We start from the raw sequence: 144,179 nt of genomic DNA, 5'->3' as shown, positions 1-144,179 counted from the left end.
TTTATTTGCCAGGAGATTGTAGCTTGAGCTGCTCACCTTCACTCGCTGGATGGCCCGCTGAATTGAGGCCACTGTGTCTGGGGCGTTTTGAGCTTCAGATATATCTGCTTCAATCTGTTCCCATGCCCTTTGTATCCTGGCATCAAGGTCCTGCTTCTCAGCATCATAGCTTTCCAAGGCCCGCTGTGTCAACCTGACCTCTCTTTGGGGCCTTGAACTCCCTTGGTCCTCTTGAGGCAGGATGGGAGGTCCTGGATTGCTTAAATCACATTCAGCATCTCTCCCTGCTGAACTGTGGCTTTTCATGCTGCGATGCTTGCAACACAATTTTTAACGTAGACTTGTTGCAGAGCCGGTTGCCCAAGAGCTCCTTGCTTGCTGCAGGCTGACTGCTTGAGAGGTCCTTGCTTGCTGCAGGCTGACTGGGAGCTTCAAGAAGAATGTCTTTTTACTGTCTCGGCCTCGCTGTGCGCTGCGTTGCACCGCTAGCTGAGTAGTTAACATCGCGTCCAATAAACCCTCAGAGCCAGGATGAACGTCCGACTCCAAACGTCATTTATTTAATTTAACGAGGTAAAACTGGTAAGAAAACAGCACAGATACAGCATCTGTTATTACCCGGAAACACCAACACAATGAATGAACACCACAGCATCATAACATTGTCTTAGATAACATGTTTCTAAGCAATGGATCCTGGATGGACCAGGCCCCACTGAATAACTATACAAGTGTAGTAAGTATTCAGGAGGCTTTGACGACGGGGTCGGAGGCACACTTATTTATTAACACCAACTTGTGCACAGTAACGGGTACACACAGTACTTAAAGGGGTATCGTCCCCTTCACTCGGCTAACAGGGAGACACAACATCTAACCCCGCTAACCTACGCCCACGTCCTCCACTATGGAGGTAGGGGAGGCTACCTATCCCAGCCCTGGTCAAGCTGGGATCCCGGCACCCTGAGTCTCCAGACCGGCTCTTATAAGAACGTCAGTCTGGGCTCTCGGGGCCACGCCACCGGCTTGCCCTGGTCGGCCCTGACAAGGACAGCGAGCCAGGGGAGCTCCGGGGCCTATTCTAGCTGGTCTTCAGTCTTCGCTGGTTTAAGCTAATACTCGACCTCGAGCCCTCCAGCTCACCACCTTTTATAGTACTCGGCCCCCGGGAGGGGCCCGTGGGGGATGCAGGTGCGGACGTCGGTGTGAGCACCTCCTCTGTGTACGGCCCTAACCACGCCCCTTATGTTTGTTAGCCATCCGTGCCCATACACAATTACACCTCTACACAAGAGCATAAGCTGCTGTGTTACATAATGGCACATCGTGTATTCATCACACTGCACCCCAAATGTACAGTATTACACATAACACTAATTTGTGGATGAGATATTTCGTCATCCTTGTTCTCAGGATCGCAATAAAGTTACTTGGGTACAAGTTTGACTCGACTTATTAGATTACAAGTAACATTCACAATAAGGAAAGTTGCAGGCTTCGTTGTTAACTAGGCCTCGTATTTATTATAACAATTTAACAGCATTATAAAGGCATTTACATCATTATAACGGTCATTCTAACATTAAAAGAGCATTGCCAATATTATAAGAACATAAACGAACTTACAGACAATGCTTCTTAAGCTCCCACAATGGACAATTGCGGCTGGCTTCACTGGGACGCAATGTGTGCCGCCATCTTGAATTATGTGTGTAATGGCCGACGCCCGCGTGGTTGAGCGGGAATCTTAAATCGCAACTTCCTGGTCACGTGACCAAACTTAGCATCAAAAACAGGAAATTCCTGTGTACATACACCCCCCACCCCCATCTGCCGTGAGGCAAAACCCCTGCCGTCAGGCAGAACACTACTGCTATCACCACTACTACTCCCACCACTACTACTACTAAAACTACTACCACCACTACTACTATCACCACTACTACTATCACCACTACTAATATCACCACTATTACCACTACTACCACCACTACTACTATCACCACTACTACCACCACTACTACTATCACCACCACTACTACCACCACCACTACTATCACCACCACTACTGCTATCACCACTACTACCACTACTACCACCACTACTACTATCACCACTACTACCACCACTACTACTATCACCACCACTACTACCACCACCACTACTATCACCACCACTACTACTATCACCACTACTACTACTAGCACCACTACTAATACCACTACTACTATCACCACTACTACTATCACCACTACTAATACCACTACCACCACTACTATCGCCACCACCACTACTACCACTACTACCACCACTACTACCACTACTATTACCACCACTACTACTACCACCACTACCACCACTACTATCGCCACCACCACTACCACCGCGTAGAGCGAGGGCGAGGGGAGGGGAAGCTGTAACGATGACAGTAAAGTGAATCTCGTGCGAGGCGAACACAAACAAGCTCCCTCCCTCCCTCTCACTCTCCCTTTCTCCATCTCACATTCACCCAACCGGACACCCACCCATCACTCGCCCCCACCCTCCACCCCCCCCTCTGCCCCCCACGACTCATCACGATCACAATGAAAAGTCAGCTGTCATTTGGGACAAATCCACCGTCCAAAATAGCGAGGCGGGTGAAGTCACCGGGCTGGAATTTGTTCCCGGTGACCGCGCGAGTCGCGCGCGAAGTCGCGGCTCGCTCATTTGGCGAGGTCGCTGTTGGTGTGTGTCTGTGTGTGTGTCTGTGTGTGTGGGTGTGTGTGTCTGTGTGTGTCTGTGTGTCTGTGTGTGTGTGTGCCTGTGTGTGTGTCTGTGTGTGCTTGTGTGTGTCTGTGTGTATCTGTATGTGTGTGTCTGTGTGTGTGTGTCTGTGTGGGTGTGTGTGTCTGTGTGTGTGTCTGTGTGTGTGTGCCTGTGTCTGTGTGTGGGTGTGTGTCTGTGTGTGCCTGTGTGTGTCTGTGTGTATATTTGTGTGTGTGTGCCTGTGTCTGTGTGTGGGTGTGTGTCTGTGTGTGTGTCTGTGTGTGTGTCTGTGTGTGTGTGTGTCTGTGTGTGTCTGTGCTGCGCTATGAACCTGGCGACCCGAGGTCGATTCCCGCTCACGGCCAACACCAGTGACGATGATCTGAACCGGTGCTGGGCATCCCCTAGGTCGACTCAGCCTCAAATGAGGGCGATGTAAAAACATCGCCACTGGGGAGTCAAAGGCGGCCGAGCGTGGTGCTGGTTACCCCCACCCCCTCGTGTGCCGTGCCGGCCTTCATAGGTGCTGATACTCGCTAGCCGCACTTACCTCAAGAGTCTGTTAAGGGCTATACGGGGGATCTTTGTCTTTATTATAACACGATGGCTTTCGCGACCAATATCATCCGTAATAATTGGCACCTTCTTTCATGTATGTTTACGTGACAAATATTACTTAACTTCTCCCATTGCTGGCGGGTTTAACAACACATTTATATTGATGCGATCCAACCTTTAAAAAAACCTCTCTTCTGCCTTTGTGTTTATCTTCGTAAAATAAAAACAGTCAACTATTTTGTTCAACTTTGTATTTTAATGTTTCCAGGTGCAAGGCCCCACACGAACTGAGCTACGTCGTGGCTCTCAGAAGCGACCTGGACATCACAAATTATAGCCTCAACGACGTGGGCTCATCATCGTCATCATCGCCATCATCGCCGTCGCGTCGAAATTTATCGCGGCCAAAATATTCTCAACGCACGATTGTAAATGTGGAGTGGAAAACCCGGCGGAGGACCCGGAGAAAAAAAATCCACGCGACCACCGGGAGAGAGAAAGACGCAAACTCCAAAGATACAGCAATAGCAGGCGTAGTCATGGTCGGGGGATCGAACCTCCTGTGCACCAGGCGAGGGAGTCAACATCTCATAGCCACCGTGATGATGATGAGAGAGGCGAGAGAGGGACGCAAACTCCAAATAGACAACAAGCATCGTCAGGGGTTGGTATAGAACCCACGGCCCCGGTGCATACCAGGCGAGTTAGTTAACATCTCCTAGCCACCGTTATAATGAAAGAGAAAACTCCAAATATACAGCAGCAGGCGTCGTCATGGCCGGGGGGACGAACGCACACCTCCCGTGCACCAGGCGAGGTAGTCACCATCTTCTAGCCACCGTGATGATGATTAGAAAGATAGAATCAGACTCAAAACATACAGCTGGTGTCAGGGTTCGGGATCGAACGCACGTCCTCCTGTGCACCAGGCGAGGTAGTCAACATCTCATCGCCACCGTGATGATGATGAGAGAGATAAAATCCGACTCTAAATATACAGCTGGTGGCAGGGTTCGGGATGGAACGCACGACCTCCCGTGCACCAGGCGAGGTAGTCAACATCTCATAGCCACCGTGATGATGATGATGATGAGAAAGATAGAATCAGACTCAAAATATATAGCTGGTTGTCAGGGTTCGGGATCGAACGCACGACCTCCTGTGCACCAGGCAAGGTAGTCAACATCTCATAGCCACCGTGATGATGATGAGAAAGATAGAATCAGACTCAAAATATACAGCTGGTGCCAGGGTCCGTGTTGTTGGGTGTTCGTCCGGGACTACGCTGCCCGCACGTGGTTTTGCGTGCGGCTTGTCGTGGGGGGGGGGGTGTGGTTTACACGGGGCAGGATTACGGTGGATTAAGGTGGGGACACTAATAGCGTGGACACCTGCTCGCTGGATTCCCGGATGGGGGAGGGCAGGGAGAGAGAGACAGGGGAGATAGATGAGGGAGGGAGAGAGAGTGACATTGGCAGAGTCGATGGAAGTGATGATGGTGATGATTCAACAATGCAGACTCGTAACGCTTGCGTCACTGCGTAGGAGCTGCTCCTCTCTGTCGTAGAGCGAGAGAGGGGGGACGACTCAAAGAGTGAGAGAGGACGACTCGGAGAGAGAGAGAGGACGCCTCAGCGAGAGAGAGAGGACAACTCAAAGATAGACTTTTGACTTTAAAAAAAACTTTTATTGCCGCCAGCAGCAACAGCACTGGAGGCGATTCCGATACGAAATACACAAAGTCACCAGCAAACAAATAACAAACACTGTACATCCATGTGCTGTGGCGCTAAATACACTGTGCACAACACAAAAGAAAAGTCACGTGGTGGTGATCATTGCGCGCGCCACGGTGACGAGCGAGCACTTCAGAAGGTGAACAACACGAGGGTGCCGTCCACGCTGGTACAGAGAGGGGCTTTTCTGGGCCGCCAGCGTTTGAAGAAGACGTACACATCACCAACATGTGTGTGGTATGCGTGCTCCAACCGGAGCCGCGCCTTGAACAGGCCCCTGAACACTGGAAGCACAAAGCAGCCGTCAGTGTCACCTTGCAGCATCTTTTTCCTCGTTCTGTACACCGCCATCTTCGCTTGAGCACAGGCGAAGTTGGCGAGGTCATGGCGCTTGTTAGCCAGGTAAGGCACCCAATATACGAAGCTGCTGCTGTTGTAGGAGGCTACCCCCAGTTTCCTGAAGATATCCCCCAAAAGGCGGAACATTGGTTTGAGCCGCTGGCAGCGTAAGTACTGGTGGGGCAGATCCTCCCTGGCACCGCAGGAAATGCACAAGTCTGTTACCCCTGGCGAGATTCGGCTGAGCCACACGGCCGAGTGCAGTGTGCCAACCTCCACTGGAGGTCACCACAGCGTTTGGCTACGGGGGAGACTTGTACGTTTGTTTCCACTGGGGGGCGGCCGCAATGAGGGGAGAGAAATGGTATCTCCATTTTCTGTCCGGTAGGTTGGCCAGGTCCCGGGCATGCAGCTACTTGACACAGCACGTGTAGAGCGCTGTGTTCGGGGCGCTCTTCAGGGGCACGTTCCTGCAGCCTCGGAGCTTCAGTAGCTTGCCGGAGTCGCTGTGGCCGGGGGTCTGCACCTTGGAGAAGCACAACTCTGTCGTAAGAGGAGAAGAGGGTTGGAGGGCTGCCGCCGTCCCCCGGCGCCTCCAGCTTCAGGCCCAGCTCCTTCATGGCGTGGAGCGACGTTCCACAGCAGCTTCTCCCCGGCGAGCATGGAGTGGAAGTCCCGCGGTGTTGGTGATCTCAGCTGCGGTCTTCCACTTGCGGTGGTGGGGACCTGCACGAGGTCGAAAACTGTCCGCAGCCCTGCCGATGTGAGGCGTAGCACCAAGGTCCTATCTCCTCTGATTCCCTGGAAGAGGCCATTGCAGAACAAGGGGTTGTAAGAGAGTCTTGTTTAAATTACCCAGTTCAAATCGGAGCAATCTTATTCTCTTACAATCACACCGAATATTAACAGAAAAAATGTCCCCTTCTGATTGGGACCATGTTGATAACATGACAGTCTCCTCTGCTAATTCAATGTCAACCAAATGTAAAGCTAACCGGATCTCTAAATTCAACCTTCTGTCAAAAAAGAAGCCAGATCCACACATTAAAAAGTTAGATGTTAACAAGATTGTCATCAATCAGAGTAACATCCCAATTTCTGACAGCCTAAAATCGGTACTTGCTAAAGGGTTGAATTTCGCAGTTACCCCTGAACATATCCCAGTGGATGATATAATCTCCCAGGTCGATGTAGCCCTCAAAGGCTTGGGACACATCCAGACGGACGTTGCTAGAGCTGAAATTGCCACTATCCTAAAACATGCTAAGAAACCCATTAGCAACATCAGCAAAGACGAGCGCTCTGAACTCGCACATTTGAAAAAGAGGGATGACATAGTCATCCTCTCGGCCGACAAGGGCAATGCCACTGTTATCATGGATAAAACCACATGCAACAACAAAATCCAGGACCTTCTCAATGATGGTAGCTACTCCAAAATCAATAAAGATCCTACTAACAGCCTGACGACAAAAACCAACAATATCATTACCAGGTCGACTTCTCTAAACGAACCAGCCAAGCGGCTTTCCCTGAAACCTTCTGCTGCTAGACCACTCAGATTCTATGGTCTTCCTAAGATCCATAAAGAAGGCACTCCACTTCGGCCCATTGTGTCCACGATAAACTCACCTACCTACAAACTGGCCCGTTTTCTGTCTGATACCTTGCTTACTTTCACTGGCAAGACCACTTCAGCAGTACTTTACTCAGCTCACTTGGTCTCTCTAATCAAGGACATTTGACTATCCCCAGATGACTTTCTCGTCAGCTTCGATGTGGTTTCTCTGTTCACCAAGGTTCCAGTACCTGACAGAATAGCAATAATTGAAGTCTGTGTCGAACATGGACTGAACCCTGATGTTCCTATTCTGGTTAGGCACTGCCTTACCAACACTTCACCTGGAATGGTACTTTCTACAAACAAATTGAGGGTACCCCCATGGGCTCCCCCTTGTCACCAGTGATAGCGAATGTTTTCATGGAGAAATTTGAAACAGATGCCATCCAGACATCCACCCTGCGTTCTTCCCTGTGGAAGAGATATGTGGATGACACTTTCGTTATTTGTCCACATGGCCTGCCAGCATTGAACCAATTTCTTAACCACATTAACTCCATGCACCCATCCATCAAATTTACCATGGAAGTGGAAAAGGATGGTAAGCTACCATTCATGGATGTTCTGTTTGAGAAGAAACCTGATGGCTCTTTGGGACATTCTGTCTACAGCAAAGCCACCCACACAGATTCCTATCTGAAACCTGATTCTCACCACCATCCAGCACAGAAGAATTCCCTCATCAAAACACTACAGCATAGGGCCCACTGCATTTCTGACCAACACTACCTAGCCAGTGAATTGGAACACGTACACCAGGCCCTGAAGATGAATGGATATTGGGACCGTATTATCCGCAAAGCTGTTTCTCCAACCATGGAGAAACAACCCCCTGAGACTCCGATCAAAACCATCACGTTACCATACATAGCAGGCATTACCAAAAAGATTTCCAAAATCTTAAACAAACACAAGATCCAGGTCCGATTCAGTACAGTACACAAAATCCGTGATCTAATCCCATCCGTAAAGGATGTCATTCCTGACATACAATAACCTGGAGTCTACAAACTGAGTTGCACTTGTGGTGATTGTTACATTGGGGAAACGAAACGACATATATCGGACCATGTTCGCGAGCACAAGGCAGATCTGAAACACGGCAGAACTAACTCTTCCGCCGTGGCTGATCATTGCTACAACGCTATGGGCTCTCATGATATTGTTTTATCCGAGACCAAGGTGCTCTGCAAACCGTCAGGCTACTATCAAAGGTTTGTTCATGAAGCCATCCAGATATATAAACACAGACATAACTTCAACCGAGAAGATGGATTCAAATTGAGCCATCATTGGAAGGATGTTATTAACCAGGTAAAATCTTAATGGCTCCATATTTTACTTTCATATCCGCATCTCCATTTTCTTCAGCCTTCTACCCCCCAGGCCCCCTCATTGCCCAGCTCCGGCATTGTGTCGCTCTAGCAGCGTCAATTGCTCAGTCGGCAGATCGCCACTCCCCCCACCCTCTCCATCTGTCCTCCCTGGCTCCTCCCCCTCTCTTACCTTATATAATCTCTTGTCACAACAGCTCTTTTGCCCACTACAGCAATTTGTTTCTTGCTGTGGCTTTCCCATCTGATGATGGACGCTTGTGTTGCTTCTGAAACGTCGTGATTAAAATTTGTATTTATTTAATTTTATACCTACGTGACTTTACCGAAAGAACCAAAGAGTATGGATCATTGCAGTCACGAAAACTTCAGATTTAGATTGAGCCAAATAACTCTAAACCGCACATTGATTTTGAATGTGGAGGGAGTAACCGGAGGGCCTGGAGACGACTCCACGTGACAACGGAGAGAGAGATGCAAACTCCAAATACACAACAGGCGTCAGGGTTCGGGATCGAACCCAGGAACCTCCTGTACACCAGGCGAGGTAGGTAACATCTCCTAGCCACCGCGACAAAGACCCAGGACTTGAACCCAGAGTCTCAGCAGTTGCTGTCCCGGTGTTTCTAACCTCTGGGATAGTGGGACACGCTGACGCTCTGGGATCGAACCCAGGTCCTGCGACTCTGTCACATCTGTAGTGGGTTCAATTGAGGCGCAAACTCAACTTGGAGGCAACACTATTTATATATATAAAAGGGAAATTTCTGAATATGTGTGTCTGTTCAAAATGTTTAGCGTACTTTCCGACATGCAACATTATAAAAATATACTTTTGTGGGTCGCAATAATGCATTTATTTTTCACGGCAAGTGAGCTGTGACGTCACATCTGTCATGTCACCCGCGCATGCGGCAGCGTCACGCAGTGTGCCTGCTGACGTCACGCATCCCCCCCACCAACCCTCCGCGTCGGCCATGCATTAATCCAAGACAAGAATCCCAGTCCCGGGCGAAGCCGGGTAGTCCAGCTAGTTAACACATAACAACCAACGTGGACACTATACACAAGGTGGTGACTACCGTTCCTAACCTCACTAACACTCGGGGAATACTGCACAGCGTGGTCCAGGCAGGTGACGGGCTGCCTGGTCACGAACGACGATCGGAGACTCGTGGTCCGGGGGGGGGGTGTTGAAGAGCCCAGCTCTCTGTTCACACCCCGCTTATAACTCCCGTGGCGTGGCCGGCTCCGCTCCAGGCCACGCCCCCCCTTCTCGATCCTTCGGGAAGGTCCGGGCCCCCAACCACGTGACCCCCAAGCTCCCCCCTGGGGCCAATGGCCCCCCTTTGTCCGGTCACGTGTCCTGTTGGGTTCAGGCAGAGTGACGCGACTTCCGTGACACCCGCCTACAGCCCCCATACCGAGCCAACACAGCAGTGACGTCATAGGTCACTACACATCCATTGATCCCGCCCGCCCAATCCCTCCGATTCCACAAACGGACAGAGTCAGGAGTCGAAACCAGGTTCCCTCCGAGCAGCCAAGCTCGATAACCCGGGGCGCCGAACTGGTAGGACAGCTTCCTCTTGATCTTGCTGCCACGGTGGCTAGGAGATGTTAACTACCTCGCCTGGTGTACAGGAGGGCCGTGGGCTCGATCCCGACCCTGACGCCTGCTGCTGCTGTATATTTTGCATCTCAGTCTCTCTCTTTCTGTCCCCGTGGTCGCGTGGATTTTCCCCGGGTTCTCTGGCTTTTCCCTTCCACATTTAGAATCAACATCCCACCACGCGTTCAAGAGTATTTTTCAGTGATATATGTCCGCGTCATGATGATGATCACGAGAAGCACACTTCGCTTAGCGGCTATCAGCTGTGATGGTCAGGGGTCGCTTCTGAAAAAGAGCTACACAGCTCAGCGGAGGCCTGACCTGGTCAAATGAAGAAGTGTTTATCGTTTGTGAGTGAGCGGTGCCGATAAAGGGTGGGTTGTCGTTTTGAGGCTGAGTCGACCTAGAGGAGGCCCTCAATTCAGATGATCGTCACCGGTGTTGGTCGGCCCGGGAGCGGAAATCGTATTCGGGTAGCCCCGGGTTTGTAGTTGCAGTCACCGCTGCTGCTGCTGCTATAAATCCCCACGTGATGATGATGATAATGGTTGAGCTGTTATCATTTGTGATGGACATGGTGGCTCACCCCCGATTAGCACAGTTGGCTACGTACGGTGCGAATGAAGTTCAACATACATACACTACTATACACTACTACACACTACACTACTATACACTACACTATAGACTGCACTACTATACACTACACTATACACTACACTACTATACACTACACACTCCACTACTATACCCTATACTATACACTGCACGATGCACTACAGATTGGGCACGGTTGGCTACATACGGTGCGAAAGAAGTTCCATCTTCATTGCCGACCGGACCACTGGGAGCGACGTTCGTGGAGGCTGCGGCGCCACCTTCTGTGACGTCGCGGGCTCTGCGAGCGCCTCGCCTGGTGACACTCCCGCACCACGGCGGGGCTGGGAGGCTGGGAGGGGTGGCTCAGCCATAGGGTTCACATCCCGGTTCAGGGGGTGGTGCCGATGGGCTGGGGTGTGAGAGTTGTCAATCCAAGGGAACCTTTTCACACACACACAGAGAACCATAGACTTCACACAGAGAGTCATAGGACTCGCATCGAGATTCATAGACTTCACACAGAGAGCCTTCGGTTTGGTGGCTGGGTGGTTGGTTGGGTGATTGGGTGGGTGGGTGATTGGGTGGGTGGTTGGTTGGGTGATTGGGTGGGTGGGTGGTTGGGTGGGTGGGTGGGTGATTGGGTGGTTGGGTGGGTGGGTGGTTGAGTGGGTGGTTGGGTGGGTGGGTGGTTGGGTGGGTGGTTGGTTGTGTGGGTGGTTGGTTGGTTGGGTGATTGGGTGGGTGGGTGATTGGGTGATTGGGTGGGTGGGTGGGTGATTGGGTGGGTGGGTGGTTGGGTGGGTGGGTGGGTGATTGGGTGGGTGGGTGGGTGGGTGGTTGGTTGGTTGGTTGGGTGGGTGGGTGGGTGGGTGGTTGGGTGGGTGGGTGGGTGGTTGGGTGGGTGATTGGGTGGGTGGGTGGGTGGTTGGGTGGTTGGTTGGGTGGGTGGGTGATTGGGTGGGTGGTTGGGTGGGTGGGTGGTTGGTTGGGTTGGTGGGTGGGTGGTTGGGTGGTTGGGTGGGTGGGTGGTTGGGTTGGTGGGTGGTTGGGTGGTTGGGTGGGTGGTTGGGTGGGTGGGTGGTTGGGTGGGTGGTTGGGTGGGTGGGTGGTTGGGTGGGTGGGTGGGTGGTTGGGTGGGTGGGTGGTTGGGTGGGTTGGTGGTTGGGTTGGTGGGTGGGTGGTTGGGTGGTTGGGTGGGTTGGTGGTTGGGTGGTTGGGTGGGTGGTTGGGTGGGTGGGTGGTTGGGTGGGTGGTTGGGTGGGTGGGTTGGTGGTTGGGTGGGTGGGTGAGCCCACAACGTTTGCCACGCGAATTGTCCCAGAGGGTGGTGACGACGATCGCATTCTTAGTTTGGCACCTCTGCACCAGCAGGCGGCGATGGAACACCGTGAGGAACATCGCCACTAGAGGCGGCGTCGAACGCATCCCATTGATCTCCACACAGGGAGCGGGGGTCGGAGGGGTGATATTTAAACTAACAACAACTAGTGACTACTATTTATATTTTACCAGGTTTAAGGCCCCACTGATCTGTGTGGCTATGTCACACATGATGGCTCCTCGACGAAGAAGCTTAGGGGCCGTCCATAAATGACGTCACGCGATGTTGGACGATTTTTGACCCCCCCCCCCCTCGTCACACGGTGTCACAAAAAGTCAGACCCCCCCCCCCTCAAATATGACGTCATGAAGCTCTGCCCCCCCCCTCCCCAAAAAAAACATGCTTCAAATCGCTTTAAACTATTGTCATTGTAGTGCGTATTTAATGTGGCGCTGCACTCTGATGTTGTAGGAGAAAATATTTATTAAGAAGTATATTTAATTAAGTAGAACGTGTTGTCTATATTTATTTAAAGTTGCGCATTTTTACGTGACGTCACATTTCTCAACCCCCCCCCCTCGTCACACATCGTCACAAATGTCTGACCCCCCCCCCCCGCGGTGCGTGACGTCATTTATGGACGTGTCGCAATGTGTAGCATCCAAATGCTCAACTCAACGTTGTATTTTACCAGCTGTGTGGGGCTCACCATCACCACCATCACCACCATCACCATCACCACCACCATCACCACCACCATCACCACCACCATCACCACCATCACCACCATCACGATCACCACCATCACCACCATCACCACCATCATCACCACCATCACCATCACCACCATCACCACCATCACCACCATCACCATCACCACCATCACTATCACCACCATCATCACCATCACCACCATCACCATCACCACCATCACCACCATCATCATCACCACCATCACCTCCATCACCACCATCACCATCACCACCATCACCACCATCATCACCATCACCACCACCACCATCACGATCACCACCATCACCATCACCACCATCACCACCATCATCATCACCACCATCACCACCATCATCACCATCACCACCATCACCACCATCACCATCACCACCATCACCATCACCACCATCACCACCATCATCACCATCACCACCATCACCACCATCACCATGGCGTCGACATTTATAGCAGGAGCCAACATACACGAAGCCAGTGGCTCGTCTTCACCTGGGGTGTAGTGTATAGTGTAGTGTATAGTGTAGTGTATAGTGTAGTGTATAGTAGTGTATAGTGTAGTGTATAGTGTAGTGTAGTGTATAGTGTAGTGTATAGTTGTGTATAGTGTAGTGTATAGTGTAGTGTATAGTAGTGTATAGTGTAGTGTATAGTGTAGTGTATAGTGTAGTGCATCATCATCACGCAAGGCATTGTGGGATGCTGCTGGATGATGCTTCGAGAGCAGTGGTTCTTAACCTGGGGTGCATGCTGCACCCCAGGTTAAGAACCACTGCTCTACACTATACACTACACTCTACACTACACTATACACTACACTATACACTACACTATACACTACGCACTACACTACGCACTACACTATGCACTACACTATACACTACACTATACACTACACAATACATTACACTATACACTACACTACTATACACTACACTATACACTACACTAATATACACTACACTATACACTACACTATACACTACACTACACTATACACTACACTATACACTACACTATACACTACACTATATACTACGACTACGAAATGCCATTTCTGAGGGGTAGCGAGACATGGCCAGATTTATCTTTTTGTTTTTTATGGAAGGTAAATAATAAAAAAAAACACAAATTAAGCCACGGGTCACGTTATATTCTACCTTACTTCGTTTTCGTTTCAAAGTATAAGAATATCTAGAATATGTTTAACCCTTCATGGCAATAAAACAGTTGTTAACATTGATTTGAAGCTTTCGTGACTGCAGGAATCCATACTCTTTGGTTCTTTCGGTAAAGTCGCGTAGTTAGACAAATAATAGATCACGACGTTTCGATCGCAACACAAGCAGCCGTCATCAGGTTCGACAACCACAGCAGTTTTTTTTTTGCTGTGGATGTCCCACCTGATGACGATTGCTTGTGTTGCGATCGAAACGTCGTGATCTATTATTTTTCTCCCTACGTCACTTTACCGAAAGAACCAAAGAGTACAGTTGTTAAGATGTTCAAACATCAAATAGAGACTTTTTGCAACTAATCAAGTTCGCATCAACCTCACGGTACTCTGTGGTGAACATGCAAACAATCATGCTCTGGTAATAAACCCATTGTCTTTGAAACGTAGGCAAAAGCGTGATCTGGTAACGTACGCAGTGTTTTTGAGACGTAGACACAAACGTGATCTGGAGTGTCCACAGAGAGGCCCCCAGGTGGGGGGGGGGGTGATCACGTGTACGGGGAGAGCTCTCGAGAGGAATCGGGAGGGAGCTGGAAGGCTCCAGAAGGCGGGCGGGGCCGAGGGCGGAGCAGCCCCGACCAGGAGGATAAAAGGCGGGTGCCTGAGAGGCACGGGGTCGCTGCATTCTACAAGCTGGAAGCTCCACGTCTACAAGCTGGAAGCTCCACGTCTACAAGTTGAAGCTCCACGTCCACCAGCTGAAGCTCCACGTCTACAAGCTGAAGCTCCACGTCCACCAGCTGAAGCTCCACGTCTACAAGCTGAAGCTCCACGTCTACAAGTTGAAGCTCCACGTCCACCAGCTGGAAGCTCCACGTCTACAAGCTGCAGCTCCACGTCTACAAGCTGGAAGCTCCACGTCTACAAGCTGAAGCTCCACGTCTACAAGCTGAAGCTCCACGTCTACAAGCTGAAGCTCCATGTCTAGAAGCTGGAAGCTCCACGTCTACAAGCTGAAGCTCCACGTCCACCAGCTGAAGCTCCACGTCTACAAGCTGAAGCTCCACGTCTACAAGCTGAAGCTCCACGTCCACCAGCTGAAGCTCCACGTCCACCAGCTGAAGCTCCACGTCTACAAGCTGAAGCTCCACGTCTACAAGCTGGAAGCTCCACGTCTACAAGCTGAAGCTCCACGTCTACAAGCTGAAGCTCCACGTCTACAAGCTGAAGCTCCACGTCCACCAGCTGAAGCTCCATGTCTACAAGCTGAAGCTCCACGTCTACAAGCTGAAGCTCCACGTCTACAAGCTGAAGCTCCACGTCCACCAGCTGAAGCTCCACGTCTACAAGCTGAAGCTCCACGTCTACAAGCTGAAGCTCCACGTCCACCAGCTGAAGCTCCACGTCCACCAGCTGAAGCTCCACGTCTACAAGCTGAAGCTCCACGTCTACAAGCTGGAAGCTCCACGTCTACAAGCTGAAGCTCCACGTCCACCAGCTGAAGCACTATGTCCTACAAGCTGAAGCTCCACGTCCTACTAGCTGAAGCTCCACGTCCACCAGCTGAAGCTCCACGTCTACAATCTGGAAGCTCCACGTCCACCAGCTGAAGCTCCACGTCTACAAGCTGGAAGCTCCACATCTACAAGCTGCAGCTCCACGTCTACAATCTGGAAGCTCCACGTCTACAATCTGGAAGCTCCACGTCTACCAGCTGAAGCCCCACGTCTACAAGCTGAAGCTCCACGTCTACAATCTGGAAGCTCCACGTCTACCAGCTGAAGCTCCACGTCTACAAGCTGGAAGCTCCACGTCTACAAGCTGGAAGCTCCACGTCTACCAGCTGAAGCTCCACGACTACAATCTGGAAGCTCCACGTCTACAATCTGGAAGCTCCACGTCTACCAGCTGAAGCTCCACGTCTACAAGCTGGAAGCTCCACGTCTACAATCTGGAAGCTCCACGTCTACCAGCTGAAGCTCCACGTCTACAAGCTGGAAGCTCCACGTCTACAAGCTGGAAGCTCCACGTCTACCAGCTGAAGCTCCACGTCTACAATCTGGAAGCTCCACGTCTACAAGCTGGAAGCTCCACGTCTACAAGCTGGAAGCTCCACGTCTACCAGCTGAAGCTCCACGTCTACAATCTGGAAGCTCCACGTCTACAAGCTGGAAGCTCCACGTCTACAAGCTGGAAGCTCCACGTCTACAATCTGGAAGCTCCACGTCTACAAGCTGCAGCTCCACGTCTACAAGCTGGAAGCTCCACGTCTACAAGCTGCAGCTCCACGTCTACAAGCTGGAAGCTCCACGTCTACAATCTGGAAGCTCCACGTCTACAAGCTGCAGCTCCACGTCTACAAGCTGGAAGCTCCACGTCTACAAGCTGCAGCTCCACATCTACAAGCTGGAAGCTCCACGTCTACAAGCTGCAGCTCCACGTCTACAAGCTGCAGCTCCACGTCTACAAGCTGGAAGCTCCACGTCTACCAGCTGAAGCTCCACGTCTACAAGCTGGAAGCTCCACGTCTACAATCTGGAAGCTCCACGTCTACAAGCTGCAGCTCCACGTCTACAAGCTGGAAGCTCCACGTCTACAAGCTGCAGCTCCACGTCTACAAGCTGGAAGCTCCACGTCTACAAGCTGCAGCTCCACGTCTACAAGCTGGGAGCTCCACGTCTACAAGCTGCAGCTCCACGTCTACAATCTGGAAGCTCCACGTCTACAAGCTGGAAGCTCCACGTCTACAAGCTGCAGCTCCACGTCTACAAGCTGGGAGCTCCACGTCTACAAGCTGGAAGCTCCACGTCTACAAGCTGGAAGCTCCATGTCTACAAGCTGAAGCTCCACGTCTACAAGCTGGAAGCTCCACGTCTACAAGCTGGAAGCTCCACGTCTACAAGCTGGAAGCTCCACGTCTACAAGTTGCAGCTCCACGTCTACAAGCTGAAGCTCCACGTCTACAAGCTGGAAGCTCCACGTCTACAAGCTGCAGCTCCACGTCTACAAGCTGCAGCTCCACGTCTACAAGCTGCAAGCTCCACGTCTACAAGCTGGGAGCTCCACGTCTACAAGCTGGAAGCTCCACGTCTACAAGCTGGAAGCTCCACGTCTACAAGCTGGAAGCTCCACGTCTACAAGCTGGAAGCTCCACGTCTACAAGCTGCAAGCTCCACGTCTACAAGCTGCAGCTCCACGTCTACAAGCTGAAGCTCCACGTCTACAAGCTGAAGCTCCACGTCTACAAGCTGAAGCTCCATGTCTACAAGCTGGAAGCTCCACGTCTACAAGCTGAAGCTGCACGTCCACCAGCTGAAGCTCCACGTCTACAAGCTGAAGCTCCACGTCTACAAGCTGAAGCTCCACGTCCACCAGCTGAAGCTCCACGTCCACCAGCTGAAGCTCCACGTCTACAAGCTGAAGCTCCACGTCTACAAGCTGGAAGCTCCACGTCTACAAGCTGAAGCTCCACGTCTACAAGCTGAAGCTCCACGTCTACAAGCTGAAGCTCCACGTCTACAAGCTGAAGCTCCACGTCCACCAGCTGAAGCTCCACGTCTACAAGCTGAAGCTCCACGTCTACAAGCTGAAGCTCCACGTCTACAAGCTGAAGCTCCACGTCCACCAGCTGAAGCTCCACGTCTACAAGCTGAAGCTCCACGTCTACAAGCTGAAGCTCCACGTCCACCAGCTGAAGCTCCACGTCCACCAGCTGAAGCTCCACGTCTACAAGCTGAAGCTCCACGTCTACAAGCTGGAAGCTCCACGTCTACAAGCTGAAGCTCCACGTCCACCAGCTGAAGCTCTATGTCCTACAAGCTGAAGCTCCACGTCCTACTAGCTGAAGCTCCACGTCCACCAGCTGAAGCTCCACGTCTACAATCTGGAAGCTCCACGTCCACCAGCTGAAGCTCCACGTCTACAAGCTGGAAGCTCCACGTCTACAAGCTGCAGCTCCACGTCTACAATCTGGAAGCTCCACGTCTACAATCTGGAAGCTCCACGTCTACCAGCTGAAGCCCCACGTCTACAAGCTGAAGCTCCACGTCTACAATCTGGAAGCTCCACGTCTACCAGCTGAAGCTCCACGTCTACAAGCTGGAAGCTCCACGTCTACAAGCTGGAAGCTCCACGTCTACCAGCTGAAGCTCCACGTCTACAATCTGGAAGCTCCACGTCTACAATCTGGAAGCTCCACGTCTACCAGCTGAAGCTCCACGTCTACAAGCTGGAAGCTCCACGTCTACAATCTGGAAGCTCCACGTCTACCAGCTGAAGCTCCACGTCTACAAGCTGGAAGCTCCACGTCTACAAGCTGGAAGCTCCACGTCTACCAGCTGAAGCTCCACGTCTACAATCTGGAAGCTCCACGTCTACAAGCTGGAAGCTCCACGTCTACATGCTGGAAGCTCCACGTCTACCAGCTGAAGCTCCACGTCTACAATCTGGAAGCTCCACGTCTACAAGCTGGAAGCTCCACGTCTCCAAGCTGGAAGCTCCACGTCTACAATCTGGAAGCTCCACGTCTACAAGCTGCAGCTCCACGTCTACAAGCTGGAAGCTCCACGTCTACAAGCTGCAGCTCCACGTCTACAAGCTGGAAGCTCCACGTCTACAATCTGGAAGCTCCACGTCTACAAGCTGCAGCTCCACGTCTACAAGCTGGAAGCTCCACGTCTACAAGCTGCAGCTCCACATCTACAAGCTGGAAGCTCCACGTCTACAAGCTGCAGCTCCACGTCTACAAGCTGCAGCTCCACGTCTACAAGCTGGAAGCTCCACGTCTACCAGCTGAAGCTCCACGTCTACAAGCTGGAAGCTCCACGTCTACAATCTGGAAGCTCCACGTCTACAAGCTGCAGCTCCACGTCTACAAGCTGGAAGCTCCACGTCTACAAGCTGCAGCTCCACGTCTACAAGCTGGAAGCTCCACGTCTACAAGCTGCAGCTCCACGTCTACAAGCTGGGAGCTCCACGTCTACAAGCTGCAGCTCCACGTCTACAATCTGGAAGCTCCACGTCTACAAGCTGGAAGCTCCACGTCTACAAGCTGCAGCTCCACGTCTACAAGCTGGGAGCTCCACGTCTACAAGCTGGAAGCTCCACGTCTACAAGCTGGAAGCTCCATGTCTACAAGCTGAAGCTCCACGTCTACAAGCTGGAAGCTCCACGTCTACAAGCTGGAAGCTCCACGTCTACAAGCTGGAAGCTCCACGTCTACAAGTTGCAGCTCCACGTCTACAAGCTGAAGCTCCACGTCTACAAGCTGGAAGCTCCACGTCTACAAGCTGCAGCTCCACGTCTACAAGCTGCAGCTCCACGTCTACAAGCTGCAAGCTCCACGTCTACAAGCTGGGAGCTCCACGTCTACAAGCTGGAAGCTCCACGTCTACAAGCTGGAAGCTCCACGTCTACAAGCTGGAAGCTCCACGTCTACAAGCTGGAAGCTCCACGTCTACAAGCTGCAAGCTCCACGTCTACAAGCTGCAAGCTCCACGTCTACAAGCTGCAGCTCCACGTCTACAAGCTGCAGCTCCACGTCTACAAGCTGCAGCTCCATGTCTACAAGCTGCAGCTCCACGTCTACAAGCTGAAGCTCCACGTCTACAAGCTGCAGCTCCACGTCTACAAGCTGGAAGCTCCACGTCTACAAGCTGAAGCTCCACGTCTACAAGCTGGAAGCTCCACGTCTACAAGCTGGAAGCTCCACGTCTACAAGCTGCAGCTCCACGTCTACAAGCTGGGAGCTCCACGTCTACAAGCTGCAGCTCCACGTCTACGAGCTGGAAGCTCCACGTCTACAAGCTGGGAGCTCCACGTCTACAAGCTGGAAGCTCCACGTCTACAAGCTGGAAGCTCCACGTCTACAAGCTGGAAGCTCCACGTCTACAAGCTGCAGCTCCACGTCTACAAGCTGGAAGCTCCACGTCTACAAGCTGCAAGCTCCACGTCTACAAGCTGGAAGCTCCACGTCTACAAGCTGCAGCTCCACGTCTACAAGCTGGAAGCTCCACGTCTACGAGCTGGAAGCTCCACGTCTACAAGCTGGAAGCTCCACATCTACAAGCTGCAGCTCCACGTCTACAAGCTGCAGCTCCACGTCTACAAGCTGGAAGCTCCACGTCTACAAGCTGGAAGCTCCACGTCTACAAGCTGAAAGCTCCACGTCTACAAGCTGGGAGCTCCACGTCTACAAGCTGGAAGCTCTACGTCCTGCAAGACATCAACACGTAGTCGAGGACCTGAATGAGAGGGTCAGACCCTTCGTAGCTGTTACTCCTCAGTATAGGGTAGTTAGCTGGGTGGTCACCACCCTGGGTTGTATCTGGTGAAGGGGCAGTTTCCCCTTTGTGTGAACGGGTTGATGTTACAATAAAAGTGTTGCCTGCAAAGAACAAAGTCTGCGACTCAGTTGGACTCACTACAAATGTGTGCATCGTCTTCGAGACAAAGATAACACTGGTCAACAAAAACAAACATTTTTTTCTGGCCTGGACTTTTGCAGCTGTTTTAGGCTAATTTCAGGGTGTTGATTCCAAATCTGATCTCAGATTTGCTCCATCACATCTCATTTTTATGCTATCGGCATACCCCATTTTCATTGATTTTACCCGAAATTAACTCTGTCACTTATGATTGCAAGTTGTTGCGAGTCAGTGACTGCTTTAGTGTTAAAATATGGTGCTGTATTTTTAAGATAGTGTGTTTATAATATCATTTTATGTAGATATCCACATTTATTTAATATTTTTCTTCTGCAGGGCGTGATCTAACAATGGCTCCAACATCCGAAAGAAGGAAATGCAGTAATGACCCAGATATCTTCTGCTACATCTGTGGCAGCTTCACTTTGCAGGATCAAAGGCGCAACATCAAACTGATGCTAGATTTGGAATCAGCACCCCAAAATTACCTTAAAACCGTTGGAATACTTTATGCCAGAAAAGTGTGTTGACCAGTGTAATGCGTCTGTTACTTGATTCACCATTGGAACCTCCTTTGTCAGTAGCAAAATATGATAATTGGTTTTTTACCCTTTAATCTGGCAACAAAACTGACACCTTTTTTACAAGGAGTCATGTTTGCATTGACCACAATACCTGCGATCGGAATGCAAACAAAACACACACAACTCTGATAATGTATGCGCTGTCCTTGAAATTGATTGCATTCCGACCTCAGGTATTGTGGTCAATGCAAACATGACTCCTTGTAAAAAAAGGTGTCAGTCTTGTTGCCAGATAAAAGGGTAAAAAAACAATTATTATGTTACTTGATTACTTGCAAAAGGTTTCTGTCTGGTGTTTGAACATCTTCACGCAACTGTTTTAATGGCAGAAAGGGTACAACCTGCTTTTATCCTTTGATACTGGCAAAGAAAGGTCCTGATACTTAGAATCAAACCCCTGTGCGTTTATTAACATCGTAACAACATATTCTTGGTTCATTCGGTAAAGTCACGTAGAAGGGAAATAATAAAATAATGAAAATAAAACTATACAATTCTCACGACGTTTCGATCGCAATCATCATCAGGTGTGAAAACGACAGCAAGAAAATGTTCTTGCTGTTGCAATCGAAACGTCGTGAGAATTTAATTGTTAAATTTTTATTATTTTATTATTTCCCTTCTACGTGACTTTACCGAAAGAACCAAGAATATGAATCCCTGCAGTCACGAAAGCTTTAAATGGAAATGGTAACAGCAATTAGTTTGTTTTGTAACTATTGCAACAAGACTACGGTAACGGTGAAGATGACCACCGCTCTAGAGCCGCGAGATTACCCCGTGGCAAATAGCAACCGGGTTTGTTCTGAAACGGGCAAACTGCAGGACCTGCCACGACTCGTCTCAAGCATCAACCTTCAGACGCAAGCGGCGTTTGCGTGGCATCATCAGTGGCCCGGGTCGGGTCACCACGCAGCCTCTACGATTTTGAAAACAACATAAAAGTGTGATAATTGGCTCTTTACCCTTCTATCTGGCAACAAAACTGACACCTTTTACAAGGAGTCATGTTTGCATAGACCGCAATACCTGCAGTCATAATACAAACAAAAGAACATAATTCTGATAATGTGCACTGTCCTTGAAGTTGATTGGTCCACACCCGAGACAGCTTTTCTTAGAGCCTAGTCTCATATGGGTTGGACCAGATGACGCCAAAAGGCGCACAACTCAAGGACAATGCACCATCAGAGTATGAGAGCTCGGGGCAAGCATCTACACTATGGGAACCTCATTTGCCAGTAAAAATATGATAATTGGCTCTTTACCCTTCTATCTGGCAACAAAACTGACACCTTTTACAAGGAGTCATGTTTGCATAGACCGCAATACCTGCAGTCATAATACAAACAAAAGAACATAATTCTGATAATGTGCACTGTCCTTGAAGTTGATTGGTCCACACCCGAGACAGCTTTTCTTAGAGCCTAGTCTCATATGGGTTGGACCAGATGACGCCAAAAGGCGCACAACTCAAGGACAATGCACCATCAGAGTATGAGAGCTCGGGGCAAGCATCTACACTATGGGAACCTCATTTGCCAGTAAAAATATGATAATTGGCTCTTTACCCTTCTATCTGGCAACAAAACTGACACCTTTTACAAGGAGTCATGTTTGCATAGACCGCAATACCTGCAGTCATAATACAAACAAAAGAACATAATTCTGATAATGTGCACTGTCCTTGAAGTTGATTGGTCCACACCCGAGACAGCTTTTCTTAGAGCCTAGTCTCATATGGGTTGGACCAGATGACGCCAAAAGGCGCACAACTCAAGGACAATGCACCATCAGAGTATGAGAGCTCGGGGCAAGCATCTACACTATGGGAACCTCATTTGCCAGTAAAAATATGATAATTGGCTCTTTACCCTTCTATCTGGCAACAAAACTGACACCTTTTACAAGGAGTCATGTTTGCATAGACCGCAATACCTGCAGTCATAATACAAACAAAAGAACATAATTCTGATAATGTGCACTGTCCTTGAAGTTGATTGGTCCACACCCGAGACAGCTTTTCTTAGAGCCTAGTCTCATATGGGTTGGACCAGATGACGCCAAAAGGCGCACAACTCAAGGACAATGCACCATCAGAGTATGAGAGCTCGGGGCAAGCATCTACACTATGGGAACCTCATTTGCCAGTAAAAATATGATAATTGGCTCTTTACCCTTCTATCTGGCAACAAAACTGACACGCGTGTCAGTTTTGTTGCCAGATAGAAGGGTAAAGAGCCAATTATCATATTTTTACTGGCAAATGAGGTTCCCATAGTGTAGATGCTTGCCCCGAGCTCTCATACTCTGATGGTGCATTGTCCTTGAGTTGTGCGCCTTTTGGCGTCATCTGGTCCAACCCATATGAGACTAGGCTCTAAGAAAAGCTGTCTCGGGTGTGGACCAATCAACTTCAAGGACAGTGCACATTATCAGAATTATGTTCTTTTGTTTGTATTATGACTGCAGGTATTGCGGTCTATGCAAACATGACTCCTTGTAAAAGGTGTCAGTTTTGTTGCCAGATAGAAGGGTAAAGAGCCAATTATCATATTTTTACTGGCAAATGAGGTTCCCATAGTGTAGATGCTTGCCCCGAGCTCTCATACTCTGATGGTGCATTGTCCTTGAGTTGTGCGCCTTTTGGCGTCATCTGGTCCAACCCATATGAGACTAGGCTCTAAGAAAAGCTGTCTCGGGTGTGGACCAATCAACTTCAAGGACAGTGCACATTATCAGAATTATGTTCTTTTGTTTGTATTATGACTGCAGGTATTGCGGTCTATGCAAACATGACTCCTTGTAAAAGGTGTCAGTTTTGTTGCCAGATAGAAGGGTAAAGAGCCAATTATCATATTTTTACTGGCAAATGAGGTTCCCATAGTGTAGATGCTTGCCCCGAGCTCTCATACTCTGATGGTGCATTGTCCTTGAGTTGTGCGCCTTTTGGCGTCATCTGGTCCAACCCATATGAGACTAGGCTCTAAGAAAAGCTGTCTCGGGTGTGGACCAATCAACTTCAAGGACAGTGCACATTATCAGAATTATGTTCTTTTGTTTGTATTATGACTGCAGGTATTGCGGTCTATGCAAACATGACTCCTTGTAAAAGGTGTCAGTTTTGTTGCCAGATAGAAGGGTAAAGAGCCAATTATCATATTTTTACTGGCAAATGAGGTTCCCATAGAACATAAAAGTGCTTTGTTGTAGAGGCGTTGCGATTGTGTGTGTGTGTGTACGTTGAAATTATACTGGTTGGAACCTCCTGGTTACACCAGCCCACAGGGGATTATTGTGTCCGTCGTGCAGGGAGGGGCTGGGTGGGGAGGGAGGGGCTGGGTGGGGAGGAGAGGGTGGGGAGGGGCTGGGTGGGGAGGGTGGTGAGGGGCTGGGTGGAGAGGGTGGGGAGGGGCTGGGTGGGGAGGGTGGGGCTGGGTGGGGGGTAGGAGGGGTGGGGCTGGGTGGGGAGGGGCTGGTCACCCCGTGGTGCCCTTATAAAACTAAACGTTTAACCTACTCACGCCGGCTTGTGCCCGCCCTCACAGTCGGGCATATTTGCGGAATACACCACGCCGCCGTTGACCCTGGCCATTGACCGAGCAACCCAACGTTCCTACCAGCTCCCTCCGCAGGACAATGTGTTTTCGCACCGTACGTAGCCAAACGTGATAACCTGTGGTTCTCTGTGGGTCTCTATGGGTCTGGGTGTCTGTGGGTCTCTGCATGTGTGTGTACGTTGAACTTCTTTCGCACCGTACGTAGCGAACCGTGCTAATTTGTGGTGTCTCCATGCTCTGTCTATAATGATTTATTCATGAGTAAACTTGCTCAACTCCGCACTGTTGTACCCTTTGTTGCAATTATCGATGCTGTTTATGTTGTTGATGCTGTTGTTGATGTTGTAGATTATGTTGATGTTGTTGGTGCTGTTGATGCTGTTGATGTTGCTGTTTTTTGATGCTGTTGATGTTGTTTATGCTGTTGATGTTGGTGCTGATGTTGATGTTCAAGTTATTGGTGCTGTTGATGCTGTTGATGTTGTTGGTGCTGTTGATGCTGCTGATGTTGCTGATGCTGTTGTTGTGGATGTTGATTTTGTTGATGTTGTGATGGTGTTGATGTTGTTGACTGTTGATGATGCTGTTGTTGTTTATGTTGTTGATTTTGTTGATGTTGTTGATGCTGTTAATGTTGTTGACTGTTGATGTTGATGCTGCGGATGCTGTTGTTGATGTTGTTGGTGCTGATGTTGATGTTGATCCTGTTGATGTTGTTGACACTGCTGATGTTGACACTGTTGATGTTGTTGACGCTGTTGATGTTGTTGATTCTGTCGTTGTTGATGTTGTTATTGCTGTTGTTGTTGTTGATGATGTTGTTGATGTTGTTGTTTCTCACCCCACCCATGTCTCCCACCTCGCTGGACGCCCATGAAAAAGAGCTCCATAGCTCTTCAGATTCCTCTTCCAGTTGATGAAAATGAAGATGCGTTGCGGCGGGCGTCGTGTTGCCAGCAGCCACAGCCGCGCTGCTTTTGTATCCCTCGTCGCCGATGTTCTCGCACGCACACAAAGACAAAGATCCCCCGTGTAGCCTTAACAGACTGTTGGGGCAAGTGCTGTTAGCGAGCAGCACCTATGAAGACCCGAAGAGAACACGAGGGGTGGGTGGCCAACACTATGCCCGACTGCCTTTGTCTTCTCAGTTGCGATGTTTACTGCACACCGCACCAGGTACTCGTTTCAGGCTGAGTCAACCTAGGGGAGGAGGCCCAGGACCGGTTCAGATAATCACCACCGGTGTTGGTGGCCGTGATTCGGAATTGAACTCTGGTCGCCGGGGTTCGTAGGCTAAAATGCCAGGCATGGGGGTTGTTTGACCATACTTCACCACATTTGGTGTTGTTGGTGGTGGGATGGGGAAGGAGGGGTTCTGCATAATCAGAAGGTCATGGACCCCGAAAGTACGAAGATTAACGGCCAGTCATGGCTCTCTGTGTGAAGACTAACCTCAAGTCTGTGGCTCTCTGTGTGAAGTCTATGGGTTTCTGTCTGAAGACTAACCTCCAGTCTATAACTCTGTGTGAAGTCTATGGGTTTCTCTGTAAAATGTATAGGTCTTTATGTGAATCTATGGGTCTCTGTGAGTCTATGGGTCTCTGTGTGAGTCTATGGGTCTCTGTGTGAGTCTATAGGTTTCTGTGTGAGTCTATAGGTTTCTGTGTGAGTCTATGGGTGTCTATGCGAGTCTATGGGTCTCTGTGTGAGTCTATGGGTGTTTATGTGAGTCTATGGGTCTCTATGTGAAGATGAACCTCCAGTCAATGGCTCTGTGTGAAGTCTATGGGTCTCTGTGTGAAGACTAAACTCCAGTCTGTGGCGCTCTGGTTGGAGTCTATGGGTCTCTGTGTCAAATCTATAGGTCTTTATGTGAGTCTATGGGTCTCTGTGTGAGTCCATGGGTCTCTGTGTGAAGATTAACCTCCAGTCTATGGTTCTCTGTGTGAGTCTATAGGTTTATTTGTGAGTCTATGGGTGTCTATGTGAGTCTATGGGTCTCTATGTGAGTATATGGGTCTCTGTATGAAGACTAACCTCCAGTCACGGGGTTGTGATTGTCTCAAAGGCTTTGACCGTGTCAATAAAGCAAAAAGTGGAGGAGCTGTCGGTCCGGTTAAAATTCCAAACACACGCTCACACGTACAAGCGCAGACGCGCACACATTTGCACTCACACACGCACACACAGGCGCACACACGCGCCCGCACAGATAGGACACAGATCAGACCGATGCACGTACATACGCCTTGTTTTCACTCGCCACACCGCGGGTTGGAATAACACGCTCACCCACTCGTTCACTCACTCACCCACCCACTAAATCACCCACTCACTCACCTTCCCACACACTGATCCACTCTCCCACTCACTCACCTATCCACTCAATCACCCACTCAATCACTCACTCATTCACCCACTCACTCACCTTCCCACACACTGATCCACTCTCCCACTCACTCACCTATACACTCAATCACCCACTTAATCACCCACTCATTCACCCACTCACTCACTTTCCCACTCACTCATCTATCCAATCATTCACCCACTCACTCACTTTCCCACTCACTCATCTATCCACTCAATCACCCACTCATTCACCCACTCACTCACCCACTCACCCACCCACTCAATCACCTACTCACCCATTCACCCACTCACCCACCTACTAATCCACTCTCTCACTCACTAATCCACCCATTCAATCACCCACTCATTCACTCACCCACTGATCCATTATCCACTCAATCACCCACACACTGACCACGCTGGAAGTTACAACAACACACACCCACTCACTAATCCACCCATGCAATCGCCCACTCATTCACCCACCCACCCACTGATCCACTCTCCCACTCACTCATCCACCCACTCATCCACCCACTCATCCACCCACTCCTTCACCCACCCACTCATCCATTATCCCACTCAATCACCCACACCCTGACCACACTGGAGGTCACAACAACACACTCACCCACGCACTCCACGCAGGTCCCACGCTCATGTGCACACGAACACACAAAGCCACAAACCAGAAGCAATCGCGTAAACCACACATGCACACAACTACACTCGCAAACACCAAGACAAAGATCCCCCGCATAGCCCGTAACAGACTGTAACAGCATCTATGAGGCCGGCACGGCACACGAAGGGGTGGGTGGCCAAACACCACGCCCGACCGCCTTTGTCTCCGTCGTGGCGGTGTTTACCACACATCGCACCCAGGTGCTCATTTGAGGCTGAGTTGACCTAGGGGACGAGGCCCAGGACCGGTTCAGATAATCCTCACTGGTGTTGGTGGCCCGTGGGTGGGAATCGAACTCGGGTGGCCGGGTTCGCAGTGCAGCTACACACAAGGACACACAGGTGGAGAAAAAGAGCTTCATAGCTCATCGGATTCCTCCAGCATAAACACGTCTTGTGATTCTGAGTCTACTACCTAATCTGGTGACCTCCCTATGTGCTTTTGGAAAAGGCCATTTGCCTGAAACGTCGCCTGTTGTTCCTTGCAAGGCCACACGCACAGTGTAAAAACACGCGCACGTGCTTTCAATCAAGAAAATAAAGTTATTTAGAATATAATGAAACAATAATGAAAGTCAAAGCTGAAATGAGCATTGAGGAATTGATGCTCATCTTCTGTTCACAGCTCTGCAGAGCCAGTCACTGGAAATTCCACATTAATATGGCGGGCGGGTGGGGGGGGGGGGGGACGAGTCTGCCCATATGACAACCACTGTCCACAAAGCGGTACTTATTTTTATCCACCCCAGACGGATGATGATGGGCTGATTCAACTCGCCTAACTCTGAACCTACCAAGTTGGGTGGTCCGGGATGAGAATATTTCAGACTTTTTATTTTAATACTTGAGGAGGAATCCGATCAGCTAGAAAGATCTTTACTCAAAGATGTTCAACAACAAACGGTGGCTAGGAGATGTTAACTACCTCGCCTGGTCTACAGGAGGTCGTGGGTTCGATCCCGACCCTGACGCCTGCTGTATGTTTAGAGTTTGCGTCTCTATCATCACCATCACGGTGTATAGGAGATGTTAACTACCTCGCCTGGTCTACAGGAGGTCGTGGGTTCGATCCCGACCCTGACGATGCCTGCTGCTGCTGTATGTTTGGATGTTGCATGTTTTTCACCTCCACATGTAGAATCAACATCACGCGTTTAGAGTGTGTGGTTGCTACTAGAGATTTACACGTGATAAGGCCACTCTTTTGAGCTATCATTTGTGTCCAGGTCGCTTCTGAAAATAACAAAACAGTTTAATTTCTATGCTGATGCTGCTGCTGATGATACTGATGCTAATAATGATACTGCTTCTGCTGCTGATGATACTGATGCTCCTGATGATGATACTGTTGAAGATGATACTGTTGCTGCTGTTGCAACCGAAGGCACCGATGATGATGCATCTACTGCTGCTGCTGATGATCTTGATGAGTTTAACGCTGCTGCTGATGATGATGATCTTGATGAGTTTAACGCTGCTGCTGCTGATGATCTTGATGAGTTTAACGCTGCTGCTGCTGCTGCTGGGGCTGATTAACGATACGGACCGAACCTGACCTGGGCTCCAACCACGACCCATCTTCATCTCGACGTCCCCCCCTCCCTACCGTGACCTTGACACAACTTGCACCCCGCGCGTCGAATCTCACCTTCCCACGACTTCGCGCACCCATCCGGGCCAAGCATTATTCACCAATGCCCATATTTAGCCATTCCCCTCTGCTGCCCAAAGCAAACGCCTATCCCTCGATCTCCCCCCCACCTCCCCTACCCCCCACCTCCCCTACCCCCCCACCTCTATATCCCCCCACCTCTCTATCCCCCCCACTACCCCCTACCTCCCTACCCCCACCACGACCCCCTCCCCCCCACCTCCCTACCCCCACCACGACCCCCCCACCTCCCTACCCACCACCACGACCCCCTCCCACACCACCCGCCCCCCTAGTGGGAGGAGGCTTCTGGGAAATTGCACGGAGCGACGCCGGTGATTGGACAGCCTCCTTGTGATGTCATTTCTGAGTAGCAGGCGCGAGCGGCGGAGGGTGTGGGGGGGGGTGACGAGTGGGGGGTGGGGGGTGGGGGGTCACGAGTGGGGGGTGGGGGGTGACGAGGTGGGGGGTGACGAGGGGGGAGGGGTGAGTGGGTGGCGGGGGCGCAGTGGGGGGGTCTTAGGGGAATCCCCGACAAGGGAAATTGTTTTGCTCCACATTCTGTCACCTTGGCGGCTCGCCCCTAGGTCGACTCAGCCTTTCTCAAATGGGGATCTTGTGGTGGGGAGCGCAGTGAACATCGCCCGCTGTCGCACGGGGAGACAAAGGCGGCCGGGCGTGGTGCTGGCCACCATTCGTGTGCCACAGTGCCGGCCTTCATAGGTGCTGCTGCTACTCGCTAACAGCGCTTGCCCCTATAGTCTGCTGAGGCTGTTACTGGTGGTCTGTCTTTGTGTGTGTATTTGTCTTTTGTGTGACTTGGCGTGTTGGTTTTTTGCATGTGTGTGTGTCTGCGTGTGTGTGACTTTGTCTTGTGCGTGGGGTGAGTGAGTGTGTCTCTGTGTGAGTGTGGTGTGTGTGCTTGTCTTTGTGTGAGTGTGTCTTTGTGTAAGTGTGTATTTGTGTGTGTCTTTGTGTGTGTGTCTGCGTGTGTGTGTCTACGTGTGTGTGTGACTTTGTCTTGTGTGTGTCTTTGTGTGTGTGTGTGTCTCTGTGTGAGTGTGTCTTTGTGTGAGTGTGGTGTATGTGCTTGTGTCTTTGTGTGAGTGTGTCTTTGTGTGTGTGTCTTTGTGTGTGTGTGTCTTTGTGTGTCTGTGTCTTTGTGTGTGGTGTGTGTGGCACAGGAGAGGGCACATGTGGTGTCATATCAATCAACCCATGGCACCAGCTGGGTCTGTCCCGTGGCCTCCTGCCAGCGGGCGTTCGACACTTCACGTGGCCTTAACGTGCACCTAGCCTGGCACAGGCGTCGTGGTGACGTCACCGCTACTTAGTGGCAAATGGCGGTTGTTGTTGTTGTGTGTAGTGTGTGTGGTGTGTCTAGTGTAGTATGTGTGGTGTGTAGTGTATAGTGTAGCGTGTAATGTTTGTGTAGTATAGTGTGTAGTGTATAGTGTAGTATATAGTGTAGTGTGTAGTATATAGTGTAGTGTAGTAGTGTAGTGTATAGTGTAGTGTATACTGTATAGTGTAGTAGTGTAGTGTATACTGTAGTGTATAGTGTAGTGTGTAGTGTAGTGTATAGTGTAGTAGAAAGTGTAGTGTATAGTAGTGTAGTGTATAGTGTAGTGTATAGTGTAGTAGTGTATAGTGTAGTGTATAGTATAGTGTAGTGTGTAGTGTATAGTGTAGCGTGTAATGTAGTGTGTAGTATAGTGTGTAGTGTAGTGTATAGTGTAATGTGTGTGTAGTGTATAGTGTAGTGTATTGTGTAGTGTATAGTGTAGTGTATAGTGCAGTGTGTATTATAGTGTAGTGTATAGTGTAGTGTGTAGTGTAGTGTGTAGTGTATAGTGTAGTGTATAGTGTAGTGTATAGTGTAGTGTGTAGTGTAGTGTATAGTGTAGTGCAGGGGTCGGCAACCAAAATAACAAGAAGAGCCATTTCTTTCCAATTCGGTACAAAATTCAGTATTTCAAGAGCCGCAATGCATCTATGTACATACGTACATATCATCAAGAAGCAGCCCGTAAAGAGCCGCATGCGGCTCCGGAGCCGTAGGTTGCCGACCCCTGGTGTAGTGTATAGTAGTGTAGTGTATAGTGTAGTGTAGTGTGTATTGTGTGTATTGTAGTGTATAGTGTAGTGTATAGTGTAGTGTGTAGTGTATAGTGTAGTGTGTAGTAGTGTATAGTGTAGTGTGTATTGTAGTGTATAGTGTAGTGTATAGTGTAGTGTATAGTGTAGTGTATAGTGTAGTGTATAGTGTAGTGTATAGTGACCCTGCACCACGCCTGGGGTGTGAACCTCACGTGACCTTGCCCGCACACCTCACGTGACCTCAAAAGCCCCGTGGTCACGTGACCACAACCATCACGTGGCAGCGATTGTTGTTGTGGGTTGTCAATGGTTTGTGCATCACAAAGGCAAAGATCCCCCAGCTTCACGTGCTGTTGAGGGGCAAGTGCTGTCGGCGAGTTATCAGCAGCAGCAGTCACAAGATGTTCATTCTTTTTTTAAACTATCTGAACCGGTTCTGGCCGTCGCCTAGGTCGACTCAGCCCGAAATGGCTAGACCTGGTGCTGCGCGTGCGTGTGCGCGTGTCGGCGTCAACTTCATTGTAGGTGCCTACCTCGTGTGAGGAGAGAGTCTAATCAATAAAACCCGCCTGGTTGAACAAACACCGAACCATATTACCGGTTGGATTAGTCCCACATCAATTATATAAATATCTTTTGTTGTTCAATTTCAACGTTCTCACGGCCGCAGACTCGGAGCGCTGCTTGGAAGCCCAACAAGCACACACCTACAACAACAACAACCGCCATTCGCCACTAAGTGGCGGTGACGTCACCACGACGCTTGTGCCAAGCTAGGTGCACGTTGAGGCTGTCACGTGAAGTGTCGAACGCCGCTGGCAGGAGGTCACGGGGCAGACCCAGCAGGTGCCACGGGTCGACTGACTGAGATGACTGGCTGATGCCCCACCTGTGCCCCCCTACTGTGCCAATTTGCTGTGCTTTAGCCACCCGGCACTCCGCTCGTTGTTGTGAGCGTCGCACACTCATTCACTCACACACCGCCCAGTTTCAAGTCGCCGTAGATATTCCTGACGAGTTCGGATGAGTGGAGTAGCAGCAACAGCAGCAGCAGGAAGACACATTTGCAAAAAAATGTGATTTGTCACTTCGACGCTTAACCCCGTCGCAGCTGTAGGTATGGATCGTTCCAATTGTAATAGAGTTCACGACTCTTGGACGCCGGAGTTGGAGGCACACGGGTTTTATTCACACAGCACGGTTCTGGCATACAACACTAGAGGGGGTGTCGGCCCCCTCACCCGGCTAGCTGGGGATACACGCGCTAGCTACTTCCTAGCCTGCCTCCTAGTCCTCCTCTAACGGGCTAGGGGAGGCTATCTGGCCCGACACTGGTAAGTCGGGCCCGGTACCCTGAGTCCCAGACCAGCGCTGACAAGAGCACCGGCTCTGGATCTCGGGACCACGCCGCTGGCTCGGTCCTGTTCGGCCCTGATAAGGACGGCGAACCAGGGGAGTCCAGGGCTCTAGCTAAGACGTCTTCAGTCTTCACTGGTTAGCTTCACAAGAACCCCGAGCCCTCCGATACATCCCCTTTTATACCCAACCCCCCGCTGAGGGGTGGGCCCCCCCCGGGGTGCCTGGCGCGGACGTCGTAGAGAGCACCTCCCCGTGCACTCACGTAGCCCCGCCCACTGTGTTTGTTTGCCATAAGCTGCCATGCATAACGGGCTCTCTCTCTAACACCCCTACACAATGCTCACGTGTCATTGTATCGAGAGAGGGAGGCTGCTGTTCGCTTGCTGGTCGGGTTCGGGACTATTTTCTTGTTTTACTGCCTCGAGCGCCAACCTTGATGTATCAGACTCATTTTTTGTTATTAAAAAATCGGATTTATTTATATCAGTAACTTGCTTAGCATTGCCTCTATTGCTGTTGTTACATTATTCGAATGCCACCCTCCGGTCTAAATAAAGATTCGCGTTAACGACTGACCCAACCAGTTCTAAGTGCCGTGCTGCATCTTCTCACATTGACATCAGCCACAACAATTATTATGATGAGAAGATAACAGGAGATGTTCACCCTTGTCTGGGCAAATCAAACAGGCGTTGCGCTAAGATGTCAAACACACCAAATCGATTCTCTGATTTCGCAAGGCTTCATCAAGTCTGCACTAACCACACCCAGGACTCGTGGCTAGGCCTCGGCAGGGTAAAAGGTAAAAACAACGAGCCTACCTTTACCCTACCTTTTACCCTGACCCCATACAATTGACCCGATCACAGGGTAGTTACTGGGGTACTACTACACATGAACAGGGTTTGTAACAGGTAAATACGAGGTAGAGTGCTTTATTCATCTCGAATACTCTGGATGATTCCAATTTTAAAAGGAGGCCACGGACTGCGCCACGGAGCTTTTAGCGAGCGGTAAACAAGGTAGTAGGTAAACAAGGCAGTATGTAAACAGGGCAGTAGGTAAACAAGGCAGTAGGTAAACAAGGTAGTGGGTAAACAAGGCAGGTAAACAGGGCAGTAGGTAAACAAGGTAGTGGGTAAACAAGGTAGTGGGTAAACAAGGCAGTATGTAAACAGGGCAGTAGGTAAACAAGGTAGTAGGTAAACAAGGTAGTGGGTAAACAAGGCAGGTAAACAGGGCAGTAGGTAAACAAGGTAGTGGGTAAACAAGGTAGTGGGTAAACAAGGCAGTATGTAAACAGGGCAGTAGGTAAACAAGGTAGTAGGTAAACAGGGTAGTAGGTAAACAAGGCAGTAGGTAAACAAGATAGGAGGTAAACAAGGTAATTAGGTAAACAAGGTAGTGGGTAAACAAGGTAGTAGGTAAACAAGGTAGTAGGTAATCAAGGTAATGGGTAACCAAGGTAGTAGGTAAACAAGGTAGTGACACCTTAAACAAATAAATGACCTTACCTTGCCGAGAAACGCATTTGGCCTCCACCAGCGGCATGCTTTTTTCGTGGCCTCGTCTCACCAACCGGTGTCAAATTAGAAAACAAAAACCGCAAACTTGTGAGCAGTACAAGGGCAATGGTACGCATGTTATGATGTTGAACTTGGGACACTTTCTTTTGCCAGCATCAAAATTATGATGAATAAAAACACGAGTTGGCGTTTGCCCTCGTCCGGCAAATAAAACAGGAGTTGTGTTAAGATGTTTAAAAACACACAAATAGCTTGAACCTTTACTGTTTAGTTCTTTCAGTAAAGTCACGTAGGTATAAAATAAAAGAAATAAAAAAATAAAATTAATAAAAAATAAAAATAAGTCAAATCACGATGTTTATATTGGGTTAGTTGCTGCAGCTCCATACTATTAACATTCCTTCCCTTTATTAATGCTAACCCTACTCCCTCCCTTTGATGCTGCTAATCCTGCATAATGCACGGGCATAATATGACTTTGAAACCCCCCGCCCACCTCCTACGCATTCCACAAGTAGTGACTAATCCCATATCTGCATTTCCCATAAATATGCTAAATTCCTCTTGATATGCAAATTCCTTTGTCAAGGCGCTCTTCTCCCTCCAACCCAGCTTAAATATACGCTGCCAAGCCTGTCTTTCCGACAGACCTGTTCTTCACCTGAGGACGGCTGAGAATTATTTTATTATGTTTTATTTTTATTATTTTACTATTTCCCTTCTACGTGACTTTACCGAAAAAACCAAGAAGACACGACGTTTATTTTTATTTGTTTTTTTATGTTTAATTTATTTTATTTAAAATTTATTTTATTTTTCATCTATTTCATTTTATACCTACGTGACTTTACCGAAAGAACTAAAGAGTATGGATCATTGCAGTCACGTAAACTTAAGATCGAGATAGCTGGTACCTTTTGAAAATAATCAGGCCTGTATTAAGCACACACACGCATCTTTGTGGAAGAACGTGCAAACAAGCATGTTCTGTCTTGATTTGAAGCTTTGGTGACTGCAGCAATCCATACTCTTCGGCTCTTTCGGTAAAGTCCCCACGTAGGTAGAAAAATAAAAGAAATCACGACGTTTCGGGCACAACACAAGCGGTCGTCCTCAGGCGGAAACAATCGAATGCAGCAGTTGGAACTGCTGAATCAGCTCTGATAGTAACAATGCCACGTGTTGAGATAATTGTTTTTTTAACCCTTTTATCTGGCAATAAAACTGACACCTTTGTTACAAGGAGTCATGTTTGCATTGATCACAATACCTGCGGTCGGAACGCAAACAAAAAACACGCAACTCTGATAATGTGCACTGTCCTTGAAATTGATTGGTCCACACCCGAGACAGCTTTCCTTAGAGCCTAGTCTCATATGGGTTGGACCAGATGACGCCAAAAGGCGCACAACTCAAAGACAATGCACCATCAGAGTATGAGAGCTCGGGGTTAAGCATTTACACCATTGGAACCACCTTTTTGTTGCCAGATAAAAGGGTAAAAAAACAATTATCATATTTTGTTACTGGCAAAGGAGGTTCCAATAATGTCACGCATTGTTTCTGAAACGGATTCGCCTACAGCAGAGGCAGCGGCCTTCTTGAGGGCCCAGTCTCACCACCAGTGCCAGAGCAGAAAACAGCGCCAAAGGGACGAACGGCACAGAGGCAATGCCCCACGGATCAGATCACTGAGAGCTCGGCTCGAGCAGTTATATCTATGGGATACCAAAAGTGTGAAAAATAAGAAGAGCTTTTTACCCTTTGGGGCCGTCCATAAATGACGTCACGCGATTTGGACGATTATTTACCCCCCCCATCGTCACACGGCGTCATAAAAAGTCAGACCCCCCCCCCCTCAAATATGACGTCACAAAGCTCTGCCCCCCCTCAAAAATAAAACATGCTTCAAATCGCTTTGAACCATCGTAATTGTAGTGCGTATTTAATGTGGCGCTGCACTCTGCTGTTGTAGAAGAAAACATTTATTAAAACGTCTATTTAATTAAGTAGAACGTGTTGTCTATATTTATTTAAAGTTGCACATTTTGATGTGACGTCACATTTCTCACCCCCCCCCCCTCTCGTCACACATCGCCCCTTTCTGGGAATAAAACGGGAGTTGTGTTCGGATGTGGAGGCCAATCAGTTTAAAAGACAATGCGAGCCTGATTAATTATCAGAGTTTCAGTTTCATGTATTTGGTATAGCCCTGTGAGCCATTCGGCTCTTGAATCTGGTGCAACCGCAACAAACAAACAAAACAAAAACATGAACAAGAAAACATCTTAAAGTGCAAACAGAAAATCCAGGAAAAAAACAGCAAAATATTCCAGAAAAAGCACCGTACACCAACACTGTGCAAAAATCCCAGTGGGATGCAAATCAAACAACAACAACCACAAGACAACTTAGATTAAGGCCATAATTCTAACTCCGTACTACAACAAACAAACATGGCCAAACCAAAAAACTTTTCGAGCATGTTTGTGTACAAGTTTTTCACGAGTAGTGAGTATGGTTAATGCAAACTTGGTGATGCCTTGCAAGAGGGGATTGATTTGTGCGTTTGATACATCTTAACACAACTCCGGCTCTCCCCTAGGTCGACTCAGCCTCAAATGGGTAACCTGGTGCGGTGTGTAGTAAACATCGCTACTCGGGAGACAAAGGCGGCCGGGCGTGGTGCTGGCCACCAAACCCCCTCGTGTGCCACAGTGACGGCCATCGTAGGTGCTGCTACTCACTAACAGCACTTGCCCCGACAGTCTGTTGCAGGCTACACGGGGGGTCTTTGTCTTTGTGTGTGCGCAGCAAATGGGCGCATTCATGCGGTTGCTTATTACGACTGCCGGAGATCTTTAAACTTGAGCGCTAAGTGCGTCTGTGTGGGACGCGTGTCAAGGTCGCGATGCGTAAAGTCAAGACTCAGCACTGCCCATAGACTCAACACTGCCCATAGACTCAACACTGCACCATAGACTCAACACTGTACCATAGACCCAACACTGCCCATAGACTCAACACTGCACCATAGACCCAACACTGCACCATAGACCCAACACTGCCCATAGACTCAGCACTGCCCATAGACTCAACACTGCACCATATACTCAACACTGCACCATAGACTCAGCACTGCCCATAGACTCAACAGTGCACCATAGACCCAACACTGCCCATAGACTCAACACTGCACCATAGACTCAACACTGCCCATAGACTCAGCACTGCCCATAGACTCAACACTGCCCATAGACTCAACACTGCACCATAGTCTCAAAACTGCCCATAGACTCAGCACTGCCCATAGACTCAACACTGCACCATAGACCCAACACTGCACCATAGACTCAGCACTGCCCATAGACTCAACACTGCCCATAGACTCAGCACTGCCCATAGACTCAACACTGCCCATAGACTCAACACTGCCAATAGACTCAGCACTGCCCATAGACCCAGCATTGCCAATAGACTCAGCACTGCCCATAGACTCAACACTGCCCATAGACTCAGCACTGCCCATAGACTCAGCACTGCCCATAGACTCAACACTGCCCATAGACTCAGCACTGCCCATAGACTCAACACTGCCCATAGACTCAATACTGCCAATAGACTCAGCACTGCCCATAGACCCAGCATTGCCAATAGACTCAGCACTGCCCATAGACTCAACACTGCCCATAGACTCAGCACTGCCCATAGACCCAACACTGCCCATAGTCTCAACACTGCCCATAGACTCAACACTGCCCATAGACTCAGCACTGCCCATAGACTCGACATTGCCCATAGACTCAGCACTGCCCCTATACATGAAGCAGTCCCACATCCTTAACCTCCCTCCGTTCCTCTCTCTAAGCCTCACCACCTCTCCACTCCCTTCCTCTCCCCCTTCCCTTCGCCCCTCCACCCCTCCCCGTGACCCCTCTAAGCACCGCGTCGATCGCTGCTGCTGCTGCCGCTCGCAACCTCGTAGCAACGCTCCCTTGCCCATCGACATCATCACATTCTGTGTCACCGTTCCGAACGACATGTCATCGTGCGATTTGAGTGAAAGTGCTCTGTAAATAAACGAGATCAGATACAGAGTTACGTCACACCTTTCTTGAATTGAAGCCAGGCTATTCTTATATGAGCTGGGGGAGGTGGGCGAGTCGGTAAGTGGGTGGGTGAGTTAGTGGGTGGGTGAGCGATTGAGTGCGTGCGTGGGTGAGTAAGTGGGCGGGTGGCTGAGTGAGTGGGTACGTGGGTGGGTGGGTGAGTGGGTGAGTGAGTGGGTACGTGGGTAGGTGGGTGAGTGGGTGAGTCAGTGGGTGGGTGAGTGGGTATGTGGATGGGTGAGTGGGTGGATTAGTGGTTGGGTTGGTGGGTGCGTGGGTAGGTGGGTGCGTGGGTAGGTGGGTAAGTGGGTGAGTCAGTGGGTGGGTGAGTGGGTATGTGGATGGGTGAGTGAGTGGGTGAGTGGGTGGATGAGTGGTTGGGTTGGTGGGTGCGTGGGTGAGTGAGTGGGTGAGTTAGTAGATGAGTGGGTGACTGTGTTGTTGTGACCTGACGTGTGATGGTGGTGGTTGAAAAGGCCGCGGTTTCTTGTCTTGCAAATAATTATGGAAAAAACGATGACTTGCATAGCTTCTGTACCACTCGCCGCACTGCTGGTATGCAGGAGGTCGTCGGTTCAATCCCGACGCTGACACCTGGTTTTTATTTGGAGGTTACGTCTCCCCCCCCCCCCCGTGGTCGCGTAGATTTTTCTCCGGATCCTCAGGTTTTTACACGATTTCTCTTAACTCACTCTGTCTGTTGTTGTTGTCGTATCCTCAAATCTTGTAACTCAATTTTAAGCCACTTCTCAATGTGGTATCGACTGCAAACTTGGTATACTCATGTCATACTGATGACAACACTATATTCTATCGGGAAAATTTTTTAAAAATATTTTTAAACAATCTTTCCTATATATTATGTTTCGGCTTGGGTCTAATTGTCCACGGTAAACTGACGTTGGCTGTAAATCAGCACGACCCCTTACGTTGTGGCAAGCTTCGGGGCCACTTTCTGGAGTCGTGCAGTCTTCCATTACTCATACGGTACATTTAATAAAAGCGTGTTTTTTAAAAAGTTTTTCTAATATTACTTATTTTGCCTCCACATTTCGAATGAGCGTCACCACGCGTTTAGAGAGGACTCGGCTGCTGCTGCTGCTGCTGTAAATATCCATGTGACCATGATGATGGTAAGACGACTTCGTTGACCTGCTAAAATTTGTGAGCTCCGTAGCTCTATTTCGGAAGCCACCACAGGCTATCACGAATGGTAGCAGCTCAACGAAAATTGTCTCGAGTGGAATTGTCCAGCAGTAGACAAACACTCCGAACGCGCGTTTCTAAAGGTGGAGGGGGAAAAAACTGGGGGACCCCGAGAAAAAAATCCACGCGACCACGGGGAGAGAGACAGAGAGAGAGACGCAAACTCCAAACACACAGCAGGTGTCAGGGTCGGGATTGAACCCACGACATCCTGAATACGAGGCGAGGGAGTTAACATCTCCTAGTCACCGTGATGATGATAGAGACGCAAACTGCAAATACACAGCAGCAGGCGTCAGGGTCGGGATCGAACCCACGACCTCCTGTACACCAAGCGAGGTAGTTAACATCTCCTAGCCACCGTGATGATGATGAGAGACGCAAACTCCAAATATACAGCAGGTGTCAGGGTCGGGATGGAACCCACGACATCCTGTATACCAGGCGAGGTAGTTAACATCTCCTAGCAACCGTGCCAATCGGAGGTGCGAATCTCCCTCCCCGTGGTAGCCGAGGAGCCATATCCCTGGCTCTGATAGAAGGCAAAGTGTGTCGACTAATCCCCATCTGTTCCATCTGTATGGGGGATAGAGCGTTGTCCCCTCGCACAAGGCGTGGGGGTTTCTCCGGGTGTATCTGGTTTTCTCCTCCCCACGTCAATAATAAACACAACTCATCATTGTTTACGTGTTGAACTTCTTTCGCACCGTACGTAGCCAACCGTGTTAATTGCAGGGTGGGTGAGTGTGTGGGTGAGTGGCTGAGTGACTATGTGAGTCTATATATGTGTGTATGTTGAACTTCTTTCGCACCATATATAGCCAAGCGTGCTAATTGGGGTTGACAACTCAAAACGTGGCTCTCCTTGATCAAATAATTACGTTACTATTATTCTTCTTCTAAATAAATACATGAGTATTATTATTCTTGTAAATAAATACGTTGTTTGGAAGAGGCTAAAATCCTCATCACCCCCCCACCCCCAGTTCTCCCGGAAGGATTAAATCCCGAGATATCAACACAATTGCACGCGCTAAATGGCTTAAAATGAAACTTATTTTGGGGGATTGCTTTCTCTACTTTAAATCGAACACTCACACGTGTACGTCTGCTGAACGAGACTCGCTTTGTTTTTGTTTCGTTAAGAGACATCGCCTGCACGCTTGGCGTCTTTAAAAGTGAAAGTTGCGGCGGCGCCAATGGCGTTTCGACATCGATGGACGTCGCGATTATGCCTTCACAGCGACGTCACAATGGCGTCGGTGACGTCACAACGGCGTCGGTGACCTTGGCAAAAAACAGGATTTTGTTTCAACTTCGACGGCAACAGAGATGGACAAAACGGGTCCGGAGCAGGCGCAATTATAGAAATAAACGGTGCTTTTATTGCAAAGCCTTCGACAATCGCGACTATCCACGACAACGCAACCATTAAAAAATATATCTTGCGTGCATCCCGACGCACTCCCTCCCAGGAGATTGGGCACAGCACTCAATATCGCGATCTCCAACGCTGTAAACAGTTAAATTATTTCACATTCCCCATCCCCACACCTCTTTGCCTATAGTCCTATAGTCCGATACAAACATCTACACACTCCGGAACACGCACCGACGGTCCCGTACGCGATCACGGTCGGTTACGGGCACCCACACTCACACACAGACACACAACCACCACCCCCACCCCCCCTTGTATTTCTATGTACAGACTTCTAAACGCTGGCAAGATCGACAACCGCTGGAGTATTTACAAGACACGTGGGAGGCGCTGTGTATTTACAGGACACGCGGTCGCACAGCAGTCCCCCCCCCCACTTCTTCCTTATATACAACCGCCCCCCCACCCCCCCCCCCCCCGTCATCGGGAGCACCAATGTAAATTGGCCGTCTCACGTGTTGCACACCGCACTGCAACCTGCAACGTCACATGGTTATATTCGTACTCGGGGCTCGTTTTTGCGTGCACCCCTGCGATGCAAAGTTATGTTGCAAAACATGAATACGCATTAAACATTTGTGTGCGTGTATGTGTAGTGGCGGTTTGCTTGAATGCTCCGCGAGGCTTCTAACACCGTAACGTAATCCTTCTCAATCCCCACCTTTCCCAGCTGCAGGTTGGCTCTTTTGTGGGTTTAAAATAAGACGTGATCGGTGGAGATTCCCCAATTCATTTAAACCGAATCCGAGAAAATATTGATCTGCTCAATGTGTTTTCGTTGTTTTTTTGTTAACAGACATTGCCTGTACGACGTTTTTTTTAAAGACATCTTTAAAAGTTCAAGTTACGGGGGACGCTACCGATGTCACAATGACACTGGCAATGTCATAACGACATTGACGATGTGACAATGATGACGGCGTCGTCACGGCGACGACGTTCGCGACGTGAAGCCTGCGCCAACAACGCATCTCTTCCCAACGAGCAGCAGCGGGAGAAGCAGCAAGTAAAAGAAAAACCCCAAATCCAACCACTGCCTCAAACGTTCTCCTCTCTCTGCCTCTTATAAGAGAGTAAAATTACATTCATTACTACATCTCCTCACGGTGGCTAGGAGATGTTAACTGCCTCGCCTGGTATGCAGGAGGTCGTGGGTTCGATCCCCACTCCTGACGCCTAAAACTACGCGTGCAACATTGTCGCTGACCAACAGGCGTAAGTCTCGACGGGGGGATTCGACCAATCAGAACGATGCCACTATTTGAGCAACAGCAGCAGTCGGCAGCGCCAGCCGACGTCGCGTTACCACGACCATCGACGCGATTGTTACCACGACGTGAACTGGACCACAATGACATTTGCCAAACTACGCCGAGTCGGTGCATTGCCCGGGGCGTGTGTTATGGTCGGGGCGAGGCGCGACGTCCGTCGTTCCGCTCCGTGTGCCTTCTCGGGAGCTGCTCGCTCCTTTGCGGGAGAGACCTCGCGTGGCGGCTCCGACTACCCCCCTCCTCTTCCCCACTCACTCCCACCCCACCACCACCACCCCTGGGGGGTGGGTGGGGTTGGTGGCTCTGCTCGGCAAAGCAAGACAGATTTTAGTCGTCTTGGTTACGAGAGGGACCCCCCCCCCCAGCCCCCCCCACCCCCCCCTCGGGGCACGCTGCTCGGCGCGGTAATCTGGCAGCCAGCGGGCTTGAGGAGGAACAAAAATTAATTAATGATAATTATTATAATTATAAAAAATTATAAGAAATTATTAAAGTAAAATAATAATTGTTATCATCATTATCAGAGGGGCACGGCCCACACAGGCGGCCTCCGGAAGCGCGGCGGCACGACGCTTTCCGTCAAAAAACCACACACACACACGCGGAGAGAGAGAGAGAGCAACGGACGGAGCGAGAGAGCAGCCCTCTCCTCCTCCCCCTCCCTCCCTCCAGCGCGCCGGCAGTGGACAAGTGGCAATGGCGGCGGAGTCGGTCTCCTCATCATCGCCTAAAGGCGCCCATCATCTTGGCGCCGAACTGGTAGGTCAGCTTCTTCTTGATCTTGCGGATCTCGCCCGTCGCCTCGTAGTTGCGCAGCGCCCGCGCCAGCTTCTGGTAGGTCATCGCCTTGCGGTTGCCCTTCCGCTGGCCCCACTTCTTCGCCAGCTCCTCCTTGTGCTGCGACGAGAACTGGAAGATGCCCTGCCGCTCGTCCACCCACCAGATGCAGTGGCACATCCTCTGGTCCTGGAGGATCTCCATGAGGAACTGGTACAGCCTCGTCTTGCCTCGCTTCCCCACTGCAGGGAAAGAGAAATGGGTCACACGACGCACAAGAGACAAAGGTCCCCCCCCCCCCCCCCCCCCGTGTGTAGTGCCGTTAGCGGGTAGCAGCAGCAATGAAGGCACTGTGGCTCGCGAGGGGGTGGGTGGCCACCACCACGCCTGGCCGCCTTTGTCTCCCCAGTGGCGATGATGACACTGCTTGTTGTTGTTGTCCAACCTCCGATTAGCACGATTGGGCAACGTAACATACCGAATCAGAATATTGTGTTCATACTACAGGAGGAATCCGATGAGCTATAAAGCTCTTTTTAACAGACGTCCAGTAGGGGGGGGATAGGGGGGGGGAAAGTCACAACGACGACACTCCGCTTGCTGCTCTCTCACCTCCTTTCTCCCTCTTCACGGTCACGCCATGCGGTAGCTGCTGCTGCTGCTGCTGATGCTGCTGCTGGTGGCGGTGGCGGCCCTGCTGCTGCTGCTGCTGGCTGTTGCCGCCAGCGACGCTGCCGAAGGGTGGCAGATCAATCTGTCGGCACCTCCTCCTGCACCCGTCGTCCTCCTCGTCCTCCTCATCCTCGCTCTCCGTGTCGGAGATCTGCAGCGTCGGGACGTCGCTGTCGTAGTCGGCGTCGTCCGCCGAGCTCAGCGTCGGGGACGGTACGGAGGGAGCCGTGTGGGGCTGCACACGCACGCGGAGACAAAGCTTCCCCTTGTAGGCTGTGCAGACTGACATGCTGCCCCGTTCCCCACGCACCGCACCGGCGCAAAGATCCCAGCGTAGCCCGCGTAGGCTGTAGGGGCGGGGAGGGTGGCCAGCACCACGCCCGGCCGCCTTTGTCTCCCTTGTGACAATGTTTACTACACACCGCACCAGGTACTCATTTGAGTAGGCCGAGTCGACCTAGGGGAGGCCCCCAGGACCGGTTCAGATAATCGTCACCGGTGTTGGCCGTGAGCGGGAATTGAACTCGGGTCGCCAGGTACGTAGCGCGCTAACCGCTACGCGCGCACACACACACACGTGTAGTCACCTATAGCTTAATAAGACAGCGTGCCGTTTCGGGACCCTGTCTTATTACACGCAAGCCCCGCGACAAAGCACCGACGGTTTCCATGGGGAGCGGTGGGAGAGAAAAACCGCGAGGGTTGGGGAGGACTTTCGGCGCGTCGGGTCACGTGACGTTGTTTTAGCGAATGTCACCGTACGGTTTTACTCGGTGCCCACCGCACGCACGGACAGACTGGAGGACAGGGGGGCGGACAGACTGGAGGACAGGGGGGCGGACGGACTGATGGACGGACAAGGGGGCCAGACGGACAGACGGATGGACAGGGGGCGGTACGTACGGACACGTGAACAGGCGTTGCGGGGGGAAACTAATCAGCGTCGCACATCAGAGGCTGGCCGAGAGACGGACTCAAAATTCACCTCATCGAGCAGGGACTGGTAGGAGGATTCGGAGCCTTCGTACCCAGACAGCGTCACGTCGCTCCCACTGATGAAGTTTTTATCTGCAGGGAGAAAGAGAGCGCGGTTAGTTCGTGAGAGCGAGTGAGAGAGAGTGAGAGAGAGTGTGAGAGAGAGTGAGTGAGCGAGAGTGAGTGAGAGAGAGTGAGTGAGTTAGTGAGAGAGTGAGTGAGAGAGCGAGAGAGAGAGGCATTCGGTTCAGGGTGTTGTACTTGTAGATGGGTTTTGAATCTGCTTTGGATCCCATGGTTCTGTATGGGATGAGACGAGGGTTCTGTATGGGATGAGACGAGGGTTCTGTATGGGATGAGATGCAGGTTCTGTATGGGATGAGACGCGGGTTCTGTATGGGATGAGATGCAGGTTCTGTATGGGATGAGACGCGGGTTCTGTATGGGATGAGACGAGGGTTCTGTATGGGATGAGATGCAGGTTCTGTATGGGATGAGATGCAGGTTCTGTATGGGATGAGAAGAGAATTCTGTATGGGATGAGATGCAGGTTCTGTATGGGATGAAATGCAGGTTCTGTATGGGATGAGATGCAGGTTCTGCATGGGATGAGACGCGGGTTCTGTATGGGATGAGACGAGGGTTCTGTATGGGATGAGATGCGGGTTCTGTATGGGATGAGATGCAGGTTCTGTATGGGATGAGATGTATAAGGGGCACGGGGTGACCACTAAGGTCTGAGTTGGTCTGCTGTAATAAGGTAGGGCACTGATCGGGGGTTGACAGCTACGAGACTGTACCTGGGTTCCCGCACTTCTGCAGCTCGTGTATGATGTACTGATCAATGATGTCCAAAGGGTCGTCGTACTTCTACACAGACGGAGAGAGACGGAGAGACATGCACACGTGACCGAGTGTTCACACGTCGCGCGGTGCACAACGTTGGTGCACGTTCGCTCACGTCCGCGGGGGAGTCAAACGATGTTTTATTTTGTTAATTTATGACAAACTGACATCGGCGGAGGAGGTTTCAGAATCGAGAGTCTTGAACGACACTCGGAGCCAAGAGACCGGGGGGTTACAGGAGTCTTGAGACTCGGGGAGGCCGGGTTTCTGGATCAGAGTCTGGATTGAGACTTGGATACAGCTGACCGAAGTTTTCCGGATCGTGAGTCTTGAGACTCGGGGAGTTTGCAAGATGTGCCACGGCTTCAAAAATGCCTTTTGGACTCGTGACTTTAATTTAACCTCCGCTGCCTTTTTACAAAGGCCAAGGACATTCTCAGTTTCGGGCAGAGCAGGGCAGTCCGACAGGGTTAAGACATCTTTCTCCGCTAAGCACCCCCGCGTGTCTTAGACTCTCAATCAAAGTAGGGCATCGCCAGGGGTGCCGACGCGTGGGCTTGTTTACCAAGGAGATTTGTGACTGCGGGAAGGAGAGCTACCTTCTTCGGCAATTGTTTGCATGGCCAGGGCGGCTCAACATGGCCATGTCCCGAGACAACCCTGAGCACAGCTGAAAAAACCTCTAATCCAGGGCGGGTGTCGGCCACTCGTGAATGCCTCAAGTCTCGTCGTCACCACCAACCCATGCATCAGTCTTCCCCTGGGCCCCACTCCACTGCCTATCTCGGTGACCTGGCCTCCTCCTCCACCGTGCCCACCACATGTCCCACCCATCACTACCCCCTCCTCCACCCTGCTCACCACACGTCCCACCCATCACTACCTCCTCCTCCTCGTCATAGCCACAACACCTTCCTGCCCCCTTCTATTCCCAGCCTACAAGTTTATTAACCCGGTCCTGTCGTGAATATGAAGAAATTAAACGTCTCCTTACCAGGCTGTTGTCCGTATCCGAGCTGAATAAATGGAGGAAACACAGAGAAGCGCAGAGGGAGGGGTTAATTCGTCCACGCTCAAAACACACACACAGTGCACGCGTGCGCGCACTGTGCAACTGGTAATAAAATGCGCAGACATCGCTTGCGAAAAGCAAAGATGTCAATCTTGATTTGTCAATCTTGCGTGTGTGTGCGTGTGTGCGCGCGTGTGCGCGCGTGTGTGTGTTCGCTAACAGCACTTGCCCCTACAGTCTGTTAAGGCTATACGGGGGATCTTTGTCTTTGTTGGGGAGCGGTGGTGTAGCGGTTTGCTAGCTGCGCTACGAACCCGGCTATGACCGGGGTTCGATGCCCGCTCATGGTAAACACCAGTGACGATTATCTGAACCGGTCCTGGGCCTCCCCCCCTAGGTCGACTCAGCCTCAAATAAGTACCTGGTGCAGTGCGTAAACATCGCCGCTAGGCAGACAAAGGTGGTGCTGGCCACCCACCCCCTCGTGTGCCGTGCCGACCTTCATAGGTCATCACTAACAGCACTTGCCTCAAAAGTCTCTTAAGACTAAAAGGGCATCTTTGTCTTTGTATAGACGCATTATATATGTGTGCGCGTGTGTGTGAGAGAGTAGTCACCTGTATGCTAATGATGCTTCATCATCATAGCTTGACGCTGCAAGACAGAACAAAAGCAGGTTTCTTTGATTAGATCACACAAGCAATCAAAACGAGATTCAAAACGCACTGCTTAAGGCCAGCGTACATCAACATTGCGGTGTCTCTGTCCAACGCACAACGTACGGAAGATTCTCCATATCAAATGAAATAAACCAAAAAATAACTTTGGCAAAGGAATCAAGTCCGCATTGACCACACGTACTTGTGGTGAGCATTCAAACAAACATGCTCTCGTAAAATATGCATTGTCTTTGAAACTGATCTTTTGTCTATGTTTGTATGGATGTGTGCATGGCTCGGTGCTTACCTAATGCGTCCCGCAGCTCGGCATACATGGGCTGCGTGGTGTGCATTGCCAGCATCTTCCGGATGAGAAAGGCTCTCAGACCAAGCTCTGCAAGATGCACAAGCCGACCGCACAGGAGGGGGAGGAGGAGATACAGGCACGAGCGTGCGTTATACCACTGAGCGTGCATCGTTACGCTCACTTAAACCATATTTCATCTTGATTTGAAGCTTTCTTGACTGCAGGAATCCGAACTCTTTCTACCTACGTAAAGTCACCACGTAAGTAGAAAATAAAATGAATCACGACGTTTCCATCGCAACACAAGCGGTCGTCCTCAGGCGGGAAACAATAGAACCCAGCAGTGGAACTGCTGTACGAGCGAGAGAGCAGCTACAACAAGAGGCTATAGATGTGGCGATGGGTAACCAGGTTAAGGCACCACTGAGCCGACATGCAGGTCTTGTTCAGAAGCGGCCCTGGCTATGATCACACATGAGAGCCCCAATGCAGTGGGCTTATCGTCATCGCCATGTGGAAATGTTATAGCAGCAGCAAAAATAACTCTAAAACGCGTGGTGATGTTGACTTCAAACATGTGGAGGGGGAAACACCGAAGGACCCGGATATAAATCCACGCGGCCACCACGGGGGGAGAGCGACACTCAAACTCTAAATATACAGCAGCAGGCGTCGTCAGGGTCGGGATCGAACCCACGACGACCTCCTTGCATACCAGGCGAGGGAGTTGACATTCCACACAAAAAAAAACGACAAAACGCGTGTGATTCTGTGACCACGATGATAACGTGTAATTTACCACGCAGAGCCCACTGAGCTACCACCAGGCTCTTGTTCGGATGCGACCTGGCCACAGGTGATGATAGCTTCACCATCGCTAGAATAGCTTGCTTGATATCACCATCACCATCACACACACACTCACACTGACGCAGACTAACTCACACGCACTCACTCACAGGGGCAACAACAACAACCGCCGTTCGCCACCAAGTGGCGGTGGTGTCACCACGGCGCTTGTGCCAGGCTATGTGCACGCTGAGGCCACGTGAAGTGTCACACTCCCACAGACTCTCACTCACCACACACGTATGCTAACTCACTCACACACAGACTAACTAACTCACTCACATGTGATCTCGGGTAGCGCAAACACGTGCGTGCATGCACACAGCAATTTATTGGAATGCAAAGACAAAGATCCCCCGTATAGCCTTAAGAGACTGTTTGGGAAAGTGTTGTTAGCAAGGAGCACCTATGAAGGCCGGAACGGTACACGAGGGGGGTGGGTGGCCAACAGCACGCCCGACCGCCTTTGTCTCCCCAGTGGCGACGTTTACACACCGCACAAGGTATTCATTTGAGGCTGAGTCAACCTGCGGGGGGCCCAGGACCGGTTCAAATTATCGTTACTGGTTCTAGCCGTGAACGGGAATCGAACTCGGGTCGCCGCCAGGTTCGTAGCGCAGCAGCGGCGCTAAAGCAAAGATCCACCCCCTCGTACAGAGACAAAGCTCCCCCGGGTAGCATTTAACAGGCATGTTAGGGCAGCACCAGATCAAAGTCAACATGAGCAATTGCCATGTGTGTCTCTATACAAAGACAAAGATCCCCCGCATAGCCTGCAACAGAATGTTGGAGCAAGGCCGGCACACAATGCATGCATATACACTAAGTAGCGGTGACGTCACCACGGCGCTCGTGCCAGGCTATGTGCACGTCAAGACGGACACACGTGCACATGCACACTCACCCAATAGCAGTCAAGCGGGCAGTCGGACCAACTCTCCTCCTGACTCTCTTGTCGGGTGGCAAGCGACGTCGTGATGATGGCAGTAATGATGGCAGCTTGGGTGGCAAGCGACGTCGTGATGATGGGTGGCAAGCGATGGCGAGCGAGCGAGAGAGAGGAGGTTGAGTGAGGGGCCGAGGTTTGCGTGGAGGAGGAAGTGGTGCAGTGTGATGTCTGTGTGTGGGGAAGGGCAGGGCGGTGTATTTATACGAGCATAACGCAGGAAGAGAGAGGGGGGTGGGTGGGTGGGGGGTGTGGGAAGGATTTCACCACGGCCCATCTCTAGTAAATGACGTCGCGGGAGGGGGCGGGGACGTCGTGACGTCACTGCCGAGCCGCTGCCGCTCAGAGAGCGAGAGCCGCGTGGCTTCCCAGAACCCCCCGTGACGTCACAGGGGGGGGGCAGCACCCCCGCACCCCCATCCCCTACGCCCAGAGGTGGATTACAACCGGATTGTCAGTGGGGTTACACATGCATGCATGTGTAGTGTGTGTGGGGTTACACATGCATGCATGTGTGGTGTGTGTGGGGTTACACATGCATGTGTAGTGTGTGTGTAGTGTGTGTGGGGTTACACATGCATGTGTGTGTGGCGTGTGTGTGTGGGGTTACACATGCATGTGTGTGTGGTGTGTGTGGGGTTACACATGCATGTGTAGTGTGTGTGGGGTTACACATGCATGTGTGTGTAGTGTATGTGGGGTTACACATGCATGCATGTGTGTGTAGTGTGTGTGTGGTTACACATGCATGTGTGTGTGGTGTGTGTGGTTACACATGCATGTGTGTGTAGTGTGTGTGTGGTTACACATGCATGTGTGTGTGGTGTGTGTGGTTACACATGCATGTGTGTGTGGTGTGTGTGGTTACACATGCATGTGTGTGTGGTGTGTGTGGTTACACATGCATGTGTGTGTAGTGTGTGTGGGGTTACACATGCATGTGTGTAGTGTGTGTGGGGGTTACACATGCATGTGTGTGTAGTGTGTGTGTAGTGTGTGTGGGGTTACACATGCATGTGTGTGTAGTGTGTGTGTAGTGTGTGTGGGGTTACACATGCATGTGTGTATAGCGTGTGTGGGATTATGCATGCATGTGTGTGTAGTGTGTGTGGGATTATACATGCACGTATACATGGTGTGTGGACTGTGTTACATTGAATGGCCAATGTGGAATTAAACATGCGTGCATGTGTAGTGTGTGTGGGATTATATATGCATTCATGTATACACGTCGTGTACTGTGTATGTGTATTGCACACATGCACATGGCATGTACTTTGTATGTGCATTGAGGCTGAGTCGACCTAAGAGAGGCCCAGGACCGGTTCAGATAATCATCACCGCTGTTGGTGGCCGTGAGCCGGGTTCGTACCGCCGCGAGCTAACCACAACTCCCCCACACACACACTGTGACACACACACACTGACACACACTGTGACACACACTGTGACACACACACACTGACACACACACACTGACACACACTGACACACACACTGACACACACACAGTGACACACACACACTGACACACACACCAACCACAGCTCCCCCACACACTAACCACAGCTCCCCCCCCCACACACACTCTCCACGAATCGCACTCAAAGATCTCGCCCGTATAGCCTCAACAAACTTTTAGGGGCAAGTGCTGTTAGTAGAGAGCACCTATGAAGGTTGGCACTGTGGCACACGAGGGGGTGGTAGGCCAGAAACCACGCCCGGCCGCCTTTGTCTCCTTAGTGGAAATGTTTTACTGGTAGGAACCTCCTGGTTACACCAGCCCACAGGGGATTATTTTGTCCGTCCGTCGTGCATCCAAAAATGGGAGGGTGGGGAGGGGCTGGGTAGAGAGGGGAGGGTGGGGAGGGGCTGGGTGGGGAGGGGAGGGGCTGGGTGGGGAGGGTGGGGCTGGGTGGGGGGTGGGAGGGGTGGGGCTGGGTGGGGAGGGGCTGGTCACCCCGTGGTGCCCTTATAAAAACTCAACGTTTAACCTACTCACGCCGGCTTGTGCCCGCCCGCACACTCGGCCATATTTACGGAGTACGCCACGCCGCCGTTGACCCTGCAGGCCATTGACCGAGCAACCCAACGTTCCTACCAGCTCCCTCCGCGGGAATGTGTTTTTACTCACACACCATATATAAAGACATAAAGATGCCCGTATAGCCTGAACAGACTGTAGGGGCAAGTGCTGTTAGTGAGCACCTATGAAGGCCAGAGCGGTACACAAGGGGGTGGGTGGCCAGCACCACGCCTGGCCGCCTTTGTCTCCCTGAGTGGCAGGGTTTACTCACCGCACCCAGGTTACTCATTTGAAGCAGAGTCGACCTAGGAGAGGAGGCCCAGGACCGGTTCAAATAAATCGTCACTGCTGTTGACCGTGAGCAGGAATTGAACCCGGGCCCGCCGGAGTTCACGGCGCATCAACGTGCACACAAAATACAAAGTTCACGACGAAATCTTCACAAGCGTGGGATTACGCGGAGAGAGAGAGCGAGAGAGAGCGGAGGAAGAAGACTCGGATATGACGACGGCGACACCACAAAGTGTAGAGTGGACTACACTAGGGGACTGACAGCAAATGAGGTGGATTCCGGTGCTGGGGCAGCGTGGCGGCAGGAAGCCGCCTGGCGCGTCGGAAGAGCCCGATGATGACGGTGATGGTGGTGGTGACGGTGGTGGTGGTGGTGACGGTGGTGGTGGTGATGGTAGGGATGGTGGTGGTGACGGTGGTGGTGACGGTGATGGTGGCGGTGACGGTGGTGGTGACGGTGGTGGTGGTGGTGGTGGCACGGCAAGCCCAAGTAGAGTGGATTATCTTGGACGGGTCAGGGCCTTCCCCTAGGTCGACTCAGCCTAAAATGAGCACTGCACCCGGTGCGGTGGGCGCCACTGGGGAGACAAAGGCGGCCGGGCGTGGTGCTGGCCACCCACCCACCACCTCGTGTTCTACCGTGCCGGCCTTCATAGCTGCTGCTACTCGCTTAACATCACTTGCCCCAACAGTCTGTTACAGGCTACACGGGGGACCTTTGTCTTTTGCATTTGTGTTCTTGTGCTGCGTTGAGTGGTGGCGCTGTGGTTAGCGTGCAATGCTACGGAGCCACACATTTCCCACTTGATCTTCCCGTCCTGATAAAGCGGTTTCACCTGGTGACCTGCGTTCAACTCCCCCGCACACCCAACAACAGTGGCAGCAAGTGACACACAAATACAGGTAGTCCCCGACTTACGATGGGCCCGAGTTACGATATTTCGAGCTTACGATGGCGATACGACAAAATTGTCAAATATTTTAAATTTCGCGCGGCAGGCAAACGCAGCAGCGTATGAGGTACGATGCTGTACACGTTGGGACGCTGCCGGGATGTACGCATCTCCTGCCTCGTGTGATGCAGACAGGATTGTTTCCTGGACAAACTTTAAATTAAATTGCAGTTCATATAGGTAGGCTAAGAATTTGCCTTGTTTTTTTTTACTTTACATTGTACCGTGCAATACAGTATTGTAATTAATAAATACAGTATATAGCTTATACCAGAGGTGGGACAAAGTCATTGTTATGCAAGTCCAAGTCGAGTCGCAAGTCATCAAATTCATGACTCGAGTCTGACTCGAGTCCAAGTCACATGACTCGAGTCCACATCTCATAGGTGGGACAAAGTCATTGTTATGCAAGTCCAAGTCGAGTCGCAAGTCATCAAATTCATGACTCGAGTCTGACTCGAGTCCAAGTCACATGACTCGAGTCCACACCTCTGGCTTATACAGTACGGTACTGTAAATTGCTCTGTTTTGCTAAATTATCACCATTCTTCAAGACTCCTGGGTAGGCGAGGCCATCTTCGACTTACGATATTTTCGACTTACGATGGGGTCGTCGTAACGCATCTCCATCGTAAGTAGAGGACTACCTGTATAGATAAACCAAGTCGTGGTCCTCCTTTGGGTTGACTCGGCCTCAACTGAGTACCAGGTGCGGCCTTCACAGGTAGGCTGGTGAATAGCACCTGCCCCCCAAACAGTCGGGCTCGGGGCTTTGCCTGATAGGATTGGGAATAGTTTAAGTTGTATTAGTATGAGTTTGGGGTGATGTGTGTACCTGCCTTGTACTTTACACTCCGATCGTGTTTGTTGTTGTAACGTTCTTAGCCCGTGGCCCCCTTCCTGGACATCTGTGAGCTTCATAGCTCATCGTATTCCTCCTGCAGTCTTGAATACATACTGTGAATCTAGGTCAGTGGTTGTTTAACCTACACTACACACTACACTATACACTACACTATAGACGACACTATTACACACTACACTATACACTATACTACTACACACTACACTACACACTACTATACACTAGACTATACACAACACTATACACTACACTATACACTACACTATACTATACACTACACTGTACACTACACTGTACACTACACTGTACACTATACACTACACTATACACTACACTTCACTATACACTACATTACACTATACACTACTATAAACTACACTATACACTACTATAAACTACACTATACACTACACTATACACTACTATACACTACACTATACACTACTATACACTACACTATACACTACTATACACTACGCTATACACTACACTATACACTACCATACACTACACTATACACTACACTATACACTACACTACTATACACTGCACTATATACTACACTACACTACTATACACTACAATACACTACACTATACACTACACTACACTGCACACTACACTGCACACTACACTATACACTACTATACACTACAATACACTACACTATACACTACTATACACTACACTATACACTACACCAGTGGTTCTTCTTCACCTGGGGTGCACGCTGCGCCCCCTTAGGTTGGAGATTCCCTTTCTGGACGTGGCCACATTTATATTTTTGTGTAGAAGGTAAATCGAGACGCAAATTAAGCCCCGGGGCGCGTGAAGTTTAAAATCACGTCATTTCATCACACCCCTGTCGTGTGTTTCTTAACATGAGAACAACAATTTTGTAAGGGGGGGGAGGGGGAACAAGACTTGCAGTAAAGGTGAAGATCATTACTGATCGAGACGATCATTTTTTTTGTATAGAAGGTAAATCATTGGGACACAAACTAAGCCCCTGGGCACGTGAAGTTTCAACTTGGCTTCATCACACCGCTGTTGTGTGTTTATCAACAATACAGACAGTCCCCGAGTTACGATGGTCCGACTTACGATATTTCGATCTTACGATGGCGATAGCGATACGACAAAATTGTAAAATATTTAAAATTTCACGCGGCAGGAAAACTCAGCGGCAGGCTAAGAATGTACGTTGTTTTTTTACTTTGCATTTTACTGTGCAATACAGTATTGTCATTAATAAATACAGTATATGGTTTATACAGTACGGTACTGAAATTGCTCTGTTTTGCTAAATTATCACCATTCTTCAAGACTCCTGGGTAGGCGAGGCCATCTTCGACTTACGATATTTTTGACTTACGATGGGGTCATCGTAACGCATCTCCATCGTAAGTAGAGGACTACCTGTATAGATAAACCAAGTCGTGGTCCTCCTTTGGGTTGACTCGGCCTCAACTGAGTACCAGGTGCGGCCTTCACAGGTAGGCTGGTGAATAGCACCTGCCCCCCAAACAGTCGGGCTCGGGGCTTTGCCTGATAGGATTGGGAATAGTTTAAGTTGTATTAGTATGAGTTTGGGGTGATGTGTGTACCTGCCTTGTACTTTACACTCCGATCGTGTTTGTTGTTGTAACGTTCTTAGCCCGTGGCCCCCTTCCTGGACATCTGTGAGCTTCATAGCTCATCGTATTCCTCCTGCAGTCTTGAATACATACTGTGAATCTAGGTCAGTGGTTGTTTAACCTACACTACACACTACACTATACACTACACTATAGACGACACTATTACACACTACACTATACACTATACTACTACACACTACACTACACACTACTATACACTAGACTATACACAACACTATACACTACACTATACACTACACTATACTATACACTACACTGTACACTACACTGTACACTACACTGTACACTATACACTACACTATACACTACACTTCACTATACACTACATTACACTATACACTACTATAAACTACACTATACACTACTATAAACTACACTATACACTACACTATACACTACTATACACTACACTATACACTACTATACACTACACTATACACTACTATACACTACGCTATACACTACACTATACACTACCATACACTACACTATACACTACACTATACACTACACTACTATACACTGCACTATATACTACACTACACTACTATACACTACAATACACTACACTATACACTACACTACACTGCACACTACACTGCACACTACACTATACACTACTATACACTACAATACACTACACTATACACTACTATACACTACACTATACACTACACCAGTGGTTCTTCTTCACCTGGGGTGCACGCTGCGCCCCCTTAGGTTGGAGATTCCCTTTCTGGACGTGGCCACATTTATATTTTTGTGTAGAAGGTAAATCGAGACGCAAATTAAGCCCCGGGGCGCGTGAAGTTTAAAATCACGTCATTTCATCACACCCCTGTCGTGTGTTTCTTAACATGAGAACAACAATTTTGTAAGGGGGGGGGAGGGGGAACAAGACTTGCAGTAAAGGTGAAGATCATTACTGATCGAGACGATCATTTTTTTTGTATAGAAGGTAAATCATTGGGACACAAACTAAGCCCCTGGGCACGTGAAGTTTCAACTTGGCTTCATCACACCGCTGTTGTGTGTTTATCAACAATACAGACAGTCCCCGAGTTACGATGGTCCGACTTACGATATTTCGATCTTACGATGGCGATAGCGATACGACAAAATTGTAAAATATTTAAAATTTCACGCGGCAGGAAAACTCAGCGGCAGGCTAAGAATGTACGTTGTTTTTTTACTTTGCATTTTACTGTGCAATACAGTATTGTCATTAATAAATACAGTATATGGTTTATACAGTACGGTACTGAAATTGCTCTGTTTTGCTAAATTATCACCATTCTTCAAGACTCCTGGGTAGGCGAGGCCATCTTCGACTTACGATATTTTTGACTTACGATGGGGTCATCGTAACGCATCTCCATCGTAAGTAGAGGACTACCTTTCGATTTAAAGCTTTCGTGACTGCAGGGATTCATCTTCTTGGTTCATTCGGTAAAGTTACGTAGAAGGGAAATAATAATGAAATGAAAATAAAACATAATAAAATAAAAATTCTCACGACGTTTCGGCCACAACACAAGCAGCCGTCCTCAGGTGAAGAAACAGAGCTGTCGGAAAGACAGCGCCTTTGTTTTTTCACCTGAGGACGGCTGCTTGTGTTGTGGCCGAAACGTCGTGAGAATTTGTTTGTTATTATGTTTTATTTTTATTATTTTATTATTTCCCTTCTACGTGACTTTACCGAGAGAACCAAGAAGATAGAGGACTACCTGTATAACTTTTTTCTTGCAACGATCGAGCGGAAACACGGCTGCAGTGAAGGTGTCAGAGAAGCACCACCGGTCTAGACGACGATTTACAAAGTAGAGCAGCTCCCAGCCGGACCCCCGGACCCCATCGTCCATAGCGGTGTGCTGTGGGAAGGGTGATGGGGTGAGATGGAGTGGGATGGAGTGAGATGGAGTGAGATAGAGTGGGATGGAGTGAGATGGAGTGGGATGGAGTGAGATGGAGTGGAATGGGGTGAGATTCCCCATTGGCTGAAATGGGGCCCCCTACTTTGTTGTATTGTGTGTGTGTGGTGTGTGTGGTGTTTGTGTGATGTGTGTGTGAGTGTGTGTGGTGTGTGTGATGTGTGTGTTGGGTGTGTGTATGGTGTGTGGTGTGTGTGTGTGTGGTGTGTGTGGCGTGTGTGTGGCGTGTGTGGTGTGTGTGTATGGTGTGTGTGTGTGTGTGGTGTGTGTGGCGTGTGTGGTGTGTGTGTATGGTGTGTGTGTGTGGTGTGTGTGGTGTGTGTGGGATGTGTGTGTGTGTGTGTGTGGTGTGTGTGTGGTGTGTGTGTGGCGTGTGTGTGTGGCGTGTGTGTGTGGTGTGTGTGGTGTGTGTGGTGTGTGTGTGTGTGTGTGTGGTGTGTGTGGTGTGTGTGGTGTCTGTGTGTGTGGTGTGTGTGGTGTGTGTGTGGGGTGTGTGTGTGGTGTGTGTGTGGTGTGTGTGGTGTGTGTGGGATGTGTGAGTGTGTGTGTGGTGTGTGTGTGGTGTGTGTGTGGCGTGTGTGTGTGGTGTGTGTGTGTGGTGTGTGAGTGTGTGTGGTGTGTGTGGTGTGAGTGTGTGTGGGTGTGTGTGAATGTGTGGTGCATGTGTGTGGTGTGTGTGTGGTGTGTGTGTGAGTGTGTGTGGTGTGTGTGGTGTCTGTGTGTGTGGTGTGTGTGTGTGCGGTGTGTGTGTGGTGTGTGTGGTGTGTGTGGTGTCTGTGTGTGTGTGGTGTGTGTGCTGTGTGTGTGTGCGGTGTGTGTGTGCGGTGTGTGTGCGGTGTGTGTGTGTGGTGTGTGTGTGTGGTGTGTGTGTGGTGTGTGTGTGGTGTGTGTGTAGTGTGTGTGGTGTGTGGAGTGTGGTGTGTGGTGTCTGTGTGTGTGGTGTGTGTGTAGTGTGTGTGGTGTCTGTGTGTGTGGTGTGTGTGTAGTGTGTGTGGTGTTGGCCATTCACTGTGTCGCAAGAGGCAGTGCAGCATGGGGGAAGTCCCCTCAATCCATCAGAGAGCCAGCCAGCTGCTTGCCGACCACCACCACCAACAGCAGCAGCAGCTGTCGAGTCTTGCCGTGTCTCTCTCTCTCCCTCCGGCTTTTCCCAGGAAAGTCCCTTCCGACCAAAGCAGATCGGCGTGCTGGGTTTTTTTTAATTGGATATCCCGCCTCCCACCTCCCCCCGGTGGTTTCCAACTCTAATAAAGATGAATAAAGATGAACGTCCATCACAATGGGGCCTGTTTCTGGGGCTGTTGTCGTGAAACCCACCGCCACCCGACACGCGAAACAACACGTGACCAATTCGTTCACGAGTTCGGCACTCACCGGCTGTGTGAGTTGGGAGAGTAAAACCCACTGCAGCATTTACAATTGTAGTGTAGTTTATAGTGTAGTGTATAGTGTAGTATATAGTGTAGTGTGTAGTGTATAGTGTAGTGTATAGTGTAGTGTATAGTGTAGTGTATAGTAGTGTATAGCAGTGTATAGTGTAGTGTATAGTAGTGTATAGTGTAGTGTATAGTTGTGTATAGTGTAGTGTATAGTGTAGTATACTAGTTCAGCACTAACCGGTTGTGTACCGTAACATTTCGCCGGAAATTCCATCAACAACCAGCTTCGTTTGTTGCCAGAGATCCCGACGAGGTGTGGAAGAAGAGAGTGCTCGCTCATCGCCACCGACTGTGCTACGTCTGGCTGCCTCGCGTCTCTGACCGTCTGTCGGTCTCTCCGTCTGCCGACTTGTCTCTCGTGTGTCCGCTGGTCTGTGTGTCGTCCATCTGTCTGTCTCGTGTGTCCGTCTGACTGTCTATCTGTCGCGTGTGTGTGTGTCCGCTGGTCTGTGTGTCGTCAATCCGTCTGTCTCGTGTGTCCGTCTGACTGTCTATCTGTCTCGTGTCCGTCTGACGGTGTACCCATCTGTCCGCCTGTCGGACAGACGCAGGGAGCGGTGGTGCAGCGGTGAGCGCGTGCTGCGTTACGAACCCTCCCTTAGGTTGACTCAGTCTCAAATGAGTACCTGGTGCGGTGTGCAGTAAACATCGCCACTAGGGAGACAAAGGCGGCCGGGCGTGGAGTTGGCCACCCACCCCCTCGTGTGCCGTGTCGGCCTTCAAAGGTGCTCGCCAACAGCACTTGCCCCAACAGTCTGTTAAGGCTATACAGGTGATCATTGTCTTTAATATATATAGTGTACACACATCGGCTTAATAGGCGCTCGCAGACTGCACTTACGCAACACCACGTCGGAGGGCTTTCCAACTTAAAGATGCGAGGGTGGGGAGCATGCACGGTTTGATAGGCGCTCGCAAACTCCACGTACCGTAACGGCATTGCAACGGGCTGTGGGTGATTATTGGGCATATTTACAGGCAGCGGCATCATTTTGTCTTCATGGATGCTCCCAAACCCACACACGCACGAGTCCCGGACGGCTGCTGTTGTAAATGAAAGGGACTTGCGAACACGCGCAAACGTTTACGAGTGGACCCTGAAGTAAGTTGCGCTTGACGAAGAGCACGTGGGTCAAAATCGATGGGCTATTGTGATTATGATAGCAAACCACGCCGACTCAACAACACAACACACTCGATGGATAATACTGGTAGTAACCTCCTGGTTACACCAGCCCATAGGGGATTATTGTGTCCGTCCGTCGTGCATCCAAAAATGGGAGGGGTGGGGCTGGGTGGAGAGGGGAGGGTGGGGAGGGGCTGGGTGGGGACGGTGGGGATGGGTGGGGGTTGGGAGGGGGGGTGCTGGGTTGGGAGGGGCTGCTCACTCCGTGGTGCCCTGATAAAACTCAACGTTTAACCTACTCACGCCGGCTTGTGCCCACCCTCACAGTCGGCCATATTTGCGGGATACACCAGGCCGCCGTTGACCCTGGCCATTGACCGTGCAACCCAACGTTCCTACCAGCTCCCTCCGCAGCAGGAATGTGTTTATTTATATTTTTTACCGGGTAAGGCCCCGCTGAGCAATGTAGCTCTATTTCAGACGCGACCCTGGCAATCGTCATATACGACAGCTCACACGAATTGGCTGGGATTATCGTCGTCGTGTGGAAATTCGTAGCAGCAGCCAAATAACTCTTAAACGCGTGATGTTGTGGAGGGGAAATCCGGAGAACCCAAAGAAAAAACAATCAACGCGATTACGGCGGGAGAGAGAGAGAGACACGCAAACTCCAAATATACAGCAGCAGGCGTCAGGGTCGGGATCGAACGCACACCAGGCGAGGTAGTTAACATCTCCTAGCCACCGTGGCGTGATGTGATCTGCCTCGTCTGTACGTCACATTGACTATGTTATATATAGTCATGACTGTGCATGTATCACGTAGACACACACACACCACTCTTGTGACAGGCACTGACTATGCATGTATCACGTAGACACACACACACACCACCCTTGTAACACGCCCTGACTCTGCATGTATCACGTAGACACACACACCACCCTTGTAACATGCCCTGACTATGCATGTATCACGTAGACACACACATACCACCCTTGTGACAGGCACTGACTCTGCATGTATCATGTAGACACACACACACCACCCTTGTAACATGCCCTGACTCTGCATGTATCATGTAGTCACACCACCACCCTTGTAACGTGCCCTGACTCTGCATGTATCACGTAGACACACACACCACCCTTGTAACGTGCCCTGACTCTGCATGTATCACGTAGACACACACATACACCACCCTTGTAACAGGCACTGACTCTGCATGTATCATGTAGACACACACATACACCACCCTTGTAACAGGCACTGACTCTGCATGTATCACGTAGACACACACACACCACCCTTCTGACAGGCACTGACTCTGCATGTATCACGTAGACACACACACCACCCTTGTGACAGGCACTGACTCTGCATGTATCATGTAGACACACACACACATCACCCTTGTAACATGCCCTGACTATGCATGTATCACGTACACACACACACCACCCTTCTGACAGGCACTGACTCTGCATGTATCATGTAGACACACACCACCCTTGTGACAGGCACTGACTCTGCATGTATCACGTAGACACACACACATACCACCCTTGTGACAGGCACTGGCTGTGCATGTATCACGTAGACACACACACCACCACCCTTGTGACATGCACCGACTCTGCATGTATCATGTAGACACACACAAACACACCACCCTTGTGACAGGCACTGACTCTGCATGTATCATGTAGACATACACACAACACTCTTGTAACATGCACCGACTCTGCATGTATCACGTAGACACACACACCACCCTTGTGACATGCACCGACTCTGCATGTATCACGTAGACACACACACACCACCCTTGTGACATGCACCGACTCTGCATGTATCATGTAGACACACACAGACACACACAGACACACACACAGAAAGATACACACACACAGACATACACACACAGACAGACACACACACACGCGCGCGTGGGAGGATTGCGTGGCCTGCGTTGTTTGTTGTAAACGCGTCACTTATGAGCAGCAGCAGCGGCTGATGATGAACAAAGGATCCTTGGGGGGGAGGAGGTTGTGGGGGGTCAGGGAGGGAGGGAGGGGGAGGGCGGTATCATGGCGGGGGGTGGCTGGTCAGCGGGGGAAGCTTTCCCCGATGTGACGATTGTCGTCGACCTCCCGGGTCCGAAGTCGAACCTGTGACTTGAAGGTGGATGGGTAGGGGGAGGAGGAAGGAGGCGGGGGGGGGGTGTACACACACGACGCAGTTTCCCGAAAGAGGGGGAGTTGTTGTTACTGCTGCTGCTGCAACTGCTTGGGGGGTGTGTGTGTGTGAGCAACACTCAAATCGGGAATCTTCATTCATTCCGTGATTCGTTCAACACCCGCATTGCGATTCACTCATTCAGGCATTCGGTCATCCGTGCATATGCCCACGTGTTTCATTCTTCGCGTGTTAACGCGAGCTCATCGATCGCACTGCTTCGGCTGCATTCAATCTCGCCGATTCGTTCACTCACGTGACGACCAACTCGTGCGTTTGGTCACTCGCGAATTCATTCTTTCGTACGTGAGCACGCCGAACGATTGATGCGTTTTTTTTGGGGGGGGGGGGTTACCCCGCGTCTCATCGATTCGTCCTATTGGGCTCGTTTTCCCGCGCGGCATTTCATTCCCAACCGCGTGCATTCATTGGGGGCCATTCTGGCGTTCAAAATCGACGCATTTTCATTCACGCATCTTTTCATTCATGCATCGAGACACCTTTTCATTCACACGTCGAAACACGCTCGTCGCAGTCGCCTCTGCCGGGCCGCATTCATTCCAATTGATTCATTCGCCGAGTTGTTCACTCGCGTGGCGGTGAGCTCAGCGGCGAGCGCGACTTTCATTCATTTGTGAACGAAAGTGGTTATTAATCGCCGCGGTGGTGAATGCACGGTCACGTGCACGTCTTGCTACGGTGGATGAAGGATTTAAACTACTCCGTGTCACTTTCATTCTTCATAGTCATCATCATCCACAACCAATCCACTGCTGGAGGACTTAAATCACTCCGTGTCTCCTTCATGGATAACCCACGACAACGTTTACAATTATAGTGTAGTTTATAGTGTAGTGTATAGCGTAGTTTATAGTGTAGTGTATAGTGTAGTGTATAGTGTAGTGTATAGCGTAGTGTATAGTAGTGTATAGCGTAGTGTATAGCGTAGTGTATAGTGTAGTGTATAGTGTAGTGTACTAATACAGCACTAACCAGTTAAATGTTTGAGAGTAAACCCACGACAACGTTTACAATTATAGTGTAGTGTATAGTGTAGTTTATAGTGTGGTGTATAGTAGTGTATAGCGTAGTGTATAGTAGTGTATAGTGTAGTGTAGAGTGTAGTTTATAGTGTAGTGTATAGTAGTGTATAGTGTAGTGTACGAGTACAGCACTAACCGGTTATATGTTTGAGAGTAAACCCACGACAACGTTTACAATTATAGTGTAGTGTATAGTGTAGTGTATAGCGTAGTGTATAGTGTAGTGTATAGTGTAGTGTATAGCGTAGTGTATAGTGTAGTGTGTAGTAGTGTAGTGTACTAGTACAACACTAACCGGTTATATGTTTGAGAGTAAACCCACGACAACGTTTACAATTGGAGTAGCCGTGACGTTTCGCCGGTAATTACAACAACTGCAACAACCAGCAGCAGCATCGTCAGGCGACCGCCACAGAGTTCTGGATAAATCCTCACTCCTCCTCCCCCCGTTTCGGTCTTAAACGTGACAGACCCTTGACGGGTGGTGGTGGTGGCGACAGCGCGTCTAACGACACATTCATATTTACGCGATCAAACTTTAAAAAACAACAACTCTATTATAACTTTGTATTAATCTTCGTAAAATAAGAAACTATTTTGTTTAACATTTTTTTTTTTACCAGGTGCAAGGCCCCACACGACTGAGCTACGTAGTGGCTCTTCCGTCAGAAGCGACCCGGACATCACGAATGATCGCCTCAACCAAGTGGGCTCATCATCATCACCATCGCCATCGCGTCCAAATTTATTGCGGCCAAAATACCGCCCAAAACCAACATCCGTGGTGGATACTAATATTGGGCACATTCCTCGCCGTTTAGCAAGATAGACGACTACGTAGCCCAACACGTGGGTTGAGATGTAGAACAGGTCTGGCAATTAAATAATAACAAATATTTATTTTAAAAAGTAAAAAAAACCAACGTGTCCATTTATGGGCGGAGCGGTGGCGCCGCGGTCGGCTCACTCGCGGCTCCACGCAAACCACCTGGCGGGGTCCCGAGCGCGACTCCCAGCCACGGATGGCATCGGTGGCGGAGTGCGGACCGGTTTTCTGCCTCCTCATCCATTTCGCTCGCCAAACTCGGCGCCTGATACATCATTGTTGTTATTTTTAAAACGTAGAATTATTTTTGTTTCATTCCCTTCCTTTTGCACCCTTCTGCAGTTACGCAAGCTCGTCCCCTGCGACGGAAACATTCACAGCGGCTTGTCAACGTCCATCGGGGTATTTTATTCCGGAAAGCTGTTTGTCAATAACACAGTCTCTGTGTGTGTGTGGACTCAAAGGGCAACGTTTTAGGCACACAAAGGGCCAATCAGCCCTTTGTGGATTTACAAAGGGGCGCTGTACATCATTGTTGTTATTTTTAAAACGTTTAATTATTTTATTTCCAATCCCTTCCTTTTGCACTCTTCACTTCAGCAAGTTCGTCCCTTGAATGTAAACATTGCCAACGGCTTGTCAACATTTATTCGTGTATCTTAAACAACAAAACTGAACACGTTTGTCAATGACGCACTGTCTCTCTGTGCCTGTGTGGTCTCAAAGGGCAACGTTTCAGGCAATGAGCCTTCTCCATAGCACGTGAAGTGCGGCGCTATGCAGAAGGATCATTTCCGCCCCCCCTCCCACCTTTCTCGTGATGTGAGACAAAGGCGGCCAGGACACATGAAGAAGGGTCATTGCTCGAAACGTCAACAAATGAATTATTCATTCCCCCCCCCCCCCATCTTTAAAGGCCAAAGACAAAGATCCCCCATATAGCCTTAACAGACTGTTGGGGCAAGGGCTGTTAGCGAGTAGCACTAATGAAGGCCGGCACGGCACACGAGGGGGTGGGTGGCCAGCACCACGCCCGGCCGCCTTTGTCTCCCTAGTGGCGATGTTTTTATACACCGCACCAGGTACTTATTTGAGGCTGAGTCTACCTAGGGGAGGCCCAGGACGGGTGCAGAAAATCGTCACCGGTGTTGGCCGTGAGCGATAATTGAACTCGGCTCGCCAGGTTCATAGCGCAGCGCGCTAACCGCTACACACACCAACACACTTGCTAACTAACTCCTACTATATTTATTTGACCAGGTAAGAAAGCCCCACTAAGATTGTTTTCGACCAGGTCCTGGGCCATCCGTGAGGTCAGCTTGGCATTAAATGAATACCTGGTGAGGGTGGGTGTGTGTGTGTGTGCTAAATGTCAGCACCTCCTCCTCGTGTGCCACGCAGTGCCGGCCTTCACGGCAGTCACTGCTCACGACGAACACCACTTGCCCCAACAGTCTGTTGTCCGTGTGTTGTAGTATGTGACCGAACTATTTTGAACCATTTATTATTGTTGCCAGGTAAAGGCCCCACTGAGCCATGTCGCTCTTTTTCAAAAGCGACCCCGGTTATCACAAATGATCGCTGCTCGATGAAACGGCGGCTTATCATTTCAGTTTCAGCTTATTAGGTATAGCCCTGTGAGCCATTCGGCTCTTGAATCGGGTGCAACCGCAACAAACAAAAAACAAAAACATTAACAAGAAAACATCTTAAAGTGACTTTGTGACTATGTGCAAACAGAACAATCCAGGAAAAAACTGCAAAGTCTTCCAGAAAAAGCACCGTACACTAACGCTGTGTGCAAACATCCCAGTGGGATGCAAGTCAAACAACAACAACAACAACCACAAGACAACTTAGATTAAAGCCATCAGTCTAACTTCGTACTACATCATCATCATCACGTGGAACTGTATAGCAGCAGCCAAATCTATCAACGCGTGATGTCGATTCTAAGTGTGGAGGGGGAAAAAAAACACAACGGGAGACCCGGTGAAAAATCCACGCGACCACGTGGAGAGAGACACCGCATACTACAAATATACAGCAGCAGCAGGCGTCAGGGTCGGGATCGAACCCACGACTTCCTGCACACCAGGCGAGGGAGTTCACATCTCCTAGCCACCAGGGCGCGCCTTTGTTATTGACACGGCGCGTGTTGATTTGTTGCTGTTGACTGTTGTTTGTTCACCACTGCCAATACAGCAGCAGCAAGCTGCACCAGATAGTTTATTTTATATCGTTCGACACGAGTCGGGTGTTATCACCCAGATAGCAGGAAGGAAAATCCACACGGCCACGTGGGGAGAGAGAGAGAGACACGCACACTCCAAATAAGGTCGGGTCGCGTTCCGTAGCCACCGTTCACACCCCTCTCCCCCAGTCAAATTGCATTGAAGACCTCCCCCCCGATCCCTTCACAGCCCACACCGCCCCCTCCACGACCCCTCCCCCCTGCCCCTCTCGACTACCTTTGTCGAAAAATGACGTGGGGCAGCCTTGCTCAAAAGTGACGCAGCCCACCAGCGGATAGCACGGAGATGACCACACACACACACGCACATTCCACTCATGTGTGTGTGTGTGCACGTGTGTGTGTGCAAGTGTGTGTGTGCACGAGTGTGTGTGTGTGCACGAGTGTGTGTGTGTGAGCGGTGGCGCAGTGGTTGGCACGCTGCGCTACAAATCCGGTGATTTCCGCTCACGGCCAACACCAGCGATGATTATCTGAACCGGGCCTGGGCCCTCCACTAGGTCGACTCAGCCTCAAATTATTACCTAGTGCGGTATGTGTAGTAAACATCGCCACCCCCTCGTACACCGTGCCGGCCTTCATTAGGTGCTCATGAACAGCACTTGCCCCAACAATCTGTTAAAAGCTATATGGGGGGCTCTTTGTCTGTGTGTGTCTTTACAGGTTTAATAAGATCTAAAACGGCAATGATGCAGATGCAGCAGCAGCAGGCCACATGCATGCGTGCAACAGCACGCTGTACTATGCACGCTGTACTATGCACGCTGTACTATGCACGCTGTACTATGCACGCTGTACTATACATGCTATACTATGCATGCTGTACTATACATGCATGCACGATGCTTTGCGTGAGGTGTGTCTGTGCGTTTCCTGAGCCTCGGGGAGCGGTCGCGTCGTCGCGGTCAGCGCACTGCTGCGCTACGAACCCTGGCGACCCGAGTTGGATTCCCGCTCACGGCTACCAACACCCAGTGACGATTCTCTGAAACCAGTCCTGCGCCTCCCCTAGGTCGACTCAGCCTCAAATAATTACGGATAGCGGTGTGGAGTAAACATCGCCACCGGGGAGACAAAGGTGGCCGAGCGTGGTGCTGGTCACCCACCCCTTCGTGCCGGCCTTCATTGGGTGATCGCGAACATGGCTTGCCCCAACAGTCTGTTAAAATTTCACATGGGGGATGTTTGTCTTTGTGTGTCTTTACGGGTTTAATGACATCTAAATGGCAATGATGCAACACAGCAGGCTACATTATGCATCCGTGCATATCACAATGTTTTGCATGGGGTGTGTGGGGAGCGGTAGTGTAGTGGTTAGCGAGCTGCACTACGAAGCTTGCGAGCCGGGTTCGATTCCCGCTCACGGCCAACATCGGTGACGATTATCTGAACCGGTCCTGGGCCTCCCTAGGTCGACTCAGCCTCAAATGTGTACCTGGTGTGGTGCGTTAAAACGTCGCCACTAGGGAAACAAAGGTGGCCGGGCGTGGTGCTGGCCACCCACCCCCTCGTGTGCTGTTCTGGCCTTCATAGGTGCTGCTCGCTGACAGCACTTGCCCCAACAGTCTGTTAAGGCTACACGGGGGGTCGTTGTCTTTGTTGGCGTTGGAGGTGTGCCCCTTGTAGTAACAGAGGCACGCAGATGACATGTGGAGTCTAAGTGGATGTGTGTAACAACACCACTTGCTCCTGCATTCTGTTAAGGCTACACGGGGGGGGGGGGGGGTCTTTAACCTTTGTGGATATGCGGGGGGAGTGGTGGCGCAGTGGTTAGCGCGCTGCCGCGCTACAAACCCCGGCGAGACCCGAGTTCGATTGCCGCTCGCGACCGATAATGGCGTCTGAGGCTTTCTGTTTGGCCGGTTCCTGGGACATCCGCGAGGTCAGCTCAGCATTAAATGAATATCCGGTGAAATATCAGCACTGGGGAGACAAAGGCTGCCGGACGTGGCGCTGACCACCCACCGCCTCCTCACGGCAGGCTCTGCTCGCTACAACATCACTTGCCCCGACAGCCTATTGTCCGTATGCTGTATGTGACTTAACTATCATGAACCACATACTCTTTGGTTCTTTCGGTAAAGTCACGGAGGTAGAAATAAAATAAAACAAATCACGACGTTTCGGGCGCAACACAAGTGTCCGTCATCAGGTGGGAAAGCGTGGCCTGCTGCTGATGCAGACTGTTTTAAAGGTGATTTGTCTTATTTTATTTTTCTACCTACGTGACTTTACCGAAAGAACCAAAGAGTATGGATTCCTGCAGTCACGAAAGCTTCAAATATGATGAACCATTTAAGGAAAGGGCCCCTACTGAGCTACAGTATGTAGCTCAGAAGTGACCCTGGCTACCAAAATCGATAGCTCAACGAAGTGCCTTAATGTCGTCGTCGTCATCATCACGTGGTCATTTATAGCAGCAGCTAAAAATACTTCAAAACGCACATCGATTCGAAATGCCGAGGGAAAAACCGGAGGAAAAACCAGAGAAAAATCCACGCGACAACAGGGAGAACGTGCAAACTCCAAATATACAGCAGCAGCAGCAGGCATCAGGGTCGGGATTGAACCTACGGCCTCCTGCATACCAGGCGAGGTAGTCAACATCTTGCGCGAAACCCACAACAACCCTTTTGAAGGTTATAATAGGATCATGACCCACGGGGCACTCCTATCGCTTTATAGGGTGCAGTAAAAGGGGCGCTTGCACTCGCCAGGTGACAAACGGGGGGGGGGGGGGGATTACGAGAAATCCAATGTCAATATCTCATCACCCGCCTCTGGTTAATGGTTTACAGGTCGGGTCCAATTAGACTAAGGTCTACCTATCTTGATTGGAAGCTTTCGTGACTGCAGGAATCCGTACACTACCGACTTGCGTGTACGCGCTTGCCTCACAGCGCAGTTGGCAGCGCTGCAGCTTGTGTCACACATAGACGTGACATTAACCTGCTAATCCCCCTAATCTCCCCGCCCAATCTCTCCCATCAACACAGCGCTAATCTCCCATTAGCACTGCTGTTGTGCGCAATTGTGGGGACGATACTCTGATTTCATGCGAATCTCTCTCCATAATCTTTCTCTCCCTAATCTCCCCCATTAACACAACTGACGTGCTTGCGTCTGGGGATGGAATTCCCTTCCAGCTCAGACCCCGCTTGCTTGCCCATCGCCACGTAAATAACCTCTTGTTGTAACAGCTCTCTCGCTGGCTCAGCAGCTCCACTGCTCGATTATTTTTTCCGCCTGAGGACGACCGCATGTGTTGCGATCAAAACGTCGTGATATATTTGTTATTTTTTTTATTTTATTTTTCTACCTACGTGATTTTACCGAAAGAACCAGAGTACGGATTCCTGCAGTCACGAAAGCTTCCAATCAAGATAGGTAGACCTTAAGTCTACTTGGACCTGACCTGTAATTCATTAACCAGAGGCGGGTGATGAGATATTGATATTGGATTTCACGTAAACCCCCCCCCCCCCCCCGTTTGTCAACTGCTTCACCTAGCGATTGCAAGCGCCCCTTTTACTGCACCGTATAGAGCGATAGGAGTGCCCCGTGGGTCATGATACAATTAGAACCTTCAAAAGGATGTGGGTGAGTTGTTGTGGGTTTGCCTCACAGCCCAGTTGGCAGCGCCGCATCACGCGGTGGCTCGGAGATGTTAACTACCTCGCCGCCTAGTATACAGGAGGTCGTGGGTTCGATCCCGACTCTGACGATGCCTGCTGCTCTATATTTGGAGGTTGCACGTCTCTATTTCATCATCATCATCATCACGGTGGCTAGGAGATGTTGACTACCTCGCCTGGTATGCAGGAGGTCGTGGGTTCGATTGCGACTGACGATGCCTGCTGCTGTGTATTTGTAATTTGTGTGTCTCTCTCCCCGTGGACGCGTGGATATTTCTCCGGGTCCTCTGGTTTTTCCCCTCCAAATTTAGAATCAATATCATGTTCACAATATCCACACAATGATAAGCCCCTTCCATTGAAGCTATCATTCGTGGTGGCGAGGTCGCCTCTGAAAAAGAGCTGCATAGGTCAGTCGTGGGACCTTACACCTGGCAAATTAAAAAATAAAAGTTAGTTCGTAAAACAGTAAATTATCCACCGCCACAAAACACCAGCCGCAGCCACATACCCTAAAAGTGTGACGTTGATTCTAAATGTGGAGCGCAAAAACCAGAGGACCCGGAGAAAAATCCACGCGACCACGGGGAGAGACACGCAAACTCCAAATATACAGCAGCAGCAGGCATCAGGGTCGAGATTGAACCCACGACCTCCTGCATACCAGGCGAGGTAGTCAACATCTTGCGCAAAACCCACAGCAACCCACGCACTCACACCCTTTTGAAGGTTCTAATAGAACCATGATCCACGGGGCACTCAAATCGCTTTATACGGTGCAGTAAAAGGGGTGCTTGCAATCGCCAGGTGAAGCACTTGGCGGATGGGGGGGGGGTTACGGGAAACCCAATATAACTCGTGTTTGCCTCTGGTTAATGAATTACAGGTCGGGTCCAATTAGACTGCCAGGTATAGCAATTTGATTAGTCAGGAACTATGATTTTAAAAAAATGTATTCCCATCAGCCTTGGCAGGTATCATTTTCCATTGTTTGAGCGAGCCGGGGGAGCGAAACCGATGGACCCGTTTCGACCGCGCTGTGTCTCATCAGCAGAGTCAGAGGCCTGCTGACACGTCGCTGGCTTTGTTGAATGTTGTTGGCAAGAGTGACTCGTCTAATACGGTGGGGGTGGGTGGGGGCTCACGTTCAATGCCAAAAAAAGCCTCCCGCGCAAACTCACCAAGCAGGGGCCACGCATAGCCTAGGAAATGTTAACTACCTCGCCTGGTATAAAGGAGGCCGTGGGTTCGATCCCTGACGATGCTTGCTGTATATATGGAGTTTGCGTGTCTCTCTGTTTCATCACCATCATCATGGTAGCTAGGAAATGTTAACTACCTCGCCTGGTATACAGGAGGTCGTGGGTTCAATCCCGACCCTGACGATGCCTGCTGTATATATGGAGTTTGCGTGTCTCTCTGTTTCATCACCATCATCATGGTGGCTAGGAGATGTTAAGTACTTCGCCTGGTATACAGGAGGTCGTGGGTTCGATGCCGACCCTGAAGATGCCTGCTGCTGTATATTTTGAGTTTGTGTGTCTCTCTCTCTCCCTGTGGCCGCATGGACTTTTCTCCGGCTTCCGGTTTTCCCCCCCTCCACATCTAGAATCGACATCACGCATTTAGAGTTTGTCTGCTGCTATAAATGTCCACGTGATGATGAGCCCACTTCGTGTGAGCTATCATTTGTAATGGGCTGGTCCCTTCTGAAAAAGCGCTACTACATAGCTCAGTGGGGCCCTTACCGTTGGTAAAAATAAAAATAAATAGTTTAATCGTTTAGTTCCCGGTAAGCTTGCTGGTTTAAATGCAAATATAAACAAAGCCTCTTGCTCCGTCTCTACAGATGTGAGTACAAACATTTATTGTGTAGTTAATTAATACTATTTGTGCATTACTGTGATTTCCTGAGCAGAATATATCACCTCCTGTTTACACTGGGGTCTCATAGACACACACAGAGACCCATAGACTCACATAGAGATCCACTTACTCGCATAGAGACCCATATACTCACATAGAGACCCATAGACTTATGTAGAGACCCATAGACTTATATAGAGACCCATAGACTCATAGAGACCCATGGACTCACATAGAGACCTATAAACTTGCATAGAAATCCACTAACTCACATAGAGACCCATTGACTCGCACAGAGACCCATAGACTCACACAGAGACCCATAGACTCGCACAGAGACCCATAGACTCACACAGAGACCCATAGACTCACACAGAGACCCATATACTTATATAGAGACCCATACTCACATAGAGACCTATAAACTTGCATAGAGATCCATTGACTCGCATAGAGACCCATGGACTCGCACAGAGACCCATAGACTCACACAGAGACCGATAGACTCACACAGAGACCCATGTACTCATATAGAGACCCATATACTTATATAGAGACCCATAGACTCACATAGAGACCTATAAACTCGCATAGAGATCCACTGACTCACACATAGACCCATAGACTCACACAGAGACCGATAGACTCACACAGAGACCCATGTACTCATATAGAGACCCATATACTTATATAGAGATCCATAGACTCACATAGAGACCTATAAACTCGCATAGAGATCCACTGACTCGCATAGAGACCCATAGACTCACATACAGAGCCATAGGCTCACATAAAGACCCATAGACTCACACAGAGACCCATAGACTCATCACACAGAGACCCATGGACTCACAGAGACCCATAGACTCATCACACAGAGACCCATAGCCTTATATAGAGACCCAAAGACTCACAGAGACCTATACACTCGCAGAGATCTACTGACTCACACAGAGACCCATAGCGTCATCACACAGAGACCCATGGACTCACATAAAGACCCATAGACTCACACAGAGACCCATAGACTCATCACACAAAGACCCATAGACTTATATAGAGACCCATAGACGCACATATAGACCCATAAACTCATCACACAGAGACCCATGGACTCACATAGAGACCCATGGACTCACCACACAGAGAACTACTCTTATTGGTCCCGAGCAGGAATCGAACTCATATCGCCGGATTCGTAGCGCAGCGGCGTGCTTCCTGCTACACCACACTCACGTGCCAACACACTCTCACGCTCTCATGTGACTCAAACACACACACACTCATGTGCCAACACACTCTCACACTCTCATGTGACTCAAACACACACACACTCACGTACCAACACACTCTCACGTGACTCAAACACACACACACTCATGTGCCAACACACTCATGTGACTCAAACACACACACACTCATGTGCCAACACACTCTCACACTCTCATGTGACTCAAACACACACACACTCACGTACCAACACACTCTCACGTGACTCAAACACACACACACTCATGTGCCAACACACTCATGTGACTCAAACACACACACACTCATGTGCCAACACACTCTCATGTGACTCAAACACACACACACACTCATGTGCCAACACACTCTCACGCTCTCATGTGACTCAAACACACACACACTCATGTGCCAACACACTCTCACACTCTCATGTGACTCAAACACACACACACTCACGTACCAACACACTCTCACGTGACTCAAACACACACACACTCATGTGCCAACACACTCATGTGACTCAAACACACACACACTCATGTGCCAACACACTCTCATGTGACTCAAACACACACACACTCAGGTGCCAACACACTCTCACGCTCTCACGTGACTCAAACACACACACTCATGTGCCAACACACTCTCATGTGACTCAAACACACACACACTCATGTGCCAACACACTCTCATGTGACTCAAACACACACACACTCATGTGCCAACACACTCTCACACTCTCATGTGACTCAAACACACACACACTCACGTGCCAACACACTCTCACACTCTCATGTGACTCAAACACACACACACTCACGTGCCAACACACTCTCACGCTCTCACGTGACTCAAACACACACACTCATGTGCCAACACACTCTCATGTGACTCAAACACACACACACTCATGTGCCAACACACTCTCATGTGACTCAAACACACACACACTCATGTGCCAACACACTCTCATGTGACTCAAACACACACACACTCATGTGCCAACACACTCTCATGTGACTCAAACACACACACACTCATGTGCCAACACACTCTCATGTGACTCAAACACACACACACTCATGTGCCAACACACTCTCATGTGACTCAAACACACACACACTCATGTGCCAACACACTCTCACACTCTCATGTGACTCAAACACACACACACTCACGTGCCAACACACTCTCACGCTCTCACGTGACTCAAACACACACACACTCATGTGCCAACACACTCTCATGTGACTCAAACACACACACACTCATGTGCCAACACACTCTCACACTCTCATGTGACTCAAACACACACACACTCATGTGCCAACACACTCTCACACTCTCATGTGACTCAAACACACACACACTCACGTGCCAACACACTCTCACGCTCTCACGTGACTCAAACACACACACACTCATGTGCCAACACACTCTCATGTGACTCAAACACACACACACTCATGTGCCAACACACTCTCACACTCTCATGTGACTCAAACACACACACACTCATGTGCCAACACACTCTCATGTGACTCAAACACACACACACTCATGTGCCAACACACTCTCATGTGACTCAAACACACACACACTCATGTGCCAACACACTCTCATGTGACTCAAACACACACACACTCATGTGCTGACACACGCACATGGCCGCAGGCATTATCACGAAGCGCCAAGTAGGACTCGGACAACGCAGAGTAAAGAAAACTCCCTCCCCTCCTGCCCAGCCGTGATGTAATGTAATCGCATCTTCAGTCTCGGCATGGAGAATTAATTTGACTTTTGATTATACACAAACTGTGACCGTGGTTCCGGAGTTTGGAAGACCGAAACCCGGACGGGGCTAAGGGATCGTGCTCAGACATCCGAAACGATTTTTTTTTTACCGGGTGAGGCCCCCACTGAGCCATGTAGCTCAACCAAATGCACAGCAGCAGCGAAATAACTCAGAGCGCACGTTTATACATGTAGAGAGAGAAAGAAAACGGAGGACCCGGAGAAAAATCCACGCGACCACGAGGAGACACGCGCAAACTCCAAATATACAGCAGCAGCCATTAGGGGTTGGGATCGAACCCACGACCTCCTGTATACCAGGCGAGGTAGTTAACATTTCCGAGCCACCGTGATGATGAGGAGAGAGAGAAACACGCAAACTCCAAATATACAGCAGCAGCAGGCGTCAAGGGGTTGGGATCGAACCCACAACTTCCTGCACACCAGGCGAGGTAGTTAACATCTCATAGCCACCGTGCTGATGATGAAACAGAGAGACACGCAAACTCCAAATAGAGGGCGTGGGTGCGATCCCCCCACCCCTGACGCCTGCTGCTGCTGTAGATTTGGAGTGTTCTTGTCTCTCTCCCCGTGGTCGCGTGGATTTTCCTCGGGGCCCTCCGGTATTTCCCGCACCCCCCCCCCCACACGTTTAGGATCAACGTCACGTGTTTAGAGTATTTGGCTGCTGCAATAAATGTCCAGGTAAGGCCTCACTGAGCTATTTCGCTTCTTTTTCAGAAGCGACCCCGGCTGTTACAAGTGGCAGCTCAACGAAGTGGCGGGTCATCTTCATCACCATCATCTTCATCACCACCACCATCACCACATGGAAATGTGTAGCTTCAAAATGTATGTATATTACGCACGTTCTTAGAGGATAACCCCCACCCGCCCCCCTCCTGGAAGCGGATTACCCAGAACTATTGCTGACTGAGAAATTCCCTTCAAGGAACATGGAAGCGCACTTTCCGCCCCCCCCCCCAATCCCTGCACTTCAAGAGGTCGGTTTGTATGTTGGCGGCCAAACTGATACTTTTAATTCTTATCGGCTGGAATTCATTCAAATCACGTGAAATAAAATCCACAGGCTTTTTTGTGCGCAGTCATCGGTGACTGGGCTGAGACCATCAACTTGCTGCACTTGAGAACCCAGTTTAATCACAGCTCAGTCTGTGCGAGTCTATGGTTCTCTGTGCGAGTCTGTGGGTCTCTCTGCGAGTCTACGGGTCTCTGTGTGAGTCTCTGGGTCTCTGCGTGAGTTTTTGGGACTCTGTGTCTCTGTGTGAGTCTGTGGGTCTGTCTGTGTGAGTCTGTGGGTCTCTGCGATTCTACGGGTCTCTCTGCAAGTCTGTGGGTCTCTGCGTGAGTTTTTGGGACTCTGTGTCTCTGTGTGAGTCTGTGGGTCTGTCTGTGTGAGTCTGTGGGTCTCTGCGATTCTACGGGTCTCTCTGCGAGTCTGTGGGTCTCTGCGTGAGTTTTTGGGACTCTGTATGAATCGAAAGGTCTAAATGCGAGTCTCTGTGTCTCTGTGCGAGTCTATGCGTCCCCGTGTAAGTCACCGCGATCCGGGCAGGGACCTTCAACTGGCTCGCACTTGAGCGGCCGGAACAATCACGGGGGGGGGGGGGGGGGCGACTGAAACCCGGAATATCAAACCCAGGATCTCAGTGACGCCAACCCGGCATCTGTCACACGCCAGCCAGCTTTCTAGTTTTGTGCAGCACGGTAGAGCTTCGATTCTCCGCGCAAATGATGGGGAAGGATGGCCGCGGATAATCCACGAATATCTGTGCCACAAACCACCAATATCGGTATAAAATTGTGTTTAAGTTAAGGAAATTTAGTTTGTTAACAAACAAGACAAATGTGTCGTAAAGAATGCGTTGATCTTGTTTCATTACAAAAGTCCATACAAACACACTCACTTAAAGAGCTGCGCAGAATATGCAGTTTCTGCTTCAAAGTTATGACAACGCGACGACTTACGTTTATCTGCCATCGGACAGTTTCATGAATGAAAACTCACAAAAAATAAACGATCGGAGGGATCGCTCAAAATGAAGCACAGCCGACCATTGTGATTGTTGCACTTTCGATTCAGAACGAATACGAAACGATCGTCGACCGATTGATCGATTCATGATGATGATGGTGCGTGTGCTCACTGATAATGATTAGACTTTCCTGGCTGCTGCCTAGCAGAAGACTCCGGCCCCACTGAGTGGATTAAAGCAGCAGATCCACAGCCAATCAGACATCAAACTCCGCCCCACTGTTGTAAAAATATTGCAACCACTGTACTGTCGATGGCGATCACGTGGATTTCGGATTAACTGAAGCACACATTTGTTCGGTTTTTGCACGTGACTTGGCATAAACATTTCCAAGACTAACAACGCAACACTGTTTTTAGATTATTCACTTGGGTTTAAGGGAAAATCCATGAGGTGTTAATTTGTCAAAAAAAATCTCAGCATGCACGGATAATTCACAAATCGGATAAACCGCGGACGCGGATAATGGAGAGTCTACGGTGTATTATATTACGTGGTGGCAGGGATTATAAGCTTACAATATCATGGTTTGGGTGGTTTTCTTTGGTACAGTCATCTGTCACCAGGCTGAGGCATGAAACTCATGACACGCACACAATCCGGCTTAGTCACCGGTGGCAAACAAACTGGAATCACAACCATAAAACTTCTGCATTGTGGGCTCAGCCGTTTTGACGTGGTCATTATGAACCCCCTCCGCCCCGCCCCCCCCCAAGTGTCGTGAGTGAGAGACTCGAACCCAGGTTCCCATTCTCGCGAGCTACGGTTCCCCTCCAACACGGCCATCATGAATGTCCGGAAGATGCCCGCAGTGGGAGAAGGATGTGGAGCTGTCAAGATCGGCCTCCATGGAGGAGGCTCTATGATGGATGCTGCTACTGGGTAGTTGGAGGCAGTCAATCCTTCAGCAACAACAGGGGGCAGAGCAGCGATGCTGCTCACAACAACGAGCGGAGCGCTGGGCGGCTAAAACGCAGCGCAGCTAAAACGCAGCAAAGTTGGCACAGTAGGGAGCACAGGTAGCTGGGTGCATCTGCCAGTCATCATCTAGAGTCGGTCAACCCATGGCACCTGCTGGGTCTGTTCGGTGACTTCCTCCTGCACCTAGCCTGGCACAACAGTCAACCCATGGCACCTGCTGGGTCTATCCCGTGACCTCCTCCTGCACCTAGCCTGGCACAACAGTCAACCCATGGCACCTGGCTGGGTCTGTCCCGTGACCTCCTCCTGCTCCTGCACTTAGCCTGGCACAGCAGTCAACCCATGGCACCTTCTGGGTCTGTCCCGTGACCTCCTCCTCCTCATGCACCTAGCCTGGCACAGCAGTCAATCCATGGCACCTGCTGGGTCTGTCCCGTGACCTCCTCCTCCTCGTGCACCTAGCCTGGCACAGCAGTCAATCCATGGCACCTGCTGGGTCTGTCCCGTGACCTCCTCATCATGCACCTAGCCTGGCACAACAGTCAACCCATGGCACCTGCTGGGTCTGTCCCGTGACCTCCTCCTCCTCGTGCACCTAGCCTGGCACAGCAGTCAACCCATAGCACCTGCCTGGGTCTGTTCCCATGACCTCCTGCCAGCCAGCGAGCCATCCACACTTCACACGTGGCCTCGGAGTGCACCTAGCCTGGCACAGGCGCCGTGGTGACGTTACCAGTGGTGAATGGCGGGTATTGTTGTTGTTGTTGTTGTGCGCTCCCGCCGCCTCTATGCCCCTCAACGTCACCAACCTCACCACGCTGCCCCCACGGTGGTGAAGTATGGCCAAAGGTATCTCCCCGTCGTCACCGAGTCCAACCGCGTGGCTTGGGACAGGCCTCTGATCCAGCAGTGAGGAGATCACGACTAATGATGATGGTTTAATGATGATGGTGGTGGTGGTCGCGGTCACACCACCAGTGACCATTTCATCTGAACCGGTGCTGTGTCTTCCCCCTAGGTCGACTCAGCCTAAAAAAAATACCTGGTGCGGTGTGTAGTAAACATCACCATTGGGGAGACAAAGGCGGGCGGGCGTGGTGCTGGCCACCCACCCCCTCGTGTGCCACAGTGCCGGCCTTCATAGGTGCTGCTGATACTCACTAACAGCACTTGCCCCGACAGTCTGTTAAGGCTACACGGGGGATCTTTGTCTTTGTGTGCGTGTCTCTCTCCTGTAGGTGAGCGGTGGTGTATCGGTTAGCGTCGCTGCGTAACGAACACGGCGACCCGAGTTCGATTCCCGCTCACGGCCAACACCGGTGACGGTTATCTGTACCAGTCCTGTGTCTTCCCCCTAGGTCGACTCAGCCTAAAACGAGTACCTGGTGCGGTGTGTAGTAAACATCGCCACTTGGGGGGAGACATAGGTGGGCGGGCGTGGTGCTGGCCACCCACCCCCTCGTGTGCCACAGTGCCGGCCTTCATAGGTGCTGCTCGCTAACAGCACTTGCCCCAAGTCTGTTAAGGCTACACGGGGGATCTTTGTCTTCTTTGGTGGCTTAACTCGGTGGTTATTCTCAACTTTTCGTTGGCTCCTGCCAAATTCAGCAAATTTGGCCTGACCCCGGCACGGTTCTGAGAAGTAAACGCACGAATGAATGAACATCGACATTCAAAAGCAATCGTCCCATTTTGCGACGTAGATCTCAACTCAGCCGAGTACCCGCAAGCGGTTCGAGGGCGAAATTCTGACGGACGTTCTGCGCCCGTGCCACGCAGGTTGTCCAAGCCCGCCGGCTACTCGATCGGCGAGTTTTAGAAAGGTCTTTCATAAAAACGTTTATACCATATGCCTTAACATCTTTACCCTCGTTATTTTATATTGGCAGATTCATACGCAGCTATTCACCAATGACTCCTCCTCTCGCGTACAATATAATTCCACAACACGTTGAAAAATCGCCTCACCTTGGGACATGGCCACGTGCACCCCCCAGGGGTCCGCGTACTCCCGGTTGAGAACCACTGGTGTAGTGAGTGTATAGTGTAGTGTATATAGTGTATAGTCGTGTATAGTGTAGTGTATAGTGTAGCGTATAGTGTAGTGTATAGTAGGGTATAGTGTAGTGTATAGTTTAATGTATAGTGTCGTGTATAGTGTAGTGTATAGTGTAGTGTATAATGTAGTGTATAGTGTAGTGTATAGTGTAATGTATAGTGTATAGTAGTATATAGTGTAGTGTAGTGTATAGTGTAGTGTATAGTGTGATGTATAGTGTAGTGTATAGTGTAGTATATAGTGTAGTGTATAGTGTAATGTATAGTAGTATATAGTCTAGTGTATAGTGTAGTGTATAGTAGTGTCGTGTATAGTAGTGCAGTGTATAGTGTATTGCAGTGTTGTGTAGTGTCGTATATAGTGTAGTGTATTGTGTAGTGTAGTGAATTGTATAGTGTAATTTATAGTGTAGTGTATAGTAGTGTATTATATAGTGTAGTGTATAGTAGCGTAGTGTCGTGTATAGTGTAGTGTATAGTGTAATGTATAGTGTAGTGTATAACATAATGTGCAGTGTAGCGTGCGGTGTATTTTTAAGCATAGTGTATACAGTGCAGTGTGTATAGTGCAGTGTATAGTGTAGTCGTGTAAACTGACTCTCACACACGATCTAATTCCACACATGTATAAATCACCTCACTCTACCCCCAGGGACATTTCCACATGTACCCCCCCCCAACGCTCCCCCCTTCCCGGCTGAGCACCAGTGGGTTTCAGAAGCAAGGTGGAAATAAACCACGAGTTTGGGAGATTAAGAAAATCCCGAAGGGGCTTCCCACACGGAACTCAAACCGCCGCACTTGGAAGTGGCCACGCGATGCTCGGTGGGAGTTCCCCTCCACTCTCTGGCGGCTGCGGCCACGTGCTCACAGAGCGAACACGTGGCCGGCTGGCCTTGTCTTTCCAACCCCCAGTGACAACAACCCTCCCCCTGGTGGCCAGACGCAGTGTCGGACCCCGGATTAATCGCCACTCAAAACTCTCCCTCTTAACCCGAGGGGTGTTATATAGTGTAGTGTATAGTAGTACAGTGTATAGTGCTGTGTGTAGTGTATACTGTAGTGTATAGTGTAGTGTATAGTAGTGTAGTGTATAGTAATGTAGTGTATAGTAGTGTATAGTGTAGTGTATAGTAATGTAGTGTATAGTAGTGCAGTGTATAGCGTTGTGTAGTGTAGTGTAAAGTAGTGTAGTGTATAGTAGTGTTGTGTGTAGTGTATAGTGTAGTGTATAGTAGTGTAGTGTATAGTGTCGTGTGTAGTGTCGTGTGGAGTATTGTGTATAGTGTAGTCTGTATGTAACGGGGGTGTGAGATGCCCTTTCTGGGGGTGCGAGACATGGCTAGATTTGTTTTAGAAGGTAAATCATCGAAACACCAATTAAGCATGGGGAAAATTAAGTAAAACTACTTTGTTTCATCAAACCCTGTGAGTTTAATAACAACCTAGTATTCATCACAGAAAGAAAGATAAAGTTGTGCGCTTACCAACGTAATGGAACGTCTGTCCCTGCGACTTGTTGATTGTGATAGCGTCTGCTATGGGGGCCAAGTGGATTCAGAGAATCAACATCGAACCGCCTCGTTCTCTCTCGAGCGTTCATCATATTCATCACAGACAGATATAGAAAGTTGTTTATATATAAATATCATTTTACATCGGGAAGACTGAATTGAAAACGACATTTCTCTCGTTGTCCTTGCTGGGGGTTCGGTTCGATGCGGACTTTCACCTGTTTGGGATTGTGGGATCGAGATAAGGCGACATAGATCTGGCCTTGCGAGAAGACCGCCGTCTGCAGATCGATTCCAATCGAACGTCTGTCCCTGCGCCTCCGTCGTTCATGCACGGGGCGCGTTGGTTTGCAGCGCCCCCCGCAGGAAAACGACGGGAAGTGCAGCGTTCATCATATTCATCACAGATAAAGTTGGGCGTTTATATTATTAACCAATGGGGTGCCACAAGGCTGCAATAAAGGTTAAAAGGGCCACTGCTATAGGTGTATATATGGGGGTCTCTATGCAAGGCGATTGGTCTCTGCGCACGACTATGGATGTCTACGTAAATCTATAGGTACTCTGTGTGTAAGTCTATTGGGTATCGCTGTGTAAGTATATGGGGCTCTGTGTAAGTCTATTATGGGTCTATGTATAAGTCTATGGGTCTCTATGTGCATCTATTTGTTTCTGTGTAAGTCTATGGGTCTCTATGTACATATATAGGTTTCTGTATAAGTCTACTGGGTCTCTGTGTTAGTCTGTGTCCGTGTGTAAGTCAATGGGTCTCTCTGTGTCAGTTTATGGGTCTCTATGTACGTCTATAGGTTTCTGTGTAAGTCTATGGGTTTATTTAATCTCCTGGTTAAAACTAAAAACTATGACTTTACCAGGTAAGGCCCACTGAGCGATGTAGCTCTTTTTCAGGAGTATCCTGGCCAGAAATGATCGCTCAACTAAGTGGTTTATCACGTGGATATTTATAGTAGCAGCCAAATTACTCTAACGCGTGTTAATTGCACACTTTCATTTAACTCACTGTCTGTTGTTGTTGTCGTTGTTGTATCCTGAAATCTTGTAACTCAATTTTAACCCACCTCCCAATGTGGTATCGACTGCAATCTTGGTATACTTATGCCATACTGATGACAATACTATATTCTATCATAAAAAAATAAAATATATATCTTTTTAAACATTTTTTATATGTTATGTTTCGGCTTGGGTCTAATTGTCCACGGTCAACTGACGTTGGCTGTAAATCACCACGGTCCCTTGCGTTATGGCAAGCTTTGGGGCCACTTCCTGGAGTCCTAGAGTTCTTCCATTACTAGTACATTTCATAAAAGCGTGTGTAAAAAAAAGTTTTTTAAATATTACTTATTCTAAAATGTGGAGGGAAGAAACGGAGGACCCGGAGAAAAATCCACACGACCACGGGGAGAACGTGCAAACTCCAAATTTATGTCGGCGTTCAGGGTTATGATCAAACCCCCGATCTGCTGTATATTAGGCGAGAATTAACATCTGGCCACCATGGTGCTACTTAATGGATACATACTCTTTGGTTCTTTCGGTAAAGTCACGTAGGTATAAACTAAAATAAATCACGACGTTTCGGGCGCAGCACAAGCATCCATCATCAGGTGGGACAACCACAGCAAAACAAGCTTTCCCACCTGATGATGGACGCTTGTGTTGCGCCCTAAACGTCGTGATTTATTTTATTTTATACCTACGTGACTTTACCGAAAGAACCAGAGTATGGATTCCTGCAGTCACGAAAGCTTCAAATCAAAATGGATACATACACGCGGGTCTATAAGCCTATGAAAAATGGCACGGCACACGAGGGGGTGGGTGGCCAGCATCCATCCGGCCACCACACCAGGTACTCATTTGAGTAGGCCCATGACCAGTACAGATATCCGTCACTGGGTGTTGGCCGTGAGCAGGAATTGAACTCGGATTGCTAGATTCGTAGCGCAGCGCGCGCTAACCGCTACACCACCGCTCCCCCAGAAGAGAGAGACATGCAAAGACAACGATCCGCCGTATCGCCTTTAACAGACTGTTGGGGCAAGTGCTGTTAGCGAGTAGCGCCTAGGAAGGCCGGCACGGCACACAAGGGCTGGGTGGCCAAACACCACGCCTGACCGCCTTTGTCTCCCGAGTGGCAATGTTAACACACTGCACCAGGTACTCATTTGAGGCTGAGTCGAGCTAGGAGAGGCTCACGACCGGTTCAGATAACCATTACTGGGCGTTGGCCATGAGCGGGAATTGAACTCGGGGTCGCCGGGTTCGTAGCGCAGCGGCGCTATCCACTACGCCACCACAACCCTCTCCAGACACCCAGATCCAGGGCTCGAACCCAGCGCTTGGGTAATCTCTCACATGGCCAGGCCCTGGACTGCCCGTAGGGGCAGCAGTCCGCAGGGTAAACGCCCGGTGTGTGGGGGAATTACAAATGGGATCAGAGTGGGGGGGAAAAAGTTAATTGAAATGTAATTTCAGGATATTATCCATTATTATCGATTGATAACCGATAATCATCGATTATAATCGATGATTATCCAGTGCCTTCAGGCGGAGGGGGGGGCGTGCTGGATTTTAAAAAACGCCAGATAATCACTAAATCATTATTATTTACTATACCTTATTTTTGCACATTCTTGTATAACATTACGTTTTTAGGTGCTGCGTGTATGTTTATGTAGTGATTTAAATTTTACTCTGTGAAATTGGTATAAACGTACAAGTAGACAAGAATAAATATCCTACTTTTAAAAAGTTGCCGTATTCACCGTTCCGTACTTACCAGTCCAATCTCGAAGACTCTGCATCAAGGGGGTGATGTACATACGTGCAGTATTTTCATTGTTTAAGTTGCATGCAGTGTATAATGTAGTGTATATAATATTAAACACTGAATTTGAGTGTAGCCACTTTGTTTCGTCACATGTAAACACGGTGGTGCCGATTGCCAGATTAGGTGACCGCCTTTCGAGCGGTTTCACCGAAACGGTTCCGGGACCGCCGGATAATTTTGGAACCCGGATAATCCAATGATCGACTGTACCTCCAATGTGTACAACGCTTCATTGCTTATTTACGCTATCGGTAGATTCTTCGTCACCTGCGATCCCATTTGTGTTTTTTTCTTGACCCAGCCCCAAATGGGGGAGCCACCAAATTAGATCCCGCAGCCAAGTTTTTGGGCCCGGCTGTGCGTTTATGAACGCCTGGGCCGATTTTTTGTCTTCCCCCCCAAGTCCCGTCACTGACCAGGGCCCATTAAGAATCTCTCTCCGAGTCACACCCCCACGTCTCAACAATGTTTAACCTCGACCCAAGTCCCGTCACTGGACAGGGCCCATTAGGAATCTCTCTCCGAGTCACACCCCCACGTCTCAACAATGTTTAGCCTTTACCCAAGTCCCGTCACTGACCAGGGCCCATTAGGAATCTCTCTTTGAGCCACCCCACGTCTCAACAATGTTTAACCTCGACCCAAGTCCCGTCACTGGACAGGGCCCATTAGGAATCTCTCTCTGAGTCACACCCCCACGTCTCAACGATGTTTAGTCGTCCTCCCCAAGTCCCGTCACTGGACAGGGCCAATTAGGAATCTCTCTTTGAGCCACCCCAAATCTCAAACGATTTTCCCAAGAAACGTAATGCGGAGTTCCAGATGTTTTAGTTTTAGTTGGTGGGACTTACACTTTGTTTTATGGCGTCTGATTGAATTCACGATCCACGTTTAATAAATAAAACCACTCCTGGCCCGGTTTGGGCGTCTTGCACGTGCGTACGTGTTGGGTAGGGATAGAGGTGGGGGAGCAGTGGCGCACCGGTCAGCGCCGCCGCACTGCGCCCCGAAGCCCTGCAGAGACCCCGAGTTCAATTCCCGCTCACGGCCACCGCCAGCTGAGTGGCAACTCAGCCGTTGACCCATTCGCCAATAATGTTTATTGACGCAAAAATAAAACGGTAATGGTGTGGTCACCGTTATGGACACCCGCCCACCCACGCAAGCACGGACGCACGCACGCAGTGTTGCGCAATTTGAGGCTGTATGTGCCGGCAGCACCAGGTAACTCGGTCAAATGCCCCGCACATGCGCTCATTAGGGGACGGCAAGGTTTTAACGGACACGCAGTCAGTCTTCGTCTTCTTCTTGTTGTTTCGCACGGTTGTTGTTGTTGTAGTAATAACCAGCGAAACGTGGCAGCTACTCGAATGTGTAAATGTCGCAGTGGGTTTACTCTCCAACCACAGAACTGATTAGTGCTAAACTAGTAAAAAATGGGAAATGTTGTAGTGGGTTTACTCTCAAACCACACAACCGGTTAGTGCTGCACTAGTAACTAACTGGCACGCTTGGCTCACGTGACAATCCCTTACGGATTCGCTGTGTCGGGTGGTGGCGGGTTCATGACACATTTATATTTACGCGATCTAACTTCTCTACTTACGAACAAGTTACTTACAGAGGTCTGTTCATAAGTCGATGTGTTCGTAAGTCCAACTTTACTCCCGTCGATTCCAAACGTGTTGTACGGCGCATACACTAAACACGGGGAATGGCTTTAAAGGTTGTATAATCTCCTGCAGATGGAGATGCCACTGGTTCATGTTCTGCAGATGTAGATGCCACTGATTCATGTTCTGCAGATGTAGATGCCACTGGTTCATGTTCTGCAGATGTAGATGCCACTGGTTCATGTTCTGCAGATTTAGATGCCACTGGTTCTTCACGTTCTGTAGATGCCACTGGTTCTTCATGTTCTGCAGATGCCACTGGTTCTTCATGTTCTGCAGATGTAGATGCCACTGATTCTTCATGTTCTGCAGATGTAGATGCCACTAATTATTCATGTTCTGCAGATGTAGATTCCACTAATTCATGTACTGCAGATGTAGATGCCACTGATTCTTCATGTTCTGCAGATGTAGATGCCACTAATTCATGTCCTGCAGATGTAGATGCCACTGATTCTTCATGTTCTGCAGATGTAGATGCCACTGGTTCTTCACGTTCTGCAGATGTAGATGCCACTAATTCATGTTCTGCAGATGTAGATGCCAGTAGTTCATCATGTTCTGCAGATGTAGATGCCAGTAGTTCTTCATGTTCTGCAGATGTAGATGCCACTAGTTCATGTTCTGCAGATGAAGATGCCACTGGTTCTTCATGTTCTGCAGATGTAGATGCCACTAGTTCATGTTCTGCAGATGTAGATGCCACTGGTTCTTCATGTTCTGCAGATGTAGATGCCACTGGTTCTTCATGTTCTGCAGATGTAGATGCCACTGATTCTTCATGTTCTGCAGATGTAGATGCAACTGATTCTTCATGTTCTGCAGATGTAGATGCAACTGATTCTTCATGTTCTGCAGATGTAGATGCCACTGATTCTTCATGTTCTGCAGATGCCACTGGTTCTTCACGTTCTGCAGATGTAGATGCCACCACCGCCATCTATTGTGCGTAAGTTGAACTTACGACTATCGGTCCGAACAGGCAACTGGACATACGGTTAGGTTTGGTCATATCTCTGAAAGTTCATAAGTCGAACGTTCGTAAGTAGAGGAGTCCCTGTATCATGAACTGAGATCCTGTGTTGAAGCCCTGTGCCTGGGTCTTTCCGGGTGGTGGGAGGCGTGGGTCACAATGGCCCCGTGTCTTTTCAGATGTGTGGGTTTTTGCCCAAGGTCTGTCTGGGCCATCTTGCGCTTATTCTCAGTGGGGTTCATAATGACAGGGTCAAGTGTTGTGGCCTTTCAAAGGAAAAAAAATCACAATAGGTGACATTTCAGGCAGTTGCCCTTCTTCAAAGGACGCCTTTACAAAGGGCAATTGACAAATGTTTTGCCCGTTTTATATCCGTTTGGTTTGTTGTCCACCCCCCGCACCTCTGACGAGCACGAATGGTGACGTACGGTGCGCAAGAAGTTCAAAGTACGTACACACGTTGTTTAGCTTGTTGTTATCGTTTTTTGTCCTCCCTCCCCCCCACGCACCTCCGATAAAGTTGGCTACGTACAGTGCAAAAGAACTTCGAAGTACGTACACACGTTGTTTAGCTTGTTGTCCTTCCCCCGCAGCTCCATGCTTTAAAACGGTTGGCTACGTATGGTGCAAAATAAGTTCAACACATTTTGATTTAAAGCTTTTGTGACTGCAGGGATTCATATTCTTGGTTCATTCGGTAAAGTCACGTAGAAGGGAAATAATAAAATAATAAGCATATAAAACAATAAAATTCTCACGACGTTTCGACTGCAACACAAGCAATCATCATCAGGTGTGAAATCCACGGTAATAATTTTTTACAAATTTCTTGCTGTGGATCATCAGGTGTGAAATCGACAGAATAAAAAAAAATTGTCTTGCTGTGGATTTCACACCTGATGATGATTGCTTATGTTGCAGTCGAAACGTCGTGAGAATTTTATTATTTGATATTTTTATTATTTTATTATTTCCCTTCTACGTGATTTTACCGAAAGAACCAAGAATATAAGTTCAACACACATACCAACACAGCAGCTGCAGAAACAGCACCACCAAATAGCCCAATTCCACGTCGTGTCTTAGGCAATTCCACTCTGGCTCTCTCTCTCCGCTAACCTGGTTCTTGGGGGCTCTGTCCGAGTGTCACGACGGGTTGGTGCGAGTGTCACGACGGGCGCGTTTAGGACGACGACGATAACGACAACCAGCAACATCATCGGGCGACTGATGATGCTGCGACAGAGTTGTGGAGAAATCCACAACTCTGAAACAGGATTTCTGCACAATTCTGGGCTGTCGCCAGATGAGGTTCACTGTTGTTTGCTGCTGTAATGACCGGCGCAACGTCACGGATACTCGAATTGTAAATGCAGTTGTGAGTTTACTCTTCAACACACAACCGGTTAGTGCTGAACTAGTATACTACACTATACACTACACTATACACTACACTATACACGACACTATAATTGTAAATGTTGTAGTGGGTCTCCTCTCCAACCACACAACCGGTTAGCACTGTACTAGTATACTACACTATACACTACACTATACACTACACTATACACTACTATACACTACACTACTATACACTACACTATACACCACTATACACTACACTATACACTACACTATAATTGTAAATGTTGTAGTGGGTCTCCTCTCCAACCACACAACCGGTTAGCACTGTACTAGTATACTACACTATACACTACACTATAATTTTAAATTTTGCAGTGGGTCTACTCTCCAACCACACGACCGGTTAGCACTACTAGTATACTACACTATATACCAGAGGTGTGGACTCGAGTCATGTGACTTGGACTCGAGTCAGACTCGAGTCATGAATTTGATGACTTGCGACTCGACTTGGACTTGCATAACAATGACTTTGTCCCACCTATGAGATGTGGACTCGAGTCATGTGACTTGGACTCGAGTCAGACTCGAGTCATGAATTTGATGACTTGCGACTCGACTTGGACTTGCATAACAATGACTTTGTCCCACCTCTGCTATATACTATACACTACACTATACACTATGCTATAATTGTAAATTTTGCAGTGGGTCTACTCTCCAACCACACAACCGGTTAGTGCTGATCTAGTAATTAATTGGTTTAACACGTCGGCTTTCGCCTAATTGGCCAAGTGTTTGGTTCACACGACTAACCCTCACTGATTGGCTGTATCGGGTGATGGTGGGCGGTTTAACGACACAGTTATATATATCTACTATATCATCTAAAAATAAAACCTTGATTATACTCTTATATAAGTACACAAGTTTATCCATCTGTGATGAACGCTGCACTTTCCATCGCGTAGGTTTGCAGCGCCACCTGCATGAACGATGGAGGCGCAAGGACAGACGTTCGATTACATTGGAATCGATCTGCAGACAGCGGTCTTCTAGTACGGCCAGCTCCATGTCGCCTTATCTCGATCCCGCAATCCCAAACAGGTGAAAGTCCGCATCGAACCGAACCCCCAGCAAGGCCATCTACTTAACGACGAGAGAAAATTCACACGAAATGTCCTTTTCAATCTAGTCTTCTAGATGTAAAATGATATAAGCTTGTAATGAAGAAATAAAATTATCTCATTCAAAACATAACACAATTCAAAGATGTTTCATTTTAAAACTTCAAAACGAAGCATCGGGTGCTTGCGTCAATGTGTCGTTCGTGTGCCATTTTTTCGTGATCTTCCTGGCTGAAGGCCGTAAATGGTTGTGAGGGGGCGCCACAGGCGCCCCCGAACAAACCCTAGTGGATAATAGTCGTCACGAAAGCCCCTTAACTACTCCTACGCGTATAACACTCCGTCGGAGGGGCAATAAAACATCAATGTCTTAAAGTGCAGGATCTTAGCCCCACCGCCGCAGGCTAAACGTCTCCCAGTGAGTTTATAAAGGCCTTGTCAGTGTCACCAATCCACTTCAGGAGCGCCACGGTGGCTAGGAGATGTTAACTCCCTCAACTGGCATTCGGGAGGTCGTGGGTGCGATCCCGAACACATTGGGCTCTATGGAGGCGATTAGTCGTTAACATGGGTGGTCTTTAAGGGAAGTTTTACTGTATGAATAATGAGCATCAATACTTTAACCAATTGTCACATGTTTTAGGTACATCCGAACTGAGTGTCTTCCTGTGCCTCTCTGGAGAGGTTCATGATGGCCGTGTCAGCCATTGAGTTACCGCTGCTGAGATGCTGGGTTTTAATTATGGGTTTTGGCAACCTGTGATGGAACGTCTGATAGTGATGAGATGTTAACCATCTCGCCTGGTATAAAGGAGGTCATGGGTGCCATCCCGACCCTGACGCCTGCTGTATATTTGGAGTTTGAGCATCTCTCTCTCTCTCTCCCAGTGGTCGCGTAGATTTTGCTCCAAGACCTCCAGTTTTTCCCCTCCACACTTATAATTACTTCAGTTCAATGGTATTTTTTTTTACATAATTTGGATAAATTCCAACCATTGAGAATTAAAAGTATCGGTTTGGTCGCCACCATACGAACTGACCCCTCGGAGTGCAGGGAGAGGGTGGGGTGCGGACAGCGCGCTGCGCCAAGGTCCTGGAATGGAATTTCAGTCAGAAATATTTCTGGGATATCCGCTTCCGCGGGTCCATTCTCTAAGAACGTGCATTGTTTAGATTATTTGGCTGCTATAAATCTCCACATAATGATAAGCTACTTCCATTGAACTTTAACCACACATACTCGAGGTCAAACATGCAAACACAAATATGCTTTGGTAATGCATGGGGCACCGCGGTGGAGAGATGTTAATTCTCTCGCCTGGTACGCAGGAGGTCGTGAGTTCAATCCCAACCCTGACGCCTGCTGCATATTTGGAGTTTGCGTCTTTCTCTCCCTGTGGTCACGTGGATTTTTCTTCGGCTCCTCCAGTTTTTCACCTCCACATTGAGAATCAATGTCACGTGTTTATAGAGTATTGGCTGCTGCTATTATTTTCCACGTGATAAGCGACTTTGCTCAACTATCATTTGTGATATCCAGGGTGGCTTCAGAAAAAGAGCTACATAGGCTCAGTGGGGCCTAACCTGGTGACATGAAACGAGTTTAATACAGTAAAACCTCGGAGATCGAACGCACAAGGACTCAAACAAATCGGTGTTCGAACGATATTTCCGAACATTTTTTGCCCCGGAAACCGAACGAAATTCGGAGGTCGAACGGCCAATCGCCACTTGAAAGAACCTGTACGGCTGAGACGCGTATGGCCAGCGTGCATGACGCTTGCCCAGACAAAGGTTTTACCACCTCCTCCTCCACCTCACCACCTTCCACTCAAGCCATCAACTCTCCTTACTACAGGTAAAGTGAAGTTCAATGTTCACTTATTTAATTTATTCCATATATTTTCCGTTTATTCCATTTATTGTGTTTGTTTTTTTGTATAATTTTATGCATGTAATTACTGTAAACTTCGTGTAAAAATGCTTTATAATGAGAAATTTCTTGTGTCTGGAATCAGTTAATGTCATTTACATTAATTCTTATGGGGAAAATTCATTCGGTGTTTGAACAAATCGGTGTTCGAATGGCCTTCTGGAACGAATTAAGTTCGATCTCTGGGGTACCACTGTAGTTTAGTTTTAATATGCCTGGGTTCCAGCCCTGGGTGTGTCTGCCCCTCTCTCTGGGGATGTTGATCATGGCCGTGTCAGGCTCCCCCTGAGTCGGCACCACTGAGAACCTGAGTTCAAACCCTAGGTCTGGCTGTCTCTCTTTACCCACCTATCAATGTGATGAAGCTGCTGCTTGTGGTGGTTGTTATCACCGGCGAAACGCCAAATACACTCACATTTTAAATGTGGCACGGGTTCAGAAAGTTAGAAAAGCAAAATACCCCACAAAACAAACACGGTAGTGGTGGAACAGAGAGAAAATAGGTGAGCGAGTCACTGAATATAAGATTTCCATTTTTTCACGATAAATGAATTACATAAGTCGCATAGATAACGTGAAATTATATTACAAAGTTACTGGGAAAGGTGAAATGGCGATAATATTCGTATCGTGAAAACTGCGCTTTGTTGCTGCGTCTGTGGTTACAAAGGCCACTTTCCGTGGCTGCGTCCAAGAGATTTTACGTGGCTATAACGCCACCTGCTGCCTGCTAAACGGTGTTATTGTTTGTTCAGAACATTCCAGTGGTTCTTCACTCATTTTCCAATGAGGCAAGGGAGAAGGGCACTGTAGCCGATAAGACATCATCCGTATGTGAGGGGCCGCCACACATTTAAAATCCATTGGGGGTTTGACATCATCACAGTGTTAACTACCACGCCTGGTATACAGGAGGTCGTAGGTTCAATCCCAACCCTGATGCCTGCTGCATATTGGAGTTTGCATCTCTCTCTGTCCCCGTGGTCACGTAGATTTTTTTCCAGGTCCTCCGGTTTTATCCCCCTCTACATTTAAAATCAACATCACCACGCGTTGAAGGTGTTTGGCTGCTGCTATACATTTCCAATAAGCCATTTAATTGGGGCTATCATTTGTGATACACAGATCGTTTCTGAAAAATATCTATATACACAATCATTGATTATCCGGGCGCGCGATTATCCGGATGCTTCCAACATTATACGGTGGTCCCGGGCCGATCCGGCGAAACCGGCAAAACCGCTTCGAAGGCTGTGACCCAGTCCGGCGATCGTCAAACACATCATGGGTGGTGCTACGTACATCACCCCATGATGCAGTCTTCGAGATTAGAGTGGTAAGTACGGTACTAATAATTACACTCATAGCGCTTTTCATCAAGGATATCAAAGCGCTGTACAGGATAGTAGGAGACGCTCGGCATGAACATATTATAAAACACATTTTTAAAAATAATTTACTAAATAAACTCAGTCACTTTTTACAGGATATTAATTTTTGCATTATTTGTATGTTTATTTATACCAATTTCATATAGTAAACACATTTAAAACACGAAAAAACTGTACACACAACACCTAAAAACATGATGGTATGCATGAATGTGTAAAAACAATCCATTTTAAATCATTCTTGTTTCGTGATTATCTGACGTTTTTGGAAATCCACCCCCTCCCCGAATTTTCGAAGATACGAAAAAACCTGTCCATATGTCCAGTTGCCTGTCCGGACCGAGAGTCGTAAGTTCAACGGACGCGCAATAGATGGCGGCAGTGCCATCTACATCTGCAGAACGTGAAGAACCAGTGGCATCTACATCTACAGAAACATGGAGAACCAGTGGCTTCTACATCTACAGAACATGACGAACCAGTGGCATCTACATCTGCAGAACATGAAGAATCAGCAGCATCTACATCTGCAGGACATGAAGAATCAGTGGCATTTACATCTGCAGAACATGAAGAACCAGTGGCATCTACATCTGCAGAACACGAATAATCGATGGCATCTACATCTGCAGAACGTGAAGAACCAGTGGCATCTACATCTGCAAAACATGAAGAAGCAGTGGCATCTACATCTGCAGAACATGAAGAATCAGTGGCATCTGCATCTGCAGAACATGAAGAATCGATGGAATCTACATCTGCAGAACGTGAAGAACCAGTGGCATCTACATCTGCAGAACATGAAGAACATAGTGGCATCTACATCTGCAGAACATGAAGAACAAGTGGCATCTACATCTGCAGAACATGAAGAACCAGTGGCATCTACATCTGCAGAACATGAAGAACAAGTGGCATCTACATCTGCAGAACATGAAGAACCAGTGGCATCTACATCTGCAGAACATGATGAATCAGTGGCATCTACATCTGTAAAACATGAAGAACCAGTGGCGTCCACATCTGCAGAACATGAAGAACCATTGGCATCTACATCTGCGGAACATGAAGAACCAGTGGCATCTACATCTGCAGAACATGAAGAACCAGTGGCATCTACATCTGCAGAACATGAAGAATCAGTGGCATCTACATCTGCAAAACATGAAGAACCAGTGGCATCTACATCTGCAGAACGTGAAGAATCAGTGGCATCTACATCTGCAGAACATGAAGAATCAGTGGCACCTACATCTGCAGAACAAGACGTGTACACGCCGTACAACACGTTTAGAATCGACAGGAGAAAAGTTGGACTTACAAACAAATCGACTTACAAACAGACCTCTGGAACATCACTTGTTCATAAGTAGAGGAGGTCTTGTCGAGTTTTTTTTGGGTCCCTGTATATTGCAGTAGGGCAATGTGGCTATTACAAGGCTTCAAAGTCTTCTTTAACTACACATAATCGTGGTTAAACATGCAAACAAATATGCGTTGGTAATGCATGGGGCGCCGCGGTGGGGAGATGTTAACTCTCTCGCCTGGTACGCAGGAGGTCGTGGATGCAGTCCCGACCCTGACACCTGCTGATAATTTGGAGTTTGCGTGTTTCTCTCCCCATGGTCACGTGGATTTTTTTCTCTCTCCGCATTTAGAATCAACGTGCATTTGTAATATTTGGCTGCTATAAATTTCCACATGAAGGTAAGCCACTTCATTGCGCTATCATTTGTGAGAATCAGGCCGCTTCTAAAAACGAGCTATACAGCTCAGTGGTGTCTCACTTGTTAAAATAAAAAAAAAACTTTCAGGTTTAAACTGGCTTTGTCGGGTGGCGGTGGGCCAATGACAAATTTACCTGGTGAAATAACAAACACAGTAGAACCTCAGAGTTCGAACGCACCAGAACTCGAACAAATCAGTGTTCAAACGATATTTCCGAACATTTTTTGCCCCGGAAACCGAATGAAATTCGGAGGTCGAACGGGCAATCGCCACTTGAAAGAAGCCGTACGGCTGAGACGCGTATGGCCAGCGTGCATGACGCTTGCCCAGACAAAGGTTTTACCTCCTCCACCTCACCACCTTCCACTCAAGCCATCAACTCTCCTTATTATAGGTAAAGTGAAGTTCAATGTTCATTTATTTCATTAATCCATATATTTATTCATTTATTACATTTATTGTGTTTCTTGTTTTTTTTGTATAATTTTATGCATGTAATTACTGTAAACTTCGTGTAAAAATGCTTTATAATGAGAGATTTCTTGTGTCTGGAACCAAATGCTGTCATTTACATTAATTCTTATGGGGAAAATTAATTCGGTGTTCGAACAAATCGGTGTTCGAATGGCCTTCTGGAACGAATTGAGTTCGATCTCCGGGGTACCACTGTACTGTAATAAAAAGATGTGCCTACCAATTTTTGTCAGTAGGGGGCGATGTTGCTTCTGCTGCTGGGCTATCCCAGTCGATTCAGCCTCAAGTGAGAACCTGGTGTAGCGGTGTGCAGTAAACATCGCCACTTGGGGAGACAAAGGCGGCCGGGCGTGGTGCTGGCCACCCACCCCCTCGTGTACCGTGCCAGCCTTCATAGGTGCTCGCTAACAGCACTTGCCCCTACAGCCTGTTAAGGCTACACGGGGGATCTTTGTCTGCCGGGAAAGGTCCTGGCAATGATTATTCAACATCGCCTTGCCAGGCACGCTGAGGAGAGGCTTGCGGAGCCCCAATGGTGTCATCACCTGATGACGGCTGCTTGTGTTGCGATCTATTATCTGTCTACGTGGCTTTACCGAAAGAACCAAAGAGTACGGATTCCTGCAGTCACGAATTAAGCTTCAAATCAAGATTAGTTAAATGCCGCTAAGAAAGAAAGTTGTATCGATTCTCCCTTAACCGGCAAGCGTCCATTCCACCGCCGCGGTCAATCCAAAGGGGAATCGAATCGACGTTACAACTTTACCATTTACCGACTCCACCGCAAAAAACACGATGGGAGGAATCGATTGCCGCGAATCGATAACCGGTAATCAATCGCAAGAATCGATTCCCCGTCAACGCCCCCCCCCTCCGACCCGCCATTGCGAGTCGGTGGCTCTGAGGTAAAATTTAAACATTTTATTACTTTAAACTCGCGACATCAAACACAAAGATTCTCCCATCCCCACCCAGAATAGGGAGGGGCAAAGTGTTAGCGGTAGCGAGTAGCAGCACACACGAAGTGCCGACATTGCGGGTGGCTAACACCACACCCGGCCGTCTTTGTCTCTCCCCACAGCTGATGTTGACACACACACGAGACACCAGGCACTCATTCGAGTCCAAATCTAACTGCGACACACAGCACCAGTTAGTACGATAACTGCGCCACAGACACCCACCACACACAGCACATCACGCGCCGAGCCATGCCCGACTTACTGGCGGAGAAGGCGGAGGCCGCGTGGCGCTTCGTCCGCGCCTCCATGTTCGTGCTGGGGGAGAGTTCGGCGCGCTTCTACGCCGACGCGACGTGGAGCCGCGTCGTGACAGGGGGGCACGACGGGGAGACGTCTCCCGCCCGAGTTCTCGGGGCCCTGCTGGGTGACGTCACGTCACGTGAGGCGGTCACCCGCCAATCGCGGCCGTTCGACGACGACCACGCAGCCGCCGGTTCAAATCCAACCGCCGCCGGTGAGTTTTAATATTTTTTATTTATTAAAAAAAAAGTATTAATTGATCGGTAAGGGTTGAGCACAACAACAAAAACTGCAGACGTGTGTTTCGTCGTTGAAATTTTTACGCGTGTGGGTTTGAGTTTAAGTGGAGGCGTTAACTACATTTGCTGTAAGGTATTTAAATGTAACCTGTCATCTACACTATGGGAACCTCATTTGCCAGTAAAAATATGATAATTGGTTCTTTACCCTTCTATCTGGCAACAAAACTGACACCTTTTTACAAGGAGTCATGTTTGAATAGACCGCAATACCTGCAGTCATAAAACAAACAAAAGAACATAACTCTGATAATGTGCACTGTCCTTGAAGTTGATTGGTCCACACCCGAGACAGCTTTCCTTAGAGCCTAGTCTCACATGGGTTGGACCAGATGACGCCAAAAGGCGCACAACTCAACGACAATGCACCATCAGAGTATGAGAGCTCGGGGCAAGCATCTACACTATGGGAACCTCATTTGCCAGTAAAAATATGATAATTGGTTCTTTACCCTTCTATCTGGCAACAAAACTGACACCTTTTTACAAGGAGTCATGTTTGAATAGACCGCAATACCTGCAGTCATAAAACAAACAAAAGAACATAACTCTGATAATGTGCACTGTCCTTGAAGTTGATTGGTCCACACCCGAGACAGCTTTCCTTAGAGCCTAGTCTCACATGGGTTGGACCAGATGACGCCAAAAGGCGCACAACTCAACGACAATGCACCATCAGAGTATGAGAGCTCGGGGCAAGCATCTACACTATGGGAACCTCATTTGCCAGTAAAAATATGATAATTGGTTCTTTACCCTTCTATCTGGCAACAAAACTGACACCTTTTTACAAGGAGTCATGTTTGAATAGACCGCAATACCTGCAGTCATAAAACAAACAAAAGAACATAACTCTGATAATGTGCACTGTCCTTGAAGTTGATTGGTCCACACCCGAGACAGCTTTCCTTAGAGCCTAGTCTCACATGGGTTGGACCAGATGACGCCAAAAGGCGCACAACTCAACGACAATGCACCATCAGAGTATGAGAGCTCGGGGCAAGCATCTACACTATGGGAACCTCATTTGCCAGTAAAAATATGATAATTGGTTCTTTACCCTTCTATCTGGCAAGGGTAAAGAACCAATTATCATATTTTTACTGGCAAATGAGGTTCCCATAGTGTAGATGCTTGCCCCGAGCTCTCATACTCTGATGGTGCATTGTCGTTGAGTTGTGCGCCTTTTGGCGTCATCTGGTCCAACCCATGTGAGACTAGGCTCTAAGGAAAGCTGTCTCGGGTGTGGACCAATCAACTTCAAGGACAGTGCACATTATCAGAGTTATGTTCTTTTGTTTGTTTTATGACTGCAGGTATTGCGGTCTATTCAAACATGACTCCTTGTAAAAAGGTGTCAGTTTTGTTGCCAGATAGAAGGGTAAAGAACCAATTATCATATTTTTACTGGCAAATGAGGTTCCCATAGTGTAGATGCTTGCCCCGAGCTCTCATACTCTGATGGTGCATTGTCGTTGAGTTGTGCGCCTTTTGGCGTCATCTGGTCCAACCCATGTGAGACTAGGCTCTAAGGAAAGCTGTCTCGGGTGTGGACCAATCAACTTCAAGGACAGTGCACATTATCAGAGTTATGTTCTTTTGTTTGTTTTATGACTGCAGGTATTGCGGTCTATTCAAACATGACTCCTTGTAAAAAGGTGTCAGTTTTGTTGCCAGATAGAAGGGTAAAGAACCAATTATCGTAACCTGTCATGTCACGTGACGCGGCCACACACCACAACGCGTTCAAATCCAACCACCGGTTCGTGAATAAAAACTAAATATTATTGTTTAAAATGTATTCATTTCTCTGTGGGTTTAAAAAACAATGCAGATAAATGTTTCATTTTTGATTAAAAGTTCACTCATATGGGTTGAGTTTAATTGAACGTGTTGGCTACATTTATGGTACGGTATTTAAATGTGCGCTGGTGCGTCACGTCAGCAAATTTATTTATTTATTATTTGTCCTGGGGGTTGTTTTGGGGCCGTCCATAAATGACGTCACGCACCGAGGGGGGGGGGGGGTCAGACATTTGTGACGATGTGTGACGAGGGGGGGAGGGGGGGTTTGATAAATGTAACGTTACATCAAAATGCGCAACTTTAAATAAATATTAATTGAGTATACAGTAATTGTCAAAACAACACTCATTTTCGTTATTAACTATTTGGTTATTTAAATTTACTAAGGTCACCTTTTATTTATTCTTTGAAGGAGCATTTTGCTTCTCCATGGGTGAATGGAGAAGCATACATTTTGTGAATTGTTTGAATGATTGTTATTTAACATTATGATTCTACCAGAGTTTTTCATTCTCTAAAATGAATATATGATTGGTATAATTACACTCTCCATTTAGCTTCGTTCTACTACAAAGTTTCAAGTCTTTTTTTTATAGTTATAATTACTTTTAATATTTTCTAATTATATGAGAATTTCAATATAATATTCTGAACATCTGCAGTTTTAGACGTTGAATATTTTCAAGTGAATTTTATGCTAAATTTCAGCTTTCCAACGCCTACTTTTTAATAAATGTTTTCTCCTACAACATCAGAGTGCAGCGCCACATTAAATACGCACTACAATGACAATAGTTTTAGTTTAAAGTAATTTGAAGCATCTTCTTGGTTCTTTCGGTAAAGTCTTTAAATTTTCAAAATGGAAAAATGGTTTTGGGGGGGAGGCAGAGCTTTGTGACGTCATATTTGTGGGGGGGTCTCACTTTTTGTGACGCCGTGTGACGAGGGGGGGAGGGGGTTTAAAAAATCGGCCAAAATCGCGTGACGTCATTTATGGACGGCCCCTTATAATAAACACAAAACAACTGATTATTTGAGGTTTCGTTTTAATTTCACGCGTGTGGTTTGCGTTTTCATTTTAGATGTTAAACACATTCCTGCGGAGGGAGCTGGTAGGTACGTTGGGTTGCTCGGTCAATGGCCAGGGTCAACGGCGGCGTGGTGTATTCCGCAAATATGCCCGACTGTGAGGGCGGGCACAAGCCGGCGTGAGTCAGCAGGCACACTGCGTGACGTCAGCAGGCACACTGCGTGACGTCAGCAGGCGCACTGCGTGACGCTGCTGCATGCGGGTGACATCACAGATGTGACGTCACCGCTCACTTGCCGTGCAAAATATATCCATTATTGCACCCTCTTTCCCCCCAAAATACAAAAGTCTATTTTTATACTTTTTGCATTGTGTACAGTCTGGAAGTTACCCACATGCCAAATTTAAAGTTTGTTGCATGTTGGGAAGTACGCTAAACATTTCGAACAGACACACATTCAGAAATTTCCCTTTTATATATTCTCTTTAATATGTCAACTCCATTTTCTGGTCGCTATTGATTTACGCGCGACCGCATCATGTGACCCGTCCAAAAGTGGCAGCCATGACGAGTCAAGTATTTTTTTTATTACGTAATAACTTGTTTGCGAACATCTTGTATTTATACAGCTCTTTATACAGCTCTTTTAAGCCAAGGCGCTTTACACGAGTGGTACAATTAGTGGAGCTAAAAGTGATACGGCGAATAGGGATGGGGGGGGGGGTATGGGGAGAGGGAGGTTTAGTGGGTACGGGAAGTACGGGGGTACCTAGGGATGGAGGGAAGGATGGGCCAGGGAGAATAGGTTGTGTGGGTTTCGAGGGCAAGCGCGGAAACTCGACAAGGAAGGATGTGCTTCTTGCTTCATGCGGAGGGGAAGTCTGTTTCAGGGCAAGATGGGAAAAGGAGCGGAAACGGTGGATTGTGCACGAGGAGAGGGGGGAACGGTGAGGAGAGATTGAGAGTGGAGCGAGTGGGAGGGGGCATGAAACAAGACGAAGGATGATTTAAATTCCGCCCTTGTGAGTGACATTTATTCCGAAACATCATTAGGATCTACAAAATGCATCTAGATCAGAATCGGAGTATATATTTATACCGGAGGAATTCGATTAGATGTAAAGCTCTTTTTCACAGATGTCCAGCAGAGGCACGGGGTACGAACGTTACAGAAATAAACACGACACAAACACAATTGGAGTGCAAAACACTTAAATACACAAATGAAACTAAACAATGATTTATCTTACCAGGTAAAGCCCACTGAGGTATTATTTTTCAGAAGCGACCTGGCCACAAATGATGGCTTAACAAAGTGGCTTATCACGTCGAAATTTACAACAGCAAAATATTCTAAATAATTTCAATGCGGAGCGGGTGGGCGGTCTGGCGTGGATCGTTACATCGCAGGGAGGAGGCCTTCATCCAGCAGTGGAATGACCATGGCTGATGGTGGTGGTGGTGGAGAAGGCTTGGGGTTGCCTTCAGCAGTGGATTGACCATGGCTGATGATGGTGGTGGTGGTGGTGGAGAAGGCTTGAGAAGGCCTTCATCCAGCAGTGGATTGACCATGGCTGATGACGACGTACGTGTTGTGTGTGTGCTCACAGGTGCCACGTTCACGAGCGGCGGGAGGCTGACGGAGGTGGGTGTGTTTGTGAGGGAGGTGGAGAGGTACACGCTGGATGGCCTCGGGCTGTGCACTTCACTCAAGCCCAGCATTCAAGGTGGACGATTGCGTTTACACTCACAGACACAAAGATTTAACACGTAAGCGTTCGCGACCAATATTATCCATAATAGAGGCTTTTCGGGTTAGATCGCGTAAATATGCAATGTGTCGTTAAACCCGCCACGGCCATTTGATAAGGTTTGTCACCTAAACAAAACATGCCAATTCATTACTAGTTCAGCACACCCGTAATAGCAATACAGGGGCTCATCTACTTATGAACGAATTTGGTTCCAGAGGTCTGTTCGTAAGTCGATTTGTGCGTGAGTACAACTTAACTCCTGACGATTCCAAGCACGTTGTACGGCATGTGGACTAAACACGGGGGAATGGCTTTAAAAGTTATATAATTTCCTGTAGGTGTAGATGCCACCGGTTATTCACGTTCTGCAGATGTAGATGCCACCAACGCCATCTATTGCGCGGCGGTTGAACTTACGACTGTCGGTCCGAACAGGCAACTGGACATACGGACAGGATTGTTCGTAGCTCTGAAAGTTCATGAGTCGAATGTTCGTAAGTAGAGGAGTCCCTGTAATTCCACGTATATAGCGGCTTTTCATCAAGGATCTCAAAGCGCTGTACAGGACACAGCAGCAGCAGACACTCAGCATAAAAATATTTTTATTATAAATACATCTTAAGAATCCATTTACTAAATGAACTCACTGTTTAACAAGCGGAAGCGTGTATAAATACGTGTTAGGATGCATACAAAAAAATGATTTTCAGAGCGATCCCTCTGATACTGTTCGGTTTTTTGGTTTTTTCGGTAACACAAGTGTGTGTTGCGCCCGAAACGTCTTTTAATTAATTTAAAATTTTTACCTACGTGACTTTACCGAACAAACCAAAGAGTATGAATCCTTGCAGTCACGAACACTTCAAATCTAGGATTCCTCTGATGTCTCGTGGAAGAGCGTTCCATAGCCTGGGGGCTACGCGGAGAAACATCTCGGTCACTCGCAGAGCGAAGACGCCTCGACCTGGGGATGCAGAGAGAAGATCTGCACCCCCCACATCTTATGTATCATGAGGGGGACATATTGGTGCGGCTTGTCAATGATGTAGGCTGGGGCATCAAGATGGTCCACCGCTTTGTTGAGTTAATAATAAAATATTTAAAAATACTTTTTTTCAGACACGCTTTAATGAAATGTACTGTCCGAGCTGCCCCTCCCCCTGCCCCCTTCCCCCATCGCCCCTCCCCTCCTTCCACATCCTCCGCCCCTCGGCGTGGCTCCCCGAGGCTTGCCGTGACGTCAGGGACCACGTGGTGATTTACAGCAACGTGAGTTGAACGTCGACAATTAGAGCCGTAAACGTGGACAGTTAGAGCCGTAAAAAAAATTGTTTAAAAATATATATTTTTCATTGTCAATGATATAATATAGTATTGTCATCAGTATGACATACCTATACCAAGTTTGCAGTCGATAGCACATTGGGAAGTGGGTAAAATTTGAGTTAGAAGATTTTTTGAGGATACGACAACAGACGGAGTGAGTTAAATAAAAGCGTGTTAAAGAGGAATTCAAACTGGATTCTATGTGAGACTGGAAGCCAATGCAGGGAAAGCCAACACGGGCGTAATACGATGTGACGGTGTTCTGGTTAACAACCTATAGCAGCCGCATTATAACCGCGCTGAACGTGTCCACCTCCACAGATGGCGCTGCTGATACTCGCTACTAACAGCACTTTCCTTGACAGTCTGTTAAGGCTCTACGGTTGGCGGAGTGTGGTGGTGGGGGGAGGTCGATCTTCATGTCTTTGCGTCTGCTGCAGATTTGGCTCCCGCACTGGACCTCAGGAACTGCATCATGAGTCCCAAGAAATGCCACGAGGTGCAGACGATGGCGGGGGCCGTGGCGAGCCTCGCCCAGAGCTGCGGACTCCACCAGGTGAGAGCTACGGGACACCATTTCTTTGTTGATGTAATGTGAGGATATATCCGGGTCGTTGACGGATCACAACTCGTCACGATGATTGGCTCTGCTGGTCCTGGTCCATAGCCAATGGGGGGAAGCCTAGGGGCGTGGCCCTGACGTAATGTCAAGGTGACAGCTGTAAGTAGAGGATTGGTTCTGCTGGCTTTGGCCACAGCCAATGGGGAGACGAGTCAGGGGCGTGGTCCCGGGAGCCTACGGTGGAGTCTGGAAGATTCCATAGAGGCTAACCAGGATTGGTGGAAAGGTACCACGTGACCCGGGTATTAAATAGGGTTGGAGACGAACAACACGTGGTCAGAACTGGAACGAACGAAGGGAAGAGGCCACGCGAGAGCGGGGGTCCAGGCTGCCACGTGGCTGCGCGCGTCTCTCTCTCTCTATCCCTCTCACGCTGTCTCTCTCACGCTGTCTCTCTCACGCTGTCTCTCTCACGCTGTCTCTCTCACGCTGTCTCTCTCACGCTGTCTCTCTCACGCTGTCTCTCTCACGCTGTCTCTCTCACGCTGTCTCTCTCACGCTGTCTCTCTCACGCTGTCTCTCTCACGCTGTCTCTCTCACGCTGTCTCTCTCACGCTGTCTGTCTGCAGCGTGAAGGAGAGTTGTAATGAAAGACGAATAAAGACCGGATTCCAGAAGTCGCTTCAACGACCTTTATTACATTAACAATGGTCAGCCACGGCGGAGGTATTAGTCCTGCCGTGTTTCAGATCTGCCTTGTGCTCGCGAATACGGTCCGACACATGCCGTTTCGTTTCCTCGATGTAACAATCAGCATCGCCAGTTTCTTCAGCCTCCTACCCTCCACTCCCGCTCACTTCCCAGACCCGGCATTGTGTTGTACTCGGGCTCGGGTTGCAGCTTGCACTTCGCCACTCCCCCTACCCCACACCCCCACCCTCTCTATCTCTCCTCCCTGGCTCCCCCCCCCCCCTTACGTGTATATAGCCTCGTGTCACAAGCAGCCTCCTTTTGCCCATTTCAGCAATTTGTTTCTTGCTGTGGTTGTTTCAACCTGATGACGGGTACTTGTGTTTCGCCCGAAACGTCGTGATTTAATTTATTTTATTTTATACCTACGTGACTTTACCGAAAGAACCAAAGAGTATGGATTATTGCAGTCACGAAAACTTCAGATCTAAATTGTGGCCATGTTTGCTTCTGGGAAAAAAGAGCTGAATAAAGCCAACCCCTGCCTTTACCTGATGAAATAACTAAGTTTGAGTAGTTTTATTAAAGAGCCGCATGCAACTCGGGAGACGCCAGTGTGGCCCCCTGCGGCCTGTGGTTTTAACCCACGCTCCGTTCCGCACGTGCGCACGTGCGCACGTCCTCGTCCGTGTCCCCAGGTGGTGGAACTGGGCTCGGGCAAGTCGTACCTGGGCTCGGAGCTGGCCTGGCGCTACTCGTTCCGCGTCGCCGGCCTGGACTCGAGTCCCACGGTGACGCGGGGAGCCGAGCGGCGGGAGGGGAGGCTGCTGGACAGACGGCGCGGAAGGGGAGGGGGCGGAGGCCGGGCGGCGGGGAGGCCGGGCGAGACGTCAGCCGTGCCGCGGAGTGCACGCCCCGGCGAGGCGGGTGGTCACTCGACGGTGAACGCTCACGTGACCCCCGGCACCGACCTCCAGGCGGTGCTGGCCGACTCCGGGGTGAGCCGACGAGAGCGTGGGGTCCCACAGTGGCGATATGTTAACTACCACGCCTGGGCGTGTGGATGTACCTTGAACTTCTTTCGCACCGCCATACGGAGCCAACCCTGCTCATCGGAGGTTCGGGGGAAGGACAATAAACTAAGCGCAAAAAGCAGTTCTAAAGAAACTCGATGATGATTTACAACTGCAGAATAGCTCCGGGTGGCTTCCTAGTATCGGAAGAAAGAGCGTTCAAGATGGCCGCAGAAGCGCATCTGAAAGCGCGCGATGCGGAGACTGTCTTTGTTGGATGGCCATAGCCAAAACCCGCTGTGAGGATGGTACGGAGGACGGCGTGGGTTCAATCCCGACGCTGACACCTGTTGTATATTTGAAGTTTGCGGTGTCTCTCTCTCTCCTTGTGGTCATGTGAATTTTTCTCCGGGTCCTCTGGTTTTTCCCCTCCGCGTCCTCCGGTTTATCCCCTCCGCATTTAGAATCAGCATCGCGCGTTTAGAGCATTTAGGTGTGGGGAGCTCCTCCGGCAGGCAAGGCTGCGTTGGCTGGGTCATGTAGCCCGCATGTCCAGCCACCGCATGCCTAAACAGCTTTTGTTCGGCCGGATCGAGGGGGCTAAACGGGCGCGGCACGGGCTAGAGAAGAGATGGAGTGATGTGGTACAGGAGCACATGGAGCTGAGTGGACTTGTCGATGACTGGTACCAGCGGTGTCAAGATCGGCCTCTGTGGAGGAGGCTCGTGAAGGACGCTACTGGGCAGTTGGAGGCAGTCACCCTCCAACAACAGCGGAGGGCGGAGGAGCGACGCTCACAACAACGAGTGGAGCGCCGGGTGGCTAAAACACAGCAAGTTGGCACAGTAGGGGGCACAGGTGGTGCATCAGCCAGTCATCTCAGTCAGTCAACCCGTGGCACCTGGGTCTGCCCCGTGACCTCCTGCCAGCGGGCGTTAGACACTTCACGTGGCCTCAAGGTGCACATAGCCTGGCACAAGCGTCGTGGTGACGTCACCGCCACTTAGTGGCGAATGGCGGTTGTTGTTGGAGCGTTAGTGTAGTGGTTAACGCCCTGCGCTACAAACTTGGCGACCCGAGTTCGATTCCCGCTCATGGCCACCAACACCAGTGACGATTATCGGAACCGGTCCTGGACCTCCCCCAAGTCGACTCAGCCTCAAAATTAGTACCTGGTGCGGTGTGCAGTAAACATCGCCACTGGGCGAGACAAAGACCGCCAGGTGTGGTGCTGGCCACCCACCTCCTTGTGTGCCGTGCCAGCCTTCATCGGTGCTCGCTAACAGCACTTGCCCCCAACAGTCTGTGAAGGCTACATGGGGGACCTTCGCCTTTGTTCTTGTAGGTGTGCGTGAGTGAGGGCGTGCTGCTGGCCGGCCTGCACGCGTGTGGTGACCTCTCCTCCACCGCTGTTCGTCTCTTCTGCTCCTCTCCGCATGCCCGCGCCCTCTGCCTCGTCAGCTGCTGCTACCACCGCCTCACAGAGCAAGGAGACGCGGGTACGCACGCACCGCGTAGGCACGCACGCATACGCATATGTCAGCATGCGCACACACATGCGGTCGCACAAACACGTACATAGGCACGCACACACGCGTGCGTACGCACACACACAGAGCGAGGGGGACACGTACACATATGCACACACACATACACGTGCTTATGTACACACACACGCGTACGTACACAAACACAGCGAGGGGACCCACGTACTTACGCACACATGCCCGTATGCACACACACACACACCTGTACGCGCACACACAAAGGCCACAAGGACACACATACAGCGCAGGGACACATAGACCAAACAATCTGTTAACAGTTACACGAGGGATCTTCATTTGTATTGTTTTGCTCTGTGTATTATATTACCGGTAATCTGTAGATTCACATGTTCTGTCAGTGTGCCGAAGCACGGTTGAAAGTGACGCTTCATTGTTTTTTTTCGTTTCTGCAGGTGAGAATCTGTCCTCCTTGCCAGGATTTCCTATGAGCCAGAAGCTGTCCTCGATGCAGTGCATGCTGGGAAGGAATGCCCGCATGACGGCATGTCTGGTAAGGGCAGCACCGACTTCTCTCTCTTTATTATTTGGTTCTTTCGGTTAAGTCACGTCTAAAGATAAAATAATAAATTAAATTAAATAATAGAATACGACGTTTCGATTGCAACACAAGCAATCATCATCAGGTATAATGAAATAGCGACATAAAATCTAACCAGAAAACTATAGACAGACATATTAGCAGACAGATATCACCAAGATACATAGAGAGAGCAACAACTATGTATCTTGGTGATATCTGTCTGCTAATATGTCTGTCTATAGTTTTCTGGTTAGATTTTATGTCGCTATTTCATTATACCTGATGATGATTGCTTGTGTTGCAATCGAAACGTCGTATTCTATTATTTAATTTAATTTATTATTTTATCTTTAGACGTGACTTAACCGAAAGAACCAAATAATAATTCCTGCAGTCACGAAAGTTCTAAAATTAAGATTGAACCACTTCTACGGGGAAGTTTTAAACTTATCTTCTTTTTTCCCTCTCTCTCTGACTACTTGTTCTCTCTGCCTGTGTCCTCTCTTTGGAATGTTCACACTTAAATTCTAACTTAGCAATCTTTGAAATACGTAATCAACCAGGCTATACGTTAATTGTGTGTTGACCGACCCTCTGTGTTGTATTACATTACATTTCGATATTTTACTAGGTTATTTAATTTTAGTGTGTCCTTCTCCTGATTTTCAGGCTTGCTTGCCGTGTCATCGCACTTGCAGCACCACGTTTTGTTGTCCACTCATTGATATGCTAATTTTTTCTCTAACCCCCCTCCCTCTCTCTGCGTCCGCCCTCCTCTGTCTATTTAAGGCCACCCCACAGAGACGATCACCTCTCTCTGTTACCTGTGTTGCTCTCTCTATGTATCTTGGTGATATCTGTCTGCTAATATGTCTGTCTATAGTTTTCTGGTTAGATTTTATGTCGCTATTTCATTATACCTGATGATGATTGCTTGTGTTGCAATCGAAACGTCGTATTCTATTATTTAATTTAATTTATTATTTTATCTTTAGACGTGACTTAACCGAAAGAACCAAATAATAATTCCTGCAGTCACGAAAGTTATAAAATTAAGATTCTCTCTCTTTGTCTCTCTCTCACTGCCTCTGAGCAGCATGGCCATTATGAACCCTTTCACAGAGACATCCAGTCCCAGGGCTCAAACTGAGCATGGTGGCTATGAGATGTTAATTACCTCGCCTGGTATACAGGAGGTCGTGGGTTCCATCCCGACCCTGACGTCTGCTGCTGCTGTATATTTGGAGTTTGCGTGTCTCTCTCGCATTATCATCACGGTGGCTAGGAGATGTTAACTACCTCGCCTGGTACACAGGAGGTCGTGGGTTCGATCCCGACCCTGACGCCTGCTGTGTATTTGGAGTTTGCGTGTCTCTCTCTCTCACTCTTCGTGATCGCGTGGATTTTTCTCCGGGTTCTCCGGTTTTTTCCCCCCACATTTAGAATCAATGTCACACGTTTAGAGTGTCTGGCTGCTATACATTGCCACGTGATGATGATGGTAAGCCACTTCGTTGAGCTATCATTTGTGGCCAGGTCACTTCTGAGAAAGAGCCACACAGCTTGGTGGGGATTGGTGAGCGGGAATCGAACCAGGGTTGCCAGGTTCGTAGCGAGGTTCTACCGCTCCCCACTACACATATGCGTAAAAAATATCTATTTGACCAGGTGATCTGGCCACCAATGATAGCTCAACGAAGTGGATAATCATGATGTGGACATTTATAGCAGTAGCCAAATACTCTAAATGCACGTCGATTCTAAATGTGGAGGGAAAAAGCGGAGGACCCGGAGAAAAATCCACGCGATCACAGAGAGAGAGACACGCGCAGACTCCAAATATACAACAGGCGTCGGGCTCGGGATCTAGCCCATGACCTCCTGTATATGGCCAAGTCACTTCTGATACATGTGTAGTGTGCTCCTCGTCGCTGTGTGTGTGTGTAGCACACACACGAGGACATGAGGTAGTGGCAGGAGGCACCTTCTCTCTATTTCTGTTACACCAACTCCGGCCTCCCTTCTCAGCCACGTTGCCGTACAGCCCGGCCCAGACACGACCCTGACCGCGTTGCACCGACGGCGTCGACCGAGACAGCCAACAACTGTTCGGCCGCGTAATTATCGGGCGAAGGCGGCAGCGGACGAAGGCGGCGAAGACGACAGCGACGACGAGACGAGTCCACTCCCAGAACCGGCAGCCTGGAGCTCTCACTCTCCGCTGCTTTTATTCTACTCGGCGCGGCCTGGTTCCGCCCTGGCTCCGCCCTGGCCACGCCTCCCTTCTCGAACCCACGAGCGAGTTCTAGGGGCCTCCCGATGAGGTCTTCCGTGACGCTTGCCCCAGTTCCTCCGCCCTGCCGGCACTCACAGCCGTGTACGCGCTCGGCGGCGTGAGTGCGCTGACTGCCCACCGCAGTTGCCGCTGCTGGACAGCAGTCGGCGCTGTGTCACTACAGCAACAGCCGCCATTCGCCACTAAGTAGCGGTGACGTCACCACAACGCTTGTGCCAGGCCGTGTGCACCCTGAGGCCACGTGAAGTGTGGCGAAAGCCCGCCGGCAGGAGGTCACGGGGCAGACCCAGGTGCCACGGGTCGACTGACTAAGATGTGTCACTACACATACACACGTACCTACACACGAGTGAATGTTGCTCCCACGCCCATCTAATTGAACGTTCTCCCCCCCGTGTCTCCCGCAGTCTCGGGAACGAGCGAGGCATGGCAAAGGGGTGAGTGTGCGAGCGCCTCTCCCAACGTGGCTCACGCGCGTGGGAAGCTGCCACCCACAGTGGGCGGCGGTAGGGGCGGTGGTGGTGGTGGCGGTGGTGGTGGTGGTGGTGGTGGCGTTGGTGGTGGTGGCGGTGGCGGTGGTGGCGGTGGAGGCGGTGGTGGTGGAGGCAGTGCTGGTGGTGGTGGCGGTGGTGGTGGCGGTTGTGGTGGCGGTGGTGGTGGTGGTGGCGGTGGTGGTGGTGGTGGTGGAGGCGGTGGTGGTGGAGGCGGTGCTGGTGGTGGTGGCGGTGGTGGTGGCGGCGGTGGTGGTGGTGGTGGCGGTGGTGGTGGTGGTGGAGGCGGTGGTGGTGGTGGCGGTGGTGGTGGCGGTGGTGGTGGTGGAGGCGGTGGTGGTGGAGGCGGTGCTGGTGGTGGTGGCGGTGGTGGTGGTGGAGGCGGTGGTGGTGGTGGAGGCGGTGGTGGTGGTGGTGGTGGCGGTGGTGGTGGTGGTGGTGGAGGCGGTGGTGGTGGAGGCGGTGCTGGTGGTGGTGGCGGTGGTGGTGGTGGAGGCGGTGGTGGTGGTGGCGGTGGTGGTGGCGGTGTAACGGTCGACAGCGCGATTGGTTCATCGGAAAGTTTTTTTGTTTGTGGTTAGATCGCAGTACCGTTGTCACATCGTAACGCACGCGGTGTTTACACAACGCAAATCGCGATCGAAGTGAAATGGTTAGTCAACATCTGATAAGCTGAATTTGCATGCAATCAAACGGTATTGTGGGGTTACTCTCCCGACACACAACCCAGCGTGCGGCAAAGTCGTCGCCAGCTGGCACGTTCTGTTGACGTGGCAAACCCTCACTCTGCTCGGCCGTGTCGGGTGGCAGTGGGTTTGACGACGCAACGTTTGTATTCACGCGATCTCTAACCCAAACAAAAACACCTTCTTTATAAATACGGTCGTGTCCTCCTATAACGCGACCGGGGTCGTAGTAGTTGCCTTCCTGAAGAACACCACATCATGGAAAAAGCACGTTATAATAAATAATATATAATGTAGGGTAAAGCAGAGTCCGTGATGATGGCGTGAGGTGCGTAACGCAGGGCCTGAACAAAGGCCGAGGTGCGTGGTGTAGTAGCGTCTCGAAGAATCATCCAGCAGCATCCCACAATGCCTTGCGTGATAATGATGATTATGCTACACTATACACGACACTACTATACACTGTACTATTCACTACAACTGTGGTTCTTAACCGGGGGGGGGGGGGGGGTGCGAGACATGGCCAGATCTTTTTTAGAAGGTAAATCATTGAAAACACAAATTAAGCGACGGGAAACGTTAAGATACAACTTACTTCGTTTCATCAAACTGTCCCCCGTCTGTTTAGTAACATTATACAAACATGTTGGTAGAAAAAATAATATAATAATAGATCACGACGTTTCGAACGTGACTTTACCGAAAGAACCAAAGAGTGTGGATTCCTGCAGTCACGAAAGCTTCAAATCAAGATTGCATACTAATGGCTCGTGTTGTCTGAAACCATCTGAATGCGTAGAGAACTGCAGAGCTTTGGGGTCTTTGTTTTTACGCCGGATCGCCGCTCGGCTGCTGCTGCCCCTTGCCGCTTGGGGAGTCTGTCCAGCAGTGGATAGATCAAGCCTTGCATTGTACTGCGTGTCACCGTTGTGTGTGTGTGTGTGTCAGTGCGTTGTGTGTGTGTGTGTGTCAGTGCATTGTACTGCGTGTCACCGTTGTGTGTGTGTGTGTCAGTGCGTTGTGTGTGTGTGTGTCAGTGCGTTTGTGTGTGTGTGTCAGTGCGTTGTGTGTGTGTGTGTCAGTGCGTTGTGTGTGTGTGTGTCAGTGCGTTTGTGTGTGTGTCAGTGCGTTTGTGTGTGTGTGTCAGTGCGTTGTGTGTGTGTGTGTCAGTGCGTTTGTGTGTGTCAGTGCGTTGTGTGTGTGTGTCAGTGCGTTGTGTGTGTGTGTGTGTCAGTGCGTTTGTGTGTGTGTGTGGTGTGGACGGTGGAGAGCGGTAGCGTAGCGATTAGCGCGCTGCGCTACGAACCCCGGCGACCCGAGTTCCATTCTCGCTCACGGCCAACATCGGTGACGATTATCTGAACCGGTCCTAGATCGACTCGGCCTCAAATGAGTACCTGGTGCGGTGTGCAAACATCGCCATTGGGGAGACAAAGGCGGCCGGGCGTGGTGTTGGCCACCCACCCCCTGGTGCGCCGTGCCAGCCTTTATAGGTGGTACTCTCGAACAACACTTGCTCCAACAGTCTGTTAAGGCTATACGGGGGATCTTTGTCTTTGTCTGTATTAAGCTCCCTACAGATTCGCTGTTTTTCTGGGCCGTGCTGCAAGTACTCATCCGAGACCATTACGACTCCGGCTCCAGGTATTGAACGTGAGATGCGGCTCAATGGTTGTGCACGGCTGTCTCCTTCTCCGGCGCAGCTACAGGGTGTGCGGGTTCGAGCCCCTGACGCTGGCTGTCTTGTCCCTTTCTGGGTGGGATCTGGAAACTCTGCACGTGAAGAAATCGCCCGCTAGGTGTCTCCCTCTGTCTCTTAGATTGGTGGAAATATTTACCAAAAGAGCTTAACACAAAGCCAAAGGGACGACAAAGATCCCCCTCCCCGTATAGCCTTAACAGGCTGTTGGGGCAAGTGCTGTTAGCGTAGCGGGAACCTATGATAGGCACGGAACACAAGGGGTGGTTAACCAGCCCAAAAACAAAGATCCCCCGTATAGCCTTAACATTCTGTTGGGGCAAGTGCTGTACGCGAGTAACAGCTATGAAGGCCGGCACGGCAGCACCACGGCCGGCCACCTTTGTCTCCCCAGTGTGGCGATGTTTACTCCGCACTGTGCCAGGTACCCGTTTTAGGCTGAGTCGACCTAGGGCAGGCCCAAGACCGGTTCAGATAATTGTCACCGGTGTTATTGGCCGTGAGCGGGAATCGAACTCGGGTCGCCGGGTTCGTAGCGCAGCGCGCTAACCGCTACACTACCACTTACACATTCACACACTGTGAACACAATTATCACCCGCCTTGATCTACCCACTGCTGGATGAAGGCCTACCCCTAGGCACCACCACCTCTCAGATCCTACAATTTCGTTGCTCCGTCTACCCGGTGGACTTCCTCTATCACGTAGGGCTGGCAATACCACAGCGGTATCACGTAAGGCTGGCAATAACAGTATCATATAGGGCAGGCTGGCAATACCACGGATGTTAACTACCTCGCCTGATACACAGGAGGTCGACCCTGATGCCTGTTGTATATTTGGAGTTTGCGTGTTCTCCCTGTGGTCGTGTGGATTTTTTTCTGGGTCCTCCGGTTTTTCCCTCCACATTTAGAATCATGCATTGAGAGTATTTGGCTGCTGTACATTTCCACTTGATGATGAGCCACTTCGTTGAGCTATGATTTGTGATGGGCAGGTCACTTCTGAAAAAGAGCTTTCTAGCGCAGTGGGCCTCACCTGGTCACATAAAAAATAGTTTATAGTTTTAATATCACGTAGGGCTGGCAATGGCACAGCGATATCGTACAGTGGTACCCCGGAGATCGAACTTAATTCGTTCCAGAAGGCCATTCGAACACCGATTTGTTTGAACACCGAATTAATTTCCCCCATAAGAATTAATGTGAATGACATTAATTGGTTCCAGACACAAGAAATATCTCATTATGAAGCATTTTTACACGAAGTTTACAGTCATTACATGCATCAAATCATACAAAAAAACAAGAAACACAATAAATAAATGGAATTAATGAATAAATATATGGAATAAATTAAATAAATGAACATTGAACTTCACTTTACCTGTAGTAAGGAGAATTGATGGCTTGAGTGGAAGGTGGTGAGGTGGAGGAGGCGGTGGTAAAACCTTTGTCTGGGCAAGCGTCATGCACGCTGGCCATACGCGTCTCAGCCGTACAGGTTCTTTCAAGTCGCAATTGCCCGTTCGACCTCCGAATTTCGTTCGGTTTCCGGAGCAAAAAATGTTCGAAAATATCGTTCGAACACCGATTTGTTTGAGTTCTGGTGCGTTCGATCTCCGAGGTTCTACTGTATTTGCCAGGAAATACTCCACATCTCATTACTCGCCATGATCTGAGCACCGTTGTTCGGTGTTTTGTTTTTGTTGTTGTTGTTTCTCAGCGACGAGCACGTGGGAAAGGTGTTCTCGAAGAGCCGGAGCTTTGTCGATTACTGCCGAAGAGTCCTGGAGAAGATGGGGCTTGATCACGCCAAGGTGAAACTCTCCGATGCTTTGTCCCCCCGCGTACCTGTTAACCGTGTGGCATCTTGCAAAGATTAACGCCGCTGCAGTTTTCTGGAGGTTAACCCCACCGTAGGTTAACGCCTCTGTGTGTTAAAAGACAAATAAATCTCGCAGAGCAATTGCAAACCCTTCGTTAGAGAACGGAGGGTTTCCACGTGTCTGTGTGTGCGTGTCTGTGTGTGCGTGTCTGTGTGTGCGTGTCTGTGTGTGCGTGTCTGTGTATGTGTCGGTATATCTGTGTGCGTGTCTCTGTGCCCGTGTCTCCGTGTACGTCATCGGAACAGGAAAGGGTTAAGTGCAGAATTTAATTGAATGTGATTTTGGTGTGCAGAGATTTGTGACAGGGCTGAAGCCATCTTTCGATGCAGTCCTGATCTATGTCTGTAGTTTCACGCCACCATAGATGCTCCGTGATTCTTTGCTCGTGTGTGTGTTACTATACAGCTCACAGATTCTGAAATCCAGAGCTACCATGACCGTTACATCGACAGAAAGGTCGAACTTGAAGCTTTCAATCAGGTAAACTACTTATTTTACAAGTGACATTCTGTATTCTGATCTCTCTCTCCTTCAAAATCAGCTCAAGCCTCCGGTCTCTGTGTGCGTGTCTCTGTCTGCGTGTTCGTGTCTCTGTGTGCGTGTCCGTGTCTCTGTGTGCGTGTCTCTGTGTGTGTGTCCGTATCTCTGTGTGTGTTTCTGTGTGTGTTTATCTCTGTGTGTGTGTGTCTGTGTGTGTGTGTGTCTCTGTGGGTGTATCTCTCGGTCATCTCGGTCAGTCGACCCGTGGCACCTGGGTCTGCCCCGTGACCTCCTGCCAGCGGGCGTTCGACACTTCACGTGGCCTCAAGGTGCACATGGCCTGGCACAAGCGTCGTGGTGACGTCACCGCCACTTAGTGGCGAATGGCGGTTGTTGTTGTTGTATCTCTGTGTGCGTGATTCTGTGTGCGTGATTCTGTGTGCGTGTCTCTGTGTTCGTGTCTCTGTGTCCATGTCTCTGTCTGCGTGTTTCTGTCTCCGTGCATCCAGATGAAAGCTGCCCTCGCTCCCTGTGTGGAAGCTCTCATTTTAACGGATCGGTTGTGCTATCTACAAGAACAGGTAAACACATTCAACTCTTTTTTTGTTAATTTAATAACACAAGCTAAGAAAATGTATCCATAATAGAGGTTTTTATTATGGATACACATCTACGCCTCTGTATAAGGAACGAAACAGGAAGACTTCTCCACAAATATGGCCGTCGCCTGATGAAGCTGGTTGTAATTACTGGCGAAACGTCGTACTCAGATTGTAAATGTTGTGGCTTGGCTCTCCAACACACCGGTTAGTGCTGTACTAGTATACTACACTATACACTACACTATACACTACACTATACACACTACTATACACTACACTATACACTAAACTATACACTACACTATACACTACACTATACACTACACTATACACTACACTATACACTACACTATACTTACACTACACTATACACTACACTATACACTACACTATACACTACTATACACTACACTATACACTAAACTATACACTACACTACACTATACACTACTATACACTACACTATACACTACTATACACTACACTATACACTACACTATACACTACACTATACTTACACTACACTATACACTACACTATACACTACACTATACACTACTATACACTATACCATACACTATACTATACTATACACTACACTATACACTATACTATGCACTACACTATACACTACACTATACACTACACTATACACTACACTATACACTACACTATACACTACTATACACTACACTATACACTACACTATACACTACTATACACTACACTATACACTACTATACACTACACTATACACTACTATACACTACACTATACACTAAACTATACACTACACTATACACTACACTATACACTACACTATACACTACACTATACTTACACTACACTATACACTACACTATACACTACACTATACACTACTATACACTACACTATACACTAAACTATACACTACACTACACTATACACTACTATACACTACACTATACACTACTATACACTACACTATACACTACACTATACACTACACTATACTTACACTACACTATACACTACACTATACACTACACTATACACTACTATACACTATACCATACACTATACTATACTATACACTACACTATACACTATACTATGCACTACACTATACACTACACTATACACTACACTATACACTACTATACACTACACTATACACTACACTATACACTACACTATACACTACTATACACTACACTATACACTACTATACACTACACTATACACTACTATACACTACACTATACACTACACTATACACTACACACTACACTATACACTACTATACACTACACTATACACTACTATACACTATACACTACACTATACACTACTATACACTACACTATACACTACACTATACACTACACACTACACTATACACTACTATACACTACACTATACACTACACTATACACTACACTATACACTACACTATACACTACACTATACACTACACTACACTATACACTACTACACACTACACTACTATACACTACACTATACACTACACTATACACTACACTATACACTACACTATACACTACACTATACACTACACACTAGTGCTGTACTAGTGACGAATTGGCCACGTTCTGTTTACGTGACAACCCTTACTAGTTGGCTGTGTCGGGTGGTGGCGGTTTTACGACACATTTATTTATGCAATCTAACCCAAATAACCTCTTATGGATGATATTGGTCACGAAAGCCTCCCACGTGTTAAGAAAATGTAGTCGATTCAGAACGAATACTGAACGATCGTCGACCAACAGATGATGATGGGCGTGCTCAGTGGCAACAATATAAACACTTTACCAGCAGAGCCACAGGCAATCTGACATCAAAACTCCGCCCCACTGTTTGTAGAGATATTGCAAGGGCTGTACTGTAGGGGCGATCGCGCGGATTTTGGATGTAACCGGAGCACACATATTCGTTGTTCGGTTTCAGCATGTGACCTGTCGTGAACATTTCCAAGAACAGCAATGCATCACTGTTATTAGATGATTAATTTTGGGCTGAAGGGAAAATCCCCGGGTTGTTAGCTCGTGTCAAAATCTCGATTTGAAGCTTTCGTGACTGCAGGAATCCATACTGTCTGATTCTGTCGGTAAAGTGTCAAAATCTCAGCGCGCCCGGTTAATCCGCAAGTCGGAAAATTAAAATAAATCACGACGTTTCGATTGCAACACAAGCGATCATCGTCGCCGGTGTTGCAATTGAAACGTCGTGATTTATTCTTATTTTATACCTCCGTGACTTTTACCGAAAGGTAGCAGAGAGTTTCGTGTCAAAATCTCAGCGCGCCCGGTGAATCCGCAAGTCGGATGAACCGCGCATGCCGACAACCAAGGGTCTAGCGTGTAGAGCAGTGGTTCTTCACCTTCACCGTAACCTCAGGCTCAGTCGTACAATGTGTTTTTGTAGAATGTTAATAAACAGACCAGGGGGGTTGATGAGACGAAGTAAGTTGTGACTTCACATGCCCTACGACTTAATTTGTGTTTCGGTGATTTAGCTTCTAAAAAAAACCTGGACACGTTTCGCAACCCCCCCATGAAGGGCACCTCGCATCTCCAGTGGATGCAGCGTGCACCCCAGGTTAAGAACCACTGGTGTAGTGTATAGTGTAGTGTATAGTGAAGTGTGTAGTGTGTGGTGTAGTGTATAGTGTAGTGTAGTGTGTGGTGTAGTGTATAGTGTAGTGTATAGTGTAGTGTATAGTATAGTGTAGTGTGTAGTGTATAGTGTAGTATAGTGTAGCGTGTAGTGTATAGTGTAGTGGAAAGTGTAGTGTATAGTAGTGTCTAGTGTAGTGTGTAGTGTAGTGTATAATGTAGCATCGTGTAGTGTATAGTAATGTGTAGTGTAGTGTATAGTGTAATGTAGTGTATAGTGTAATGTAGTGTATAGTGTAGTGTATAGTGTAATGTAGTGTATAGTGTAGTGTATAGTGTAATGTAGTGTATAGTGTAGTGTATAGTGTAGTGTATAGTGTAGTGTATAGTGTAGTGTGTGGTAGATAGGGGGAGCGGTCGTGCCCGCCCGTGACGTCGATCCTCAACGTTGAACAGGGGGTTGCCCACGCGGGCATCGTGCGGCTGTTCCACCCCATGGTGTCCCCCCGGTGCTTCGCTCTCGTCGCAAGCAAGACGGCCGAACCCGACATCCTCGCCTCCTCGTCGCCCTGAGACAACATCATCATCATCACCACCCTGCCATCATCGCCCTCGTCACCACCATCATCACCAGCATCATCATCACTACCACCATGGTCACCACCGTCATCACCATCTTCACTATTACGGGCACCTCCACGAAGCGTCTCACTGCTGCCACTCACTGTGATGATCGAGGGGGACCCCCCCCCACCCCCGACGCTGGCAGATGGCCCTGTGGGGCACAAGGACAGCTTTCAAAATCACTCGTTCACTCGCCTACCAGCTCACTCACCCACCCACCCACTCACCCACTCACTCACCCACCCATTCACTCGCCTACCTGCTCACTCACCCACCCACCCACCCACTCGCCTACCAGCTCACTCACCCACCCACCCACTCACCCACTCACTCACCCACCCATTCACTCGCCTACCTGCTCACTCACCCACCCACCCACCCACCCACTCGCCTACCAGCTCACTCACCCACCCACCCACTCACCCGTCCAAGTCACTCAGCTACTCGCTCATCCATCTAGCCACTCATCCACTCACCCACCTACTCACTCACATACCCACCCAACTACTCACCCACTTTCCCACCCACCCACCCATTCACTCACCTACTTGCTCACCCACCCATCCACTCACCCACCCACTCACCCATCCAATTCACTCACCTACTCACTCACCCATCTAGTCACTCATCTACTCACTGGCCCACCTACTCACTCACATACCCACCCAACTACTCACCCACTCTCCCACCCACCCAGTCACTCACCTACTCGCTCATCCACCCACCCACCTAATCACCCACTCTCCCACCCACCCACTCACCCACCCACTCACCCATCCAATTCACTCACCTACTCGCTCACCCATCTAGCCACTCATCTACTCACCCACATACTCACATACCCACCCAACTACTCACCCACTCTCCCACCCACCCAGTCACTCACCTACTCGCTCATCCACCCACTCACCCACCTACTCACTCACCTACCCAACCACCCACCTACTTGCTCACCTACCCACCCACCTAATACCCACCCACTCACCCACCCACCCACTCACCCACCCACTCACCCACCCACTCACCTGCTTCCCCATCCACTCACCCACCCACTTACTCACCCACCTACTCACCCACCCACCTACTCACCTACCCACTCACCCGACACTGAGAACAATAGTTATGAAGTTATCTCCGTGTCTACGTTACAGTTCTGTGTAGAATTCTTAATTTCGTAATTTTAAACTACTGCTTAAAGAATAAATATAATATTAATCTTTTTTTAACCTACTTTGTTTTCCTTTTGTGCTGGAAATCCCAGAGTGCATCTGCGTCCGCCACCCCATCCCACCCACCACCCCTACAACTGTCCACCCACCCAGCAGTGATCCGTGTGGTGGGGTAAAGTGTGGGTAATCCCACCGCGTGGTGAAGTATGGCCGCAACGGTGACTAGGAGATGTTACCTACCTCGCCTGGTATACAGGAGGTCGTGGGTTGGATCCCGACCCTGACATCTGCTGTGTATTTGGAGTTTGCGTCTCTCTTTATCATCATCATGGTGGCTAGGAGATGTTATCTACCTCGCCTGGTATACAGGAGGTCGTGGGTTGGATCCCGACCCTGACACCTGCTGTATATTTGGGGTTTGCGTCTTTCTTTATCATCATCATGGTGGCTAGGAGATGTTAACTACCTCGCCTGGTATACAGGAGGTCGTGGGGGTCGATCCCTACCCTGATGCCTGCTGTATATTTGGAGTCTGCGTCTCTCTCTCCCCAGGGTCGTGTGGATTTTTCCCCGGGTCCTCCGGTATTTTCCTCCACATTTTGAATAAACATCACCACGCGTTTAGAGTGTTTGGCTGCTGCTATTAATGTCCACGTGATAAGCCACTTCGCTGAGCTATCATTTGTGACCAGGTCACTTCCGATAACGAGCTACCAGAGGTGTGGACTCGAGTCATGTGACTTGGACTCGAGTCAGACTCGAGTCATGAATTTGATGACTTGCGACTCGACTTGGACTTGCATAACAATGACTTTGTCCCACCTCTGCGAGCTACACAGCTCAACGCGGCTTTACTCGGTAAATAAAATCGTTTATTTCCGGCTCACATAGAGACCCACGGACTCGCGTAGATACCCAAAGTGCTCGCCACAAATGGACCACAATGCCTTGCTGACCTCATCAAGGAGCACAAAGCGTCGTCGCGCGGAACTCCGGTCATCCTCACAAAGCGGCTTTTGACGAACCTTCGAACAAAGACGGTGTTCACCGCATCGCGCGCTTTGAAATGCGCTTCTGCGGCCGTCTGGAACGCTCTTCCGATATACGAGGAAGCCGCTGGGAGCAGTGCTGCACTCTCAAATCATCATCTAGATTCACAAACGAATTTCTTTAGAACTGTTGTGTTATAATAGGGTTTTCCCCTTTTTTCTGGCAACAAAACTGAAACCTTGTTACGAAGTATAATGTCTGCATTAACCACAATACTTGCAGTCAAAATGCAAACAAAAAACACACTATGATAATATATGCATTGTCCTTGGTGTGGACCAATCGTCCCTTATATTATCATAGTGTGTGTTTTTTTTGCATTTTGACTGCAAGCATTGTGGTGAATGCAGACATGAATCCTCGTAAAAAGGTTTCAGTTTTGTTGCCAGAAAAAAGGGGGAAAACCCCCTATTATTATATTTTGGTACTGGCAAAGGAGGTCTAATGAAACTGTTGTGTTTAGTTTGTTATATCCCCTCCCCACTGCACCTTCGACTGGCGCGGTTGGCTACGTGCGGTGGTGCGAAATAAGTTCAACGTACGAACGTCCCGACGCAAAGACTCGCGTGATGGCACGTCGGCTCATGCCCTAAAGACTTGCGCAGACAGAGTCGTGGTGAAACCCGTTTCTCAGGTGTCGCCAGTTACCGGGTCTTCGTCACGGCCGACCATGACTCACACGGGAGAATTTGGTTATTTTTGCAAATTACACGTTTGGGTTCATTCCAGCTCCCAAGATTCGAAATATCAGCGTCACTTCCACGCAAGGCGAGAGAAAGAGAGACACGCAAACTCCATATGCACCGCAGGCGTCAGGGTCAGGGTCGAACCCACGACTAGTTGAGGATAAGCCCACTCCGTTGAGCTGTCGTTTGCAATGACCAGGTCGCTTCTGAAAGGAAGCTGCATCGCTCAGTGGGGCCTTACCTGGTAAAATAAAACTAAAAATTATTTAAAAAGTTTAATCGGCCTCTCTAACCCTCCCAATGCTTTACTGCTGTACTATACTTTTTTTATTTTACCGGCTTAAGGGCCACTCAGCTATGTAACTCTTTTTCAGAAGCGGCCTGGCCACAACTGAAAGCTCAACAAAGTGGCTGATCGCGTGGAGATGTGTAGCGGTAGTGAAATAGTCTAAACGCGTGTTGATAAATGTTGAGGGAACAAGCGGAGGACCCGGAGAAAAATCCACGCGACCATGGGGAGAGAGAAACACGCAAACTCCAAATATGCAGCAGGCGTTTGGTTCGGGATTTAACCCATGACATCCTTTATACCAGGCGAGGTAGTTAACATCTCCTAGCCACGGTGGTGATGATGATGATGAGAGAAACACGCAAACTCCAAATATAAAGCAGCAGGCGTCAGGGTCGGAATCTAACCCACGACCTCCTGTATACCAGGCGAGGTAGTTAACATCTCCTAGCCACCGTGATGATGATGATGAGAGAGAGACGCAAACTCCAAATATACAGCAGCAGGCATCGTCATGGTCGAGATCGAACCCACGACCTCCTGCATACCAGGCGATGGAGTTAACATCTCCTAGCCACAGTGGTGATAATGAGAAAGAAACACGCAAACTCCAAATATACAGCAGCAGGCGTTTGGGTCGGGATCTAACCCACGACCTCCTGTAGACCAGGCGAGGGAGTCAACATCTCGCCACGTTTTCTTTTTACTTCTGAAGTATGGGCTCTGAATAATTTAAGTGAAAAATGTGAAGTGCATTCGTCATTTGTGGGTGTGGGTGGTTGTAGTCACTGGTACGGGGAGCGGTGGGCGCAGTGGTTAGTGCGACGCTGCGCTCTGAAACACGGCGACCCGAGTTCGATTCACGCTCACGGCCACCAGCAACCGGTGACGATGAATCTGAACCGGTCCTAGGCCTCCTCCCCCTAGGTCGACTCAGCCTCAAATAAGTACTTGGGGCGGTGTACAGTAAACATCGCCACCGGGGGAGACAAAGGCGGTCGGGCGTGGTGCTGGCCACCCACCCCCTCGTGTGCCGTGCCGGCCTTTATAGGTGCTACTCGCTAACAGCACTTGCCCCTGCAGTCTGTTCTTTGGGTCTTTCGGTAAACTGTTTATAAATGTCTAAAAGTGGGCGTAGCCCAAGTGTTCAAACGGAGTGGGCGGGGCACGAGAGTCTAGGCTAGCAGTGGATAGAGCGGGGCTGCATCCACTGCTAGCCTAGACTACCACTCGTCCACCATGCCTGTTGCATGCGCTATCCGCTGCTGGCCTAGAGTCTTGTGCCCCGCCCACTCCGTTCTGACACTTGAGCGACGCCCACTTCTAAACCTTTATAAACAGTTTGCATTTAGAGGCTTTACCCCCCTTCTCTCTCTACCTGATGACGACCGCTTGTGTTGCGACAGAAACTTCGTAGTTTTTTTATTTCATTTTTATTAACTTGAACCTATCCACGTGACTTTACCGAAAGACGCAAAGAATATGAATTCCTGCGGTCACGAAAGCTTCAAGTCCCCTACAGTCTGTTAACGGGCCGTCCATAAATGACGTCACGCACCTAGGGGAAGGGGGGTCAGACATTTGTGACGATGTGTGACGAGGGGGGGGGGGGGTTTGAGAAATGTGACGTCACATCAAAATGCGCAACCTTAAATAAATATAGACAACACGTTCTACTTATTTTTTTTAATGTTTTCTCCTACAACATCAGAGTGCAGCGCCACATTAAATACGCACTACAATGACAATAGTTTAAAGCGATTTGAAGCATGTTTAATTTTGGGGGGGGGGGGGGGGGGCAGAGCTTTGTGACGTCATATTTGAGGGGGGGGGGTCTGACTTTTTGTGATGCCGTGTGACGATGAGGGGGGGGGGGTCAAAAATCGTCCAAAATCGCGTGACGTCATTTATGGCCGGCCCCCAAGGCGACACGGGGGATCTTTGTGTTTGATAGCTGTCGAGACCGAGGCCTTTGATCCTCCCCCAAGTGACAGCTGTGCCACATTCCACGCGTGTGTCTGCGAGAGGACGTCGTGGGAACAATGTCAATGTCTCTACAGGATTAGGGGCCGTCCATAAATGACGTCACGCGATTTTGGACGATTTTTGACCCACCCCCCTTCGTCACGACGTCACAAAAAGTCAGACCCCCCCTCAAATATGACGTCACAAAGCTCTGCCCCCCCCAAAAAATAAAACATGCTTCAAATCGCTGTAGACTATTGTTATTGTAGTGCGTATTTAATGTGGCGCTGCACTCTGATGTTGTAGGAGAAAACATTTATTAACAAGTCTATTTAATTAAGTAGAACGTGTTGTCTATATTTATATAAAGTTGCACATTTTGAGGTGACGTCACATTTCTCAAACACTCCCCCCTCGTCACACATCGTCACAAATGTCTGACCCCCCCCCCTCCCCAGGTGCGTGACGTTATTATTTTTTGTTCCCTCCCTATAATGTTATGATTATCATTAACCCGAGCTTAGCCTCACCGAGTCTCAAGACTCTGATGTTCGGGAGGGTCCTGCCCGGTGTTTTGGGAAATTTGGGGGGGTGGGAGGGGGGGAGTGGGGGGGAGCGATGCTGCTGCTGTGTGGGGAATCATGGTGGCGAGGAGATGTTGACTACCTCGCCCGGTATACAGGAAGTCGTGGGTTTGATCCGGACCCTGACGATGCCTACTGCTGTATATTTGGAGTTTGCGTGTCTCTCTCTCTCTTTCATCATAATCACGGTGGTTAGGAGATGTTAACTACCTCGCCCGGTATACAGGAAGTCGTGTGTTCAATCCCGACCCCGACGATGCCTGCCGCATATTTGGAGTTTGCGTGTCTCTCTCTCTTTCTCTCCCCATGGTCGCGTGGATTGTTCTCCGGGTCCTCCACTTGTTCCCTCCACATTTATCAACACGCGTTTAGAGTATGTTGCTACCGCTACACATCTCCACGCGATCAGCCACTTTGTTGAGCTTCCAGTTGTGGCCAGGCCGCTTCATAGCTCAGTGGGCCTTAAGCCGGTAAAATAACAACATTTAGTAGTAGTTATTGTGTGATCCCATTTGAGTAAACGTTTAGATAATGTATGTCTTTGTGGTGGGCAGGGAGATAATTTATGGGCATTATCAGTGACAATTTGTGGGAGTGAGGCGGTGGGTGGAGGTGGGGGGGCGTGGAAGGAAGAAACCGGGGAACCCGGAGGAAACCCATGCAGGACAGCGGGAGATCATACAAACACCACTCACTCTGTAGCACAGGCAGAGATCATACAAACTCCACTCACTCTGTAGCACAGGGGGAGATCATACAAACATCACTCACTCTGTAGAACAGGGGGAGATCATACAAACTCCACTCACTCTCGAGAACAGGCAGAGATCATACAAACATCACTCACTCTGTAGCACAGGCAGAGATCATACAAACATCACTCACTCTGTAGAACAGGCAGAGATCATACAAACATCACTCACTCTGTAGAACAGGCAGAGATCATACAAACATCACTCACTCTGTAGAACAGGCAGAGATCATACAAACATCACTCACTCTGTAGAACAGGCCGAGATCATACAAACATCACTCACTCTGTAGAACAGGCCGAGATCATACAAACATTACTCACTCTGTAGAACAGGCAGAGATCATACAAACATCACTCACTCTGTAGAACAGGGGGAGATCACACAACTCCACTCACTCACTCTGTAGGACAGCAGTAGATCATACAAACTCCACTCACTCTGTAGGACAGGGGGAGATCATACAAACTCCACTCACTCTGTAGGACAGGGGAGATCATACAAACTCCACTCACTCTGTAGGACAGGGAGAGAGAATTCAAACTCTGCATCTAAAGGTCCCCGAGTCCGGGAATCGAACCCAGACGCGTCTTGATTCACACCCATTTGTAATTATTGGTGGAATTTAGCAAACCTAAATATAGGGCCAGATGTTGGTGACCGAGCTGAGACGATCAACTCGCTGAACTTGAAAACCCGGTTTACTCTGTGTGGGTCTGTGGGTCTCTGTGTGAGTCTATGGGTGTATGTGTGAGTCTATGGGTCTCTGAGTCTATGGCTCTCTGTGTGATGAGTCTATGGGTCTCTGAGTCTATGGCTCTCTGTGTGATGAGTCTATGGGTCTCTGAGTCTATGGCTCTCTGTGTGATGAGTCTATGGGTCTCTGTGTGAGTCTATGGGTCTCAGTGTGAGTCTACACTGTAGACTCTACATCGAGGCTGTAGACTCTACAGCCTCGATGTGATGAGTCTATGGGTCTCTGTGTGAGTCTATGGGTCTCTGTGCGAGTCTATGGGTCTCTGTGTGGGTCTGTGGGTCTCTGTGTGAGGCTATGGGTCTCTGTGTGAGTCTATGGGTCTCTGTGTGCGTCTATGGGTGTATGTGTGAGTCTATGGCTCTATGTGATGAGTATATGGGTCTCTGAGTCTATGGCTCTCTGTGTGATGAGTCTATATGTCTCTGTGTGAGTCTATGGGTCTCAGTGTGAGTCTACAGCCTCGATGTGATGAGTCTATGGGTCTCTGTGTGAGTCTATGGGTCTCTGTGCGAGTCTATGGGTCTCTGTGTGAGTCTATGGGTCTCTGTGTGAGTCTATTGGTCTCTGTGTGAGTCTATTGCTCTCTGTGTGATGAGTCTATGGGTCTCTGTGTGCGTCTATGGGTCTCTCTGTGAGTCTATGAGTCTCTGTGTGAGTCTATGGCGCTTTGTGTGAGTCTATGGGTCTCTCTGTGAGTCTATGAGTCTCTGTGTGAGTCTATGGCTCCCTGTGTGATGAGTCCATGGGTCTCTGTGTGTGTCTATGAGACCCCGGTGTAATCTCTGTGGGCTTCACTGCTTTAACCCGCATGGGAACCCATGCTCTCAGCGGTCGCTGACTCAGCGCCCAGCGGCCTCCGACACTGAAATCGACTCTCGGTTGAGCAGCTGTGGAGGCTGACGTCCACCCCATCGCCCTCGCTGGGAAGGTGGAGCGCAACGTCCGCCCCTTCCGCTCCCTCCTCCACCGCGTCGATGGGCTCCCGCCAGACCCCCGCCGACCGGATTATCGCCCCCCCCCCCCCGCGCTAGCGCCCTCTCTGAGGGACGTGGCTCAACTGTTGGCTCACCGCCGCACGGAGTTAGCCCACACTCGCCCATGTACACCACCACTCACGCCAACGCGGCGTACAGCTGCACGACCGCACCCACACCGGCGAGCGATTCCCTCTTCACACGCGCACACACATGCTGCGGCTCCGCATTCACTCTTCTGCGCACACCACAGCTAACGCTAATGCGGCGGCACGAACACGCGCGCACCTGTGGGCGATTATATCCGAACACGCGCACACACGCTGTGGGTTCACGTTCACTCCTCTCGCAACGCGTCGCTCCACACGCAGTCGCTCCACACACAAATCACCGACACCACACCGATGCTCTGTGCTAACTTTTATTCGCAGTGCAAATACACACTACCTACTGGAATATTTCACGTGAAGAGCCTAGCCTAACTCTGCCTACATACCCAGTCACTCAAACGTCCTACCACGTACCTCGAAGCTGTACTCACGGCGTCGCACGGACGCCGTGAGAGTCGGAGGCAGAAGGACGAGAGAAAACTTGACCTATCACTGCCTCGTAGCAGCACTCGCTGGCATCACATGGAGGTTGCGAGCGGCTCGAGGAGGCAGGACGGTGGGGAGTGGGTCCTGGCGGCCCAGAGGTTGAAGACAAGAGACTGAAAATTGTCCCGGGCCACTCTTTATATACCCCAAACTTCCAACGCCCAGGGTGACGTCGTACCGCGCAGCAAATCGTGCGCTTGCCTGTGCCGTCGCTCGTTTTCCATCCCTTCCGTGGCCTAATCCCCTCACTTCAAGGGGCTGGGATGGCGTTTGTACCGCGCGATCAATCGTGCGCCTACCTGCGGTTACCGCCCCCCTGTTATCGTGTCCTCCGTCATGTGCCGCGGTGGCGGCCCGGCCACCCATTGTCCCTCGTTGCTGGGTATCTGGAAGGGCGCCCGGCTGGCGAACACACACAGCCTGCGAGTGTGTATTCGGTATGCGGGCCGGGATGGGGGGGGGGGGCGGCGGCAGTGGTGCTGCGATTCTCCTGACCTCATGCTCTTCTTGCTTAATATTCCACCCTCAGTCCCCCCCCCCCCCATGTCGTGAATAGCTCATTGCGATTGGCCCAGTAAATCTTTTTTTTCTTTCTGCGCCCACACAATGTTAAGTCAATTTTAGGGGCACCGCAATGTAACCTGTCCTGCGAGGGTCGGCCAATCTCCTGGCACCGGGAAACCGTGGGACTCTCCCTCTAGGGGCCCTTCGGATTAAAACCCGATGTGCCAGGCAATCCCCCGCCAGGACACGACGTGTGTGCACCGCGTGTGTGTGCTCAGTGTGGGGGCCAGGGGGGAGTCGCGGCGCTTGTAGAGTTTATCTGTGGCCGTGGCACCACACAACTCTCTTGTACTCATTCAGCTTGTTGAGGTTACGTTTGGTTCAACTCGGCGCAACTTTAGTTTTTTCCAGCAGCTGTTTACGTTTTTGTTCCACTTCAAACTTTGTTTTTCAGTCGGATGACAGCGATTCAGCTTGCAAGGCAATCAAGCGGCCTCTCAAACGTAGAATTCGTTTTACACTTTTCAGTTCAACATTTTTTTTTATTTGTCGAGCCGCTCCCAGTGAAGACATTTAGAATGTCGTCGAAACATTGCCACAACGTTGCCTCAACGTCGCCCCAACGATGGCTCAAGGTTGAGAAGCACTCTCCCAACCTGGTCTCATCCCCACCACCTCTTAATTTTATCGTATCCATCCTGGGTCTAACACCCCAACCCTAACCACCACCACCACCACCTTCCCCAACCACCCCGCACCTTGTCAAAGGAATGGGAACGGAACAATTTCAAAAGTGCGCAACGAAGCACGGCGAAGTGCACGCTTGGAATGCTCTGAAAAAAAAACGTCTCAATAATTTGCAAAACATTTCTTTTTTTACAAAAAATGCAAACAAACGAACTCACAATTTTATTTTAAACGTCCGACACACTGCCCACATGGGCCAATGAGCGAACCTCGACCCTGCGCGTGTGGAGTGCACGACTGCTAGCGGACTCAAGTCATAGACTCAAGTCATAGACTCAAGTCATAGACTCAAGTCATCTACCTGCTGGCAGTAGGCGCGAGTCATAGACTCAAGTCATAGACTCAAGTCATAGACTCAAGTCATAGACTCAAGTCATCTACCTGCTGGCAGGAGGCGCGAGTTGTCAGGCTGGGACCAGCGCGGCTGAGATTTTGGTTCTGGGTGTTGGTTTGGCTCCGTGCGCACACAAAGACAAAGATCCCCCGTGTAGCCTTAACAGACTGTTGGGGAAAGTGTTGTTAGCGAGCACTTATAAAGGGCGGCATGGCACACGAGGGGGTGGGTGGTCAACTCCACGCACGGCCGCCTTTGTCTCCCCAGTGGCGATGTTTACACATCGCACCAGGTGCTCATTTGAGGCTGAGTCGACCTAGGGGGAGGCCCAGGACCGGTTCAGATTAATCGTCACCGGTTTTAGTGGCCGTGAGCGGGAATCGAACTCGGGGCGCCGGGTTCGTAGCGCAGTGTGCGAACTGCTACACTACTGCTCCCCATTCACACACGCACACACACGGACTCACACAGAGACCATAGACTCACACAGAGACCCATAGACTCACACAGAGACCCACAGACTCATACACAGAGACCCATAGACTCACACGCAGAGACCCATAGAGTCACACAGAGACCCACAGACTCACACACAGAGACCCATAGACTCACACACAGAGACCTATAGACTCACACAGAGACCCACAGACTCACATACAGAGACCCACAGACTCACACACAGAGACCCATAGACTCACACAGAGACCCACAGACTCACACACAGAGACCCATAAACTCACACACAGAGACCCACAGACTCACACACAGAGACCCATAGACTCACACACAGAGCCTATAGACTCACACAGAGACCCACAGACTCACACACAGAGACCCACAGACTCACACAGAGACCCAAAGACCCACACACAGAGACCCATAGACTCACACAGAGACCCACAGACTCACACAGAGACCCATAGACTCACACAGAGAACCATAGACTCACACAAAGACCCATACAATCACATAGAGACCCAATTGACTCACACAGTGACCCAAAGATCCACACACAGAGACCCATAGACTCACACAGAGGCCCAAAGACACACACACAGAGACCCATAGACTCACACAGAGACCCACAGACTCACACAGAGACCCATAGACTCACACAGAGAACCATAAACTCATACAAAGACCCATAGAATCACACAGTGACCCATAGACTCACACAGAGAACCATAGACTCACACAGTGACCCATTGACTCACACAAAGACCCATAGACTCACACAGAGACCCACAGACTCACACAGAGACCCACAGACTCACACAGAGACCCATAGACTCACACAGAGACCCACAGACTCACACAAAGACCCATAGAATCACGCAGAGACCCATTGATTCACACAGTGACCCATAGACTCACACAGAGAGCCATAGACTCACACACAGAGACCCATAGACTCACACAGTGACCCATCGACTCACACAAAGACCCATTGACTCACACAGAGACCCACAGACTCACACACAGAGACCCATAGACTCACACACAGAGACCCATAGACTCACAAAGAGACCCATTCACTCACAGAGAACCATATGCTCACACAAAGACCCATAGAATCACACAGAGACCCATAGACTCACACAGAGACCCATAGACTCACACAAAGACCCATAGAATCACGTAGAGACCCATTGATTCACACAGTGACCCATAGACTCACACAGAGACCCATAGACTCGCACACAGAGACCCATAGACTCACACAGAGACCCACAGACTCAAACAGAGACCCATTGACTCACACAAAGACCCACAGACTCACACAGAGACCCATAGACTCACACAGAGACCCACAGACTCACACAAAGACCCATAGAATCACGCAGAGACCCATTGATTCACACAGTGACCCATAGACTCACACAGAGACCCATAGACTCACACACAGAGACCCATAGACTCACACAGTGACCCATAGACTCACACAAAGACCCATTGACTCACACAGAGACCCACAGACTCACACACAGAGACCCATAGACTCACACAGAGACCCATAGACTCACACAGAGACCCACAGACTCACACAAAGACCCATATAATCACGCAGAGACCCAGTGATTCACACAGTGACCCATAGACTCACACAGCGACCCATAGACTCACACACAGAGACCCATAGACTCACACAGTGACCCATCGACTCACACAAAGACCCATTGACTCACACAGAGACCCACAGACTCACACACAGAGATCCATAGACTCACACACAGAGACCCATAGACTCACAAAGAGACCCATTGACTCACACAGAGACCCACAGACTCACACAAAGACCCATAGACTCACACGCAGAGACCCATAGAGTCACACAGAGACCCACAGACTCAAACACAGAGACCCATAGACTCACATACAGAGACCCACAGACTCACACACAGAGACCCACAGACTCACACACAGAGACCCAAAGACCCACACACAGAGACCCATAGACTCACACAGAGACCCACATACTCACACAGATACCCATAAACTCACACAGAGAACCATAGACTCACACAAATACCCATAGAATCACACAGTGACCCATAGACTCACACAGAGAACCATAGACTCACACAGTGACCCGTTGACTCACACAAAGACCCATAGACTCACACAGAGACCCACAGACTCACACAGAGACCCACAGACTCACACAGAGACCCATAGACTCACATAGAGACCCACAGACTCACACAAAGACCCATAGAATCACGTAGAGACCCATTGATTCACACAGTGACCCATAGACTCACACAGAGAGCCATAGACTCACACACAGAGACCCATAGACTCACACAGTGACCCATCGACTCACACAAAGACCCATTGACTCACACAGAGACCCACAGACTCACACACAGACCCATAGACTCACACACAGAGACCCATAGACTCACAAAGAGACCCATTGACTCACACAGAGAACCATATGCTCACACAAAGATCCATAGAATCACACAGAGACCCATTGATTCACACAGTGACCCATAGACTCACACAGAGACCCACAGACTCACACAGAGACCCATTGACTCACACAGAGACCCACAGACTCACACACAGAGACCGATAGACTCACAAAGAGACCCATTGACTCACACAGAGAACCATATGCTCACACAAAGACCCATATAATCACACAGAGACCCATAGACTCACACAGAGACCCACAGACTCACACAAAGACCCATAGAATCACGCAGAGACCCATTGATTCACACAGTGACCCATAGACTCACACAGAGAGCCATAGACTCACACACAGAGACCCATAGACTCACACAGTGACCCATCGACTCACACAAAGACCCATTGACTCACACAGAGACCCACAGACTCACACACATAGATCCAAAGACTCACACACAGAGACCCATAGACTCACAAAGAGACCCATTGACTCACACAGAGACCCACAGACTCACACAAAGACCCATAGACTCACACGCAGAGACCCATAGAGTCACACAGAGACCCACAGACTCAAACACAGAGACCCATAGACTCACATACAGAGACCCACAGACTCACACACAGAGACCCACAGACTCACACACAGAGACCCAAAGACCCACACACAGAGACCCATAGACTCACACAGAGACCCACATACTCACACAGATACCCATAAACTCACACAGAGAACCATAGACTCACACAAAGACCCATAGAATCACACAGTGACCCATAGACTCACACAGAGAACCATAGACTCACACAGTGACCTGTTGACTCACACAAAGACCCATAGACTCACACAGAGACCCACAGACTCACACAGAGACCCACAGACTCACACAGAGACCCATAGACTCACATAGAGACCCACAGACTCACACAAAGACCCATAGAATCACGCAGAGACCCATTGATTCACACAGTGACCCATAGACTCACACAGAGAGCCATAGACTCACACACAGAGACCCATAGACTCACACAGTGACCCATCGACTCACACAAAGACCCATTGACTCACACAGAGACCCACAGACTCACACACAGAGATCCATAGACTCACACACAGAGACCCATAGACTCACAAAGAGACCCATTGACTCACACAGAGACCCACAGACTCACACAAAGACCCATAGACTCACACGCAGAGACCCATAGAGTCACACAGAGACCCACAGACTCAAACACAGAGACCCATAGACTCACACACAGAGACCCACAGACTCACACACAGAGACCCACAGACTCACACACAGAGACCCAAAGACCCACACACAGAGACCCACAGACTCAAACACAGAGACCCATAGACTCACATACAGAGACCCACAGACTCACACACAGAGACCCACAGACTCACACACAGAGACCCAAAGACCCACACACAGAGACCCATAGACTCACACAGAGACCCACATACTCACACAGATACCCATAAACTCACACAGAGAACCATAGACTCACACAAAGACCCATAGAATCACACAGTGACCCATAGACTCACACAGAGAACCATAGACTCACACAGTGACCTGTTGACTCACACAAAGACCCATAGACTCACACAGAGACCCACAGACTCACACAGAGACCCATAGACTCACATAGAGACCCACAGACTCACACAAAGACCCATAGAATCACGCAGAGACCCATTGATTCACACAGTGACCCATAGACTCACACAGAGAGCCATAGACTCACACACAGAGACCCATAGACTCACACAGTGACCCATCGACTCACACAAAGACCCATTGACTCACACAGAGACCCACAGACTCACACACAGAGACCCATAGACTCACACACAGAGACCCATAGACTCACAAAGAGACCCATTGACTCACACAGAGAACCATATGCTCACACAAAGACCCATAGAATCACACAGAGACCCATTGATTCACACAGTGACCCATAGACTCACACAGAGACTCACAGACTCACACAGAGACCCATTGACTCACACAGAGACCCACAGACTCACACACAGAGACCGATAGACTCACAAAGAGACCCACAGACTCACACAGAGACCCATAGACTCACATAGAGACCCACAGACTCACACAAAGACCCATAGAATCACGCAGAGATCCATTGATTCACACAGTGACCCATAGACTCACACAGAGAGCCATAGACTCACACACAGAGACCCATAGACTCACACAGTGACCCATCGACTCACACAAAGACCCATTGACTCACACAGAGACCCACAGACTCACACACAGAGACCCATAGACTCACACACAGAGACCCATAGACTCACAAAGAGACCCATTGACTCACACAAAGAACCATATGCTCACACAAAGACCCATAGAATCACACAGAGACCCATTGATTCACACAGTGACCCATAGACTCACACAGAGACCCACAGACTCACACAGAGACCCATTGACTCACACAGAGACCCACAGACTCACACACAGAGACCGATAGACTCACAAAGAGACCCATTGACTCACACAGAGAACCATATGCTCACACAAAGACCCATATAATCACACAGAGACCCATAGACTCACACAGAGACCCACAGACTCACACAAAGACCCATAGAATCACGCAGAGACCCATTGATTCACACAGTGACCCATAGACTCACACAGAGAGCCATAGACTCACACACAGAGACCCATAGACTCACACAGTGACCCATCGACTCACACAAAGACCCATTGACTCACACAGAGACCCACAGACTCACACACAGAGATCCATAGACTCACACACAGAGACCCATAGACTCACAAAGAGACCCATTGACTCACACAGAGACCCACAGACTCACACAAAGACCCATAGACTCACACGCAGAGACCCATAGAGTCACACAGAGACCCACAGACTCAAACACAGAGACCCATAGACTCACATACAGAGACCCACAGACTCACACACAGAGACCCACAGACTCACACACAGAGACCCAAAGACCCACACACAGAGACCCATAGACTCACACAGAGACCCACATACTCACACAGATACCCATAAACTCACACAGAGAACCATAGACTCACACAAAGACCCATAGAATCACACAGTGACCCATAGACTCACACAGAGAACCATAGACTCACACAGTGACCTGTTGACTCACACAAAGACCCATAGACTCACACAGAGACCCACAGACTCACACAGAGACCCATAGACTCACATAGAGACCCACAGACTCACACAAAGACCCATAGAATCACGCAGAGACCCATTGATTCACACAGTGACCCATAGACTCACACAGAGAGCCATAGACTCACACACAGAGACCCATAGACTCACACAGTGACCCATCGACTCACACAAAGACCCATTGACTCACACAGAGACCCACAGACTCACACACAGAGACCCATAGACTCACACACAGAGACCCATAGACTCACAAAGAGACCCATTGACTCACACAGAGAACCATATGCTCACACAAAGACCCATAGAATCACACAGAGACCCATTGATTCACACAGTGACCCATAGACTCACACAGAGACTCACAGACTCACACAGAGACCCATTGACTCACACAGAGACCCACAGACTCACACACAGAGACCGATAGACTCACAAAGAGACCCATTGACTCACACAGAGAACCATATGCTCACACAAAGACCCATATAATCACACAGAGACCCATAGACTCACACAGAGACCCACAGACTCACACAAAGACCCATAGAATCACGCAGAGACCCATTGATTCACACAGTGACCCATAGACTCACACAGAGAGCCATAGACTCACACACAGAGACCCATAGACTCACACAGTGACCCATCGACTCACACAAAGACCCATTGACTCACACAGAGACCCACAGACTCACACACAGAGATCCATAGACTCACACACAGAGACCCATAGACTCACAAAGAGACCCATTGACTCACACAGAGACCCACAGACTCACACAAAGACCCATAGACTCACACGCAGAGACCCATAGAGTCACACAGAGACCCACAGACTCAAACACAGAGACCCATAGACTCACATACAGAGACCCACAGACTCACACACAGAGACCCACAGACTCACACACAGAGACCCAAAGACCCACACACAGAGACCCATAGACTCACACAGAGACCCACATACTCACACAGATACCCATAAACTCACACAGAGAACCATAGACTCACACAAAGACCCATAGAATCACACAGAGACCCACAGACTCACACAGAGACCCATAGACTCACACAGTGACCCATCGACTCACACAAAGACCCATTGACTCATACAGAGACCCACAGACTCACACACAGAGACCCATAGACTCACACACAGAGACCCATAGACTCACAAAGAGACCCATTGACTCACACAGAGAACCATATGCTCACACAAAGACCCATAGAATCACACAGAGACCCATTGATTCACACAGTGACCCATAGACTCACACAGAGACCCACAGACTCACACAGAGACCCATTGACTCACACAGAGACCCACAGACTCACACACAGAGACCGATAGACTCACACAGAGACCCATAGACTCACAAAGAGACCCATTGACTCACACAGAGAACCATATGCTCACACAAAGACCCATAGAATCACACAGAGACCCATTGATTCACACAGTGACCCATAGACTCACACAGAGACCCACATACTCACACAGAGACCCATTGACTCACACAGAGACCCACAGACTCACACACAGAGACCGATAGACTCACACAGAGACCCATAGACTCACAAAGAGACCCATTGACTCACACAGAGAACCATATGCTCACACAAAGACCCATATAATCACACAGAGACCCATAGACTCACACAGAGACCCACAGACTCACACAAAGACCCATAGAATCACGCAGAGACCCATTGATTCACACAGTGACCCATAGACTCACACAGAGACCCATAGACTCGCACACAGAGACCCATAGACTCACACAGAGACCCACAGACTCACACAGAGACCCATTGACTCACACAGAGACCCACAGACTCACACAGAGACCCATAGACTCACACAGAGACCCACATACTCACACAAAGACCCATAGAATCACGCAGAGACCCATTGATTCACACAGTGACCCATAGACTCACACAATGAGCCATAGACTCACACACAGAGACCCATAGACTCACACAGTGACCCATCGACTCACACAAAGACCCATTGACTCACACAGAGACCCACAGACTCACACACAGAGACCCATAGACTCACACACAGAGACCCATAGACTCACAAAGAGACCCATTGACTCACACAGAGAACCATATGCTCACACAAAGACCCATAGAATCACACAGAGACCCATAGACTCACACAGAGACCCATAGACTCACAAAAAGACCCATAGAATCACGCAGAGACCCATTGATTCACACAGTGACCCATAGACTCACACAGAGACCCATAGACTCGCACACAGAGACCCATAGACTCACACAGAGACCCACAGACTCACACAGAGACCCATTGACTCACACAGAGACCCACAGACTCACACAGAGACCCATAGACTCACACAGAGACCCACAGACTCACACAAAGACCCATAGAATCACGCAGAGACCCATTGATTCACACAGTAACCCATAGACTCACACAGAGACCCATAGACTCACACACAGAGACCCATAGACTCACACAGTGACCCATAGACTCACACAAAGACCCATTGACTCACACAGAGACCCACAGACTCACACACAGAGACCCATAGACTCACACAGAGACCCATAGACTCACACAGTGACCCATAGACTCACAAAGAGACCCATTGACTCACACAGAGACCCACAGACTCACACAAAGACCCATAGACTCACACGCAGAGACCCATAGTCACACAGAGACCCACAGACTCAAACACAGAGACCCATAGACTCACACACAGAGACCTATAGACTCACACAGAGACCCACAGACTCACATACAGAGACCCACAGACTCACACACAGAGACCCATAGACTCACACACAGAGACCCACAGACTCACACACAGAGACTCATAGACTCACACACAGAGACCCACAGACTCACACACAGAGACCCAAAGACCCACACACAGAGACCCATAGACTCACACAGAGACCCACATACTCACACAGAGACCCATAGACTCACACAGAGAACCATAGACTCACACAAAGACCCATAGAATCACACAGAGACCCATTGACTCACACAGTGACCCAAAGATCCACACACAGAGACCCATAGACTCACACAGAGACCCAAAGACACACACACAGAGACCCATAGACTCACACAGAGACCCACAGACTCACACAGATACCCATAAACTCACACAGAGAACCATAGACTCACACAAAGACCCATAGAATCACACAGTGACCCATAGACTCACACAGAGAACCATAGACTCACACAGTGACCCATTGACTCACACAAAGACCCATAGACTCACACAGAGACCCACAGACTCACACAGATACCCACAGACTCACACAGAGACCCATAGACTCACACAGAGACCCACAGACTCACACAAAGACCCATAGAATCACGCAGAGACCCATTGATTCACACAGTGACCCATAGACTCACACAGAGAGCCATAGACTCACACACAGAGACCCATAGACTCACACAGTGACCCATCGACTCACACAAAGACCCATTGACTCACACAGAGACCCACAGACTCACACACAGAGACCCATAGACTCACACACAGAGACCCATAGACTCACAAAGAGACCCATTCACTCACAGAGAACCATATGCTCACACAAAGACCCATAGAATCACACAGAGACCCATAGACTCACACAGAGACCCATAGACTCACACAAAGACCCATAGAATCACGCAGAGACCCATTGATTCACACAGTGACCCATAGACTCACACAGAGACCCATAGACTCACACACAGAGACCCATAGACTCACACAGTGACCCATAGACTCACAAAGAGACCCATTGACTCACACAGAGACCCACAGACTCACACAAAGACCCATAGACTCACACGCAGAGACCCATAGTCACAGAGACCCACAGACTCAAACACAGAGACCCATAGACTCACACACAGAGACCTATAGACTCACACAGAGACCCACAGACTCACATACAGAGACCCACAGACTCACACACAGAGACCCATAGACTCACACACAGAGACCCACAGACTCACACACAGAGACTCATAGACTCACACACAGAGACCCACAGACTCACACACAGAGACCCAAAGACCCACACACAGAGACCCATAGACTCACACAGAGACCCACATACTCACACAGAGACCCATAGACTCACACAGAGAACCATAGACTCACACAAAGACCCATAGAATCACACAGAGACCCATTGACTCACACAGTGACCCAAAGATCCACACACAGAGACCCATAGACTCACACAGAGACCCAAAGACACACACACAGAGACCCATAGACTCACACAGAGACCCACAGACTCACACAGATACCCATAGACTCACACAGAGAACCATAGACTCACACAAAGACCCATAGAATCACACAGTGACCCATAAACTCACACAGAGAACCATAGACTCACACAGTGACCCATTGACTCACACAAAGACCCATAGACTCACACAGAGACCCACAGACTCACACAGAGACCCATAGACTCACACAGAGACGCACATACTCACACAAAGACCCATAGAATCACGCAGAGACCCATTGATTCACACAGTGACCCATAGACTCACACAGAGAGCCATAGACTCACACACAGAGACCCATAGACTCACACAGTGACCCATCGACTCACACAAAGACCCATTGACTCACACAGAGACCCACAGACTCACACACAGAGACCCATAGACTCACACACAGAGACCCATAGACTCACAAAGAGACCCATTGACTCACACAGAGAACCATATGCTCACACAAAGACCCATAGAATCACACAGAGACCCATAGACTCACACAGAGACCCATAGACTCACAAAAAGACCCATAGAATCACGCAGAGACCCATTGATTCACACAGTGACCCATAGACTCACACAGAGACCCATAGACTCGCACACAGAGACCCATAGACTCACACAGAGACCCACAGACTCACACAGAGACCCATTGACTCACACAGAGACCCACAGACTCACACAGAGACCCATAGACTCACACAGAGACCCACAGACTCACACAAAGACCCATAGAATTACGCAGAGACCCATTGATTCACACAGTAACCCATAGACTCACACAGAGACCCATAGACTCACACACAGAGACCCATAGACTCACACAGTGACCCATAGACTCACACAAAGACCCATTGACTCACACAGAGACCCACAGACTCACACACAGAGACCCATAGACTCACACAGAGACCCATAGACTCACACAGTGACCCATAGACTCACAAAGAGACCCATTGACTCACACAGAGACCCACAGACTCACACAAAGACCCATAGACTCACACGCAGAGACCCATAGTCACACAGAGACCCACAGACTCAAACACAGAGACCCATAGACTCACACACAGAGACCTATAGACTCACACAGAGACCCACAGACTCACATACAGAGACCCACAGACTCACACACAGAGACCCATAGACTCACACACAGAGACCCACAGACTCACACACAGAGACTCATAGACTCACACACAGAGACCCACAGACTCACACACAGAGACCCAAAGACCCACACACAGAGACCCATAGACTCACACAGAGACCCACATACTCACACAGAGACCCATAGACTCACACAGAGAACCATAGACTCACACAAAGACCCATAGAATCACACAGAGACCCATTGACTCACACAGTGACCCAAAGATCCACACACAGAGACCCATAGACTCACACAGAGACCCAAAGACACACACACAGAGACCCATAGACTCACACAGAGACCCACAGACTCACACAGATACCCATAGACTCACACAGAGAACCATAGACTCACACAAAGACCCATAGAATCACACAGTGACCCATAGACTCACACAGAGAACCATAGACTCACACAGTGACCCATTGACTCACACAAAGACCCATAGACTCACACAGAGACCCACAGACTCACACAGAGACCCACAGACTCACACAGAGACCCATAGACTCACACAGAGACCCACAGACTCACACAAAGACCCATAGAATCACGCAGAGACCCATTGATTCACACAGTGACCCATAGACTCACACAGAGAGCCATAGACTCACACACAGAGACCCATAGACTCACACAGTGACCCATCGACTCACACAAAGACCCATTGACTCACACAGAGACCCACAGACTCACACACAGAGACCCATAGACTCACACACAGAGACCCATAGACTCACAAAGAGACCCATTCACTCACAGAGAACCATATGCTCACACAAAGACCCATAGAATCACACAGAGACCCATAGACTCACACAGAGACCCATAGACTCACACAAAGACCCATAGAATCACGCAGAGACCCATTGATTCACACAGTGACCCATAGACTCACACAGAGACCCATAGACTCACACACAGAGACCCATAGACTCACACAGTGACCCATAGACTCACAAAGAGACCCATTGACTCACACAGAGACCCACAGACTCACACAAAGACCCATAGACTCACACGCAGAGACCCATAGTCACAGAGACCCACAGACTCAAACACAGAGACCCATAGACTCACACACAGAGACCTATAGACTCACACAGAGACCCACAGACTCACATACATAGACCCACAGACTCACACACAGAGACCCATAGACTCACACACAGAGACCCACAGACTCACACACAGAGACTCATAGACTCACACACAGAGACCCACAGACTCACACACAGAGACCCAAAGACCCACACACAGAGACCCATAGACTCACACAGAGACCCACATACTCACACAGAGACCCATAGACTCACACAGAGAACCATAGACTCACACAAAGACCCATAGAATCACACAGAGACCCATTGACTCACACAGTGACCCAAAGATCCACACACAGAGACCCATAGACTCACACAGAGACCCAAAGACACACACACAGAGACCCATAGACTCACACAGAGACCCACAGACTCACACAGATACCCATAGACTCACACAGAGAACCATAGACTCACACAAAGACCCATAGAATCACACAGTGACCCATAGACTCACACAGAGAACCATAGACTCACACAGTGACCCATTGACTCACACAAAGACCCATAGACTCACACAGAGACCCACAGACTCACACAGAGACCCACAGACTCACACAGAGACCCATAGACTCACACAGAGACCCACAGACTCACACAAAGACCCATAGAATCACGCAGAGACCCATTGATTCACACAGTGACCCATAGACTCACACAGAGAGCCATAGACTCACACACAGAGACCCATAGACTCACACAGTGACCCATCGACTCACACAAAGACCCATTGACTCACACAGAGACCCACAGACTCACACACAGAGACCCATAGACTCACACACAGAGACCCATAGACTCACAAAGAGACCCATTCACTCACAGAGAACCATATGCTCACACAAAGACCCATAGAATCACACAGAGACCCATAGACTCACACAGAGACCCATAGACTCACACAAAGACCCATAGAATCACGTAGAGACCCATTGATTCACACAGTGACCCATAGACTCACACAGAGACCCATAGACTCGCACACAGAGCCCCATAGACTCACACAGAGACCCACAGACTCACACAGAGACCCATTGACTCACACGGAGACCCACAGACTCACACAGAGACCCATAGACTCACACAGAGACCCACAGACTCACACAAAGACCCATAGAATCACGCAGAGACCCATTGATTCACACAGTGATCCATAGACTCACACAGAGACCCATAGACTCACACACAGAGACCCATAGACTCACACAGTGACCCATAGACTCACACAAAGACCCATTGACTCACACGGAGACCCACAGACTCACACACAGAGACCCATAGACTCACACAGAGACCCATAGACTCACACAGAGACCCACAGACTCACACAAAGACCCATCGAATCACGCAGAGACCCATTGATTCACACAGTGACCCATAGACTCACACAGAGACCCATAGACTCACACACAGAGACCCATAGACTCACACAGTGATCCATCGACTCACACAAAGACCCATTGACTCACACAGAGACCCACAGACTCACACACAGAGACCCATAGACTCACACAGAGACCCATAGACTCACAAAGAGACCCATTGACTCACACAGAGACCCACAGACTCACACAAAGACCCATAGACTCACACGCAGAGACCCATAGAGTCATACAGAGACCCACAGACTCAAACACAGAGACCCATAGACTCACACACAGAGACCTATAGACTCACACAGAGACCCACAGTCTCACATACAGAGACCCACAGACTCACACACAGAGACCCATAGACTCACACACAGAGACCCACAGACTCACACACAGAGACCCATAGACTCACACACAGAGACCTATACACTCACACAGAGATCCACAGACTCACACACAGAGACCCACAGACTCACACACAGAGACCCAAAGACCCACACACAGAGACCCATAGACTCACACAGAGACCCACATACTCTCACAGAGACCCATAGACTCACACAGAGAACCATAGACTCACACAAAGACCCATAGAATCACACAGAGACCCATTGACTCACACAGTGACCCAAAGATCCACACACAGAGACCCATAGACTCACACAGAGACCCAAATACACACACACAGAGACCCATAGACTCACACAGAGACCCACAGACTCACACAGATACCCATAGACTCACACAGAGAACCATAGACTCACACAGAGACCCACAGACTCACACAGAGACCCATTGACTCACACAGAGACCCACAGACTCACACAGAGACCCATAGACTCACACAGAGACCCACAGACTCACACAAAGACCCATAGAATCACGCAGAGACCCATTGATTCACACAGTGATCCATAGACTCACACAGAGACCCATAGACTCACACACAGAGACCCATAGACTCACACAGTGACCCATAGACTCACACAAAGACCCATTGACTCACACAGAGACCCACAGACTCACACACAGAGACCCATAGACTCACACAGAGACCCATAGACTCACACAGAGACCCACAGACTCACACAAAGACCCATCGAATCACGCAGAGACCCATTGATTCACACAGTGACCCATAGACTCACACAGAGACCCATAGACTCACACACAGAGACCCATAGACTCACACAGTGACCCATCGACTCACACAAAGACCCATTGACTCACACAGAGACCCACAGACTCACACACAGAGACCCATAGACTCACACAGAGACCCATAGACTCACAAAGAGACCCATTGACTCACACAGAGACCCACAGACTCACACAAAGACCCATAGACTCACACGCAGAGACCCATAGAGTCACACAGAGACCCACAGACTCAAACACAGAGACCCATAGACTCACACACAGAGACCTATAGACTCACACAGAGACCCACAGTCTCACATACAGAGACCCACAGACTCACACACAGAGACCCATAGACTCAAACACAGAGACCCACAGACTCACACACAGAGACCCATAGACTCACACACAGAGACCTATAGACTCACACAGAGATCCACAGACTCACACACAGAGACCCACAGACTCACACACAGAGACCCAAAGACACACACACAGAGACCCATAGACTCACACAGAGACCCACATACTCACACAGAGACCCATAGACTCACACAGAGAACCATAGACTCACACAAAGACCCATAGAATCACACAGAGACCCATTGACTCACACAGTGACCCAAAGATCCACACACAGAGACCCATAGACTCACACAGAGACCCAAATACACACACACAGAGACCCATAGACTCACACAGAGACCCACAGACTCACACAGATACCCATAGACTCACACAGAGAACCATAGACTCACACAAAGACCCATAGAATCACACAGTGACCCATAGACTCACACAGAGAACCATAGACTCACACAGAGACCCACAGACTCACACAGAGACCCATAGACTCACACAGAGACCCACAGACTCACACAAAGACCCATAGAATCACGCAGAGACCCATTGATTCACACAGTGACCCATAGACTCACACAGAGAGCCATAGACTCACACACAGAGACCCATAGACTCACACAGTGACCCATCGACTCACACAA

The 144,179-nt window shown here is 49.3% G+C and overlaps 2 protein-coding genes across 4 annotated transcripts; one reads left to right on the top strand and one right to left on the bottom strand.

The window, feature by feature from the left end:
• Nucleotides 1–42,448: 42,448 nt before the first annotated feature.
• LOC144951965 (uncharacterized) lies at nucleotides 42,449–95,732 on the bottom strand. 2 transcript variants are annotated; one of them, XM_078882337.1, is made up of 8 exons: nucleotides 95,594–95,732; nucleotides 47,310–47,396; nucleotides 46,961–46,997; nucleotides 46,326–46,347; nucleotides 45,286–45,355; nucleotides 44,496–44,578; nucleotides 43,451–43,745; nucleotides 42,449–43,080 (listed from the first exon to the last, which is right to left on the bottom strand). In XM_078882337.1, the coding sequence occupies exons 1-8, from the start codon at nucleotides 95,637–95,639 to the stop codon at nucleotides 42,782–42,784; spliced, it is 939 nt and encodes a 312-aa protein (XP_078738463.1). In that variant the 5' UTR covers nucleotides 95,640–95,732; the 3' UTR covers nucleotides 42,449–42,781. The 2 variants fall into 2 exon arrangements, with proteins under 2 accessions (XP_078738463.1, XP_078738464.1); XM_078882338.1 differs by lacking the exon at nucleotides 95,594–95,732 and adding an exon at nucleotides 49,063–49,263.
• LOC144951964 (putative methyltransferase-like protein 25) lies at nucleotides 95,165–117,829 on the top strand. Of its 2 annotated transcripts, XM_078882336.1 has the most exons (13): nucleotides 95,165–95,263; nucleotides 95,563–95,845; nucleotides 100,378–100,494; nucleotides 102,288–102,403; nucleotides 103,798–104,097; nucleotides 105,458–105,611; nucleotides 106,073–106,170; nucleotides 108,904–108,933; nucleotides 111,244–111,317; nucleotides 113,099–113,192; nucleotides 113,667–113,741; nucleotides 114,251–114,322; nucleotides 117,421–117,829. In XM_078882336.1, the coding sequence occupies exons 1-13, from the start codon at nucleotides 95,165–95,167 to the stop codon at nucleotides 117,535–117,537; spliced, it is 1,629 nt and encodes a 542-aa protein (XP_078738462.1). In that variant the 3' UTR covers nucleotides 117,538–117,829. The 2 variants fall into 2 exon arrangements, with proteins under 2 accessions (XP_078738462.1, XP_078738461.1); XM_078882335.1 differs by lacking the exons at nucleotides 95,165–95,263; nucleotides 108,904–108,933 and having other exon boundaries at nucleotides 95,274–95,845; nucleotides 117,421–117,826.
• Nucleotides 117,830–144,179: the final 26,350 nt, after the last annotated feature.

Source organism: Lampetra fluviatilis, chromosome 64, assembly GCF_964198595.1.
Source record: "Lampetra fluviatilis chromosome 64, kcLamFluv1.1, whole genome shotgun sequence".
Taxonomy (NCBI): domain Eukaryota; kingdom Metazoa; phylum Chordata; class Hyperoartia; order Petromyzontiformes; family Petromyzontidae; genus Lampetra; species Lampetra fluviatilis.
Note: the sequence above shows the minus strand (reverse complement) of the source record. Positions and strands in the feature narration are given on the sequence as shown.

What these genes read in the sequence shown, in the direction of transcription:
- LOC144951964 (XM_078882336.1), top strand. Translation starts at nt 95,165, where the DNA reads ATGGGAGGAATCGATTGCCGCGAATCGATAACCGGTAATCAATCGCAA. An exon ending in ACTCAAGCCCAGCATTCAAG is followed by an intron (nt 100,495 to 102,287) that starts GTGGACGATTGC and finishes CGTCTGCTGCAG; the next exon opens with ATTTGGCTCCCGCACTGGAC. An exon ending in TGTGCTATCTACAAGAACAG is followed by an intron (nt 114,323 to 117,420) that starts GTAAACACATTC and finishes AACGTTGAACAG; the next exon opens with GGGGTTGCCCACGCGGGCAT.
- LOC144951965 (XM_078882337.1), bottom strand. Translation starts at nt 95,639, where the DNA reads ATGGAGGCGCGGACGAAGCGCCACGCGGCCTCCGCCTTCTCCGCCA. An exon ending in GCAGAAGTGCGGGAACCCAG is followed by an intron (nt 44,579 to 45,285) that starts GTACAGTCTCGT and finishes TTCTCCCTGCAG; the next exon opens with ATAAAAACTTCATCAGTGGG. An exon ending in CGTGAAGAGGGAGAAAGGAG is followed by an intron (nt 43,081 to 43,450) that starts GTGAGAGAGCAG and finishes CTTTCCCTGCAG; the next exon opens with TGGGGAAGCGAGGCAAGACG.